The sequence below is a fragment of the Eucyclogobius newberryi genome, unplaced genomic scaffold, assembly GCF_026437365.1.
Source record: "Eucyclogobius newberryi isolate DKJ021-1_F unplaced genomic scaffold, fEucNew1.0.hap1 SCAF_13, whole genome shotgun sequence".
Classification (NCBI taxonomy): Eukaryota; Metazoa; Chordata; class Actinopteri; order Gobiiformes; family Gobiidae; genus Eucyclogobius; species Eucyclogobius newberryi.
In genome coordinates this window covers 23,203,281-23,347,459 of record NW_027315757.1, presented here as the reverse complement: position 1 = coordinate 23,347,459, position 144,179 = coordinate 23,203,281, and the positions used below count along the sequence as shown (strand labels likewise).

Below are 144,179 nucleotides of genomic sequence, written 5' to 3'. Positions count from 1 at the left end.
TACTTCAGCAATGTCAAAGTACTTTGAGTGACAGGCTTCATCCTGAGACCCCCTCGGTGGAAGTAACCTACATTTTCATGTATTTTCGGCGCCATGTCAGATGTGAGGCTTTATTCTAGAGCGATTCATCAGAATAAACATGACGAATCCACTACTTAAATGATAGTTTTGTTAATAAGCAATCATTGTTTTCTGGACTAAACTCTAAAACACACGATAAAAGACATGTATTTATTTTTTTAAATGTAGCAACTCGATGGCAAAAAATACAAATAAAGTATTGATTTTGATCAAAAACACACTTTGTGAATACTGTTGGTCAGTACTTTACACATATAATTTAATTATAATCATCTATTTTACACAAAATCTCACTGTGCAATAGAAATAATAATTTGTCGACTAATCAGTCGCAGTCGACCACTAAAATAATTGCTAGTTGAGTAGAAGTTCATGCGTCACAAGCTTGAACAAAGTACTTTGAACTTTCATCTCGTATTTAACTATTTATTTGCAACTTAACTTTATTTTGTGGGCATATTTCACAGTGTCAAAATGTTTAAGTGTGCTTATGTAACTTGTCGTTTATAATGTTTGACTGTGCAATCAGAGATGTTTTGCACTTGTTTTCTAATGTGGTTTTCAAATGACAAATGTCAAATAAACTAAACTAAAACTAAACATACAGTACACTACGTTTCCAATTCCCTGATGAACCTCTTGATTCAGTCTTAGGTGCTCTTCACAGACCTTTTGCTCCCTCTCCTCCTCACGCATGGATATATTGCAGCAAGAAGAGGACGGGCTATGTCTTTCTGTAAGGATTACACCACACGATCCCTGAGGTTTTAGCCAGTCACACTCTGCCACTCAAAGACATTTCCGTTCTCCGGCGTTTATTAAAGGAGCTCGAGAGTGCGGCTGGTGACAAGTGAAGCGTTTTGTGGAAAGTGAACGAGGGATAGAGGGAGATACAAGCAGACAAGAGGAATATTTCTTTTAAAACTTTTGGTCTTAAGGGTTTGTTTTGTGTGTGCGTGTAGTCCCTGTCGATCTGTTTAAAAATACAGTCACAAACACAGCCCAGAGACCTGGAGGACTGACAATGAACAAACAGTCAATGTGTGAGCCGAGATAGTCTGGACTTCACAAGATACTGAGAGGAAGGGGTATCTCCATATTTGGGCACATCTTCCTTTACAATTTAGTATGGAAAGAATGTGCCGTTCAAAAGGAGCAAATGTTTGTTTTAAAAGTCTAAGCTTAGTATAAACCGTAGAGCATTGATGAAGTTATCTTAGGGGCTGCCCTCACACCTTATGAAGAGGGACCCAAATGTCACGTTAATAATGAATGAAGAGTTTTTCTTAAACCATTATAAATCAAATAATAAAGTGGATTAAATCAAATAAAACATCTTTATTGGCAGATTGGGCTATTTTGCTGTTATATGAATGCGTATATGTTGAATATGTATACCAAAAAATAATAGTGTCTTGCCTAAAGACCCACTTTTATCCGTTGGCTTTGTCTGTCTCTGAGCAGCTGTTTGGAAACGCCGTGTTTATGAAATGTGCTATAGATTTGGATTTGTTCCCAGCAAAGACGAATCCAATTATTTATAGGAGTGATATTTTTTTTAGCATATTGTTTATTTTCAAATTATTCTTTTAGGGTTTAACATAGGATTTATTACTTATTTTATAAAAAAGCCACAGTAGAGAACAAAATTGGACCTTCTAGGCTCTTTATTTAGTCATCCACCTGTGCCTGTTGCATTAATATTGCTTAACTATTAATTAACTGTGTGCCATATGCCTCCAGCACTCACAGCTGTTTGTACAGACTCCAGGCAGAAGGGCCCGGGGGTCCGTCCTCTCACAATTAACACGCTGCATAATAATCAAATACATAAGAAAATTGACGTTTAAACTCCCAAAACACCATAGAAACCTGATAGAAAACTGTTGGCGCTGTTAGCTTTAGCAATGTTTTGTTAAAAGTCAGAGAATTTGCCACAAAACTTTTCATGTTTTCATGTGTGCAGTGATTTGTTCAGAAGACATGTCAGAGGCACGATTATTGTCTGCGTTGTGTTTTTACTGCCGCCTAAACTTAACATTATGCACAGCTCTCACTCAGCTTCAGCAGTGCTCGGACCCTCCGACTCATGACAAATATCATATGAGCAGGTAAACTATAAACTCTGTACACTGCACGACACAAAGGCACAGATTTGGAGATTTGTCATCCAACGTTGGTGTCAGAATCTGCTGTGAAATCGCTTAGTGTAAAGCCAGTCATTGGATTTAGAATGGAGTGACCAAGATTTTAAACATCAATTCCATCCTCTCACCCGTCAAGTCACTGTTGCAGAATAAACTGAAGCAGCCCGAGAGCTGTGAGAACAAGCATGAACCCTCAGGACATTGTGATTGTCCTGTCAAGACTGGCTACGCTTCAGTCGTATGTTCAGATCATGCTACTTCTGATAGGTCAAGAGAAGAAAGACAGATTTGACATGAGCCTGCCATGTCCTAGAAGAATAAAAGATCATGTAAAAAATATGTAGAATTACCTCATAGTTTTTTCACCTTTGGCTTCTGGATTTTACAAATGGACCATTAAACTCATTAAGCAAGAAATATATATAATTTAACACAGTTTTTCTCATCTCGACTACATGTTAAAATCCTCTCAAGCTCAGGACCTGCGCTTGAGAGACTCTAAAAGACTACATTCCTCACAGAGTAGTAAGTAAAGTAGAGATCCCACATACTTTAGCTAAGAAACCAGCAGACTATAGCACATCCGGAGCAGCGCTGTCACTACAGCTGAAGGAACAATAGCCATTCTTTTCCTCACACGCGGATCTATACCTCAAAATCATTTACTGTTTTAAACAATGGGCTCGTGTTAACTTTGTGGACACAGCAGCATCAATCACGGTGTGAGAATAAGATAGCAATACAAGATAACGAAATGGGGGGGTGGGAGAACCCTGCTTTTTGAGTCCGTACAGCGAAATCTACCTGGTCCAAATCGCAGCTTCTGTCATCTTTCCTCCTGATTTATCTCTTCTGTGTCACTCCCAGCTCATCAGCAGAGGTTACAATAAGACTGTATGGATTGACTTCATGACGATCCATCACTTATGACACAAACACACTATAATCTATTTTAAACAGCGGGGAGTGATGCTGATGATGCATGGCAAGAGACGCAGCGCAATATACACAATTATGAGCGCTCGTATTGGTAATCAATTTCCTCATTTTAACCACAGCCCGGGAAAAGTCTCCGAGGCGCTCGGGCTATTGAGCTAACAGATGAATATGCGTCGAGACTCTTACATTGAAAGCACTGTAAATAAACATAATAGGAATCGTGGCTAAATTGGCTAAATTGACACGCCATAATAGCCTGTAATAAAGTGCCGCGTTGTTGTTTATCCCGTTACAGAAACGTTGCGCGCCTAAACTCTTGCGTTCAAACAACATCGCGTATCGATTAGGAGAAGTTATGTCGTATCGTTTTGGCCGAAGTTGGCTCTGAACGATGCAGGATGCTGCTCGGCTTCACTGGACGGAATCTGGCGACACGTTTGGTTAATTTAACGAACATATTGTGCTAATATACCAGACGGCTGTGACAGTAAACAAATACATCAGCTAATGGGAATTGGCAACAACTTGGCAGGGAACAGTTTCACTTCCATTTAGAGAAGCGCGTCCCAATGCTGGCGAGTCAAAATATTCATGAAAGAACAATGCAAGCCGCACGTTTTGTCTGGTTAAAAATGAATCCAACCACTGGTATGACTGAAGAGGCGATGTTGTAGATTAAACAGTGAGTCAGATTGTCAATAAAAGTTGTGTTGTATGTAGTAGGGTTGAATGTTTTTGTAAAAATGTCAAATTGCAATGTTTTCTGTCAGGCATTACATTTGCATTTAAGTTCACATCGAGGAGCAATAACAGTTGAGAGAAACTGAAACGTGAACCGTCAAACCAGAATATCATGCATTTCCAAACACGTTTACAGAGGTCTAAACTACAAGCGGTTGTTTTTACATGATAAATGTATTTGTGTTAGCGAAAGACTTGCTGTTCTTTCCATTTTTGCGATATATATCTTGCTGCTTTATGTAGGGTTATTCTTATCCCGTCAAAACCAGGCGAGCCAGGTTTTCATTTGAGAGAGAGACAATAATATAACAGAGAAATCTCAACATAGATAAGAATTAAATGTGCACTATGGAACTTTTCTGTGGAACATCTCTGTGCCACCTGCTTGTTTTCATAGATATGTTATTGCTTCGTAATGTTCGTCATGATCTATTTCCATGGAGAGTCAAGTCAGGGAATACTTTTATGCATTTAAGTATTTTAACTAGCAATAAAAGCTCGTATAATTGAATAAACATGGGGCAGTTTAATGCCAAACTGTGGAACATTCCAGGAGAAACATCTGGAAGTACTAACACCAGAAAAGGTAACATAAAGTACCTTTAACAACAACCTCAATACAATCCACCGCATCCAAGTAATCTGATTTCGACGTTTTTGTACGATTTGCAGCTATGGACTAAGAATATCAACTGGCCATTATCGCTATGGTGACTGGTTTGTACTTCAGAAAATACCGAACTCTCTTCTTAGCGTCTACGAATTACTGAGTCAAACCGTCACCCAAAAAAAACAATCAAAACTTTTTGCAATTTCAAAGGTTTTGCATTTCTATCTTTATCCACTTCCTGTTTGCGTGTCTTCGTGTGTGTGTCCCAAACGGCCTCTGTTGCCTCGCCCTCCTCTACCTGCCCCCAGCCTCTCATCCTGGGGCTCTCGTGGCTGCGTTCCTGCTCATTCCAGCGCATCCTTTGGAGATATCCCTGCCTCTCTTCTCGCTCCCATTTCCCTGCTGCCTCCGTTTCAATCTGCCGGACGGGTTTGATGGTGCTGCCAGGTGATTTTGGCCCCCACCATATGTCCCGCGACACTCTCTTGGGCGTAAAGGGTGCTAGAATATGATCTGGATCTACCTCTAAGAACTACTTTACCCTCAAACTCTTGGCGTGCAAAAGAAAAGGGAAAAAACTTGTTAAAATTCTGTTTCTAAAGTCTTTTGGCTAACCCCAGAGCGAGGTTCAAATGTGGCGTGGTGGGATGGCAGACAGTTCCTCACTTGGTCCCTAGGGCTTGGAGAGCAGATCCCGTTTGAGGGCACCAGTCGGTTTGGTGTGTCCAGTGACTGCATCGCCACCCTGGGTTTCTGCCTGTCATTCAGTCACAGTCTGGTGATCACAGCTTCATTCCTGGTTCCTTCTTCTCTATAGTGTCTTTCTGTGGCTGCCAGACACTTTAAAGCCTAAACTTGGGCTCTGAGTCGGGGGCTTTGTCGGATCCAGGGCTGTGATCCGGCACTGGAGCGCACACAGTCACAGCTGCCCCTCTGCCTGCAGGTGAGGCCTGGGACGCCACAGATAGTTCTGCTGCATCGAGGAAACTGACTATTGTGAAACGGGCTGGATTATGTCCATTGAACGAGCAGGAATGGTCTATGTTTGCGACATCAAACTTTATTGTTGTGGAAAGTTGAAACATCAGAAGGTTTGCGTTCTTTACTTACTAGAGCAATTTGGACACTTACCAGATCAGTTGTGTCTTTCAGCAAGGCATTATGTGTGATTGGTTAAAAAGATTGTAAAAGAATAATGCAGATTAGTTATTTACCAAATAATTCTTACTATGTTCATTTTCTACTTTTAATGTGTTTTATTGTTCAGACATTGGCCTTACCTGTATTTCACATTGACATATGTATTTAAATGTATGTAAACTATATTTTAAATGTAGATTATGGGGCAAAGTTAAACAATTAACCTGTGATTTGTGATTTGTGAGCAAAACCTTTGCACTACAAGAAAAGAACATAAGTCACCTCCCTTATGTTACTACTTTTGTGGATCAGGTATCTCCAGATTCTAATCCGATACTACAACTCAGTTAAATCAACATGATGCTTCATTATTCACTGAGTTTTTACAATGTTTTGCTGCTGGAAGTGACTATAATGGGTGTACAAATCATATTATAAGCATATTAATATTAACAACTCTTAATATTTTAGGTAGAATGAGTTGAAATTGTTTTAGGTAACCTGATTTCGGTGGATATCGAGTATCGGCAGATAGTCAAAGCCCAAGTATCGATATCGTAGCTGGATCGGTGCATCCCTGTTATTCATGCCAATATTCCGCTTCAACCTCTCTGAGGGGGTGGCACCTGAACCACAAAATGCTCTGGCTAAAATCTCCAAAACATAAGCACTTTAAAATATCTGTCCTACCACACGCTGCTGTCCACTCAGAGTCCTTAGTGTCCTGAAGTAACCCTGTGTGTGTGTTTTGACAGTCTGTAAATGTGTGCCTGAGCTCTCATCTCCATCACTTCGGAGAGATGACAGGGCCTGAAGCGGCGCCTCCCTGTGGCCGGACAGTGCTCAGCTGTTGGACCAAGTGTTTGACAGCTCTTGCAGGTACTTGACCTTAACCGGATTTGGCTTCCCTCCGCTCTTGCCTAACTCTGCTCGGTGTGAGTCAAGCCATGGACCGCCTGGGTGTTTTGACAGAGTTAGCAGTCCCAAAGTCTCCCATGGTGTTGCTGTATTCACACTGTTTAGTAATGAGCACTTGTTTTTGTTGTAGGAAGGAGCCATGAGGTGTTGTTGATCTCAAAGGATGCATCATCAGTTAGCAGGTTCTCTTTTTACAGTCAACAACCAATTTACTTACATTAAGTAGTGCGAGTACAGTATGTGCGAGTGTTTCTGATGAATGTTACAAAGAAATACAAAGAACATAATCTTGAGAACTCACTATGACTTTTCTGTTTGAAGAAAACTGTTTTATTGGACTTAATTTTGTTACAAATGATAAAAGATTGTCAGTGTCACACAAGTCATGATAACATAACATGCATTTAGACTCAGATAGCGCACTGATATGGGAAAGAATCAATCTAAAAGTGATGTGTCCATCCCGGAGACATTTGTCATGCTGGCAATGTCAAATAAATATTGGTAAGAGTGTCTGGAATGCTATGTATGTGGTCTGTAATTTCTTTGTGATTTTAATGCATTTTTCCTGTCGTGTGAAGCACTTTGAATTGCCCTGTTTATGAAATGTGCTCTACAAATAAACTTGCCTTGCCTTGCCATTTGTGTGAACAGTGGAAAAAGTATGTATATTATCATTAATATTAAATGACCAGTTGACCCTTTACAATCATGTCAGTTTGGGACTAATTCAAAAAGTACACTTGCTTGTGACTCCTTGTGGCCTGACAAGCACTTGACCATTAACTGTTCTAAATCTATAACCATATTTCACTTCAGATGATCAAACGTGCACTGTGATGGTTTTAAATGTGTCGTACACTTTGCATTAGCTGCTTTTAGTCCTTTCGCTCTTCACTTCGAGGACACGATCTTCAAATGGGGCTAATCAGAAGTCGCATACGGTTAACACATGGTGGCCGGGACGTGTCTGGACTCCGCGACCGGCTGAATATTTTAGCGCGTTGATGTACATTTCCATTCCTCCAGCCGACTCTGTCCCGTGTCTTCATCTCCGCTAACAATGGCGAAATGTCAGCACACTTTACGCCTGCTCTAAATTAAACATACAGTTTCCCTCTGAGTGTACAGTGATACCGCACGCCCGTCCAACAAACTTCGCCGATTTTGACCAAATAAAACACTTTCACTCACCAGATGGTCAAAACCGCGCTAGCCTCCGCATTTTCCTGTTTAGTTTACAAATGCGCCAATGAGGTTTTGTGGCTCATATATAGGATCATCTCCCAAACGTCCCAGGATAGCCGAGAAAAGTAAAGTCTTGAAATAGGGGAGGGGGATATTTTATTAATGGAGACTATTAATATTCCAGCGCAGAGGGGCTATGGCGCGTTTCTTTTTGCAGAAGCATGATGAATAACTGAGGACCTGCTTGGTTACTCGATTCCTCCACATGAATATTCAGTTGCTGGTGGTGTATCATGGGAGATGCGAGAGCCTCTTCTTCGGCGCGTATGGATCACACCCGGGCACTTCGTCTCACCTCCCGCAGACGAGGACACAGACAACCCGAGCTCCTGTTACTATTTTGTGATTTCTGTATATCGCCGGGAACGCAGTGCAAAAATACACTGGCTGTGTACTGACGTCTCAAGCACATGGGACAAGAGCAAGTGGAAGCAAGGTCAATGAGTGTATAAGGAAGGTCGCGTGATCAAGTTTGTCAGGGAATTTACTTTGGAGAACAGGTCGTACGGTCTATAAAGCTTCTTCGCAGGGTAAGTTATGACAAGCTTTCGCAAGTCAAGGTTTACAAAGACTCACTTACCGTATTTTCTGGACTATAAGTCGTACTGGGGTATAAGTCGCACCCAAAAATGTATAATAGAGAAGAAAAAAACATAATGAGTTGCACTGGAGTATGACATGTGGTTGCAAGTGTGAAAATAACAAATAATATCACATATAAGTCGCTCCGGAGTATAAGTATATAAGTATAAATATAAGTATAAGTCGCACCCCGGCCATAACTGTGAAAAAAGGTGTGACTTACAGTCCGGGAAATACGGTAAATTAATTTTAAAAAATGTATCCTGTGTGGCTTGCCTAGTAAAATAAAAGTCACACCAAACAAAGATGAACTCTCTTTAAATCAAGCATTTAACCAACATACTGACTACACCAAGCTAACTGTGGAGCTTAGAAGTCGGGCACGTCATCAGCATCACTTTACATTTCTTCTAAAAAGGCCTCGTTCAGAGCTGGAATACCGTTAACAAATATTGCCACAGCAGATCTACTGTCAATCAAGCATGAGTTTTGAACGTGGCTTCCGCTCAGACTTTGTTTTTGATTTCACTTTTGGGACGTGCGACATGATTCTTGGCTTGTGACTCACGACCTCGACTTCAGCTTGTGCCCGGGAAATTCCAGCTCCTTGAACTGCTGACTTGTGTATCTGAACTTATGAACAAATTGTGCCCAAAGTTAGCTTAAAGATATGAGAAACTACAAGTCCATACGAGAGAGCACAGTACGTAAAATACATTTTAAAAGTTATACATTAAAGGGCTTCACTCGTAACTTTGACTCAAACTTGGACTCAAATGGAGACGATAATGACTCGATTCAAACCCTATTTTAATGACACAATTTTGGACTCTGCACAAGATTGAAAGCACATTTTAAAATTATTATGTATGTTTTTATCCATTTGTATGGTGATTTAAGTGCGTCTTGTCTATACAGTAAGCCTATTTTTCTCATCTTATAGCCTTGTTAGCCTATAGCATATTAAAATTGTTTCGTTTTATCATTGTTCATTGTTTTATGTTGCACTGAATCCACAAAACAAGTTCCTATGTTTGTGAATTCTGTTCATTGACAATGGCAATAAACCTTTTCTGATTCTGATTCTTTCCAGCTATGTGGAGCACTTTGAATTACTTTGTCTACAAATAGTGCTCTACAAATTAACTTTGCCTTGCATATTAGTAACTTAGCAACCTCCCTGTATGGAGGGAGGTTAGACGTTGAATAATAAGGAGCGAGTTCAATCAGAGTTCATGACATTACATATTGTTCCAGCTTGCATTACAAAACTTGGGAGGGTAATGGGTGCAAATTGATCACAGTTTTTCAACGCCACTGTTAAAAATATGTGTATTTAAACATGTCATAGTCACAAGTCATAGTCAGTCAGGTCACACATGACACATCATCAGCACGTTAACGCCACGCCTCGTCCTTGCCGTTGCTCATATGCAACCAAGCGGTCACAAAAACATGCGGAGTCAAGAGAGAGTTGCATGGCGCATCTTCACGCTGAAGCCTATAGATCTGATGCTCAATACGATCCTCAGCAGCGAGGCAGGTGATGGATTACCATACTGTGGCTTTGTGTGGGTTTTTTAATTGATTGATTAACTGTAAGCCCTGTACTGAGGTGATCGATGATGAGTTGTCAGCAGTAGCTCGAGCTTGACCTATCAAATCTCCCACGATCATAGGTGAGATCTTATGGCTACCACTCTTTTATCCCACAATTCTTTGCTGCTCTACATTGCCCTTGCCCTCTTTCTTTCTTTCTCTCTTTCTTGTATGGTCCAATGGTATGACGTTGCCTGAAGCGCTCTGTCCTGTTGAAGCCAAGGGAGCGCTCAATAATGTCCGCAGTGTTGAGCGGAAACAACAAAGGGGCTTCTTTACACACCTCAAAGACTTAGCTTCCATAAAGCCGATGAAGGCGAGGAAATGGAAACAGTTCGAACATAAAAAGGGCAGGAACAAAGACAGAAGAAGAAAAGAGGAGTCATGTGACAGTACAGAGAACTGTGCGGTGAAATACGGCTCTGATAAACAGAGATGAATTGAACAAAGGGAAAAGAGAAACTATTGATTTGATAATGCAGACAAGACAACGGGAAGAAGATTGAACACAGTAAATGACGCATGAGTCATGTAAAATCACTATGGTTCAAAATACTGTTGAGAAATGTTGGACATTTTCAGCATTTTTGTTCATTCATATTTATACATTGATTTAAAAAAAGGTGTTCATCATGAAGAAAACATTTATTCAAAAATACTCCTCTTGAACCTTAAGAGGCAAAAGACTATTACATTCTGTACATTCTATACACCATAAGTACATTTTTCATGTGCCCCAGGTCAACCTTGAAAAAGAGGTCTCGATCTTAATGGATTCAACAACAGTTAATAAATAAATAAATACAATTGTCTGACCATTATTTAAAAGGAAAACTATACAGTGCATCCGGAAAGTCTTCACTTTCACTCTTTCCACATTTTGTTATGTTACAGCCTTATTCCAAAAATGGATTCAATTCATTATTTGACTCAAAATTCTAAAAACAAGAGCACATAATGACAACGTCAGAAAATACTTTACATACTAAATGTTTGCATATTAATTGCATGTTGTTGTCATGTCTGTTTCTCTTTAAGGAGCGGTCTTGGTGAGCAGTTAACTGCTTTTCCAATGTCCTGCTCTAAGTGGGCTGTATATGTGTACCAGTAACACGAAGGCTGCAGTAAACAGTAAACTAAAGACATGTGCCTTTAAACTAATGGACTAAAAGCCTTTACAATCAGACATGCACTTCTGACCTACACTATCGATTATCCACGACAAACACACACACACACGATGTGAATTCAGCTGTAAGAGACAGTGGAATGATGTGCTAACTGAGTCTAAAGTGCTTTATGCAAACTCAACAGATTATTGTAGTCTCAACATAATATATCACTCCATATGCTCAATATTTGAATGTATTTATGCTATGTATTGTATGGTTTAAAATATTTTTTTTGAGGTTGCAACTGTCCTGTCCCTTTGCGGAAGTCATGTTATGTATTATGTCAAGTGCCTTGTCAATTGAAATCCACTTACGTGGCTTTTATGGAAAGTAGGTTTTTCTCCCGCAACTTTAAATGTCAAATCTATTTATTCTTGAAGAGAACAATACTGAACAATACTTCCCTGCACTTTTTGACCCAGTAAAGCACTTGCCCTGCATTCTATCTTCTGCTAGCCTACATCTATCAACATGTTACTAGTTCGTCCCAAATTGTCCATCACGACAACTTGGTAAGATTACATCCTGTGCTTGGACTGGGTCTAATCCTGGAGCCACATGGAGCAGGAGGGTCCACACACTTTTGGCTTTGCCCGACCTGCTGTGTCCTTTGGGTGCCGGGCGCGTCACTGCGAATGCCAGAAACCCTTCCTGCGTCCATTAGAGAGAGAAACCCGGGGATTACTGCCAGGGCCGGGGCTAATGACTGTCATGGCCACAGAAAGCCGATTTTGTGAAAGCGTGGCAGGGAGGCGTGAAGCCAAATCTCCCACTAAGACCTCCAGCGAGCGTCTGAGCACAAGGATGTAGTGTAGTTTAGCATTGTGTTGTCTCAAGGTTGTGCTGCCTGTTTTAAATTTGAGACCTTCTGTCATTTTAATTTGTGCGTTTCCCTGCTCAGGTCCTAAAGGTGCTTCTGCTCTCATCTTCTATCACTTGGTAGGTCACTGAAGTAAAGGATTCACTGGATACACATTAAGTTTGTGATCCATAACAAGACAAATTGACATGCGTTTTGCTTCCATCCGAAAGTCTTCTTCAATCTGCTGGAAATGGTTTGAGCAGCAGCAGCATTGAAGGTTGAAGGTCTTTATTGTCCCTGAGGGGTCATTTGATTTGCAGCAGTAGAACACCACACATACAGACCACTCAGAATATGAATAAAACAATACAATACAATTACACAGACGGTTCAGAATGCCAATAACAGCAGGAATAAGAGAGTTCCTGTATCTATTGGGGGCGTGACCTCGGCCCATGAGTGGCTAGAGTCCAAAGAGATCTGTTGAGCTCTTTTAAAGATCCGTGCCCTGTAAATGTCCCGGAGGTCAGTAAATGTGAGATTTAAACTAATTTATATCATATTCAAATTGACTTTCAGATGGAAGTCGAAACGTCTTGAATTCCAAAATAGTGCTCGATGACCTTTCTATTCTTCTACAAATATTACCAATTCAAATAAAGTTGACTCTTACGGGTTAGAACGTTGAAATGCAGAGAACATTTTTTTTTCATTTCATTTTATTCATTTATTTTTTCATGGCACTTGACAAAACATTTGAAATAAAACAACAGAAATAGGTTGAATTTTGCAGACTGCAGATTGCAAAGTCAATTAGAAAACATTAACATAGTAAAGCAGTTGACTTTTCATAAATAATAAAGTGTGTTTATTTCTACATTGACTTTTCTATCAATTCGCAAAATGAAGGATTATTAACCAAACTGTGACTTGGCGGAAAGTAAGAGTATATTGTGTTGCCTAAAGGGATGATGTGGGAAAATGTTGAAAATAAAGCTAAATAAGGTGCAGTTGTTCCCATTATTAACTCATAAGAGATAAACCTCTTGAAATTATAGTGCTGGAGGGGGGTTGAGAAAACGATTTGCCTTTTTAGTTACAGCGCATTGTCAAAAAGTGTGATAAAAGTGGTACATTTTAAAGCTTAATGAAGCCCTCACTCCCCCTGAGTCAGCCCTGTTTTATGGATTTGAAATGAAAGCGTTATAGTCTATAACTGGGACATAATCAGTGAGCTGGAGACACGTGACAGAAGAGTGGGGTTTGCATAAAGAAGGCTTTTGTGGCATGTTATGGGGCAATACGCAATGTTTTTCTAGACATTTTGTGAAGTACTGTCTTTGCAATAGTAATACAATATTGCATAGAGGGGAAGTGTATTTATTAATGGATGCAGTTTCCTGTTTATTCATTCAAAAGATATAACATTTAGTCTTTTGTTATGGTAAGTTGGGTGCATTTTCTATGAAGCTCATGGAATGGGGCTTTTAAGTGACTTCTAACCTGCCAATGATGTAAAATTGTGCAGGAGGGAGATCTATGGTAGAAAAGCTCATATCTGTAATTACTGAGCCTAAGAAACAAAAACATGTTCTCCGTCTGCACAAATTAACGCAGTTGAATTGTTGTTCTCTTACATGTTTTAAAATGTAGAGTGTAATTTAACTATTCAGACACAATTGTTGTCTGTAAACGATACTTAAAGGCGAGCCACTGCAGGTGAATAGGAAACAATCTTATATAAATGATATAATGTATAAATAAGACATTTTATTTGTAAAACAGGACAAAATTGCACACATTTGGTCAATTCAAATCGGAAACCACTTGCCTGGACTTTGGATGCCAATGAAAACTCAAAGAAATTTCAGTAGCGGTTCTGATTTATAACATGCAATTATAATGCAAATATATTACTGTCCCCTCTGTCCTTGATTCCTGTGAGTGAGCGGATTTACCTGTGTCTGGCTCTGCTCCGGGGATGATTTATTTGTTAAAATGCATCATTGCTCAGATGCAGATCCCACATGTTAAGAGCTTTTAGGTACTTTTTCAGACTGGATCAAAACCGTAGTCCAAATTTTGGCTACACACATTTCACTGTGCAACCTTTTTAATGAAAATGGGACAGGTTGAAAAAGTTGATACTGGGGTGAGAGGTCGGCTGGGGAGAATGCCAAAAAATCTGGACAAAAAAAATCTCTGACCCGGACATCGCAAGAGAGCACAGTTTAGTTTGGGGAAAACTGACTGCCAGAATGCTCAATCCTGATACCTCTCCTCTTTACACTCAGCCTCACTCTCTCTTATTCTGTTGGTGATAAACAGATACCCGTTTAATTCCCGTCAGGTGGTGTTAAAACTGTTTCAAAAGCAGAGACATGAGAATGACAGTCTATAGTGGAGGGTTGAAGCAGCGAATGTACCAGCGGACTGAATCAAGTGAACAGGAGGGGGCTTTGTTATTTTGAAATATAAAATATGCACATGCTTCGAAAATAAATGATAAGGAAGCTGAATCTACTATGTAGATGCATATTTGAAATGTAAATTGTATGGTTGTTTGTTCATAAAAAAAACAATGAATAATGTTGTCAATGCAATTCAAGCATTTGTATTGCACAACCAGTTAAATGATCTCCACCCAATCAGAAGGTGCTCACAGTATGTGTCCTTGCAACAAACAACCTTCATTACAGACTCCATTTGTGAGACAAGACTCAAATATATTGAAACTTTCTTAGAAAACAGCATTTCCTCCCTATATCAGTCCAAAATGTGCATTCATTGTGTCTTGGTGCTTTATTTATTATGTGAAATATTTTTTTTCAGGGAAGCAAAATCAGCATGTCCAGTACAGATCTGAAAAATTATGATTAAAAAGCATTTTCATTCATGTTCAGTACAAATGTGGAAAAATATGATAAAAAGCATTTTCATTCATGTTCAGTACAAATGTGGAAAATTATGATAAAAAGCATTTATATTCATGTCCAGTACAAATGTGAAAACTGACAATAAAAAACTTTATAGAAAATAGTCTCCAGTGTTTTGAGGTACGTTTGCATTCACCACAACACATTTCTGTAACACTCCCTCTCTGTGACATTTAGGAGTATCTGATGTGAGGAATTTCTTGTAATTTAGTGCTCCTTTCATCTTGTCCTCTCTTTCCTTCCATTCTTTCTAACGCACACACCGGCGCATGCCGGGCTGAGAATTGATTTGGCCGGAGCAGAGTGTACAGAAGCCAAACAGAAGCAGTCATGGAGAAGTTTGTACAATTGATCAGTGAATGGCTCAGAGGTACGGCACGGCACCACCATCTTTATCCACAGGCTGCATCTGCAGGATTAAACATGAGGAAAAGGGAGGAGAAAGCCCATAATTGGGTAAATCTGCAATTTATCGTAGAATAAGTTTTAAAGGTAGTTAGTCAAAAGTAATTTTCAATCTAAGGAGATGGTATGAGAAACCCGACTTTATATTGCTCTGAGCTGACTCTACACTACTGCCCTACGCTCATAGCTTCACCTGGAAAAAAGAGCACCTTAAAGATCCCATATCATGCTATTTTAGTCTACCCTAAGGATATATTTGATAATAATAAGGGTTGTGCAACACCCATAACATAATAGTTAAAAATGTCACCCATACCTAGGACCCCACTCACAAACCCGGAAATGCACACGGCTTGGTTTGAGATTTGCCCCAAACCTTGCGAAGAGCAATCCGCCTCCCCCGCCCAACCCGTGACGCTCTCCTGTCCAACGTGAAAGTAACTTCACCGCGGTGGCTCTCTTCCGCGTACACGCTGTCTCCGCGTAGAGCTACAGTCGGCCAATGCTAATAGGATGCGGCTACCATCCAGCTAATAAGATAAGATAAGATAATCCTTTATTGTCCACACGTGGGGAAATTTGGGTGTTACAATGCAGTAGATACAGGGAAAGGACAGAAAACTTATAGGAAGGTTGAAAAAAACACTCAGTATAATAAGTCAGTATTGCACATGATTATGACGGTATTGCACATGATCAGGGCTAACAGTGTTTGTTATACAGTCCGACAGCAGCAGGAAGGAAAGACCTGTGAAACGTCTCCTTCACACAGCGAGGGTGGATCAGTCTCTCACTGAAGCTGCTCTCCAGAGCGGACAGAGTGTCCTGCAGGGGGCGACACTCATGGTCCAGTATAGATGTGAGTTTAGCCAGGACCCTTCTGTCCCCCACCTCCTGCACCGAGTCCAGAGCACAGCCCAGGACGGAGCTGGACTTCTTGATGACTTTGTCCAGCTTCCTCCTCTCCCTCTCTGTGATGCTGCTGCTCCAGCAGGCCACACCATACAGGAAGGCTGATGCCACCACAGAGTCGTAGAAGGTCTTCAGGAGTCTTCCAAAAGACCTGAGTCTCCTCAGGAGGTAGAGCCGACTCTGGCTCTTCCTGTACAGTGCGTCTGTGTTGTGAGTCCAGTCCAGTTTGTGGTTCAGATGAACACCCAGGTACTTGTATGAGTCACTCTCTCAATGTCCCGTCCCTGGATGTTCACTGGTGAGGGGGCAGTGGGGTGGCGTCTGCGGAAGTCCACCACCATCTCCTTTGTCTTCCCCGCGTTGATGAGGAGGTGGCTCCGCTGACACCAGTCCACAAAGTCCTGCACCTGGTTAACAGCATTTCTGCTGTTAACCAGGTCTCTGTGAAAATCAAGACGCTGCTGTCCCTATAAATCCTCTGGGACCGCATGAGGCTCGCTATTTTCGTCATTTTATTTTGAAGGGACCTCACGTTACCCATGACTACGGCGGGAACCGGCTTTCTGTTTCCTCCTCTCTTCTCTCGGATTTACGTCCAGCCCTTCTGCTTCGCTGCATTTTCCTTAGGATGTTCGCCGGGATAACGTGACGATCTCCGGGTAAGACGACTGTTCTCCGCAGTTTCATTAGTTCCTCCTTTGTGGAAACACGCACCGGCGCCGGCCGGGGGGCGCGGGGGGGTTCAGAGCCGAGGCACATCGCGACGACACGACGAAAACACTCAATCCAGCCGAATAAAGTCAAAACAAGTTGAATTAAAGTGATTCCAGTGCATGTCCCGATCGTTCGTGAAGTTCCTCTGTTATATACGGTACGGTGTACCGCGGCACACCGTACTTTAGCGGCGACCGGATGGGCGCGGGGGGGCCGGGGGCTAGCTCAGAGCTAGCTCACATCACGACGACACGACGAAAAACACTCAATATCCAGCCGAAAAAAGTCAAAAACAGTTGAATTAAAAACTATTCCAGGGCGTGTCCCTATCGTACAGTAAAATAGAAAAAACATTTTACAAAATATAGCAGATAAAGCACAATAAGTGTGAAAAAAGTGTGAGAAAAAAGAGGAGCGTTTACACCGGGCTGCCAGTTGTACCAGCGTCTTATGACGTATTTAATACTAATCATAGTATTAAATACTAATTTAATATTTAATAATAGACGTATTTAATACTAATCATAGTATTAAATACTAATTTAATATTTAATAATAGACGTATTTAATACTAATCATAGTATTAAACTAAACTCAGGGTCACAATCAGAGATTGAGGGAGTCAGAATTAGTTTATGCTGGGAGTTGACTGTAAATTAGCCTGGAATAAACATGCTTAACATATTTAATTTGAATTTAATTTGATATATGGTTATCAGTGCAAGATAGACTTTTCTATTCTCAGACAGACATCCTGAAAACCTACTAGATATTCTACAGATAGGTAATTCCTGCTACCAAAAGTCAAGTCAAAAAGCATTAAAAGAACATTCATACACAGGGCAATGTTTGCAAGAAATGTGCTTCCAGAAACATTAATTCTAGTTTAGGACATGAGAAGATTCAAATTATTATTGAAACGATTAATACATTGCATTAATTGAAATTCATATTTATGCGTGTTGTATGAACTTTAGATGACTGAAATGTAAATACTTTTTATAAATAGATTCATCTTAATTTGACCCCAAGAAGAATAGCAGCAGCTCTCCTGTGCTAATGGGGCGTCCATCAATAAACAATAAATAACTACAGGACACATATAAACATCCACGCAAATTATACCTAAAACCAACTTTTCTGTTCAAAGAAGAATTGTTCACTTCAGCATCTTCCCTGCTTAAAATGTTCATCCTGTTGTCTTCAAAGGAGTGGTTTGTGGCAATGAGATGAAGATACATGGCGGACTGTAATCCAGAATCCAAATGCCTTCGGAGTTCATAGTCTTTTGTTCAGTGGCTATTTACTCTCACCTCATTGGATTGAATAAACCATTGCTCTGTTTTTGCATGTGCATCATGTCCTTAGGATGAACCCGTTTCTGTCCCGTGACAATTGCGATGTCTAAAAATCCAATGTCGTTTTTTAGACAGTCCAGACACTTGAGGGATAGAAATCCCATTCTTCAAGGTTCTGTTTCATTTTGTCCTCTTTTTTGGCTGAGAGGGCATTCTGGATGTTTTTCCCCCAGAGTGAGTCTATGTCCCGCTCTGGAGAAAACCACCAAAAACATCCAGAATGTCTTCTCAGCCTGTATTAGCAGCTTTTGTCATATCTCGCCTTGTCCATGTCCAAGCCCCATTCCTTAGTCAGTATCCTTAGCCGGTCTTGTTGACTATTTTGCTGAGAGGGTTCAGAAGAGCAGTGGGGACAGAGCATGTACATGGTATATGCCACATCTGATGGAGAATAGTGCAAGTGCTCCACATTAAAGGACTTTTAACAAATCAAGGTGCAACATACATATTTTATATCACTGGACTCAATTGTTCTTATCTATGTGATAATCTGTTGGGAGATATTAACAGGCACAGATTGAACATGTGGTGTGTCCTGAAGATTCTCATTTCAAAGCTGATGCAAATGAGATTTAGGGACTTAAAAAGTCCCATTTCCTATAAAAGGCCTTTTAAAAAATTGATCTTGTTTTTTCTATTTGTGGGTTTGGAGTACAAACCGATACTGATTCTCTGCAGAATGCCTGATTATACTGAAAATAATAGGGTTGCAGCTTTCACCTTTATGTTTTACATGCCCAGAAGATAGTTCGTTCCCTTTTCTGGCTGACAAAAGGAAATAAATTCGGACAGATTCCAATGGCCCGAGTTATAGTGATTTTTTTGCACTGACCAATGGTTAAACTTAAGCCTGCTTTTTGCACTCATTAAGAGCTTCATGGCCAATTGCAGCCTCGTTATTTTTTCCCCAGGATTGTAAAGCTTGCTCCTTCATAGATGAGAAAAAGAAAAAAACAGAGTTTATTTATTGAATACTGTGAATATCACACATGCAGGACAAAGTAAGGGACTTTTAAAACTCTCATCATTATATCATTTGTCTCTTATTTAAATGCACAAAGTACTTCTTGAACCTCTCATCATGACAAATTGGTGCGATCATGTTTTTGAATTTTAATCTTAAATCACTCATGGGAGATTAACAGCTTTTGGAAGAAATATCAAAACTGTACATCCACAAATGTTGACTCCTATCAGTATTTCGTAGATATTGGCTCCACAAACTTTCCGTATCAATCTTAAATTCCTTTCAACGGACAATTACGTCTTTGGTATTGAAAAGTGACACCATTTTATGAAGCTATTGCAACCATAAACCAGGTCAACAAATCTGCAATCTAACATTTCAAACTATAGGGATTCAAGAATCAATTACAATCCACACACAGGTTTTATCTAACATTTGTGAATTATCCTGCATTATTCCTCATTACAAAAATGTCACTTACAATGAAGTCATCCTCAGTAATTATAGCTCACAATGAGAAGTTGGAGGTGCCTTTCGCGGCCATCTGATGTCTGGCTGCTTTTCCCTCTCAAATCCGTGTATATTTGTGAAGGAGGTAAAGTCTGGTGAAGGATTAGGGGCGAACTGCAAACTGCCAAAATGCACAGTGCCTGTCAAAGTTTGGAAGAGAAAGAGACAGGAACGGAAAAAGTGTCAAGAAGGAGACTGCAAATGAGGCTTGTTTCAATAAGGGGATCGATGGGGATGTTGTGTGCATCCGTGATAAGTGCCCATACAAACACAGCGGGTGATTACTGCAGCACATATGTGGGAGATGGAGGCAAAAAGAAGCATATGAAATGTCGCTGAATGGAAAGGACAATGTGTTTTTTTTTAATCATTTCTACAAACTGGGAAATGGGTAAACAGCGGGAAGATGCAGATTTTGCCGCATTTCTCATACGAAACTGTGAACATGTGGTGAAGAAAGAGAGAATCACATGCTTGTCATACTTTATTCTTCAGCTTAAGGTAAAGATGCATTATGTAACTTTTGCAGATGGGGGGGAAACAATAAAAGGACGCTCTTTGTGGTGTAATGGAGAAAATGGGTCAGGTCATGTCCTGCCGATGTTGTTTTAGGCCATGACATGTCACAAAATTAATATCTGTGTTGTTTTCCTGTGTGCAGATGATATAAGAATGTTGGTTCCTGATTATTCTGTCCAGCGCCTCTTAAACAGCCAGGATCAGGCCAATTAATGCGTCAGGACCTGATTATGTGTGGAAAACATCTCCGATTGACCTCTGAAGAGATAGCTCGAACCGTCACAGACGTGATGTTTTGGTCTATCTCTTTTGGAGGTGATTTGATGTGATTATGTGCATACGTGTCAAATGTTGTCACCTCCTATAAAAGGCTTACTCTGTTATTGGTTTGCAGGTAGGGACAGAACGATTTGTCAGGGAGAGTGAGGTGTTTGTCCACTGTGCACGTGAATAAACCTCCACCTTTTGAAAGAGACAAACTCTGTTTCTGCTTCATGTTTTCTTGGTCACCTTTTACTTGATCATTGTTTGCAGGAAACTTCCATAACAGTGGTCAGTTCTCTGGCCGTCTGAACTTCCAGGTGCTGGTCGCTCGGCTTGTTTGTATTCGAGTTCCAAGCAGCAGGTATGGAAATCGCTACAATCCACCTAAATTGAATGTGTGGCTTGACCCTTACGTTCCCTTGTAGTGAGCAGCTGGGCGCTCCTTCACTGTAGACCGGGCGTGCGTGTCATCTGAAGCTACGGGTCATTGCAGGCCGAGTGCCAAAAAAAGGTGCTAAAACCTTCAGCAGTGGTATGATCTGTGACTGGTCGCGGTAAGCATTAGATTGGACTAGCCTGTGTGTATAATTATGTAACTAACTAAGGTAAATCCTCGAAACAAAACGGTTGTTAAATTAGAGGTGTTTTTTTAATTGAAAAAAAAGAAAAATATGCATTCTTACTGTGAGTAGAATTGCCTCTCCACAGTTATGACACTTATTTGACAGCTTTATCTATTAATTCATATTTGTTATTGATTGCACCTGCTTGTCGTCATGGAGATGTAACCTTTATTTAACTAGGAAAACACTAATTGAATTGGAGATCTCTTCACCAAGGGGGACCTGGCCAAAAGGTCAGACCATTAAAAGATAAAATACATTAAAACGATCTGTTAAAATCTGAATTATGGTGCAACAGTCATAAGCACATTTCATGAAGTGTAATAATTTTAAACCGTGGAAAATTATCATAGCTTGACATTTAGGTGCAAATGAATAGAAGCACCTTTTAAGTAAAGAGGAAAGAGATGGGTTAAAGTTTCTACCTGAAAGATAGATAATGCAATTTTTTTAATTAAATTACTTTCAGATGGAAGTCCAAATGTCTTAATTTCTAAAAACGGTGTCCACATGACTACCTTTAAAACCTTTTTTACTATGGACCACTTCTGGATGAATGAGGGATTACATTATTACATTATTAAGTTATTCTTAAGGTGAGTTCACACCACGGCATTGAGGCGGCAAGTTTATCATCAAAGTCTATGTGGAAGCACGTCCAGCGTTTTTGTGGCGTGTCCAGAGCGCCTGAGCAGCTTGAATCACGCATTTTGAGCATTTGACAACAAAACAAACCAGGTAAAAATCATCCAGACGCAGCTCTTGAAGCAAATTATGATATTTATTACACTCTGAAGTATCTGGCGGACCCAGACAAGCCTCTGTTGTTGGGTTTTGTAAAACAGATACAGATTAACCTGGTTTGCCATCGCACCAACTCCTTGACTGCGCATGTGCGTTAGAAGTGTCTGCTGGTGAGTTTGGACACAGTATTACTGGTGGCAAACCCTCCAACCGAAAAGTTACACTGTGCCCCTTTAATGCCCCTCTCATGTCTGCTCCCCTCTCTCTCTCTCTCTCTCTCGTCTCCGTCCCTCTGTGGACTGGACTATAATTATTTTCGGCTTCTGCCCTGTGTTATCCCGATCCCCGTCCGGGCCCGAGCGCCTGTGAGATGTGATAGTTGGGGACAGGCCTTCAGCACTCGTCCATGTCACCGAGGGCCTTGTGGGGGTGCACTTTTCAACATAGCACCCATCACCGGCCCATGCTACAGCTCCACAGTCTATTTATGATAACCTTTCTTTTCAAAGTCTATTACTTATTTACTATCCTTGGAGTGTGGAGAGGCGGGCTACTTTACATGTGGACACATTGGAGTGAAGGTGAACAACTGCAGGGTTTTTTCACTGAATTCTCGATGTCTCTCCAAAGATGAGCTTTTCAACTCAATTTATCAATGCGCTTTGATGGAAAATCTAACAATGGATTACTGTGACTAAAGACCACCTGTCAATAGCGCCCTCGCCGTTTTACTTAAACCCTTTTCAAACAAGGACAAATCATTAAAGGTATAGGGAAAGCATGATTATCATTGTTTACGGCTAATTACGTACATTGTTTGATTCAACTTTTGGTATTACTTTATAATAACTGCATCTTAATTTTCCTTAACAAAGCATGAGCAAAGACTGAATCCAAAATGAACATAAAGTTTATTTAACATTAATCAGTCTTATAACTACTTGTAATTTATGCATGAGAATCAATACTTTTCAATACCTGCATCAAGTAAATGGTTGTTTGTAGGCAGTGTTGTTGTGTCAAAAACAACATTTAGATTTGAATAAAAGCATTAAAGCTTTGGAACTTTTCCAGTTAAGGGTCCACTACTAGTTACATATTGCACCTTTAAAATAAAATGATCGCAAAATGTACTGATTAGAGAGTCAGTGAGTCCACAGTGTAATGACCCACTAATCCCGCAGTTTATTTTTCAATCGACCCCTGCTACATCCTGGTCCCAAGCCTGTAGCACACAACATCCTTGCGATCATCTGAGTAGAAAACCGTTAATTTATTCAGGCATTGTTTTTGCCAAAGTACCCAAACTAAAACTTGTGCTCGGGCCCGTCACTCCATCTCCCCTCCGCCTGCTCTGATGTGTTCACGCTGACAATAAGACGGATTACACGGCGCTGTGACAAATGTATTTTCTTTCAAAGACGAGGCTTGTAGGCGTGGATCAGCTCAGTACGTGCCATCACAACTCATCAATAACACGCAGAAAGGTGACACTGAGCGGTTTTGGCGTGGTATAATTCCTGAAGTAGATCCCTTGACCCGGTTGTTGACAGTTGCGCAAAGTTTTTTCCGCTGCTTTGTTTGTGGGATAACAATGCAAATCCTAATTAATGCCGTGAACTGTACGATCCGCAGATGACAGAGGCAAACATGGCGACGAGGGGAAATCCAAATGCATACAGAGGATGTATTTACTTAATATTTACCGTGGGCAAAGAGGTTATGACATGTTTACCCTCTCATGTTTGTGCCTGAGAGTCTGTCAGGGGGATTGGAGGAAGAGGGGGGCAAGAGACAAGGTTAAGATTGGCTTTTGGACAACATCCAAGACAATGTGCTGCTAGTATCCTTGAGGACAATGCACTATGAAAATGTATGGAACTGCAAATACGCTACTGTAATTTCTATGGTAATTGTACTTTTTTACTAGACTTTTTAAACATGTAATTGTACTCCACTGTCTTTGTGCCGTCTTATTCTTTATAAACTACTACTACTGCTACACAGCACCGTTATCGCCTGCTCTGATTGGCCAGAGCTCAGAGAACTGCGGATTGCGGTTTAAAACACCTTGATAAATTAACATTTTACGTTCGTATAATAGTGATCTATAAGTAGCAACTACTTTGGGCAGTGTTTTATGTGTACTTTATTATTTTATCTACAGTAAGTACAAATTTGGCAGCAGTTGTATAGTATTTGCCGAGTACTTTTCTTGCCATGTAATTGTACTTTATACTATCAAGCTTTCAATACTGCTTTCACCACTGCTATAAACTAAATTGTTTTATCACTTTCATAATGGCAATGATTCCATGCATTAGAGAAGTTGAGGTTGAGTTGGACAATTAACTTTAAAGCAGTAATTAGCAGGCCTACACAGTAAAGTAAAATTTCCATTGCAAATATCAAGACATAAATATATACATGCTTTTTTTAAGGCTTTATGAGACACTATAGGCTGAAGGAGAAAAGGGAGGACATACAGCAAAAAGTCAGAGGCTGCACAATTAAATTACAGAAGTTGCTAAGGGATGCCAGATCACCCACACATAAAAATTTGGACATTATAACGTGTAAACTCTGTACATCAAATCTGGAACAACAACCTGAGGCCGTCTTCTCACTGCACCATTATATTGTAGCAACTAATAGATTTTTCACACAGGTTTTTCCTCTGTTGGCGCGAGGTTGCAGAACACCACCCTCCAAACAACACAATTCGTCTTGGTAACATTTGTCAGGTGAAGATAGAGAGAGCAATCACCTCTGTTCAAGTTCGGCAGCTCAAAGGTCCTCTCCATCTACTGTCCACGGCAAACCTCTCCGACACCCGGCCCCACACACACACACATCCATCTTGCTTCCATCCCAAATTACAGCCTGTCTTTGGTTTGCGCTCGGCCTAAGTGGAGAGCGTGTGAGAGGGCGAGGAGTGGTCCACTTGATAGGACTTATTAAAGGTGTTGCATGGATAAACAGAGCAGATGAAAACATGTCTGTTCACAGTGGCACCGTAACCTGGAGAAGATGGAGAGAGACAGCTAATCAGAGGCGGCAGAGTACAGCACAGATATGACTGTAATAAGGCAAGGCAAGTTTGTTTGTAGAGCACAAGTCGTACACAAAGTCATCTAAAAGAAAAGATGCATCACAATCACAATGCAGAACAGATACAGACGTGTTGTAAAAGAAGTTAACAATGATTCATTAAGTGCTCTTTCAGATAGAAAACAGATAAATGAACCCGTAATATCGGACCAGTAGTATTCATTTTTAATTTTAATTATTTTTACTCTATATTTTAGTTATATTCAAATAATATAAAAACAAAAATAAACTTTGATAGCCTTATTTTGAGCTGTGATGTAATGTAAGATGGCCCATCATATCTCCTGCATTGCCTGGAATGTTGGCATTAATATCAGCAGAGGAAATCCTGCTCATAGTAAGAAGAGCACATGTTTTTCAATGTATCTTGAGAACATGTATAATTGAATAAATACTTGAAGTTTAATGCCATTCTGTAGAACATCTAACATCTCCAACATCTAACATCTTGGGTTGTTTTGATGTAGGCATGTGAAATATGAAATCTCCTGAATGAAATATCCTCTGCAGAGTTTAGAGTTTTTAGACTAAACATAACTGTTGTAACTCGAGACTGCCCCCTCTGGAGACGCGAGGAGCAGCGCCGTGTCAGTTCAGCTCATGTCTGCAGCAGCATGAGGCTGACCAAAGTGAATCTCCATGTTTACACAGAGACTGAGCGCAGAGCCAGGATCCTTCTCCTCGTCTGCTTTTGGGAAAGTGTATTTATAAATGATGAAAATCCCATTTCCTCGGCCTGTTTAGGGAAAATACCCACACGAGCTGTCTCATTCTGCTTCTATTCTCTCTGGGATTTACCACTCCCCAAAGATACATGGCCCATTTTATTCTTCAGAGCTGGTTTTCTTCTGTCTCTGCCCAAAGTTGAGTGGTGTGGAGACATTTTACATTTGCAGAGCTTCAGATGATGAGTGCAGGTTAACACAATAAAGAAGATGCATATTGCAAAAATAACTTTGTCTTGGAATTACAGCTCAAAATGTAGATTTTTTTTATTTTTTAGGTTTTTTAGGTTTTGTCGCTTTATTAGACAGGAAAAGACGAGTGAGTCAGGACTCAAACTCACGATACTGCGGCCGGTTGCACTAGGGAGCCTGGCATATGTGTGCCGTGCCTTAACCACTTGACAACTCGGCAGTCCTCAAAATGTAGTTGATGATTGTTAATCTTTGACTGAGGTTCAGGAGGTGGACCATGCCACAACCTCTTACTCCTCCTCCCACAACTCCTCCTCCACACATTAACCACACTTATTACCCAGAAGCCCTACTTATACAGGCCTGTCTCAGCATCTCTGGTTGTCTCTGCTCTCTCAACCTCACCCTCCCACCCCCATGTCTCTATCATCTTCACCTTCACACATCACCATCTAAAGAAGAGGATGTTCTGAATCGGCTGGGACGATCACCTGAGACGGAGCCCCATCCTGAGTCTCTACCCAACCAAATCTAATCGATCCATCATGGATCCGTCATCGTCATATCACTAGTGAAATAACAATGATTTATCAAATCATTTTATCAAGATTTTTTATTCAGTTTGCCATTAGATCCCAAAAAGGGAAAAGATATAGATAAAGTGATGTCACTTGATACACAGTAGTTGTTTCCCTTCGTCATGATGTAATAACTCTTCTGTCGGAGTCATAAAATCTCTTCCCTCAGCACATAGTATGTTTTGGAGTTTTTGGAACCCAGAAACAATCATTTGATTTAAATGATAATCCGAGGGTTTGTTTCACCCTTACTTGCAAAAATATATTGTTATTATAATCGGACTACAAGTAACATTTGTACACAATAAACAGGAAAAGTTAGATTGGCGGTTGAACATGAAAGGATGTACTTGACTAAGCAAAATGTTTGTTTACGTTTGATATAAAACCTTTACACTTTTATTTTATTTGTTGCCTGAAGTAATTATAAAAGCAGAAAGATGCACTATTTGTATGAGACGTGGTTGGGAAAAAAAACGAGGAAACAGTTTTGGCTCATCGATAAGCGCTCTTCTTCTCCGGCCTGAATGATTGTTTGCATTAAACAGTGTGCTCTGTTTCCACCTCGACTATTTATATTCCACTCAGCGCTGCATTTGTCTCATTACTAAAACGGAGGGGTGCACAGGTGTGACAGGGGACTGATGCAGGAGCACAGAGCGGAGTGTCATCCTCCATCTATTAGAGCTGTGGCACTGCTATCAGTCCAATAGTGATGGCTCTCCAGCAGCCCAGAAAGTACCAAAGAGTAGTGGTACAAAACTAAATATTACTCATGGTCAAAAAACAATTACAAAGGAAAAAATGGTAAGAAAATTAACTTCAAAACAATAGGGGGGGATTTCATCTTACTTATATTCATTGATATTGAAGTGTAATTTTTCTAACAGAAGCTGGGACGCCAAATTTATTCTTGTAAATTCTTCTTTAATTCAAAGCAAACTTAGAAGAAAGAGCTATATTTGAAAGAGTTATGTTTGAAAGAGCTATGTTTGTCGCTATATACTGTAAAGCTTTGGGTTAAAAGCGTCAGAAAAACAAGCTGGAACCGTTTATTATTACGTAAACCTATTGAATACCAGCTTTGTGTCGAAGGGTTTGTAAATCACTACTACTTTTTACTGCCCAAATTAAATCTGGTGGTGGTTAAGTGCTTATTTTAGATCAATGTGAGCTGAAATATGTTTTAAGTGCCTTCCTCACAGGCCACTTCAGCACGCGAGCAGAGATCATGATTGACAGGAGCTGAGGTCAGGAGGATGGGCAGCAGCAGGTGAAGACGGATGAAGGATGATGTTGGGAAAGTCAAAGCATTTGTAAACACTGAGCTTGGAGGAAACACGAGGGAGGCTCAGCTTAGACACAGCGGGTCCGTCTTGGGCCTGAATCACTTTTTGTTTTTTTACACAGAAAGAAGACAGACAATGATTAGAACATGCTTTACAATGGAGTGAGCGCGAGACCAGAAGGAGAAATACTTTGTAGTTTTGATTAGTGAGAGGGGGGGGTCCGTCAGCGTGTCTCCAAGGTGATACAGGATTATTGCCTTGCTTCTGAAGAATATAACACGATATGGTATCAAACTGAAGATAAAAGCAGATGGCGCAACTAAGCCAAGTTAAACGTCAGATCTGTGGAGAGGAAACCCCGCTTACAGTAAGAATGAATGAAAAAATAAATGCTAGATTGTTACGTTTATTGCTATACTACAAAACAAGAAATAGCATATACCCTCCACTAGAAAAGTTACATAATGCACCTTTAAGGCTTATCTGCTCTTATAGACTTCTCCACTTTATTCCTTCCCCTACTGTTTCTTCTTTTCTGGCCTGGAGGCTTTATTAAATACTGGGGGAAAAGAGGAATAGACACAGACATTTGAAACAGTATCAACCATGTGCAATCCCTTAACTGCTGTACCACCGGCGAAGCACTCCTTCTCCTGCTGTTTCGTAACAGAAATCCTTTCTAAAACTCCTAATAGGTATTTAGAACTGAACCTGGAAGTACCTCAGGCCCCCAACAGAAAACCTAATAGACAAAATGCACAGTATGATCAATATACTGCATTTGTAATTCTAAACACATTTGAATCTTATCTGAAATCATCAAATTGTGGATGGTTAGGTAGTTAGGCACCCTCAAAAAACACTAGATACACATTTCTTTATATAAAAAAAAAAAACAACGCCAGGGCATGTAACAACGCGCACAGGTTAATCGACTTGAAAAATTAGACCATTCAGTAAGGTACAATAATGTCTTACTTATATATTTGAAATACTTTGTTATTGGTTTCAGATATAAAAATATAACAGTCCTTTTACATTCATTAGTTGTAAACTATTGTTCACTCTTGATGCACATCCTTTGGTCTGAAATAAACTACATGTCCATACATGAAACAGGCCCGTGGCACAGGGCGGGCGGTCCACACAGAAGGGCCAAGCAGCGACAGAAAGGCAAGGCAGCGATGGGCCGGTGGCTCAACCCGAAGCCTGAATATAAGAAATTTGGATTTGCTCCGTACTGAGGCAGAACCGACTTCATGTAAAGGCTCGTGGACGCGCGGGGGTGATGGCTGACAATACAGGCATTATTGATGACTATAGTGTTAAACTGGGAAACAAGGGTTTGAATAGCTACCTGGCGCCCCGAAGACAGAGCGTACGCAGGCCCGGAAGCAGAAATGCACGAGTCAGAGAGAGAGAAAAAGACAAGAGAGGCTTTTATACTCTTAAGTGCCACTTACTGTTGATTTTTTTTTTGGTAAAAACCTCATACTGCCACAATATGAACAACATATTTAAAGGAAATGGGTCAGCAGCATGGCTTTGATGCGGTGTTGTCTATGGAAAAAACATAGTAAACAGTATATTTTTTCCTCCATAAACATCAATCTAAATGTAGACTTATTTCATATAAACATGTATTCAGTGAAAATGATCCAGTTATTTTCCACAGAGGTTAAATATAGCAATGTATGTAATTCCACCCTAAAGGGGGCCACACTCCTTGCTTGGTGTTTGTGTGACCCTTCAAGTGCCAGGCGGCCCTCTGGAGGAGAGAAGAAAGAGAAAGTTTGATGAAAGCGGTGGAAAAGGCGAGATGGCAACGAATACATGAAAGAAACGCTGGACTGAGCTGTTATAGTGGAGAGGGCAGCCCAGTCGTGTGTCCGCCAGCTTGGACTTCATTTGAAAGCTATTGTTGTGCCTTGGAGTGATCCATGTTTCATAGTCTGCAGGCAGAACAATACAACTACAAATTATAAAGTCTGTTTCAAAGTGGAGTAGTATTTGCCTTGGAGTCGCAGCATTTCAGAGAATTTACATTGCCCTTCATGAATGTTAGTGATGTGAGACCAGCAGAGAAGTTTATTCTGGTATTCTGGTATTGTCCAATTGTCCAAAATTAAGAAAAGATTGGTCTTGGGATCAGAAAGTCAGAAAGAAATGGAATTACCTCTATCATCATTGTTTTTTTTTAATCGTAGGAAGCCAACTGAAGTTACTGTGGTTGTAATATTGGTTGAAAAGATCTTGCCTTTTGTCTTCTTCCTCTTTCTCCAGGGTTGGGTGCAGCCGCCTGAGCAGGGAGACCCACATTTCCTTTCCACACACTTCCTCTAGCTCTTCAGGGGGGATCTCAAGGTGTTCCCAGGCCACAGAGAGACATAGACCCTCCAGCACGTCCTGGGTCTTCCCCAGGGGGTTCTTCCCGGTGGGACATGAACACTTCCCCGGGGACGAGTCCAGGAGGCTCCGGAACAGATGCCTGAGCCCACCTCAGCTGGCTCCTCTCAACGTGGAGTCTACAACGACCGCATCACCACAGACGATGCACCGCTCCGCCAGTGAATCTCAAGCTCTGAGGACTCTCCACACCGCGGGAAGGGGCAAGCCACCTTTAATCGGTCAAGAATTATGGCTTTGAATTTGGAGGTGCTGATTTTCATCCCAATTGCTTCACACTCGGCTGCAAACCGTCCCAGTGCATGATGCAGGTCCAGGTTTTACGAAGCAATCAGGACAATATCATCTAGTCCTCTTGCATGTAGGGAGTGTATTCTGACATCTTGGCATCAGAGCCAGCATTAACCTCCTCAGCCAGTTTAGCTATTGTATTTGTGATGGACTACAATTATCAGCCTTAACTCATTTGCATCACCACTGTCCATTTAGAGCCACAGAGATACATTTACCATCGGGCCATTATGATACTCAAATCCTGCTTTCCATTTATATTAATCTAGAGCTACTTCTAAACAAATTATAGGTAACATGCCCTGGTCCAGCAAACACCATCAGAAAACACTTTGTTGTTCTCATGGTCATAATTGTGTATCTAAAAGAATAGGGAAAAGATCAGGGAAAACAAATGGTAATGTCACTAGAATTAGGACATTTGGAGCAGTGAAGATGTATTCCAGCAAACAGAAGCTCGATGTAATGTCCAAATGTACAACAACTGTATGATCAATAAGTCCAAGCCTCAAGGGGTGAATGAATTACACAACCAATGCCAAATTCAAAGACACTCTGAAATTCTGGCTTTTTTAAGAGCAACGTCCCACAAAATAAAATAGAAAAGGTCATAATAAGGTGCCTTAGGTTCAGCTGAGGGTTTAATCTATATCACATTTGCATAAACTTTAAGGGCCCAATTGAAGTCGCCAAATATGTCAAAACTTTGCCTAAATCCATACCTAATCTTTAAAGCAGCATTTACTGTCATAAAAAAGTGGACAGGAAAGCACATTTAAAGTGGAACTAAATGCATAAACTCTACTCAAAACCACAGTCCAAACGAGCTGTTAAACTGGGCAGTGCCTGGAGGACTAAAGGGGAGTGAGGGTTTGGACCAGCGAGGAACAGCTTAACTTGTATTTTAAATACTTCTACCTGCAGTATTAGTCTCTCATGACAGCAGAGGCAAATTCTCTTAAAGGTGCCATAACATGCTTTTTTTCACGTTTCGTAGTCTATCCTAAGTGTATAATTGATAATAATAAGCCTGTGGGTGCCTGTGGGTATGACGCGGTCCTGTGGTACTGTGAACACCCCTCGTCAGTTTGGAGATTCGAGGAAAGGAGATAGTCTGTAATATAGCCAAACACTGCGGGAATCAATCAAAAAAACACTCTGGGTACATTTATGAAGCACAAATAGCAATGTAAGAAGGTTAAAAGCTCTGAAAAGTCGATTTTGCATGTTATGGGACCTTTAAATGCAGTTGATCCATAGTTGCCAATTTTATACCACGAAGCTACAAATTAACTTTGCACTAAAATTATAAAAAAAACTGGACTAGACACAATGGTAAATGCTAGGAAAAAGCAAAGCCATTTTAAACTAGATCATGTGCAATGAAGCCATTGCGAGTGTCTGCATTCTTGCGTAAAAGTACAACATGCGTGTAAGAGTACTACATGTGTGTAAGTAGTACTGGTAGTACTACTTGAGATAAAAAGTCAAATTTAATTGACAACAAATTACATTAAAGCCGCGCTAGCGGCGATGATGGCTCTCGCCTTCCCACGCGACCACCTTCCCGCCCGTCCATGTTTTCTGCAGCGTTTTGCGGCATACCAATGACGCTCAGTAAATCACAGTTGATGATTGCATAGTTTGCGACTCAAATAGTTGTTTGTCCTGACAAATTGCAAGATTGTGCTGAACGCAGACCTGAGCAGGGAGAAAGGGAGAGAGAGCCTCGGTGAGAGAGCCTCGGTGACCCGGCTGCACCCCCTCCTCCCTGTACCTCCGTCACCTAGAAAGAGAAATGTCAAAAGCAATAGCCCCCCTAAGACGGTGAAAGCAATCGTAAAGAGGTATAACTTCTTGAAATCAGTGAAAGTGTTAAGGAGTTGAAACGTGTCAAAAATCCTGATAGGGAAAGATAAATGGGAATAGAAGAAAATATAATGTCTGCTTTGTGACGCAGACACTCAATTATAAACACTGTATGGGTTAAAAATGGAAATTAACCTCTTTAGTAAATTGTAATACGATTTTTATTTTCATTTAACCAAGAGGTCCCGTTGAGAGTCCGACTTTCTTTTTCAAGCCAGACTTGGCCAAGGAAGCAGCCAACTCAATCAACTCAGTACAGAAAGTTACAAAGAACAGCCCTCTCAGGAACAACAAACATTTTCTCAGTCATCACACTTTTTTACATTTTCACACTGCAATACAGATCCCAACTTGAGCTCTTAAGTCATTCCAAAGCCATGTGGAAAAAGCGGATGTCTCATTTTGCCTTTTGTTTGTTCATAAGGGCTCTTGTTGGCAACACCGGGTCAAGAAGAAAGACATTCAGAAACAGACAAGAGTCCATTGAAATTGAATTATTTTATGCCTTTGAATGAAAGCACTGGTTAAGGACTATCCACAGTGCTCATCTCATAGTGTTTGTGCAATTTTTTGGATGTTTTATTGGCATTTAATTTGGACATCCTGTGTTTGTTTGTTTGTTTGTTTGTTTGTTTTGTTCTTGACAGTGTACCCACGAAAAAGAGAGATGTTTCCCCCCTTAGGTTCTCCCAGTGGACTGGACTCTAAAAGCATAACCCTAGGACTTTGCTTGTGAAAAGTTTCTTGTTTCCAAAGTGTGAGTGTCGCAGAGGAGTGAAACAAAGCACTGGGCATTTTACCTTTTGCACTTCTTTCTGTAAACTTAAGCGCCATCGACCAATGGGAAATCAATGCTCTGACTGCTGCTGCCAGTGTCAATGCGATGCTCCATCCAAAAATGCACCCACGTGGATTCAGACTAAGACAAAATAGCAGTGTATACGGAGACAATTAAATAACAAACAGCAGGCTGGCTTAGGTAGATTAGTGCACAGCTACAAATTGACTTTACTTACTAAGTGCATGTTCATTTTTGGGTAAATAACACATTTTCAGCTTGACATAATTGCATGAACATTTAAGAAATTTCAGACGAATAGGAGCAAAGAAGTGGGTGAACCAATTATGTATGAATATGCTTCCGTTTGAGTTGTTAAATACTGTATATAATAGAGCGCAACTTAAAGGTGCACAATGTATACTTTTCAGGTGGAGGATTTGCCATTTGCTCATTGTCATGGAGATGTTATTGTTTTGCCTGGAATAATGCAAAGGATGGCATTAAACGTGTCTTTCTTACATTAGCATTTATTGCTTGAATAACTTGAACAATTTGCATTCTACTATGAGCGGGCTTGCCTCTCCACAGATCTGACCTGTAACGGGGCCTGGTGGCATAACCTACTTGTAGATAGATGGGTTTCATGTTACTGCTTAAAGTCCAGGCAGTAACCTCTCCATGGAGACAAGCATTTCCTCCAGATAAGTTATACAGTGCAAGGTTATGTTCTACAGCTGTTATATCTAAGGCAGAAAGTCACTATTTAATCCTCTAATTGATGAAGTTGTTGTTTGAGTTTGTCCGCTTTGGGTGCTGTCACTCGAGGCTTACTAAAAATGCAGCTCTCTGTAACATATCTTCAGAAATATGAGTCATACATTAGTGAATACCATCTGGGTGTTCTTAACCCCGACCATCTGTGTCAGTGCATGAGCACCGAAAGAGAATTTAGATTAACAGAAAAAGAGGTGTTGAATTTAAAACCCAAACGCACAACGTAAAGCTGGAAGGATTAGCAGCATTAATAAGGAAAAAAGAATATAGGAGTACTGGACATATAGCCAAAAGTCTAACGCCCCCAAAAAAATAAAAAATACTTTTACTCTTCTATTTAACAGTAATGAGAACTATCTCAACTGAGTACAAAATGGCAACGACGTGAAAGATGATGATGGCGTCGACTTGTACAATGTTTTATTTTCTGTAGATACATTTTGTGGAAATGAGTTAAACATTTCTGGATTTTCCATTGAGGGAAGACTTGCTCTTACCCCCCTTTTATATATATATACATTTTAATCATTATTTTTACTTTATTTGTACTTGAAGATTATTTTTAGGTGAAACTAAGACTAAATATATCAACAAATCAGACGATGATCAAGTAACTCCTCCCAGAGGGCAGGGCTTATGCAGCTCAGAGTAGCACAAAGATCAGATTGAGAATGACTTTTGGAGGAAAGTCGAAATGTCTTGATTTTCAAAATAGATGATTCCACTTGAACCTTGAACCATCTGAACGAATGAGCGAATGAGGGTATGATATGATCTGCGAATGATACGTCTCTAACACAGAGCAAGGGTGAAATGAGCTAGTTTTATTTGTCAAAAATACTCATGGCTTTTGTTTTTAGTATTGTGACCAAAAAATCATTGAATGCAAGAAGTACTGGTTAGCATACTGTGTCATAAAAGGTCTTACGTGTCTTAAATATTGCACATTGAAATATCTTTGTTGGTTGATCATCTGGGATAACACCATTATATCTCTTAACCTGTTCAAAACGAGATCTCAGCACTTTCCATAACCATTGTCAGGTAGCGCCCGGTGCCTTGGAGGTGCTCTGCCCTTAATTGCCAGGCCTTCTAAGATTACACTCCAATCAATTTTTTATCCTGACGTCAGCAAAGTCTGCAGTGCTTCTGACTCTTATTATGAAATGGCGTGAAATCAAGGCGAAATGGGTCCAGTTAATGACACAGCTCTGCCAAACTACACCATGGAGGGGTCAGTATGTGTGACCTTTTGCCTGTTTAGCTTTCTACTGCTGCCCCGCCTTCTGTTTGCTCTCTGTACAGCCTGTTCACTTCTTAATTTAGTCCGGTGACTCGTGTCTGGACGGATTACAATGGCCCTGGACGTCTGGGATTCACTGTGCTCGCTGCGCTAACCACTAACAGGAAGTGGAACCAGCAGGGACAGCTAGCTAAATCAAGATACATCCCGGGCCTGATGGATGTAGAACGGAGCCGACTAAGAACATGGTGCAAGGTCGGAATCTATTAGCTGGGGCTGGAAGTTACAGACAAATAGCTCTGCAAGGGTCAGTCTAGTGCTACTGCCTATGAAAAACAGAGGCAAATGTTGGCTTTAAACTAATACTAATGTAATATGTCAACATATATTTATAGTAGTTTAAGTTCAGCCATAGCATACAAGTTAACTAAAAAAAAAAACAGTCTTTTAAAGATTTTGTTTTCAATGTAGAACACGTTTCCACCTAAAATCATCATGTACAAAATATGAAATGTTTCCACTCCTGATAAAAAAAATGGCTTCTAACTGAACATTATCAATGCACCAACGTGAACTGTAAATAGTGTATGCACGTGTGTGATAGTGTTTTGTAGTGGGACTGGTTTTACAAAAAGAATGTTTGGATGATTGTATTAATAATATTAATATGAAATGTAAACTGTTCATTTATTGTATTTTATTGGCATGAACGCAATCTTTTGACATAAACTTTGATCAAACCTGGTACAAACATCTTTCCTGTAGGTCCATGTTTTAAGTGCATTGTCCCTGATAAATAAATGAATAAACTAAAAAAAAACACTACTACTTCAATGTATACTTTTATCATACATCTACATACTTCAGTAATTTAAGTCTATCAGTGGCAAAACATTTTTTTGGCACACTATCGCAATCTAAAGGCATATTCATTTTTGTCAGCTCATTCCAACTGTATGTGACATTCTGGACATGGTAAAAATTAGATTTAATTTGCAAATATGCATTTTTTGTTGTTGCCACCAGCTTTAGCTGTGACTGCTGCTGCATACGGTTTTTAGATTTAACTACAACACATAAAAAGTTAGATGAAAATGATAAACGTTACACTTGGAGTCCAGCCAATCTATTTTCTATTGAACTTTTTTTTATGTCAAAGTTGAAAGTAGTAGAAGTTTTAGTGTGCGAAACAACAATTTACTGAATTCACTTTACTTGCTATGTATTCTTGTCTTCAATGTTCTACAGTATAACAATAGTTAGAGTCACTACATAATCGATTTGTAGCTTCATATTTTTACTTTACTTGCCAAACCAAAACCTTTATTTTCATAATTAGTACTTACTACTGAGAACTGTACATGCTGTCTTATCCATATATTAATTATTATGTAAGTATTGTGAGTCACTGTATGACTCTTTGGATGCTTTGGGATGAGAGCTGATTGGTTGTTTAGGGTTATGACCCTGTTTCACTTTTGTTTCTTAAAAAGCAGATCTAAAGCTGTGGCCAAACAAATCCGTGCGTGTGAGTTATGATCCTCAGGAATGAGTCAGAAAATAATTCCTTATTTCACCGACTGAACAGTAAATTTCAGTTATTTATCTTAATTCTCATTGCATATTTTTTGTTCTGCTGTTCTTGTATCCTGTGTTGCAACACTGGAATTTGTGGGACAAATAAAGGTTCTCGTATCTCATCTGGGACTAAATTGGGACTGAATTGGGACTAAATTGGGACTAAATTGGGACTGAATTGGGACTAAATTGGGACTAAATTTAGAACTAATCCTGGACAAGAACAACACTAAACCACGTCAATACATCAGGACTAAACTAGGCTCAAACCATGACCAAACTAGGACAAGTGCGACCGTTTTAGAACAGTTTTAATATGGACTGCGACAAAGTGCAAAACAGGCAGGTTAAAGCAAAAGTTTTAGGTACAATTTTAAACAATCGTCAAGTTCAAGCAGCATTAAAGATCCAAACTATATTCAAAGCACATCTCTATAGTTTGTCCCGTCTCCTCTAAAGCCCGTGAGACCTGCTTGTGTGTGAGCGGGCGACACAACCCAAACCTACAACAATGACGACGCCAATGTCAGCGCTGTCACCCGCTCTCAGCCATTATTACACCGGCCTTCTTAATAGCCCTATAGATTAAAGTCCAGAGCAGCATGACACCGACAGATTAAAAAAAGAAAGATAGCAAAGGGGATGATGAATGGGCCCAGATAGCCAGGCAATCATGCATAAATTACCGGGATGTGTTTAGGTGTAATAACCAGGACTATTTTAAGTGATGGCGGCGGACTCTTGGGGGAAGCTGTTGTGGGCTGGAGGGTAGATGGAGGGAAGCGCCTTGGGAGAACCAGGTTGGTGATGGTAAAGAACACTAAAGGGCAAAGGAAGTGTTGCTGTAATGGTTGATCTCCAAGTTGAAGTATTTATTTGATTTTATTGTTCTGATTTATTTACATCCATTTGTTTCTGCTGAGCTTTAGATCTAAACGTTTGTTTTACATTTGTATTACTTTACAAATGAAGTTGGATTGGATTCTTTTGGATGTATTTATGCATTCATACAGGTGAAATCAGTGGGAGTATAGTAGGAATAATTATGTATACAATATAATAATTTGTTTTTATATTAAGAGAGGTATCAACCCATGCAGCGTGGTGGTTTGGGACTTCTTTGGGCTTCTGTAGTGTAAGTTCTGAAGTGCATGTGCATATCAGCAGAAACTAGAAGGCCTAACATTTCTAATGATGCATCACACTAGCATGTGGGCTGTGAGATCTTCTTTTAATAAGCAATGCCATTTGGGTTTGTCCAACTATTGTTTACAGGATAAAAATGTATTTTACACAGATTTAAGAAGTATTAATGCATCAAAATGTGGTGATATTCATAAAATGTGTGCTGATTTTTGGTCAACAAAAGCTACTGAACCAATCATTTAATTTGTTTTTTGTTTTTACGAATACATTTTGTTTTCTCAAAACCTGGATGTCGCCATGAAAAATATGAAACAAATGTCTCAAATAAAAAATGCTTTATACTTTACAGTTCAGTTCAAAAATGTATGGAGTATAAAGTAGAGACACAAATGCTCTCAAATGTAGTGAAGTGACAGTAAAAAGTATGTAAGTAAAGTACTGATACCTAAAAAAGTATAGTACTTCCACCACTGACCCCATACTCATGAATAATCGCGCTAAAGAGTTTGTGAGAGCATGAGAGTTCAAACTACCTCCTCCTCTTCACAGTTTGATCAGGTGCCGCTTTAAAACATCTATTGGACTATAAACAGCTTATGTGCAGTTCCACTAACAGTAACGACACTATTTTAAGTGGCGGCTGACTCCTGATGAGGCCGGGTAAAAGAGTTAGAGGGAGATCTCGTAGGAAGCGCCTGGGGAGAGCCGCGGCACTGTTGAAGAAGAAGTATGCGAGCCACAGCTGTCGACTGCATCACATCCGCCCCGCCCTGACACCGTCGGCACCGTCGGCCTCCCGTGACAGCCTTACCTCAGACCAGGGCCCGGCCTGCGTGTCTGTGGCCCCCGAGGCGCTCCCCAGTAGATCCCGGCGAAACAACTGATTATTCAAGAAGCCAGTGTAACAAGAAACTGCCATGTGGGTCTCAAAACAACATGTTCTGCTTGTGAATTCATCATGAAGCAAGGGGAACAGGCTGTCTCCATCTCCGCTCACTCCACACGCCGCTTCTCGGGGAACCAGGAGAGAAAAAGAGGAGGAGGAGGATTCAAACCAAACTTTTGCCTATAGACAAAATATCTAAAACACAGCAGGATTCACGTTTCATAGCAACTCACAACCACAACAATACTTTGACTATTTTGATTGAGTTTCTGAAAATGAAAGAATTGCATTGTTAGTTGCTTTGTGTATGGTTTATCTGTATTTTATCTGTATAATGCACTGGCGTCGCACAGCCCGCACAGTCAGGCGGAAGGTGGAAAACACATTTTTGACAGTTGGCAAACATTGGAATTGAGTTGGTTGAAGGTAAAGAAAATTCAGAAATGTATATGTAAAAATGTATAACTTCCATTGCATTATTTCTTACTGCAGGTGGCATTTTCAAGTATATGGCAACCGCCTCTTTTCTTTGTGGATGTTGTAAGTTTTCTCCATGAACATCTAGGCTCAATAACATTAAAAATGCATTTTCTGTATTGTTGTATAATTCGACCACTGTATTTTGTGTAAATCTATTACAAATAACCTGTTTTAAATACTATAAAATGTACTTTTATAAACGTTTCAGCTGTTGTACTCTTTACTACAAACTTGTCTTGATTGCTGATGTTTGAAGTTTTCAGTAGTCGACACGCAGAGAGCTCATGGTTAATGTTCCGTAACGTTAAAGTCAAATATTTTTGGCAACCTTTTAAAGAGTAATGAAGCAGGAAAGGATGCGTTCAAGAACATCAGGATTTTGAGCACAAATCAACGGATATCTGAGGTGCAGCAAATGGACTCTGTGTTTAAAGAGAAGGAGGTTTTTAAAGATAGTTAAAGCAGAACCACGTTGTTTTTGTACCTTGACTTGTTTTTGTGCAACACTAACATTTAAGGTTACTGTGATGCGCAATTCGGATCATCCACTATTTTGGAATTTAAAAAGCACATCATTTCGGAAAGAATGATGTGCTTTGATCTATAATTTAGGTTTTCAAAGCCGAAATAAAACTGCTAAACAAAAAAAGAAGCCCCAATGTTTAAAGCGAACTGAAGGTTTGCATATTTTTCAGGTCATTCATTTGCAGAATACAATCAATTACAAAAAAAGTAAATAATAATAACATCAAACCCTAATTAATCAATAAAAGCCTTTGCGATTTTCTAATTGCAACCATTTAAATTGCAATTACATGTAAATCCCTGAAACTAATGCTACAATAAACACGGTCTTTGTCATTACTCAGAGCGAATGTGTCTTCATCCTTTTCCATTAACTTACAAGAACAAAATCAAGTTACACTCTGCTACTTTAATGATTCCCCCTTTCCATATAGTGATTATTAATGAGGCATATGCACCGTTGCTCTCTGTATACACAAAAGGCAGTTGTTTTAACATATTGTTTTCCTTGTCTTAACTGCTGCTTGTATCTCACCATCTGCACAGTTTCAAACAGCGGGCGCTTGGCAGGAGTTCCCAGCCGCACCAGCAGCGTCTCCACTGTAGGTGGCCTCAGAGACACCATCTCTCCGCCTGGATGTAAACTTTAAAGGTCTAAGCTGCTGTTGCCTCTTCTCTCTTTAATATAAAGTCTATTTCCTTGTCTATCAGCAGCATTAGCCCTCCTGCTGCCCAATACCTTGTAACAAAAAAAAAAAACACTTTGTTTCTCCGCGCAATTGCTTATTCCCTGAGCGTTGTGTACATTTGTGCTAGCGCAGCAGGGAAACAGGAGAGCTAAACAAACTCAAGATGGTTAATAGTATTCGCAACAGCAAATTAGACTGAAAATACAGTGGGCACCAACCAAACCAAGCAATCAAGCATATTCATACACACTGTAGAGATGCAGACCAATGCGTTTCCCCTATGAGGCTCATTATAGGGCCCGATTAGAGGTGCAAAATGTATGGGAATAAGCAAAACTGTGAAGGGAAACACTATTTTTACATTGTTCTGGTCAATGATACAGAGCAGAGAAAGACAAATAGGCCCGGATTTTGGGGCCATTAAAGAACAAAGCCATTATGACAGTAACAGTGCCTCATGCATTGCCCCAGGTCACCCTTGAAAAAGAGGTCTCGAACGCACAGGTTAAATAAAATACAATCTGTGATGTATGATTTCTACTTACTCATCTGCATCTATTAAACACTTTTGACAGCTAGTTATAAGTTCTTGTTTAGTCCTTGTTTATACCCAGTCCATAAAATATTAGCTTTAGGGAGACAATATATATAAAATAACACATAATGCAGAGTTTACTTCATAAAGCAGAGAGTTATTTATCATTGACCTGTATGTTCCATTTGCAATTTAGTATCTTAAAAACAGGTTTATTCAATAATTTAGCTGATAAGTTCAGGGTCAAAAAATCTAACAGAGAATGTGTCATTTATTAAGCTGTTTTGTCCAGAAGATTCAAAAGGAAATCATGATGAAGTCAAGCGTCTGTGTTCAAAAAGCAGGAGACAACGATACCACAGGATCAGAGAGAAGGGTGCTCATGTCAGACTGTGAGTCAAGGAGAGATGGACACTGTGAAGTACAAATAAAATATCTTTTCTGGGTCCTCTTCAAACAAATACCCTCACAGGCCTCAAAATGAAAAATGTGAGATGGTTCACAATGTCAGCGTGGTGCTCATTTTTTTGAGGAGCATTGGCCAGATTCTAAAACTAACTTCTGTCTGTGTCCTCCTCAGTAAATGTTTTGAATCAACTAACTTTAACTGTTTAGCGAACGAAAAATGACTGAGATGCATTTAGTTATTTTCTGAAAGGAAAGATTCTGTTGCCGCAGTTTGTAGTGCTCCTGGTGGTTGCAGTGATTTATATTTCCTGCATTAGAAGATTAATTTATGGTCTGAATTCAGAGGCATTTCATCATTTGCCCAACGCAGTATTCAGCTGCTCGATAGACTGTATTCCCAGTACTGTGCCGACACATGGGCTGTATCTTCATAAAGGCTTATATGTTCCTCTGCTGCTTCTATGTCTTCCTTTGGCTTTGCGTAGTGATTTTATGTGCTCTCGTGTGCAGAACAAATTCCCCACAGGCAAAAAAGGTTTTCTTTCATTCATCACATACCAAAAGAGAGACACTCGCAAATGTTCACGAAGCATTTAACGTCTAATGCCTTAACCAAAGACATTCATCGATGTGAAGTTCTCTCTCTCTCTGGCCGTTGCTCAGACTCGACATGGCTCGACAGTGCTGCCTGGACTTAAGTCAAATCAAACTTCATGTCATTACATTTATATAATTTATCTGCTCTACTCACCGGGGAAAGTGGTCAGTAGATTCTCACCAGATCAGATCTTATTTAGAAGTCTATGGTCTAAGCAGATATTGGTTGGAGGTTGGATTCCAGCTGCAGCCAGAGAATGTAGAGAATACTGTTGTTGTAGCCTTGGTTAGAAAAGCTTTTGGTGCAGATTTTTAGCCACATTTCTGTGTCACAGACTGTGTTTCCATCACCTTATTTTTAATTTGCATTTAGAAGTATTGCATAAGTAACCAAAGGTCGAAGTGCCAAATATTGCATTTAGAAACCTGATTTTGCATAAACACTTATACGCTTGCTCGAGGCGGATTTTGTTTCACGCACATAACAGTTAAAGTGAATTTTGAAAGGTGGAAATGCTTGTAGTCGCATGAACTTATGAAACGAATATTAAAACTCATGTGACCGTCGAATTACAGACCTGGACCAGGCGGCTTGGGGGGACACAGGGGATGAACAAAGCCAAAATAATACATATCCTCCACATCATCCCATTAGGTTTGTTATTTGTCACTGCAATGGAAAAATATCACTGTAAGAACTGTCATGTGTCAATGAATTTCATTGTATATCACTGTTAGGTCTTGTGTTCTTGTGTCCAGCGTCAGCTGATGCTGCTCCAGGCCCTGGATGAAGCTCTCCCTGTTGTCCAGCATAAAGGACAGAAGACTGCCTTGAGACAACCTTGTGAGCCCGGCCTAGCCTCTGGGTTCCAAGTGTAACGTTCAGCCACTGGGGGTCTTAAGGACACTTCATCTAGCTCTAGGAGTGAGTAGAGGATGAAGAAGAAGCTAGGAAGCTGTACCAGCTGGGGTGGATGTGTTTGTGAAGTGTTTAGGGCTGAGCAACCGTTGCCTTAAGGGAGGTAGCTCACTACGCCCAAATGTCACCCAGGTCTGTGTGATCTGATCGAACCGGCCATGTCATTTCAGGTGCTGGCTGAGTAAAGTTGCCGTCAAGGCCCCTCATCTGTATTGAGAGTGTAAGATGAGGTAGCTGTAGCTTACAGCTTAGGCGGTTGGAGAATCCGACTTGCGTCATTTTAAATGGTTTTAACCTTGCAGAGGTGTATTTGACAACCCTGTTCCCGTTCGGTTAGTTTAATGGTTATAGTTGACCTATGTGTACGAATTTGTGTGTGTGTGAGGCCTAAATATCGTCGGGACGCCGATTAAATGTTGGGGAGATAGATGTGGCAGTATGGCCTGCGGGCAGACCATGCCACTTCCTATTGGCTAATCATTAGGGCCGTTGGCCAATAAAATGTTGTTCAGTTTTGTCATTTATCCTCTGACCTACGCACTTCCTGGGTCTGGGTGTTGCTCCACGTACCTCCGCTCTCCAGGTAGTAGTTGTCCCTTTTGCTAATGCGATTCGATCGTGTAGTTTTACTCATAAAATGGTTTCTGTGGTTTAGTGCCGTGGCCTGTCACCTGGCGCCGCTTTGTTAACGCTCCGATGTGATCTCTGCTGACTCGGGATTGTTGTGGTCTCGCTGTCATGGCCCCACAACGCGTGGTCCCGGCCAGCTAACGTGGTACGTCCTGAGCGTGATATGCCGGTAGCCTAGTGTTCAGGTTAGCGTTAACCAGGTCTCTTTTCAGATGTAACCTAAACTCTCTGGAGCGGCGGTGTGCGCTGGAGCCGTTGCCTTGTCCTGCCCTCTGTTGATATGGATCTGGTCTGTGCCCTGTGTTAATAAATTACATGTGAAACTGGAATCTGCCTCTGTATAATCAAGAACGAATCTGTGTGTCCTTTTAGTTAGTTTTCCGGGTGTAAGCCCGGTGGCGTTGTTGGTTTTATTTTCTTTATTTTTATTTAATGTAAATTAGTTTAAAACATGTATAGTACCACCCGAATGCCACACAAGCATGTCCTGTTTTCACTGTACTGGTGCTAACTAGTTTGATGTATATGTAGTCTGTTCTCTCTGCCTTTATAAGGATGTGCATTTTCATTGTTCGTTAGCTCAGGGAGGGAGCGACTGCTTTGTCAGGGACAATGTTTGCTGTCCACGAGCAAATAAAGATCCACTTTTGAGAAAGACAAGTCTGTTCTATTTTGCCTTATTTCTTGGTCATTGTTTGCAGAAATTCAACACCACAAATCCTCCAGAAAAGCAGGGCTAAAGAAACATAGTTGCTCCCCACAAGTTTAGCTCATGCTAAAAACAATGATAGCCAACAATAACTTGCCCAGAAACACATACGCTCTGTCTAATGGTCATTAGAGGAGAACCTCCGGGATAGTGTATGTTCATCCATGGAGGCAGTAGCCTTATGTTTGGTGTGAAACCTAGTATTATTAAAGTGTTAACAACTTGCAGCTAACAGCTAAAAAACAAAGTGCGTCTCTAGCTAAGTTAAACCAGTTTGTGCACGTTGCCATAAAATGTAGCTTTCTGGGCCAAGTTCCAAGAGGATCAAACCAAAGCCATAGCATCACATGTACTTTTAAGTCCAGTTCAGAGGACATTCACAAAGTGGTGTGTGGTGTGGTTCCCCGGCGGGTTTGGCCCAATATACATGCAGCACTGCCACGACTTCTCTTTGCAACCTAAAACATTAAAAATGCAGGTTAATAACAGCCCTATGAAATATGACCTAAAGGAAGCATACTATGACTATATATTGTAATATATATTGTATGTGTCCATTGAACATACAACTTTCTTTTCACCTTATGCTGTCCTATTTGGATGACGATATGAAGAAGCCAAGATGCTGCATTATAGAACCGAAATATAATGTTTTGTGAACATGTGCCCGAGCAGATTTATGCTCTTAGCGGAACAACAGAGAAACGATCAAACAGGTTGCAGCTGAAACAACGAGGCAGATGAGGCACAAGCGCTATGAAACAATGGATTGAAACGCCAAGAGGAGATAATGCTTTGTGTGTCTTTGTTCAGAGCCCTCATTCAGACGTCTGTTCCATAAATACATTAGTCAGGGTTTTAAAAAAGACACTCAATTGGGTTAGAAGAACAAAGTAAAACATAGAACTGTTTGGACACAACATAAGAGCTGGGCAGAGCCTACTCAGAGTAGGATCAATGTCTGAGTTCTCAGACTAGATCCGCAAAATGTTTTGTGTCCTGATGACTATAACTGAATCTTTTTCTGCATAATGATTTATTGTTTACAACTTCATCAGAACGCTTCACCTCTTCCCATCTCTCTCTCTATATATATTACGGATTTAGTCTGAGAACTCAGATCTTTATCCTACTCCTAAATCCTAAACTGGTGCATTACTGTGTTTTGAATGGAAAGGGTTGACATACAAAAACGCTGCATACCTCCATTGACTTCCGTTATAAATGATAATATATAATAACATGTATTCCAATATAAATATGAAAAAAGAATGGTTTGATTATGTTTGTTTGAAGGTAAAAATTGTCTGAGAGTCCAGCATACCCTGTGACTGCTTCATTCATTCATTTTCTACCGCTTATTCTCTTTAGGGGTCGCGGGACTGGAGCCTATCCCAGTGACTTTGGGCCTTAGGCGGGGTGCACACTGGACAGGGGCTAGCTCGTCGCAGGGTTAACACAGAAACGTAGACACACACTCTCACATTCACTCACCAGGGCCAGTTTAGAGTTGCCACGCACATGTCTTTGGACGGTGGGAGGAAGCCAGAGAACCAAGAGAGAACCCACAGAGACACGGGGAGAACATGCAGACTCCACCCAGAAAGATCATCAGCGGCAACCCATGTTTTTAGATGTATCAAAATGTTAAAAACTGTGACTTTTTCCCATTCAAAACGCAATAATGCACCTACATTTTTTTCACGATGAATTATTGTTATGGAAAACAATATGAATGTGGATTTTATGATTGTTTAAAAGTGGGGACTGTCAGGGGTAAAGAAGGTGACAAACTCAGAGGCTTAAACTTCCTAGATTTATAGACTACACTTTGCACATGAGCTCTTTCTTTTTTCTTTTAATCCGCCATATGTCTTTTGGCCTACGCTTTAGTCAAATCATCTAAACATTTCAATACAGCAGTTTATGTGATTAGGTCAAGTTTCTTGGAGCTCCTTCAAGTAAAATGCAAATTCGATACTGTATAAAAGCATTGTTTTTGTCCAATTTCTTACTTACTTTTGAGCTATTTGATGCATCCACAGAAATACCACAATAACAGATCCGGCAGGAGACAGTAGGCGGTTAATAAAGCAGAGGTTACACAAAAGATTGATACACATATTTTTATATAAAAGATTTAACTCTGTCCAAACAGAATAAATCAATAGAGTGGAGAACGTGCTGCCTCTTCAGCACATAACCAAGTAATAAAGGCAGAGAAAGGCGACTGAGGAGAGGGCGGGAAAAGGCTCGCTTGTTGGGACATCACAGGATAAAACACTGCAAAAGATGTGGGGAAATGTCACTATGTTATAATCTGCAGGATGGGAATGGGTGATGCTGATCAAAATGAATTACTTGTTATATGTTTCATCCACCTCAAAACTATGAACATTTTTATCCATCAATATGCTAAAAAATCAGGATGGTTTTCAATATATATTTTTTTCAAGATTATACAGCCATTAGTGACTAATTTCTTTATTATATTATTTTCTCTACAATAAATTAGTTTGTTGTTTTTTGTGTGTGTGAAAAGTTCATTTGTGAGCTACAACTTCACTTAAATATATGGGCCTTGCCATAGGCCTATATTTTACATTAAAAATATGTATATGAACATTGATAAATATCGGTTATTGGCAACAAGAGAAAGACAAATAATATTAGTATTGTATCAGCTGAAAAAGTTTTGGTTTTTTTACATTCTCTTAAATAGCAGTTGAGTTCAGTTAAGTATTGCATAAAAATGTATTGAACGTAAAATCAACCACAAGAGTAGAGGTATATCCCTTTTGTTACACAGCAAGTTTCTGTTCTTTTGTTCTTTTCTCTATTTAACTCTATATCAACTCTTATTTGTATTAGTAGTCACGTTTTTTTATGGTTGATATTCTAATTTGCTTTTCTTCAAAACAAAAAAATCAATATTACCTTGCTCACCTCTGCAGCAGGATGTATCTCATTGTTATTAATACAATTGAAAGCACAAACACCAGCAGTTTTCCCCTGCAGTCCGCTGTGAGACTCGTCCCTTTATAGACCAGGACTGCACAGGGGAGGACAGAAGAATGGGAGAATGGAAGCGGAGAAAAACAAAAACGATTGATATAAATGATCTGGCGGCCAAAAGAGGCCCCCAGGCAGAGGCCGGCGCAGGTACGCTCGATACCAATTGATCGTGGGAGGCCCAGGCATTCGTCTTAATTCTGACTAATTAGAGGCGCGGCTGACGAGGAGGAGGTTACAGGGACAAGCTTTTGGGGCATGTGTGTATACTGAAAAAATAATAACAATAAAACACCTTGAAACCAGTATGTTTCTCTTGTTTGGAAAACATTTATCTACTAGATTGTTTTGTTTTTTTGTTCTTTTTATCTGAAAGCCTGGGCACCATGCATTTCCAATGACCATTTCCCAAACGTAAAAAGATAAAGTATATTTAAATCTATTTGTGCGTTCTTGGTTTGTTCTGTTTTAATAATAGATGAATTTATAAATTAATCTGTTAATGAATCATTTAGGCTGGTGAATATTTGATTTTTTTACCAAATTGATGCTGTTTGAGGACATCTTGATCGAGTATTTGCAAACAAAACAGGTTTTTCAGAAATGTCCATGTGTTCTGTATAATTTTAATATAATTCTTGCTTTGTATGAGTTATAAAACCGGTTTCATGTTTTGAAGTTTGTGTGTTATTTGATTACTAAACTAGTTGACATGTATCTTGATATTCGATTAGTTGTGATACGTTTGTATAGTGTGTTTACATATACTTGTTTGGTTTGAGCCCAGTTTAATTCTGATGTTGACTTGATTTGGTCCTGTTTTAATTCTGGTTTAGTACTTGGCCTTGTCCATGTTTAGTATTTCAATGTGGTGTTTGTGTGAACACAATATTTAACTTGTTCTCCTCTCCCACAATCCTTTAGCACAAACTGTGTAATGTGTCATCGCACGGCCAACAGCTTCTCAACCCAGTTTTCTTTTTCTGACTTGAACGCTTTATTGGACAGGACAATTGTAGCATGAAAATGGGGCAGAGAGAGGGAAAAGACACATCTTTGCTTCCTTTATAATATAACTCACAGGGAAAAACAATTTTACTCATTAAGAAAAAGATCTGGTATATGGATTGATTGGTTTTATTTTGAGTTCATGACAGAATAAGACACAATTGGATTTGGATAATATTTACAGGTGTTTTGTGAAAAATGACCTTATTTACATTATACTGTAAAAAATACATACATTCATGTTTCTCAAGCAAATAAAAATAATTAAATCGAAACAAAATTGTATTTAAAGTCAAACCTAATTATGCTGGCAGTCACAATATTTGGAAAGATAAATAAAATCACATTGAAACTTGCAGTAAAACACAAAAAAACCTTACTAAATCTCAATCATTGAACACATGAGGGGGGGGGCTGGTGGGCTCGCTCGGAGCTAGCTCACGTCACAACAACACAACGAACGCAACGAAAAACGCTCAAATCCAGCCGAAAAAAGTCAAAAGCAGTTGAATTAAAAAAACTATTCCATGTCATTTTAACTCACACATGTTTTGCAGAATGCGTTAAAGTGTGTCAATGAGACCTCCCAGATCACCAAATCAAGCCCCCGTGTTCACAAATACTGAAACAAGTGGTGGATTTACAAATCAATTTAGGAAACAACAAGCGTCACCACATGCCAGAACGTTTCTGAGCGGCTTTGCCTGACAGCCGAGATGTGAGCGAAATCTCTTCTCATGCTTTATCTCGTTTGTGTGGTAAAACCTGCTTGTAGTCCCTCTTCCGTCTAGCCACGGGGCGACGGGGGAGACACGCTTCACCCCATTCACAGATCGACATCAAAGTCAGCGTAATTGGCGAGCGAGGAAAAGTTGGACTTGATCACTGAGCGTTCGGGAAGCGGGGGAAAAGTATGATTTGTGTGGCGCTGGTGAAGGGGTAAAGTGTGAGAAAGACGCTCTCGGTGCAAAAGGTGAAGTGAGCGGAGCGCCGCGGGGAAAGTGCTGTAGTGAGCAATACAGCTGTGAACGTCGAGACCCTGAGAACACACACTGGAAATCACTGTGGAACCTGAGGGGAAATGCACACAGTTTCAAAGGTGCACTGTGTGACCTCTCTGGAGGGTCTGCCACCTGCTTGTCTCCATGTACATCTCCACAAGAAGGTTGCAGACCCTCCACCGGATACAGTGGATGGTGCACCTTTGATTTAGGGAAATTTGAGCCAGTTTTCAAAGCAGCATCAAAACAATCTGCCTCCTCAACCTCTCGTCCTCCTACTACTCAGCAAAATCCAAATCCACTTTATTTATCTAGCACATTTTATGAACAAAAACAGTTTACAAAGTGCACATAAGACGCACACAACAACAAAAGGTGAACAAAACCAGTGAATAAAACCAGTAAAATCACATCAAAACCATAAAACCACCAAATAGCAATAAATAAGTAAATAAAATAAAAAACACAGAGGACCACACAAAGCTGTGTACACCACCATCACCACATGGACCTTTTTTCTATTTCATCTTCTTTAAAGTTATTTCAAAATAGCAATACCTTATACCAATACCTATTTTGTGTTTTGGAAATACTTTTTTGTTAATTAAATATTTTATTGTTATCCAAATCGCCACTTTTTATATACTTTTGGTTTTACTATCACATAATATTTGACTGACCAGCGGAATATATATATTTATTTTTTTACGGTAAAATACTACATTAACTTAAGTATCTTTTATTGGCTTCTCCTCTTGACTATAACCTTTGAAAACTGTATCTGTTGGAACAATCCTCCACATTGCCCATTGCTGTATCATCCCATGCAGCCCTTTGTACCATGGTCTTTTCAACTCTATTGCTAATGGAAGCGCGCGTGACCTATCCCGCGCTGTGACATGCTAATCTGGGATCAAAAGAGCCACTCCAGATAGGATGTTGTTGGCGAGCTGCTACAACGAGCCGGGCTTTGGTTCGGCGATGGCTATCTGTCCTCCCCCAGAGAATGTTAGCGGTGAAAAGCGGACGCGATGCAGCCGGGAGGTATCGCGAACGAGGCCTATTCTACCTGAGCGGCGATCACAATCTGACAAACGCGCAGACACCGGCGCTGACCGCACTGACTGAACCTCGCGCTCTGACAAAAGTGACAGAATTACCAGCGAGCGGATGTGACGGACAGCGGCCTATCTATATCAGACAAGGCCCGTCGTGCGGAGGAAACTGAAAAGCCCGGGTTTGACCCTCGCGGCCGTGATTGACAGCTGTAGCTCGGTATCGTCCAGGTGCCCTTTACGCAGCGGCGTTTTCACCGTCTGCCAGGTTTTCTCATGCAGCACACACAGGACGGATACGAGCCAATGTGTTACGGGGATAATATGGACTTTGTGTGAATGGAAGTTACTTTTTCAACTCTATAGTGATACTGCCATACGATAACACACATTGCTGTCACATCACATGGAATTCATTCAAGGAGAATGTTTGGAATTAACTTGAATACTGAAAAAGAATGAAGAGAAAATATGTATTCAGAATATAATGTTGAGTACCGTTACGTTCCGGATTATAAGTCGTTCCGGAGTATAAGTCGCACCAGACAAAAACATGCATAATAGAGAAGAAAAAACTTAAAAGTCTGACTTTTGGGGGGAAATATCCAAGACCAAGAACAGACATTTCAATAACAGATGAAAGAACAACATGGTGAATAGGTGTACGTATGCTAACGTAACACCTTCAGCTACATGACACGTAGACAACGAACTGTGGTAAGTGTCTGGTATGTTAACGTAACATATTAACAGTTATTCAGATAACTATAGCATAAAGAACATGCTAACAAGTTTACCAAAGCATCAGTATTACCCCAAATCACTAAATCCATTGAATTCTTCTTCCTCAACTCCACAAACTCCGTAGGTAGAGGAAGTGCTGATTCTTCTTCTGCGTCGCTTAGAGCCTAAAGCGCCCTCTTGTGGTTGCCATGTGAAATACGGTTGCCAGTGTGAAAATAACGAATAATATCACATATAAGTCGCTCCGCACCCTGGCCAAACTGTGAAAAAAGGTGTGACTTATATTACAGATTATGAAATTTAATCCTTCGGGGTCGATGCCCGCGCCGGCGCGTTTGCAAACAGGTTTGGCTTTAGGACCGCGCAGCATGAAAACCAAGTCACATAGATGGCTGCGGAAGTGGAGACCCGAAGCTACGTCTGAGTGATTGTTTCATGTAAATCCACCAAATAAAACCAAAGTTATGATCATTTCAATTCCATTAAAAAAGTGGGTAAAAATATGCGCGTGTTGCATTTATTGTAATAACTTTGTTGTCTTTTGTGATTAAAAGGAACTGAAGAAAACGTTAGCTTGTGCTAATCCGGATGTTCAGGATGCACAGAGTATGTAAACATTCAGTCACATGACAAATAGTCAAAGAGAAAGAACAGGTTTAGACCTGGGTTAGACCTGGGTTTGCCCTGGTTTAGCCCTGGTTTAGACCTGGTTTAGACCTGGGTTAGACATGGTTTGGACCTGGTTTAGAGTTCCTTCTCTTGTCAACACTCCATGGAAGTGCAAGGCCTGTGATGTCATTTTGGACAGAAACTGTACAGCACAAATAGGGTTAGGGTAATAATAGAAGAAAAACGCCTGTGGATATATCTACTTTTTATTGTAAATAGTTGTTTATTGCTTGTATATAGTACAATAATACTTTTATATGTTCATATTTGCACCTTGTGGTTCAGTTTGAACCTTTTTTAATGCTTGGTTGAGCATGTTTTAGGGTTTTACAATAAAAAAACATAATTTTTCTAGACGGACTTTGTGTTTTCTGTGTGTGTTTAGGTCCAGTATGTTGAAATAGTATGTCAAAGTGAAAAACTAACTAACTGGTCATATAGGTGAGGTTGTGCTGAAAATAAATATACCCAACATTGGTCTGGTAAACATTTCTTTATGTAGTACAAGCCTTGAAATAATTATTTTTACGTCCCTGTCAACATGACAGGTACCGATCATTTGGTACCTGTCATGGCTAATTCTGAATCGGTCACAAGGAAAGGAAAACAGAATAACATAATTAATGAAAAATGAACTTTTATTAACATGTCTCGTTATCATTTACAGGCTGAGAAATAGATGTTAGGGGCCAGGGGGGGCCCTTACCCAAAAAAAGTTAGGGGCCCCCCCAGCAATTTCAGGGGTCCACAAGCGCGCGCGGCATCGCGGCATCATAAGAACAAGATAAATGTGTTGTTTTAAACCTGGTTATTAGCATGTAAAACAATTTAAAGTACTTTTATCTGTTATTTGATATGAAGAGCACAAATTCTGAATTCCTATAAACCAGAGATCATGATCTTTAATACTGTTTAATTTAATATAATAATATTTCTTAGATACAAAATAAATACTGTTTACAGCATTTGACACAAGGAGATCTTGTGGAATATATAAAATCACAGCCTACAAAATAAACTACTAACATATATACATTGCCCCGATGCTAACAACTCCAAAGGGGGCGGGGCCCTTGGGGCCCTTGGATACTTCCACATTGACATTGTCCCTAATGTGCAAAATTACAGCTTTTGTTGTAAACAACTTTGAAAAGACTGAATTGCGAACTGAGGAGATTGACGCCCGCCAACCTCGATATCACTTGTGGCGCAAAATTAGACCGGGCATTTCCGAGTACAACCGAACGCAGCTGAACGCAGCGGCCAATCAGATGCCCGCTTTCATCGACATTAGATCACGGACACCGCTCGGCCAATGAGAAGCGAGAAGACTGCGAAGTGGCATGTCTGTCAAAACGAAACTTAAGCTATAGAAATGCGCGCGCACATGCGCTCCGCTGCCTTCCTCCGCTGTATAACTACAGTAATAATCGTGGTCTGTAGTATAGCGCGCCCGAGTTTGTGCAGAGGAATCGCTTTGGGCATGTTCACCGCGCTGTTTTTGCCTATTAAAAATATATATTACGGCGAAAAATTTGCGTCGGTCATTGTGTCCGGAGCCTTAATTTTGGAGTCGGTCAAAACTGATTTTTGCGCCGGTCATTGACCGTGTCCGGCCCGTTATTTCGAGGCTTGTAGTATATCAGGGCAAAGTTGAAGGTACCCAAAAACGGCCAAAAAAGGCCCGAAGGGTTAATGAAGATTTCTGGATCGAGATAGGAAGATATTCCTTTATTGTCCACACATGGGGAAATTCCATTGTTGCAACGCAGGTAGATACAGAGGAAAAGGACAGATAACTTATAGGAAGTTTCAAAAACACTCTTAATAGAAGAACTCTTATAAACAAAACTCTTATAAACAAAAACTCCTATAGACAGAACCTCTCATTTCTTAATAAGGAATGGAGGGGAAAAATAAACAAAGATAAAATAAAGTCAGCTAGCATAAGACAAAATAATACTAATAATAATGGTAAAATAAACACTCTATTTACATCCGTTAAATGCACATGAATGTGGCATTATTGTGTGTGAGTACGACTGTAATAAATAAAGATGATGGTTGAATCTGTGCCGGAATAAAAACCCAAATTGATGCAGAAGAACATGTTTTTAGCCTAATTAATGAGCACCGTCTTAATCTTGCCCTTGATAACATGTCCATCCCGGAGCACCTTCCTCAAATAAAGTTTACTTACTTATAAAACGATGAACTGTAATGGTAAGATCAAAACTGGCATGCGAAAAACAATAAGGTGTTGAATAAAAACTGCAAAAGACTGAATACAAACGACAAACTATATTTACCCAGTGGTACATAAAGAACTGCTTTGTCCGTATTATGTTTGTAATTTATGCTCAATTTAATGTATTTTTTTTTCTTCTTCAAACAACACTGCACCAGTTGTTTTTCTGAATTGCGTCAGTGACGGTAAAGTATGTAACATCGCACAAAATTGGATTATTACCAGATTTTTGGAGTTGTAAGTTTATCAAAATAACATGTAAACCAGTAAATCTGATTCATTTCTTAGTTTCTTAGAAAATCCCCAAAACACTGTTTTACAGTGCTTTTATTGTGTAAAACTCAAATTCATTGTTTTACAATGCTTTTATTTTGAAGGTAGTACTTGATGTACTTTTACTGCATTATTGCAATAGTCCGTAGTAGCATTGTGAGGAACTGAAGACGTGTTGACTACAGTGGAATTATTTCTCAAAATGTGCCTCAATTTGACTGTATCTGTATTAGATTGCATTGGACGTTCAATGTGCTTTTATTGTGAAGATAATGTACTTCTTCTGCATTACTGTAATAGTCTGTAGTAAAACTGTGAGGGACTGGAGATGGTGGAGTATTGGATACAATGTAATCGTCTCTCGTAAAGTGCCTCAATTTGACTATCTATATTAAATTGCATTGAACATTCAATGTGCTTTTATTTTGAAGGTAGTACTCAATGTACTTCTACTGCTTTAGTGCAATACTTGGGTCCTGAGACCTGGGTCTGTGCTCTAGACTACTTTTGGACTTGGTACTAGGATTACTAGAATTCTGAATGTACAAAAATGTACTACAAAAAGTACTATAACAAAGTACCACAACATAGTACTACTACAACAACAACATACTACAACATATTACTACAACATAAGACTGAAAATACTGACCACACTGCTAGTACTAGGATTACTCGAATTCTAAAAATACAAAAAATTTACTACAATGTAGTACTATAACCTACAACATAGTACTAAAAGTACTGAATACACTGCAAGTACTAGGATTTCTAGAATGCTAAAAGTACAAAAATATAGTATGAAATAAGTACAAAAAATACTACAATATAGTACTTCAACGTGGTACTACATCACAGTACTGAAAATACTGAATGGACTGCACGTACTAGTATTACTAGAATGCTAAAAGTACAAAAAGTAGTACTGTACTGCAACATAGTACTACAATGTGGTACTACAGCATGTACTATTATATATGAAATACTACATATACTACAAATTACTGCATACGCTACAAAACAGCCAATGGAAGAGCACTGTTTTTGTACGATGATGTCATAAAGAGATGTGAGTGATGCCATCAGTGATGTCATAAAGCTCTCTGCTATAAAGCTGGTGTGTTGAAGCGACAGAATCATTTTCGACTGGACTTTGGAGACTCAAGAGCAGAAGCTGAAATGGAGAAGCAGACGCTGAACACGGAGGAGAAGAGAGCCATTTTTACCGCCGCCATGGCAACGCTCCAGGAGCGGTTTGACAACAGCCTCACATGTTGTTTGTGCCCAGAGCCGTGGCCGATCAGACCAACGCACAACTGGTCGTGGCTCTCCGCAGAGTGTCCGAGCTCGAGCAGGAGAACACCCGTCTGCAGGAGCGCCTCAACCAGAAGGAGGAGGAAATGCTGGCCCTTCGTGAGAAAGAAGTCGCACAACTGCAGCAGAAGATTAACTCGCTGAAGGACGAGCTCGACACTTCACGAGAGGCTTTCGAGACAGAACTGCAGGCCGTCCACTCCCTCTGCGAGGATCGGGTGGAAGACGTGACCGACGCGGCGGAGGCTCTCCTCTCCAAGAACAAAGACCTGACCTCGGGTATGAAGCGCCTGGAGGTGGCGCTCAAACAGGCCGAGCGACAGGCGGGCGAGCAGGACAAGGACGGTGGGCGACGGCGGTGGCAAGCGCCGTGGGCCGACGACGCCGCCACCGCAAAAACACTCCAGAGGCGCCTGGAATTGGGAGATCGAGCTGAACGACGGGCTCAAAGCATACATCGGGCAAATGGAGGAGGAGCTCCGTGCGTTTCACGAGGCGCAGTCCGACTCTGCGCTCTGCTACGAGCTGATGGCGCCGTGGGAGTCAGAAACGGAGGAGGATTGGGAATCGAACAAGCCGCCATTTGTGTTGAGCCTGCCTCTGTATTAGTGAGCTAGAGGTGAACCGACTTTCTCGTTCCCGGGAAAGAATTTGGAATGATCTCGTTCATTGTTCTGAAGTAAAAGATGAAATGATCGATGATTTGATCTCCATTTTACTCTTCAAATTTGCCATTTTTATGCATCTATTTTAGTTTTTTCTTGTTTGTTTTGATGCATTCCTGTTGAGACGTTAATGTGTTTTTCTCTTGAATTGTTTCCAAGACGACCAAAGTATTTGTATTTGAAATGTACTGAAATTATTAATGTGTTGTACATGTTTGCAATAAATAATAGTGCACAACTCTATCTCCGTCTTCTTCTTTTTGGGTGTTTTAGGGCGGTGTGTATCCATGTGTTACAATAGCGCCACCTACTGTAGTTGTGCATCTTACACTTCATTCTTTAGGCTTCATTCTTGAGACTTTTATTGTTTTTATATTGAGTAAAACACATATTTTGAAGACGTACAGTAGGGGGCAGTAAATGCACCTTTTCACTTCGCTGTCAGCCGCCATTAAAAACAACACAAGAACAATTTTAATATGTTGTTTTTTAAATGTTTTATATTAATAACATACATTTTCAGTCATAACATAAAACCCATCAACGATGTTGCACAGCTAAACATGCAAAACAAGTTTAAAACCGTTTAATCACTCCCAAGTATAAGAAAAGAACCAGAGTTCAAAGACGAGGCTGGTTTTTCCGCCCTGAGGCAGCAGGGGGCGACGACGGACACTTCAAACGCCCTGAAAATACATATCTAACCATTACAGGGACAGGAACAGGGTGAAAATATGACTTAGTTCTGTTTTAAGCTTTGAATTAATACAAAATTGAATGGGATGCATTGCATTGTTCATTTCTGTTCAATTTTGTGCAACAGGACACTCCCACCCACAATTCTCCAACATTCAGCCCCTCCCTGTGAATAATGAGCAATTGACATTATTGTTATAAAAAATGTATCATATTCTTCCAATAGAATTTCTTACAAACATGGGGATGTGTGGACCTCCATTGTGAAATACATATGTTTTCCCATTCCTCGTCCCCAACTTGTACAAGCTGGAGTTCCCCCAGAGCGCCCCAAGAGGCACTAAGCCCATAAAAATCTATAAATTAGCCACATCGATGTATAGGCCGCAGGGTTCAAAGCGTGCGAAAAGAGCAGCGGCTTCTAATCCGAACTTTACGGTATAAGGTTCACATTTAACTCCAAATATTCAATAGCCCCTCTCACCCTGAATCCTGTCACTTTACTCTCATCAAATTAGAATCTCGTCCCTGTGATCCTCGGGCTCTCAACTCAAGTGTGATGCTCTAACGACTGCGAGCCTGTCAATACCTCACCACGGCGGGCCTGGGGGGAACAATTAGGAGGAGAGGAGAGTGTTTTTCTTGATAGGAGTTGTCAGCGCTGGTATTGGTACTAATAAGCTGTAATGTGCTGTTGTAGTCGCGGTGACACTGTGTAACCACTCTATCGGAGACAGATGGTTGAACTCCTCCAGCCTGAACAACGTGTCATCACTGAGAAGACACAAACAAAATGTCAGGGGAGGTAGTTCAGGCCAGAGCCACAAAGCGGTAGAATTCAGCAACATCAGCACATTTGAAAACCATGGAGCTCGTTTTCTCAGTAGCGTTACTTACTGTGCTGCTGTGTTTATGACTTTTTTGACTTGAAACTTCTGTGGATGTCAAAATATACAACTTTTGTGTTGCGTTTATTGTGAGAAAAAGTATCAGGGTTTCACACTTATTCACGTTAATGACCAAACAACGGTGAAATCCTTTCCTATGTTGAAAGTTATCGTATAAATGAGGCAAGTTCAACCTATGCTAACGGATTCAAAATCATTTATGTATTTATTGTTACCTTGGGCAGTATGGATTGAAAATGGCACAGAAAAGAGAGAATAGAGAATGTTTTATGGTGGAGGTGAAGCAAAGGAGGACTGAATGTTTCCAGCTCAAACAGAAAGAGCATGAAAATGGATTGTAAAGTGATTATATTACAAAAAAACGGATGACACAAAACGCACCGACGACCAAGGACTGGACTAACATTATCATGGACATGCATTAAATGGAAAAAATTACATTTGGACTTAATTTGAAAATTTACATATTTGAGACTGTGGACTTTAAATGGGACGTTTACTTTGGGATCTTGATTTTTCTCTTCTTTTTAATTTTCATTTATGCTATTATTGTCTCCTTATTCTGGTTTATGTCTCCTCTCTCTGGTCGTGTTCTTTTCTTCTGTGTTTTGTGTTGTTTTAAATTTGAAAAATAAAACCATTTAAAAACTATAAGTGATTAGATTACATATTGCGTAAGTATTGAGATTAAAAGATCATCATCCTTACTGAACGTTTTTATTAGTCACCGACAAGGAACTCACAAATATCAACCAATCATTTAACCGCCTGTAAAATGCCCCCACAATGAGTTTGGATGTCAACACTTTATCCTGCTCGGGGCAAATTGAAGCGTGGATTCAGACGACACATGAACCCAGCTGTGCAGGACGTTCAACGCAAAAAGCCTTAAATGTAACTGCTAATACAGCCTTGTCTATTGGGTCTCGTAAGTCTCCAAACTCTTCCCCTGCGCGCCCTTTACCCAACCCAGCGTTCAATTTAGCCTCCCATCTGTGGCCGGCCCGAGACATTAGTGAAGAAATGAAATCCGTGCGGTTGAATACTGAGTGTGACAGTGAGACCTGGACAGTATCAGTGGTTGAAGAGGCTCTCCTCGCTGCAGTATTTGCTCCTCTTTCTCTCTCTCTCTCTCTCTCTCTCTCTCTGGGTGAGAATTTACTCAATTACAAGAACAAGTACTGCTGCCAAATTTGTAGGCACAGTATGTAACTTTCTGGAGGTGGAAAGTCACCTGCATGATTGTTCTGGAAGTAGAAACTTAAAACTGTACTTCAGAACATTCTCTGTTTATGCGTACTGTGGAATATTACTGCCAAAGGAACATTTCCATGGAAACAAGCAGAAAGAGGCTCCTCCAGGACATAGAAGAGTCAGTTGTGTGGACATGCAAGCTCACTCACAGTAAGGACAGTTCTTTCTTGTTCTCTATTTTTAAACACATTTTAGTGCAATAGAAATAAATAAATACAAGTTTTAGTTTATTAAAAAAAGAAGAAGAAAAACCCAAAGTATCCAATTACTTAAATCTTTTGAATGGAAAAGGCCTCAAAATGTTGCAAATAAACAGGAGGCTAAAACTATGAATAAAGCACATGTGAAAACAATATTTTAAGCTTTTTTAATGCAATCAGATCAGTCTTTTATACAAAACTTAATTATTTTAAGGAGTTTAAAGCTGAATTAAATGGTTTTAAACTGCGATGCACAGCCTTGAGACAACAGTAGATTAGGATTAACCAGTAACGCCTATGTATATGTATTTAAAATGTAACATTTACCAATTAGAATTATAAAAATCAGATCGAGAGTCTGTGTATTTCTGATTGCAACATTGTGGGAAAGAACGAGGTTTGACACTACACTAGTATCATACATAAAAATCTACTCAAAAAAGTAAGATCACCCCAAAAATCTACTCAATTAGAGAAAAGCGAGTGTCTGTCATTAGTCACGTTCCACCCCCCGCTGTCTAGTCCCCCATTCCCATCATGCACCTCTTTGGCACTGAAACGCTCCACCAGGCAGCACGCCAAAATTCATGACAGGAAGTTTCTCAGCGGCGGCAACAAAGGTTAAAGTTCATGGAGGTTCACCCACCTGAATGGCATAGAGATTGCATTTTTTAAAACGCCACCATTTTGGGAGTCGCACAGAGACACCAGGCGAGCAGAAAGAAGATAGAAGGAAGTAAAGGCGCTGTCAAAAACGGTCCTTCTGTCTCGTGATAATGATTCAGAAACCTCAGAAGTCGGACCGCTCTCTATGGATTTCACTGTGTTAGTTTTACATATTCATCATCCTTCATTCACAAGCAGGGTTTTAATTGCCGACGATTTGCAGTTAAAAGCATCTGAACGTTCAGCGCGTCTGGGGATTAGCGTGTGGGAAGTTCTTGCTACTATCAAAGTCACGTTTTACCTGTTAAACCCACAACCGCTAATAGGAAGTCCTCATTACACATAACTAGATTACTCCCTCGGAAAAGAACGTGTATTTCATCACTGCAGCTGCACAAAACGTTTAAAAATACACCAGGCAAATCCTTATGATCAGTGAAAGTTGATATTTTACTTGCAGGAAAAATGAGCAAGGTTTTTTAGAGCATTTTTCAAAACCGCAAAGTGTTTCTTCTGGTCCGTAATCGTCAGTTCATAGTAAAGATTCACTGAGATACAATTTAGGCAAGTATATATATGTAGAAAAAATTATGTTTTCCCTGTTAATGGAAACGTGTAGGTTAAATTATCAGACAAATGTGAAATGTGTATAAAATGAATCACAAAAACATCACATTATACTCTTTTTCTAATTTACAACATATATTTTTCATCTTTTTTTAAATTAGCACTTTTTGTAGCATATCTAACTATACATTAAATACTCAAAATTCAACATTCACCAAAACAACATTCACAATATTGTCTATATTTAAATCTATTTCCCTTCTCTGCGTATAGGTTTCAGATAAATTAAATTGATGAAGGTAAAGATGTTACACTGAATACTGAAGCAGCACCATCAAAATCCCAGGTGATCATCATAAAGTTACATCTCATTTGAGTCATAATGTTTGATTGACGGCATGTCAGATCTTCAGTGGTCAAAGTGAGGTGGTCCTGCCTTCCCTCATAAAGAACCATGTGGACAGGGACAAGCTGCAATTTATATCCAACCAAGTCTGATATTTTGGAACCTTGGTCGCAGAGTGAGCCCTCCTCGCTCTGCGCGCCACGATCAATCTCTGTCAGAAATGTGACCGAAAGTAAACACAAGCGCTCCTCAAAGCAACAGCGGAAGAGCCCCGCCGTGAATGGGACCGCCAAAACGAACACAAAAACACCGCTATGGCAGCAAGCGTTTGTGCTGATTTACAACTTTAACTCTTATTGTGGTGTGACAGCCGTAAATCTAACAAGACAAACAATAAATACATATATGGTAAACAGTGGACGCCAGATGGACCTACCGTATTTTCGGAACTATAAGTCGCACCGGCCAAAAAATGCATAATAGAAAAGAAAAAACGTATATAAGTCGCACTGGAGTATAAGTCGCACCAGCCAAAAAATGCATAAAAGAAAAGAAAAAAAACATATATAAGTTGCACAGGAGTATAAGTCACACCAGCCAAAAAATGCATAATAGAAAAGAAAAAAAACGTATATAAGTCGCACTGGAGTATGAAATGCGGTTGCAAGTGTGAAAATAATATCACATATAAGTCGCTCCAGAGTATAAGTATAAGTATAAATATAAGTTGCATCCCGGCCAAAACTATGAAAAAAGGAGGGTTTGAGGAGGGTAAAAGGTGCACACAGCACACAGCAGTCTCTTTTCAACCACGCTGAGCTGTTTTTTTTTACAATAAACTATTAAATAAACTGGGGCGGAACAAATACACTTTATAAAAAGGTTAAAAGTGGGTACAGGCAGCACCTTAAGCAGAAGAAGATGGAAGAAGACAGATGACGTTTAAAACTGTGTGGCAGAGAAAATATATTTCTAGACATTCGCCAACTCCTCGTCACAATCGTCGCACAACAATACAAACACAGTAACAAACACATTTCAGGGACAGTGTAGCAGCCATTACCCCAATGTCATAATGGTGTGTATTTTCTATTAAAAAACACAATCTTACAGCTTTAGAGTGTGGACACAGCATGCTCATAATGGTCCTTCTGTTGGCACGGCCAGACTAATTCTGTGTAAGCTGAGAAACTGCAGGAGCAGTTCTGTTATATTTGTGTCTGTGTGTGGGCAGGACGGGAGCAAGAAACAGTCAGCAAGCCTATATTATGTTTAGACCGCGTCGCTTTGAGTAGGACGTCAGCCACTAAAATAGAGGGCTCACTTATAAACGTAATATAAATAGACTGAGCCAGGTACATGCAATTGTTGTAGGTACTTAGTTTGTGCATGTTAAAGTCGTGTATTTTAAAGTGATGTACGTTTGTTGGCTATACAGTGTCTTCTGAGAAATAAATTACTTTAGACCTTTAAATATGTTCTGAAACTCATCTCATATTTGTGTTAGTTAAGCTGTGCAGCATCTGAGACATATTAGAGGGATACACTGTAAAATGTTTAGTCATGTTTGCTTTTTGTGTCCCTGAAGTGAAATGTGTCCTCTGTGTTGGTAGAAGAGGCCCGGAAAACGCTGAGTAATGTTAATTTTGACAAGACATTTTTATTTAGATTAAAATACACATAAAAAAAACATTTAGTCTACTTTGGACTGAATCCATGGAGTGGCTTTTATTATTCAACAAACATGCATACTTAAATTGACAAAAATGCATGACATTTTAGTCATTATGATTACTTTTGTATTAGTTTTAATCAGAAAACATATTATTATTATCATATATATATTTGAAAATGTGTTGCACAGAAAAGTGGGCAATAGGATGTAAAGTAAACAATGGTTGTCTGAAAAGGTCGTTCACAGTAGTCACCGTTACAATACTCACATTAAAGTGGACTCCAGGAGACAATGTGATTCCATATGGAACATTCAGGAAAAGCAAGAACATCGTAAAACAGATTTTCCTGAACTCTGCTCTAAACAACATGTTTTTACTGTTTGAAAAGCCCCAGTATGATATTTAATATTTGAAAGCGATTTAATCTCGATTTGATTAAAATTTGATTATTTGCACATTACTTCTCCAGCATTCATTATTTCATCTCATCCTTGTGCCTTGTGTTGTGCCCAGAACGTGCCCAAGCGTCGCTTCATCCTGGATCACACCACAAGTCTGGTACTCACTCTCAAAAAGACTTCAACAAAACCTGCCATCCAAAAATACTTCATATTAACAGCTTCATTTTCCAAATATACGCAGTAGAATGATGTGACTTATACTCATATATACACACACCTAAGAATACACTCAATCAGAGTCAGAAAGGTGTATTATTCCCCATGCTGAGGAGTGGCGTGTGGCGGGGGGAACACGGCTGCTCCACACGCCGCTTGCTTTGCTCTGCTTGTTGGGCGCTGGTTATACTGTGTCACATTAGCGCTGGGATAGGGGATATGTTGACAGAGAGAGGACACTGCACATTGAGACTGCAGGGCTTTTTGTGCGGCTGGTGGCAGCGGGACATGGCGACGACAAGTGTGTGTTTGCGAGTGTGCACACGGGGCCGAGGCGGCATGTGAAGCCCACCCACTCGGCACCTCCCGGCCCCTGTCAGTCTGCATCAATCCACGGGCCCGCAGTAAGAATAGGGCAGGCCTCCTCAAGCTACGCAGAGCTAAGAGAGGCAACGGCATTATGCATGGACCCAGGGACAAACAGAGGAGTGACTGCACCCGCCTGTTGGAAGGGAAACTTCCTTCTAAATATCAGTAATGTAGATATTGTTGTTGTCTTGTACTTAAATCTGTGTATTGTGTTATTCCATGTATTATTGTATTTTAAAGGTGCACTACGTAACTTTTATCAGACAAGCAGATCACGCCGATATACCAGTTACAGGTCTGTTTTTTTGGAAAGGCGACGGCACACAGAGGAAGAATGTTTGTTTTTCTATTTTGTATTCATTATTAGGCCTTTAAATGCCAGGCTAACACTTTACACTTCTACTTGAACTGCTTTAAAATAACTACACCTTAATGAGCCTAAATGCAGCATGAACGAATGAACAAAACAATGGTTGATTAAAGGCGTAATGGACAATTTTTTTACTAAATCTGAATCATTCTTAATACATGTTTTGTTAAGTATTTGTTCATGCTTTATAAAGGCTAATTGAGAAGGAGAACATACATACACATACCGGTAGTATAAAGCTGTGCAAAGGCCAGATGGTTATGTTTACGGTGGAGCACTCAAAAGGCAACAAGAACAGGTGCTGTACACTTCGACAGAAAAGTTAAGTAATGCACCTTTAACTGCTCTTCGAGTGTTTAAATTTCACCTCAAGTATAGAAAACGGTTATACAGATTGATTACTACCAATTTATAAATATGGCAAATCAAGCACGACATAATTCTGTTCATCCATCTATAAGGTTTGTGTGGGTTCTGGGTTAGTCCTGATCTAGTCCAGGTTTAGTTTTGGCTTTTGTCCTGGTTTAGCCTCAATTTTGAAGTGGCAAACATCCAAGTGTGACCGCAGCGTACCACTCAGCCACCAAGCAAACGTACACATCTCATCTCTAAATGGCACAAGTAAGGCCTGTGCTTTGCATCGTGACACTCGAATCACATGAACTGAACTTGGGAACAAACATTCGCGTGATGGAGAAGGTGGTGTCCTGAAATAAAGAGAACAGCTCCGCTCCAGCCTCCTGCCGAGTGACACCTGCTCAGGGAAGCAGAGAGAGGAAGAAACGGTCTGTCGAGCAGCTCTTGTGAGTCCAGAAAACGGGAACATGGTGCGGTTGTGCTCAAGTGACATCAGAACAGTTCAACTTTGAGGTGGGAAGAAGCCAAGAATTAGACTTGGACAAACTTTATTGAAGGGAAACGTACTTGGACCGACACTGTAGCCCACAAATTAAAAATATAAGTTGTTGAAATAAAAACAAAGGGCGAATAGAGTGGTAATAAAGGGCGAATAGAGTGGTAATAGAGCGGTAATAAAGCAGAAAACTGTGTCAAATATATCATCTGGCAGGGCGGAGGGATGCGGCTCTGCTTGACATTATTTAGTTTAAAGCAAGTACATCTGATGCATGTTCAGGCAGCTTTTTACACAGACTCACGTTCTAAAAGAGTTCAAACCATTGTCAGGTCACCAGTCCTAGAGGTGTTATTGGGCTGAACGCGCTGTCCTCTACCGCCACCCAGAGGACAAGACGTAATGAAAAGGTGCTACTAAATATACTCAATTACAATTACAAGTAGCCTTTCAGGAGGGTTGGCACTTCACCTTCATAATTCCGTGGGATTAGAAAGTCAAAACCGTACTTCTGAACATTCTCCATGGAGTGTTTAATGCCATGCTGTGGAATATTGTAGCCGAAGGAACAACATTTCTATAGTACTACTGTTTCCAAACCAATATTGTCATGATGTTATGTCATCAGAAGGTTCAAAATTCCTGAAGGTGGCAAAAGTGACGTGGGCTAAACATTTTCAGCGATTGACATGGCGTCTGATCAAAATGAAAATATTACAAAAACAAAAATATTATATACTATATTCTAAATTTACCTTAAATGGTCTTTTAGCTCAAAGAAGTATGTAATGCATACAGTAAAAACTATGATGTGGTCAACAAGTAGGCTATACAGAAAAACCTAAAAATGTGGCCATCGTCTAAAAAATGTGAAATCGGATAAAAAACAAAGAATAAAACAAACTATCGATTAATTCTTTCAAAACATACTCTGGTGTTACTCACAGCTGAGTGGTTCTCATTGGCTAAACACCCCTTGACATTAAAATATTCATCTAAAATGTGTTTGTTGTGTATAAACTATAGTCTTACATATGCTGTTAAGGTCCAATCAAAGCCTATCAATAACAGACCTGTATTGTCACTTCAAAACATGTATTAGTCGTGTGCCGTTTGATCGTTCGTTGAGCTTTTGAAATTAATTCTGATTTATTTTGGAAGGGAATTTTCAATTAGAGCAGCCCTGGCGTGTCTCTGGTGCCTGAGCCAACAGTGGATGCACGGATGGCTTTGTAAACTGTGGGAGAATCCAACTCTAATTTTCAATCACCAACTTTGGGATTTGGCTCCGTCCCAGGTTGTCTGCGACTGCCAGTGCTGCCTCACACTCACACTTTTGGCAAGAGAAGTGCAATTTAACGAGCCACACTTGAGTCATTAAAGATTCAGCACATATTTGAGCTTGATACGATACCATTTTTATCACAGGTTATTTGTATATCATTGCAATAAAAGGTATGACTTAAAATCGCTGACCTATATAGAAACAAGACAGGGAAACACAATGATTTAGGCATATATTTTGACTGTACATTGATTGATTCATTTAATACTTTTACAGCATTTTGCCGGGTCTAAATAGCAATGGCTGTGTTTGATAGCCCAGTGCTTCTATGGTGTGTTACTGCCCTCTGCTGGACACTTTGCATTACTACCTGAGGCCTTCTTCATATTTGTCACACAGCTTTACAATGACTAATCATAAAATCATATAGATTATGTGCAAATACCGTTGACTGTCAAAGAGGATTATTGAGTTACTGGCTTCCTTAAAGAAGACGTATGATCCTTCTGGATGTTTAGTATTGAAACAGGTATAATGATCCTTGTTTTACATTTTGTTAATTGTAAACATCTAAAATGGCTTAATACTAGAAACATGTCCACTGATTTCCTGTTCCTATGGAGTTTTACAGTAACAATCAGCAGGTTTTCATTCAAGCATGCCGTTTTGATTGTTAAAAAAAATTGCAACCAGACATTTTTGAACTAAACATTTAAGGCCCAGAGTCTGAATAAGTAAGTGTAGTAGTGGGCACTTTTAGAACATTCAAGCCTCAACTAACAATACAGGCTTACTCAAAAGTGCATTATTCAATCCAAACACAATTTTGAGTCAGCTAATAAATATAGAGAGAGAGAGAGAGAGAGAGAGAGAGCTCATACGTCATAAAATCAATTTTGCGTAATAATGTCCCTTTTAATGACACGGCATCAAGACTAAAATTACTCATAATAAAAGGCAGGCCTGTATCAGAAACACTTGATGCAACGCTTGGATGCCAACCGCCATTATTGTACAAAACTGTGAGGAGACCTTGCTCAACACCCGGTCTGGAGAGACGGGAGATGGCGGAGGAGAGTGGATCGGGGATGGAAGACGTTCTGGACGGCGTGGAGGAGCAGCCTTTTCTGCCTGCACGTGCCCGGAAACGTAAAAAGTCCCTTAGCTCGTCCGAGGGTTCTGGGAATGAGCAGCAGGATGAGGCTGAAGCTATTGATGTCCGGGGTGAGAGCAGAGACTGTAAGGTGATCATAAAGCTTGCACAGGATAGTGCATCCTTTAAGGAGTGGAATTCAGTGGCATTGTCAAAGAGCCTAACTGTAGCTGTGGGAGTGATCAAGAGTGCGAGTGTCCTTAGAGATGGCTCGCTGCTGGTCGTGTGCAAGGACGCGGCTCAGCAACGGAAGGCGATTGGAACTAAACGTCTGGGTGGAAAGGACATTCTTGTGTCTAATGCTGAAAGAAACACGGTCAGAGGAGTTATCGTAGGCGTCCCTACGGCGACGTCTGTGGATGAAGTTAAGGAGAATTTGACGGGAGTTACGGTGGTGGACGCTAGGCGTTTGAAGGTGACCCGGTCTGGGGTAAGATGTGACAGCTTGTCGGTAATGGTAACACTTGAAGGGAGGTGCCTGCCTAGTAAGGTGTTCATTGGGTTCATGTGCCATGACGTTAGGCCATATGTTCCACCGCCCCTGCGTTGCTTTAAGTGCCAGCGCTTTGGGCATATTGCAGCGGTCTGTAGAGGGAGGCAAAGATGTGGTAAATGTGCAGGAGATCACGAGTATGGGAAGTGTGACGTGGGAGCAAAACTGAAGTGCTGTAACTGTGGGGAAGAACATAGCTCTGCCTACGGGGGATGCAGGTTTAGCAAAAGAGCTGCTGAGGTGCAGAAAATAAAGGTCTCTCAAGGTATAACCTATGCAGATGCAGTCAAGAAAGTTTCAAGTAACGAGTTTAGAGTAAATACAGAGAGAGGAGCCAGCGCTGCTCCCAGCCAGGGCGAAATGAGAAAGGCCAGCGTGGCTCCCAAGAAGTGTGAAGGTTTCAAGAGTGGAGGTCCCAAGTGTGCAGGTTCCAGAATTAATGAGAATACCCTGGTTGTGGATAGAGAGGATTTTGTACTCTTTATGGTGGATGTTGTAAACTGTGCTGCTCAGACTCAAAGCAGAACTGAAAGGATCAGGATCATTGCTAAAGCTGCAGGGAGATTCCTTGGAACAAAGGAGCTTGATTGGGCAGATATAGAAAACAGGCTAAAGGTGCTAAATGGGAGTCGGAGTGATGGGGGTCTGCTTTTGGGGAGTCAGAGTGATCAGAGTGACGAGATGGGGGTGGGGGTGGTCTCCTGTCCTCGCCCAGTCTCGTAGACGCACGGCTACCAAGCAGCGACATCAGTGGAAATATTAAAGCCTATAGAATGAAGCCTGAAGAATAAAGCTGTACGGTGGAAGCACCGAACGTCAAAGAAGGAGAGGAAGATGAAGAAGAGTCTCCCTGGAATAAAGCCGGTTGGTCTCTTCCGCTTCATTCATCCGCTGAAGAATGCTGTGAACGCGCACTCCGCGTGCACGGCGCCGTAAAGCCACGTTTCCTTACGGCGCAGAGATGCGTCTGCTGTGCGAGCGCGAGGTCTCACTGGGAGTAGAGGTTGAGCAGGTAACAAACTGGACCACAGAAAGAGTTTCTGTCATTGGAGATCTACTGCTTGTTCTAAACCAGAAACAGATATTTAGCTAGTCAATGAAATCAGAGTTTTTCTTTAGCCTGTTTTGAGCATGGATCTACGATTTTAAGCGAATAAGGACATACTTTGGTGCTTCTGCCTAGCTAAGAGTGAGGCATTTTGTACCTAAACATATCTTTGCAGAACGAGTTACTCGTGTGTTCTTTAGGGTTCTTTACCAAGCACAGCGCCGCTCTGTGGCAGAGACAGGACTATGTCGTGCGACCACAAGGGGGCGTTTGACTATATACGAGACCCAGGAAACTGAACTCAGCAGGCTTTTATGTAGTTCTAAGCAATACATCCATGAGTTCTAAGCCGTCAACTCATCAAAGCCCGTTCTTTTGCGTCCTGACCCATGGCCCATGGTCCTGACCCATGGTCCTGACCCATGGTCCTGACCGTGGTGCTGAAAGTGAACTGCTCACGTCACTTTGAATGGCCCCTAAACTACGCGGTAATGCAACACTTGGATGTCAACCGCCATAAAACAACAACAACAACAACAACAACAACAACAACAACAGGAACGCCTCGGTCCGTATGACGGGGAAGAAGAAGAGGAAGCGTGACCTGGTCGGTGACAGCGGGGAGGACTCCCCTGGAGCCACTGATCCTGTGCAGCGTAGGGCGTCTTCTTGCTCGTCTATGGAGGGCTCTCTCAGTGAGGAGCAGGACGGGGGGGTTGCAGATGTCGGGGATGTGAGTTCAGAGTGTAAGGTGTTCATAAAGCTCGCGCAGGATAATGCGTCCTTTAAGGGGTGGGATCCGATGGCGTTGACAAGGAGCCTGACTGTAGCTGTGGGAGTGGTCAAGCATGCGAGTGTCCTTAGGGATGGCTCGCTGCTGGTCGTGTGCAAGGACGTGGCTCAGCAAAGGAAGGCGATTGAAGCTAGTGTCTGGGGGGGAAGGACATTCTTGTGTCTGATGCTGTAAGAGGCACGGTCAGGGGAGTTATAGTAGGCAAAGGAAGGCGATTGAAGTTAAGTGTCTGGGGGGGAAGGACATTCTTGTGTCTGATGCTGTAAGAGGCACGGTCAGGGGAGTTATAGTAGGCGTCCCTACGACGACATCTGTGGATGACATAAAGGAGAATTTGACTGGAGCTAAGGTGGTGGATGCTAGGCGGTTGAAGATGACCCGGGTTGGGGTAAGGTGTGACAGCCTGTCGATAATGATTAGATTTGAAGGTGGGATCCTGCCTCGTGTGGTGTGCGTTGGGTACATGCGCTATGGCGTACGCCCATATGTTCTGCCGCCCCTGCGTTGCTTCAAGTGCCAGCGCTTTGGGCATATTGCAGCGGTCTGTAGAGGGAAGCAGAAGTGTGGTAAATGTGCAGGAGACCACGAGTATGGGAAGTGTGACGACGGAGCAAAACTCAAGTGCTGTAACTGTGGGGGAGAGCATAGCTCTGCCTACGGGGGATGCGTGTTCAGCAAGAGGGCTGCTGAGGTGCAAAAAGTTAGAGCCTCTCAAGGCATATCCTACGCGGATGCGGTCAAGAAGGTGTCTGGTAGTCAGGTGACGGTGGATGCAGTGGGGGCTGCCAGTGCTGCTGGTGTCCTAGGCGACAGGGGAGGGGGCAGCGTTGCCCGCGGCCAGGGGGAGGTCCCCACTGGGATGCCTGTGAGTGTGGCTTCCACGGGCAGAGGCCCTGTGGGTGCGGAGGATGTACTGGTTGTGAAGAGGAAAGATTTCTTCCTCTTTATAGTGGAATTGATTAACTGTACTGGGCAAACCAAGAAGAGATCCGAAAAGACTAAGATCATCGCTAAGGCTGCAGGGAAGTACTTTGGAGCTGGGGGCCCCGAGTGGACGGAGATAGAGGATGCGCTGCGGGAGGGCGCCCTGCCCCATTCTGGCAGTGGGAGTGGGGGGGCTCCCGATGCGCCGTCAGGTTCCGGGGGCTCATAATGGCGGTGGTTGTCTTGCAATGGAATGCGCGTAGTCTTCGTGCTAATGGCCAGGAATTTAAGCATTTTGTCTCTACCTTGTTGAACAAGCCTCACGTTATGTGCGTGCAGGAGACTTGGTTACGACCTAGGTGGGGTTTTGGGATACAAGGGTATGTGTGTGTTAGGAATGATAGGGAGCAGGGTAGAGGCGGAGGTGTGGCTGTGTTTGTCCGAGATGACCTAAATTACGTTGTTGTCAGTGTGAGTAAAGCGCCGGAGGCCCTGGCGGTGAGGGTCTGGCTGGGTGGTGAAGCTGTTACTGTGGTTAACCTTTATAATCCGTGTGGTGAGTTAACGTTAGAGTCCTTACATAGTATCGGTAAGGATGTTCGGGGAAAGGCCGTGTGGTGTGGGGATTTTAATGCGCATAGCGCTTTGTGGGGCGGTAGTGGTACCGATAGGTATGGGCAGGTGGTAGAGGGTTTTATCAATCAAAGCGAGTTGGTTTGTCTGAATGATGGGGGTGGGACCCGCTATGATATGGGGACCGGTGCGGAAAGTGCAATAGATCTTACACTTGTGTCCAAGGAGTTAGCTGGTGTTTGTAGTTGGGAGGTTCTTGGTAATCTTTCTTTTGGTAGCGATCACTATCTAGTCCGCACCGTGATTGGCTTTGGGGGCTGTGTGGTCAGGGGGACGAGGATCCAGAGGTGGCAGTTGGCAAGGGCGAACTGGGGGGCTTTCCTGAGGAAAGCTGATGATGGTTCTAGGGTTCTGCAGGAAGGAGGATTGACTCAGGTGGATGATCTCAATAGTGCAATTGTCTCGCTCATCACGCAGTCAGCGGTAGGCACGATTCCTAAGAGTGGTGGTAGTGGACATAGGAAGCGGGTGCCGTGGTGGACTGAAGCATGTGGTCATGCTGTTAGGGCGAGAAATGCGGCGTTTCGCCGGCTAAGGGTTGCCCACACTGAGGGTGCCCTCATTGACTACAAGAGGGCCCGCGCTGTTGTGCGGAAAACTGTGAGAACGGCCAAGAGTGCCTATTGGAGGCGGTATTGTTCCAAAATTGGGAGAGAAACGCGTCTCGGGGATGTTTGGGGGATGATTAAGCGGATGCATGGGGTTGAGCGCCGTCATGGGACCCCGGTCCTAATACTGAATGGTGTTGAAGCAGTCAGCGACGTTGACAAAGCTGAACTGTTGGCCAGCACCTTTGTGTCGGTGCACAGCTCTGACAATCTCTCACCTGCGGAAAGGCACTACAGGGAGAGTACTTTGGCCCAGAATTCTGAGCTGATTGGGCACCAGCCTTCGACTCAAGATGACCTTGACCTTCCGTTTAGTTTGTTTGAGCTAAGGAGAGCACTTTCTAAGGCGAAACAGACAGCCCCGGGTAAAGATGAGGTGTGCTATGACATGCTCTCTCATTTGACTGATGACACGCTTGGGCTAGTCCTGGGTCTTTTCAACCGTGTTTGGGATTCAGGTTGTGTTCCATCTGCGTGGAAACAGTCTACGGTGGTGCCGGTTCTGAAGCCGGGTAGGCCAGCGTCCGACCCTTCAAGTTATAGGCCGATTGCCTTGACGTCGCAGCTCGGGAAAACGATGGAGCGCATGGTTACCGAGCGGTTGGATTACTTCTTGGAGAGTCAGGGTTTGCTTCCCGCGCACCAGAGTGGTTTCCGTAGGGGCAGGAACACCATGGATTCCGTGTTGTGTTTGGAATCTGATATCCAGCTGGCCAGGGCTCAGAAAGAAAAGGTTATTGCGGTGCTCTTTGATGTGGAGAAGGCGTACGATATGGTTTGGAAGGATGGGCTCCTCATTAAGCTGCGGAAGTGTGGTGTGAAGGGTAAACTGTTTAACTGGGTCCGGAGCTTTCTGTCTGGCCGGCGTATCCAAACCAGAGTGGGCGCTGCTTACTCTGGGGTCTATGGGGTGGAGAATGGGATCCCACAGGGGAGTGTGTGTAGCCCTATCTTGTTCAATGTTATGATTAAGGACATCTTTGACGACGTGGATGGGTCTGTTGGGAGGAGCCTTTATGCTGACGATGGCGCGCTATGGGTGAGAGGGAGGAATCTCCGGTTTTACGAGGCGAAACTGCAAAGGGCAATACAGCAGGTGGAGCAGTGGACCCTGAAGTGGGGGTTTAAACTGTCCGTACGGAAGTCTCAAGTGATCTGTTTCTTCAATGGGCATAGGGACGTCTCCCTTCGACTGCATGGGCAGGTGCTCGAACAGGTCAGGGAGGTGAGGTTCTTGGGGGTCACCTTTGACGAGAGGCTTAGTTGGCGTCGGCACATTGATGAGGTCAGTGGTAAATGCAAAAGGGTGAATAACTTGCTTCGTTGTCTATCCGGCCAGGACTGGGGGGCCAGCAGAAGGTCGCTCCTGGGTATTTATCGGGCCGTCATGAGGGCGGCTATTGATTATGGCTGTATAGCCTACATGTCTGCGGCTGAGACTAACTTAAAGAAGCTTGATGTGGAGCAAGCCCAGGCCTTGCGCATCTGCTGTAGGGCTTTTAGGACCTCCCCTGTCTCGGCGCTGCAGGTTGAGTTGGGGGAATTGCCGTTACGGCTCCGGAGGCTAGAACTTCTGTTGGCTTACTGGGTGAATGTGCAAGGTCATACGAGCTCTCACCCGGTGAGGGACTTTCTCAGGGTTGATGGGGGGCAGAGTGAGGCTGGCGGTATGGTTTTCAGCCAGGTAGGAAATGCGAAGGCGCGGCTTGCGGGGGTTGGTGATCTGCGTGTGAGCCCGTCGGTGGCTTTGTCTGCTATAGCTCCGTGGAAGTTTGTCCCGGCTCCTGTTGATGTTAGCCTGCATGGCAAGCTTAGAGGAGTCGCTGGGAGGGCACCGCAGTTTGCCGTTCAAGCGCTCATCGATAAGCACTCAGGTGATGTGTTTATTTATACCGACGGGTCTAGGGATCCTGAGAGTGGGCGTACTGGCGCCGCTTATTTTGTGCCTGACCTGGGGCTAGCGGTCAAGAAGAGGTTGACAGATCGCCTTTCTGTTTTCACGTCGGAACTTATAGCGATACGGTTGGCGTTGGAATGGGCGGAATCTGCTTTGCAGTGTTGCGGCATTGTGGTGGCCTCTGACAGCCTTTCTGCATTGCAAAGCATTAAATCTGGGAAATCGGATTGCAGACAGGATGTGTTGAATGGCATCTTCTGTCTGATGCTCTCCCTGTCCAGGAAGGATGTGAGGATTTCCTTCATTTGGGTCCCTGCGCATGTGGGGGTGGATGGTAACGAAATGGCTGATGCACTGGCTAAACGTTCCCTTCGGCGGCCATCAATTGATGTGGCGGTTGAGTTGGGCAAGTCTGAAATCAAGCCCGTTATCAAGAGTCATGTGGTCGGCCTTTGGCAGGAATTTTGGAGCCACTGTGTTACTGGACGGCATCTCTATCACATACAGGGTAGTGTGGGTCCTTGCGGGTCTATGGGCAGGAACGCGTGGGAGGAAAGGGCCTTCGCCCGCATGAGGATTGGCCATACTGGACTCAATTGGTCACTGAGTAGGATAGGCAAACATCCGACCAGTCTGTGTGGTCACTGTCGGGTGCCAGAGACTGTCGAGCATGTGCTGATTTGCTGTGAGGCTTATGATAGGGAAAGGGCCGGGTTGGCCTTGTGGTTTCGGAATAATGGGCGGGAGTTCAATCTGCGGAACGTTCTGGCGATCCAGTCACAGGGTTTGTGTCAGGCTGTGGTTGCTTACTTATGTAGCACAGGGCTGGGTAAACGTTTATAGAGGTGGGGGGTGTTGGAGACTGAGCCGAGGATGAGGAGCAAGAGGATGTTCTAACGCGCTTGTTGTTGTTGTTGTTGTTGTTGTTGTTGTTGTTGTTTTATGGCGGTTGACATCCGAGTGTTGCATTACCGCCAGACTTTATTCCTTAGACTTTGTCGTAGTCCTAAAAGTTCTTCTTCCAGTACCTTGACTTCCAGTGCTTTGTCCTCAACTTTATGGCGGCTGGTATCCAAGAGTTGCATTACCACCAGACTTTATGCTTTAGACTTTACCCTTTACTTCATGGGCCTAGAAACGCCAAAGTGATGGAAGAAGGACTTCTAAAGGATAAAACGACAAAGACGTCCCATGACCTCATGGGCTTTGTAAAACAACAAAGACGTCCCATGATCTCATGGGCTTTGTACTTCCAAAGCACCGAACGTCAAAGAGGGCGAGGAAGGTGAAGAAGAGTCTCCCTGGAATAAGGCCGGTTGGTCTCTGACACAACAACTATTCTAGTCACAAAAACACATCATGACCTCATGGGCTTTGTAACGCCAAAGCAATGGGAGGAGTACTTTTACGGACTACGACAGAGTCTGAGGACTACGAAACGTCTGAGGAATAAAGTCTGGCGGTAATGCAACACTCGGATGCCAACCGCCATAAAACAACAACAACAACAACAACAACTATTCTAGTCACAAAGACAAATCATGACCTCATGGGCTTTGTAACACCAAAGCAATGGAAGGAGTACTTTTACGGACTACGACAGAGTCTGAGGACTACGACAAAGTCTGAGGAATAAAGTCTGGCGGTAATGCAACACTTGGATGCCAACCGCCATAAAACAACAACAACAACAACAACAACACTTGCTTCTGCGGTTGAAGGTGACCCGGTCTGGGGTAAGATGTGACAGCTTGTCGGTAATGGTAACACTTGAAGGGAGGTGCCTGCCTAGTAAGGTGTTCATTGGGTTCATGTGCCATGACGTTAGGCCATATGTTCCACCGCCCCTGCGTTGCTTTAAGTGCCAGCGCTTTGGGCATATTGCAGCGGTCTGTAGAGGGAAGCAAAGATGTGGTAAATGTGCAGGAGATCACGAGTATGGGAAGTGTGACGTGGGAGCAAAACTGAAGTGCTGTAACTGTGGGGAAGAACATAGCTCTGCCTACGGGGGATGCAGGTTTAGCAAAAGAGCTGCTGAGGTGCATAAAATAAAGGTCTCTCAAGGTATATCCTATGCAGATGCAGTCAAGAAAGTTTCAAGTAACGAGTTTAGAGTAAATACAGAGAGGGGAGCCAGCGCTGCTCCCAGCCAGGGCGAAATGAGAAAGGCCAGCATGGCTCCCAAGAAGTGTGAAGGTTTCAAGAGTGGAGGTCCCAAGTGTGCAGGTTCCAGAATTAATGAGAATACCCTGGTTGTGGATAGAGAGGATTTTGTATTCTTTATGGTGGATGTTGTAAACTGTGCTGCTCAGGCTCAAAGCAGAACTGAAAGGATCAGGATCATTGCTAAAGCTGCAGGGAGATTCCTTGGAACAAAGGAGTTCGATTGGGCAGATATAGAAAACAGGCTAAAGGCGCTAAATGGGAGTCGGAGTGATGGGGGTCTGCTTTTGGGGAGTCAGAGTGATCAGAGTGACGAGATGGGGGTGGGGGTGGTCTCCTGTCCTCGCCCAGTCTCGTAGACGCACGGCTACCAAGCAGCAACATCAGTGGAAATATTAAAGCCTATAGAATGAAGCCTAAAGAATAAAGCTGTACGGTGGAAGCACCGAACGTCAAAGAAGGAGAGGAAGATGAAGAAGGGTCTCCCTGGAATAAAGCCGGTTGGTCTCTGGCTGTCGACTGCCATAAAACAATAACAACAGCAACAACAGTCTAAGGAATAAAGTCTGGCGGTAATGCAACACTCGGATGCCAACCGCCATAAAACAACAACAACAACAACAACAACAACTATTCTAGTCACAAAGACATATCATGACCTCATGGGCTTTGTAACACCAAAGCAATGGAAGGAGTACTTTTACGGACTACGACAGTCTGAGGACTACGAAAAGTCTGAGGAATAAAGTCTGGCGGTAATGCAACAATTGGATGCCAACCGCCAACAACAACAACAACAACTTGCTTCTGCATACAAAAAGCACACGGTGTTTCAAAGTTTCACTGTTAACATGTCAAAAAAAAATTAAAAATTAAATTAAAACAAAAACAGGCCAATTTGAAGGGCAGCCCCGCACCTGAAGGACCCGAACGGGCCAAGATGGCGGCGCCCTCGTCCAGCACGGGGGAGTTTGAAACCTGGCTAAATGAACGGCTGGACTCCCTCGAAGTGGACCGAGAGGTGTACGGAGCGTATATTTTAGGGGTCCTGCGGGAGGAGGAGAACGACGAGGAGAAGGAGGACGCTCTTCAGGGGATTTTGTCCGCGTTTCTGGTGAATATCTGCCGCGGCGTGCTCCCGTGAGCGCCGCTGCTCTGGGCTTCATGTGCTGCGGTCCGTCTCAGCCGTCTGACAATCCTCTCACACAGCACCGATCAGCTGTGCGTTTGTGCGGCTATTCAGAAGCGGGGCTATACGTGCTAAACGGGTTAAATATGTTTATACGATGGATGTATTTGATAGACGTGACATACTTCTTTAACTGTGCTTTGACCGAACTGTTCCACAGTATGGTTAAAAACCTGTCTTTCACCAAAACGTACTCTACTATAACATAATCATGTCAAACCGGTTTCACAAAGTGCCCCAAACACAGTGCGTTATTAACTTTCGGAGTGGTGACTTTTACTAATGCAACTCTTACTTTCACAACATGTGGAGGGTTCTGAGGGCGTCATTTTCACAGTGAAGAAATGGAATGTATTCGTCATACTCAATGGTAGACAGTACTTCTATGGGGACCGAAGTAACAACCCAAAACATGCACCACAGATAAAATCCTCCAGTGAAGATGGTCCTGACCAAACCAAGCTCAAAATCTGCCCCTGACAGGTTTCCCCTGTGGCATTAACAGATGGGTCAAATGCAGGGGACAATTTTCCTCTGGCATTTAACACAAATAACAATCAAATTTCTTCCTCCAATGTCTGACCTCTGCTCAAAACCACATTTTTACTGACAGAGGATCGACTATGGACCTTTTTGAGTCAAAAACCCACCCAAATAATTGACAATTTCACATGGAAATTGAGAGTTTGTGAAGAAAAGTAGAGTAGAATTGTAAAATATTAATGACAATACACTAGGATTGCGTCAAAGTTATTTTACAATTTATATGAAGGAAAGATGACATTTGTGTTTTTTTATTTGTCATATAACTATGTCTGTGACTAACATTAGAGATGTTTTGGACACAGCAGCGCTAAACTGGGATAACATTTGAAGCAATTTTGGTAAGAATTGAATCATACTTATCTGAACTTTGTATTTGTCTACAGGAGGAAGACACAGTGGAAGACATTTGCAAACAGATCATCAAACAGTGGACAGACTTCTGTAGCCGAAACGCAGCAAAACACGATGGAGATGGTATGTTATTGCTTTGATTTTTATAAACTTGTCTTTTTTCTTCTGTATATATTTGTGTGTATTGTACATGCCTTTATAATGACTATTATTTTAATATTGAGTTTATAGTTTAAAAATAAAAATGACAAAAGCTGGTTGGTAAATTTTGAAATGAGGATATTTCTGCACTTTTGTGATTAGTTTTACAGGTGGTTCACATTCGTCTGACAATTAAACATCAGTTTTTAACTCATTTTTGTTGGATTTATCGTTCAAATACAATATTGTTGGACTATCTTTATCTGGATATTCATTTTTGTCAATATCTCCCCATCTTACACACTCACAAGGTGCTTTTACAACACCGTGTTCTCGTTACAGCGGAGGTGCAGGCCATCGCCAGCCTCATCGAAAAACAGGCTCAAATTGTGGTGAAACAAAAGGAGGTTTCTGAAGAGACCAAGAAGAGGAAAGAAGCCGTTCTGGCCCAGTACGCCAATGTGACCGATGATGAGGAATATCCTTTATTACGGCCAAATGTACACACAGTCACATTTAATCAATCTATTTTAACGTGGTGTTATGTTTGCAAGTTTCCTTTACAAACGCCACTGAAGAGAAGGAAGAAGAGGCCGCTGCCAGTGCAAACCCCATCCCCGGCAATGAGAAATGTATCCTTTTTTTTAAATGTATTGTTTTATCATAAGCTTAATGTTGCACTATGTCACTGTTCTGCATTGACGACCTTTACTCCGTGGAAATGTCATTGCTTTTCCCAGAATGTTCCACAGTATGGCATCAAAGTATTACTATTAATACTAATGAATTGTAAGATTAGAGTTTAAAAACATACAAACTATATAGAATACACAGTACAGGATAATTGAAGTTATTCAAGTGATTTCACAAGTCTGAATTTTAGCAGCGTCAATGCGGTGACTGAAGATATTTTCGTTACTAAAATGTGAAAAGTGAACAGTCTATTTGAGAACCAGATAAATGGATGCAACACGGCAGCTACGCCCACATTTATCACTGATTTAGTACAGACTCAATGATCTAACAGAGTTAAACTAATTAGCTTTCTGTCCTTAAAAAAAACTGTTTATCAGTCAGTGTGTTGAAGGAATTAATTTTGAGTGTTCAAGTGTCCTTTATCTCATCCTGCCGTTAGCAAACAAGCTAAATACAGCTAAACTCTGCACAATTTCCGTTTTGCCCCCAGGCTATAAAGTAAATTAAAATACACGTAAAGCAGCATAACTGATCAAATGTGTTTGGGTTTTCTGGCCTCATTTTGTCCGTGTAGCCAATGTTTAGCACAAATTAACTTTATACAGCGAAATAGTAATTGAAAGTAAAGTAGTTTAATAGAAGTAACACGCTTAGCTAGCTGGTTAGTGATAAATGTGACTGTAGCCTGCAGTGTTTGGTTGTTCACTTATTTTTTTCTTTCAGATGTTGGGTACAAACTAAATATTTAGCAAATTTGTTGACTTTTATATTTGCTTTTAGCCTTGAGCAGCCCTTTGACATTTTAGTTGTGTTCGTTGCTAGATGTTAAGAGTGCTGCATACCCTCAATAGTGAAAGGTTTACGACAAAATATTTGTAAAGATCCCTTTTATAGGCGGCAGGTGCATTTTGCGTGGTTTCCCTTCACCAGACGCTCCAGCCTTGTTCAAAAACACCAACGTGGAGGAGGTGCTGAACCGGCAGAAGCTGAAGAGGGACCAGGCTCGTGAGGACTCTCAGAAGAAGAAGGAGACGGACAAGATGCAACGAGAGAAGGACAAACTGGCCAAGCAGGACCGCAAAGAGAAGGAGAAGAAGCGCACACAGAAAGGCGAGCGCAAGAGATAAAACCAGCAAAATGGACACTTTCAAATGTGGGAAGAATTTGTTACCGAATCGTAAAAAAAATAAACATGGAGCCCCTTTTTAGATTTTGACACCTTTTTTAGTATGTGATTACACTTACACTTTGATATTCACTACATGCTGGTCTCTGTGTGTCCATTTTACAGTTTGAGTCACTGATCAAAACATATAAAAGGTCACTTTTTGTCTTCTGTTCTGCTAATCGCGTCTAATATGACATACGTAGCTGGTATTTGGAAATGATGCCTTTTTTTTTTTAAGTCAATAATTTTACCGCTTTTGAATCTGATTGTGTCAAAGTTCCAGGTGGTGGGCAAGTCAGTCTAGAACAGATTAATGTTGTAATTCACAATAACAATCATCTAATTTCTACAGTGAAACCAATCTTAAGAATGCAGGGAAAGGGTTTGGCGATGTCGTATGGCAAAGATTTTACATTTTCTTTTAAAAAAACAAATGTCTTTCCTTATAGATTTCAAGATTATTAACCAGACAGGCTTTTAATCGTTACCATTTAACACAAAGTCTGAACTCTGCTACAAAAGCTTTTATTCAGTGGACTGGGTGTTGGTCTCTGCAGATTAAAACCACCCCAGCATATCATCAATAATTGATTGAATCTCAATTAAAATTAAATTGCCTTGCCCGAGTTGAACGCGACACATTTCTCTTAGTACAGATCATTATGCTGGCAAATCCAAACAAGTGGAAATGTCTCCAAAGAACCTATATATTTAATCCAGATTTGAATGAAGTCTCCGTGAAGTTATTTGGCGTTGAAACTCTTGACTCCATGAACCTTCTAAGCCAAAATCAAACCTAAAAGGCCTAACTCCGGACACTGTCATGACTACCATAAAGTGGCTTCAAATAAAAACGGGGTAAACCGGATTACTATTTAAAATAATGTGAGAGCATGATCAGTTTACCATTGAACAAAATCTGTCTATCCTTTTCTTTTTATGAAGACAAAAGGAGTGATAAAACTATACCTCAAAATGTATCATAATTTGAAAGTTTATCATGGGAATCACATACTTTTTGAATAAAGCAAAAACAGAAACTTGGTCTGATTTATTTAAAATGTGCGAACAAATGCATGACATGAACATGAGGAACAAAGCGGAGTTAAAGCGTTAATTACCAAATAGTTTTATAAATACTTTGATGCGGTGCAGAGCTACTGCTAACTTGACTTTATTACAATGATAGGAAAGGTAAAATACTAACTGTAAATTAGCCTATTAAAAACATTTTCAACCCACTAAAACTACTTCCAAAAGGCTAATTTTAAACAAAGACAAAGTATTAGTAGTGACTCATTTCACTACTAAAAACACATTTGATAAAGAGACAGTATAAATTTTTGATTAATATGAAAGCACAGAACCTTTTTCCAAACTTAAACTGTCACATAACACATATTTGGGAATTATTTCTGAATTACTGAATGATTTTTGTCTGAGTGAAGGGTTAGTAGTTTAAGATTACAATAAATAAATTAAGCAGGGATGAGGTGCTTCCCACATAAATAGTGTCCTTAAATAAAAGAGAGACGAGTGAATTTGGAACAGACACTAATTTCTGAAATTATCTCTAGAACCAGCATATTTCATCAATTTATAACATCTGGAACAGTTGTTTACAACTCATGCTATGTAGTGATCACTGCTTTGCAGATAAAATGTAACTATTGGATATTCTGAAAGTTCACTAATAATAGTATTCCAGTTTGATAGGGACATATTTGATAGTTGTGTGACAGTGCAGTGACTCTTACATCCTGTAGGAGTAGCCCTCAAACAGAGCGGAGCCCTCTTCGTCCTGGTTCTCCTGGTTGACAGGGGGCTCTAGCCTCGGCACACACTTTGGGAGGGTCATCTGGAGCGCACACCACACGGTCGTGCGTAGTTTTCGGGTGGTGGCAGAGAGATCCTTCAGTGCAACGACCAACAAGATGGTGTCTGAAAGGCAAAGTGTATTTATTATGTTCATGTTGATCAAGTGTAGTCATGGGTATAGAAGGTGGTTTTTACAAGTGACGAGTACCTCTCTCTTCTGTAAAATGAGCTCGCTGGCGCAGGTTGCAGATCTCCTCTTTGCGGCGGGCGATGGTCACCGAGACGGCCATGTGGTGCTTGCTCAGGGCATTGTAGATGTTGGGACTCAGGGCAACACTGGACAGACACTCCATCTTGTCCAGAAGGAAAGACACCTACAGTAGAGACTGGGATTATACTTCAGAAATTGAATTTTTTTGTATTTTTTAGGGAACTACGCCATGTTTGTTGTACCGGGCAAAATATCCAGAATCTTTACTAACTAACTATGAACTAACTAACTAACTTCCTTGAGAGGAAGCGGCTCACAAATTGTACCTTTCTACTTTTTACCGCTTTCATTTTGTTCTTTTCCTTTTAGGTGTGCGCTGATGCAGTCTCTCTAAGCAATTAATCCTTTGAATAATTCTGATTTCAGACAGGACTTAAAGGTGCCATAACATGCTTTTTTTCACGTTTCGTAGTCTATCCTAAGTGTCTAATTGATGATGCGTGCCTGTGGGTATGACGCGGTCCTGTGAACACCCCCCGTCAGTTTGGAGATTCGAGGAAAGGAGATAGTCTGTAATATAGCTAAACACTGCGGGAATCAATCAAAAAACACTCTGGGTACATATATGAAGCACAAATAGCAATGTAAGAAGGTTAAAAGCTCTTAAAAGTTGATTTTGCATGTTATGGGACCTTTAAATCATCTTTGAAATCATACTTCTATAATCAACCAGCCCTTCATGCAGTTTTTCTTTAAAATAAAATCGCGGACATAATCCCTCATATAATCAGTTTAATTGTTTGTCCATTTTCAAACCTGTTTATCTGTACATAATACACAAAAGTACAGAAATACATGACAGTACAATACAGAGAACAGCCAACTCCACAGTGTTTAAGCTGCGATTCGACAGCAGAAACAGGGCGGCTTCTCACCCAAGCTTGTTCTCTCATCTGGTTGACGATGAGGTAGTCGACTCTGGTGGGGTTTGTAGGTGTTTTGGGCAAACTAGAGTTGGAGAACGCCAGTGTCCCTTTGCCCGGGAAGGTCTTTGAGAGGACAATCTCCGTCTGAATATTAAACACAAAATATGTCAACTGCAAGAAGTATTCCTAGTTTATTATTAGATGACTACTACTACACCAGGGCTGAAGGTTGTCTTTACATGATTGTACTTGAGTAAAGAATTACTTGGTCGACTAAAGACATGAGATCTGTGCATTGACAAGTTAAAAGGGATAAACTATTCAGTATGAACACACCATGGACCTAATCCCAACTGACAAGACCAAAAAGCTCTACGAAGTTCATGCAAAAAAAGCCATACATTCAGAAAAGTGTACAAAACTGTATATTTTGCCGATACTGTATGTATGGCTGATTTGATCAAATCCCAAAGTAAATAATTTAAAATTAATTGCAAACTCCCCAACAGTTTTGTTTTGTGTAAGGCCCCCCAAAAAATAGTGTGTTTCCGGTAACATTGGAAAAAAAATCCAGGTCGGTAGGTCGGATTTAAAAAATAAATAAAATAAATGTATATATATATATTAAAATCCTCGCACAGGTTTTGAAGACAGTTTTCTTTTATCAGAAGTGAGCGCTTCACATTGGTGTGGCCTTATTGGAATGCAGATGTTGAATAAAATAATTCTCTACATCTATAATAGTCCAACCACAGGAAAAGAGCCATTACCAAACAACTTTTTAGTAATTAGCGCTCTGTTGCGGCCCCAGCACCGTGGTCCGCGCCGAGGTCCACGCTGTCACCCTACGCGTGTTCGGTGATCTGTAGATCCACACCAGGCGTGCACAAGCATTGAAATTATTATTTTTACGTCCCTGTCAACATGACTAATTCTGAATCAGTCACTAGTGTTTTATTGATGTGTAATTTATTTGGCTTCATGCGGTCGCTGCCAACATTTGAAGACTCAGTAGACACGGTGGTCTTTCCTCATCTCCACCTCATACGCTTCCTCATATTTCCTCGTCTTATTGGCTTTTGTTTCGTTATGAGGGATTTCACAATATTAATTTTAGTCACGATTATCATGAGGAGAAATATCACGATTTTCCGATTATTCACAATTATCAGAAAAAAGTAAGAAAACATTTATATTGTATATATATATATGTATATATATTTTTTTAACAATTAACCTCCCCACTCTTTAATATAGCGTATTCATTTAAAAATAAAATGGCCACAAATGGATTAAATAATATAAAAGTATGCTTATTGGCCCCTCATAGTAGCTTTTTTAAGCATTATATAATTTATTAGTGAGATGATTTCCATGGTAACGCTCGGGGGAGGGGCTTGAATCTTTCCTTTGGCTCGCGCCAACAACAAACAGATTTGTGAAGAATGAAAAGCATTTACAGGTAAGATTAAGCTCTGGAACTACCCGTCTCCTCTTCTCTCTTTCCCTCCCTCTCCCTCTGGGCTGCTCTGGGCCGCGTCCAAAGTGTCCGATATGGAAAGCCAATGTGATCACACTCCGCCACTTGGGAGCGGAGTATCGTGGCGTATTTTACGGAGCTTTTACAAAATAAAGCGGCGCTTTTTAACGCCGAGCACCGTCTGGCGTAAATAAAGAGAACGCTGAGCACCGTCAGTCTCTTTAGTCCGACGTTCTCTTTAGTCTTTCCATAGTCCGATACTCAAACGCCCCCTGACGCTCAGCGCGCACATGCGCTACGCTGCCTTCCGCCGCTGTACAACTACAACAATAATCGTTGACTGTAGTGTAGCGTGCCCAGTTTGTGCATAGGAATCGCTGTGGGTATGTTCACCGCGCTGTTTTTGCCAATTAAAATATATTACGGCGGAAAATTAGCGTCGGTCAGTATGTCCGGTGCCTTTCTTTTTGAGTCGGTCAAAACAGATTTTTCTGTCGGTCATTGACCGTGTCCGACCCATTATTTCGAGGCTTGGTGCATATCGCCCCCGCCATGGCAGCCAGTCTGCACGCTACCCAAATAGAGCATCTGCGCAGATTTCTTGCGCAAACATGGATGCGCCCATAGGTAAAATGAAACCTATCAAAAGTGCGTCTATTTTCATATCTTGCTATCCCCAGATGATTTTTTCCCGCAGCTTTTGGATTTGCTCTCACAATTTGACACGTACTTTCGAGTAAATATGGGAGAACATGTTTAAGGTCGGGTTTTCTTTATTTTGAAATCCAGGTCGGCCGGGTTACCGGAAACACAAAATTGTTTCTTCTTGGCCTAAGTTGTAAAATAAAGCTTTAGGTGTATTCTTTAGGCAGCAGGTCAGCCAAAACTTAATATTGGCCTGTGCTGAAGAATAAATGCTGATGTGCTACAAAGTGCAAATGTCTGCCCGATCTCTAGTCTTATATCTAGTTTTATTAATAGACAATATGCTGAAAGCCACCATCAAACAGTTTGTGAAAGACAACATTTTCTCCTTAGTCTCTGGCGTGTTAGTTTCTGCTCACCCTCTTCCTCTCCTTCTCCAAACTCCTCCACTGCTCGTAGCACTCCTCCAGGTAGAAGTAGTACAGGAGCACGGGTCCTCCTCGGGCCGCGGGGGTCGGCAAAATACTGTCATAGGTGCCTTCTCCCTTTCTGACAATCGCGTCCTTTGAAGCGGGATTGAATCCTCCCGACACCACATCCGCCACGTCCATGTTCGGGACGCCTACGCTGTACACCGGCGAACCTCTGGGACTGAAGTTAGGATTTGTGATCTGACTGGGGCGTCGTCTTGGGTCATTCTTCGCGTACGGGAACTGCAGCTGAATCATGTTGTCTTCTCTGTCGAAACGTCGAGGGCGCGCGCTCCCGGGGAGGTCGTAGAAATCGTTTTGGGAAAGAGCCAGTCGCTTGTCTTCTGGTAATACTTCAGCGGTCGCAGTGACAGCATCTCCATAACCGTCAATCCTCTTCCTTTCCTTCTGCATTTGGGGTTTGAACTTCAGCGGGTTCTGCTGGATCTGACGCGCGGTAAAGTTGTTCGCGCCAAACGGCAGGCGAGTGTTGCGATTCCCCGTTGCGAGCTTCTGCCGTGGCGAGTATTCTGGATTTGGTATGCTGTAAGAAGGTCGGTAGGTCGGTTGCTTTTTTGTTCTGTTGCTTCTCTTGCTCCCGAAATCTTGACCTAGCCGTCTTTGCATCTCTGCCGAGCCGTTCGCCCCTTGCATGAAAGCATTTGGACTCCCCCATTTGTTGTCTTCACGCTGCGGCGCGTTCTCAAACGCCGCGCGGCCCTGCTCGCCCGTCGGGAAGGACTGAAAACTGCGGACGAGCTGGTTGAGATCTTGAGAGACGTATTGCTCGTTGGCGCCCGCCGCTGGTTTGTCCGTGACTTGATTGTAGTGGTTTCCGTTAAACAAATCGCTACCGTCCGTGTCGTTCTGAGGCCTAAAAATGTGGTTGAGATCTGGGAAGTTTCCGATACTCTCCCTGTTTGCTCGGTCATTGCCGTTTTCATAATTATTTGCTTGCAGCTGCAGGTATGCGTTGGGGATTTTCTGAGGGAGAGTGAGACCGGGAGGCGTTTTTTGAGGTTGCGAGAAGCTGTTGTGGACTCCATTTGGTAAATTAAAAAGCTGATTGGTGTTGAAGCCGTTCGATGAGGTGTCTTTATTCACTGCCTGTCCCTGTGCCTGTGTACCAAAGGCATCATGGGAAGCGTAGTTGTTCGAGGCAAAGTTGGAGTTGTATTGGGTTTTGTCCTCGGACTGAAAATACTGCAGCAGTTCATCTCGCAGTATTTTGGGGGACCAGATGTTTTTGCTGCGTTGACCCAGGCTTTTAAAAGAGTGAAATATATGAGAGAATTAACAAAGATACAAATTTCAATAACAAAACAACTAGGGACGTAGTGACTAGTTGACTAATAACAATAAAATTAATAAAATAAGAAAAATCAAGTCTCTTAAAAAATAATGCATCAATACAAGCCTTGATTAAGCATATTTTACCTATATCTAGTTAAATATTTGCCAATGTACAGAAAAAACAAACATTTGACTAGTAAAACTAGAATAATAGCTGAATAATCAAGTACTAAAATAATCGTTAGTCGCAATAACTTTGAGATTTCATACTCCAATTTTCCGACAGGGATACTAAAGTGTTCACACCCGTCACTGTAGAGGCTGTCCTGGGAATCAGCTTCATCCAAAATATTGGCGACGAGTCCCTGCAGCTCAGTCTCTCCATCATCGGGGACATCGGGTTTTCTGAAAAAGTCCAAATATCTTCAGTAATCAGGGGTACTCCATATTTTTGTCTTGTGTAGTGCCTGAACTTTTTGTTTCACACTCACACTCCAATACTGGGCAAATAAATCCGTTTACTACAGTAGTATAGTGACAAGTATTACTATATTGTCTGATTGTAATAACATGCTTAAAGATGTTTTTACAATTCAGTTTTGCCATATTTGAGACACACTGGCTTAGACCTCCACAAATATGTTCTTTGATGTAATGATTCTTCATATTTCAGTCTTTACTCAAATTATAATGCTCTTGGACATGCTTAAAATGTGCACGGAGAACATAATCGGAATTGCAAATGTGATAGCAATTGTAGTCCCAATATTGCAATTTGAGTTTCTCCAAAATCATTCAGTTCTCACTAAGATTGTCCAAAGTATCAAAATTCTAATGATAATCAATACTAACAAGTGTTGATACTAAACAAATGCATTCAAATGACAAAATTTGACCTTTGTGGAAGAGTTTTAGAATGATCTTGAGCTTTATTAGAACCCCAAAAGTAAAATACATGAAGTACTATTATTTTATGTTGCAAATGACATGGAAAAGAATCATTTTTATTATTTTAGTGGCATAGAAAATTGGCATCAAGCCTATCCCTTAGCATTGTATTCTATTCTAAAGGGTTGGATTGTTCTTGATGAGCCTGTACCTGTTCTTGATGTGATTCTGTGCACAGTTTATGAGTTCATAGGGGTCATCGTGAGCGTTTCGAGACCAGGGAACATCAGTCTCCTGAAAAGCAATGCCGGGGATGAAAATGGCCGGCACACTTCCATTGCTCAAACTGGCCTAAAACATGGAAAAGTCACAGCAAAATGTTTTGAATTGTACATTTCATAATTTGTAACCCATGTTAAGTGAATCCAGACATTATATCTGCATTTGTGTGAAAATAAGTTTTGTCCTCGATTTTAGGGCTTTTTTTTCCCTTCCACATAATTTAGTCCTTGTAGAAAATCTTGCAGTTATTCAAATGGGCCAAATTTAATCTTTAAAAAAAAAACGTCAGGTCTAAAATGTGTAAAAGAGCACAGTTAAGTAAATAAATTAGTTAATAAACAAGAAAACAATGTGAAAATGATTTCGTCCTCAAGTTTAGGGCCTGGTTTTCAATCAAATTTAACTCCAATGTCAAATACACTCTTTTAAGTTAACCAATATGTTTTAGGTCTAAAAAGGTAAAATCACACACTTAAGTGCGCACCTTTCTGAACAAATATGTTTTAATTCTATTTTACAGTATTTGTAACCCATGTAAAGTGTATTCAGACATTAACTTTATATACTAGTCCTCGGTTTTAGGGCATAGTTTATTTAAGCATCAGTTTGTCGAATGAACGCGGGATAAAGTCAGTACTTTTATCCTTGTGGTGTCAAATCTTACCTGATAAATGGGGAAAAGTGTATTCGCCATTCTGCCCTGGGCCCCTTCAAATGCCATTCGGGGAGCTGTGAACTTGATTTCAAAGTTAATTAATGTTCTGAAAAACAAAAAGGAGATTTGTCTGTGGCTGATAGAGCTCATAAAAACAGAAAAGTTTATGTTAATAAAAGGTTTTCAGCACTATTAGGCTCACTTTGCGTCTGACGTCAAGACTCCGAGAAGCTAGCCCGACCGATCATTCCTTAGCCAAATTTACTCAATAACAAACAGTCCTTCTACATGTTAAGTATCGATTAACTTATCTCAACATTTTTTAAGTATAGAAAAGTAATATGACACACTCAAGTACGTACCTTTGTGAATAAATAAGTGTTTTGTCTAAAAGGGATTCATTATATTTTAGTGGTCTCGAGCCACTGACTGCGACAGTGGTCTCGCGAGCTTGTTTCGATTGGCTGAAATCGAGTCCTGAGGGTTTTGGGCCAATCAGCATCGTCCGATCAACAGCCATAGCAACGCCCTAGCACCGATCAGGCAGACCATCCCTCAAACAGGCTAATGTGCAACAACTAGGCCCAAGAATGACGAAAATACTCCGTGTAACAGTATTAAAATGGTTATTTGTCATATGACATCCGATGTATACAGACTGATATTCGTACGTTATGTCCTTTTCTCTATTAGCGATGGTAATGTTGTTTTTCTCGTGTTTTCCCTGAGCTAATAGCAGCTAAATTAGCATTATACATTATGAGCCTTCTTGAAATGCAATCCACCCATCAAGTCAAGTACACGTTATGTCAAATCGTCAGTGTATTTTGTGGTTTATGATCCGGAAGCATTCATAATTTGTAAGAACTGTGAATCAAGACCCTGTAGCTGGAGCTAAACAAATGCTATCTAGATTTATTCCTGTCTTGTTTTCATGGGTTCTTGGTCGTTTTCTACGCCATTTTTTAGATCCACCTGTGTAGGCCCAGCTGAAACGCACAGGTTCACAGTAAATATTCTTAACACAGGAGTCAAAAGCATGGACACATTTTTAATTAGTTTATTTATCTGCATTGGAGAAAAAAAATAACATTTCTGAATGAAATAGCTTTCATATAGACACTGTAGTTGTTATAACTAGGCATTTCTTTACGTAAAACACGTGTTTTTTTTTTTTTAATAACACTCAACTTTGCACTGCAAGTCCTGTCAAAGATTAACAAACGAGTCAACCATTCTTATTCTTTTGCTTTTCCCAAGGTTTTCATAGCTAAATTATACTTACACCAACACAAAGCCAATGATCATTGTTCACAAATTCTTGTGGTTATTTAATTATATAAGTTTTACAGACTGCAATATGCTGCATCGGCTGCACGCAACGATAAGATGACTGAATTGGTTTGAGTAAACCTTGGGAAAACCAAAGTCGTCTTTGCACTTTGTCATTGGACTCTATCCCTGGGTCCAATCCAGTTTTTTTTTTTTTGTTAAATACATGTATTTATTAATAATAAAACAAAACATCAGATTTGGAAAAACTAATCATAGATTATTAACTAGAAAACAATCTTGTCATGTATTTTGAACTGGATAATGACCCAGGTAGCCAGATCCATATGCAAAGTGTTTATTATATTTTAATGTCTGCAAAACCAGTTGCTTTTAACCAATTTCAATCCAACAACACTGAAAGTATTATTATACTTTACATTGTTGCATATAAAAATATATATTTGCTTTGCTTGAAGAAAAATAAATGGTACATAAATAAAAAAGAACATTGTTCACATTTAAAAAGTGTGTGTGTATGAAAGTGCATCTGATATCCAATGGCCTCTTTAAAAAAAAGAAAAACACAATGGCCAGGCAATGCATTCATTTTAAATTAAAGCATTGGGCTCTGCCACAAAGAGGTCCTTCCACTGCACTGATAACGCTTTTCATTTAATATGGCCCATCTTGATAGTTTGGACCCCACCTTAATTGACTAGTAACTGTATGAACACAGAATATGTTCACATGTTCACCATTCAAGATGAAAAAGTCACTTCCGCTTATGTTCTACATCTGAGTCTCTTTCGCTTATGTTCTACCTGTATTTTGCACACAATTCTCAAAGCTTACATTTTGACATAACTACATCCGCAAAACAACTCACTTCCCCACTTCATAATCAACACTACACCAACCTCTTTTGGACAAACCATAATGTCTCCAGGCCAACTTACTTTAATACCTTGTTGAAGTAACCGATTCCCCACTCCACGCGCATGCACTAGCAGCAGAGTTTCTTCCAAACTTACTGTAATCAACCACATCTTATCCACAAAGGCTAATTGTGCTGCTCAAAGGAAAACAACAAATCTAGTGTAAATAAGGGCATGAAATGAAAGGTGAGGCTTCCAATTCAAGACTGCATTTTGGCAAATATGTACTGTATAGATTTCTCCAAAAGACATGAAGAGTAAATACTTGAGAAAAGGCTTTGAAAAACCTACTGCGTTTCCAAACAACAGTGAGCTTGTGTTTCCCTCTGGTGGCAACATTTAGAAGAACATTATTGACTCCTGCTGTCAACAGAAACAACTTCTTTGGAGTGTCTCGAGAAGCCGACAGATGGCGGCTAACACTGACGTCTGGCTCTGTTTGGATTTCGTGGCAGCGTTAACAGATACTGCCGAGTTTGGAGTTCACAACACCAGCAGCTTTCAGCACAATATGTGGGAGAACGGGTGTCTGAGCAGCTCCTCCGCACTGGGCCTCAGCTTGGCCTCCACAAAGATGCAGTGGATAAAGTCCCGGGCCTGTTCGGAGCAGCGCAGAGGCAGCAGAGGCTTGGTGGGCTGAGTGGCGATCTTGAAAATGGCCGCCATGGCTTCGTATTCGGCCCAGGGAGGCTTCTCTGTCAACATCTCCACCACGGTGCAACCAAGACTCCTGTAAAACACACAAGTTCAAATGTAAACTATAGTGCAGAATGGGAATATATTTAGTTAATTTACACTATAGTTATTATTCTGTGACTATTCAGCGATCAGTAGATGAGCAAAGTTCACATCAACTTAACATCTGTGTTGACATTCTAATTACAAAACGACTTTAACCCCATCGAATTCTTCTAAACAATTGTAGGAAACTTTTGTGTTCACCTAAGCTCACATAAAAAAAACTCAAAATGTTGCCCACGTTTCCCTAGTTTGACAATTTTGGTGACAATTTATCAATTCACTTCCTGATTGAACATGGGCAGCAGATGTGACATAACAAAAGTAGGGGCAATACTTTAAGTGTTCACGCCAACGCTTGTCTAATTTATACATTAGTTAGGATTTGACAAATAAAAATATATGACAGCACCGTCATTTCTGAAATTAATGCTTAAACTGTCCAAGAAATGTGTTGTGCGTAAATGAATGTGACATAGGACTATTTTTTAGAACGCTTACTTCTTAATTTTCAACTTTGCTTTTCTTCAGAAACTGCCACTTGATTGATGTAAAACTGTAATAAATAATTACTAACCTTTATGTCCTATCCAGTCAAACTAAGTAATGTCAACCTGCCATATGCACTTTAACGTGACATACAGTATTTGGCACAGTAAAATAATGTACATTTTTATATGACTGTTGTGGTGTACACTTGGACACACATTTATATGGTGCATAGTCGACTAGCACCAACGAAAACCTCGCAAAAGCTAAACTAAACATTACCCCTCGTGAGACAGAATGTTTTGGAAACTTTGATTACTACATTTATACAAGAATTTCTCCCACCTGCCTCCTGGGAACACTACTGCCTTAGTTTACAGAGCATACCAGCCTCTGTTAAGACCTGTCTGACTGGCTGACGGCCAATCACATCATTCACTCGCGGTGCCATGTCTCTGTCGGTTTGCATAAGAGCTGTGTGTTTAGATGTAGCCCGTTCTGCGTGTGGGAGAGTGATTACAGTGGGTTACATACTACAGATGGCTTTTTAGTGGTTTAGTGAAATATTTTACCCTTTAAATCGTGGCCAGTGCATCATTTCAAACTAAAAACCCTCGACGTGACAATGGGCCTAGATTTGCATATTTCTTAACACTTAGCAAGGATGAACACCATGAAACATCCATTGCTGAATGTTAAGACGTTGTCATTTTACCTCTGGCTGTGGAAGAATATGATGTCAGAGGTCAAAGCTTCAGTGAATGCATTTTCCTGAAAGTAGTAAATATTTCCATGATACCAACAGTAGTTATAGGTGCACGATGTAATTTTCTGGTGGAAGGTGCGTCATAGAATACTTTTGGTTCCCAGGGCAAGTTACAGGTCATATCTGTGGAAAGGCAACCCCTCTCACTGTAATTAAGTATATTTCAGCAATATAAGCACCTCTCTTAAAATAACTGCTAGATTAGTGGTGGGAGATATTGATTTTTGTTTTTAGTGTCCCGATAATGATGCTCAGACAATATTATGTAAATCCAACAGGAATGTGTTAAAACAATGTCTTTAAACATATAAGTTGAGCTTAAATTATCAGAAAAATATGGAATGTCTGTTAAGTCTATCACAAAAACAGAAATATCACCTTTTTTAGATTTTTTGTACAAAACGATATACAATACTCAATATTAAAATTTAGCATATTTTCTATTTTCAACATTTGCAAATGATCTACATTTTGATATTTTAGTTAGAAATGTAATGCCATACTGTGGAACATTCCAGGCGAAGCAATATTATCTCAAAGGAGAAAAGAAGGTGGCAAGTCAAAAACGCACCAGAAAACTTACACGGACGCACCTGAATAAAACCTGAACAATGCATAATTTAGGATATTTACCACATGTGGCTAAACCTCTGTGTTTGCCTTACCACACGTCTGCCTTCCTGCCATAGCCCTCTCCGCTGATCACTTCCGGGCTCATCCAGTAGGGGGTGCCGGTCACAGAGCGGATCCCAGTGCCCGACATGCAGATTGTCTGTAGTCTCTTACTCGCTCCAAAGTCCCCCAATTTTACGTTACCCGTGGAATCTCGCAGGATGTTGGCACCTGAAAGACAAAAACAACCAAAATAAACACTCAAAAAAGCTAATTTTATCACAATTTCATAATTTACTTCTAATTGTCAGTCTTCTTGTATATTGATCTAACATAGCTTGTACACGCTATTGTATTTTTTTTATTCTGGTATTGGACCAGCACAAATTGTACGCTGGCTCCTATTGCCTGGATGGTTCAGGTAACTTTATTTACACCCACAGGTAGAATTGGGTTGTAGTTGGAGTTGGATTATTAAACTACACCTTTGATGTCTCTGTGCACAATCATGTTGCCGTGGAGATAAGACACGCCCTCCAGGATCTGTCTTGTGTATTTGCGGGTCACGTTTTCAGTCAGCGCACCATAAGCCTTCAGCTGGTCTTTCACTGAGCCCTATAGAGAGGAAATATGCAAACATCTACATTTTGACACGATCCAGAGCAGTAATAGACACGTGATTTTACTTTGAGAGATCAGGAGGACTCACCCCGGGCATGTACTCCATAAAAATAGTGAGGGTTTTCTCGCTGTGGTCCCTCAGACAGCCATAATACTGCACAATGCGCTCATGATGTAGGTTTTTCAGCAACTGGATTTCACACTCCAGAGCACTGACTTCCTGCACAGGAAATCAACAGACAACAATTTACAGAAATTGTATCAATTCAATTTGGGTTTGCTTTTATCTACATTTATTTTTAATGAAAAAAGATGAATAAATCAAACAACTCCCTAATCCAGAAATCAATATGTTTTAAAGATTCAAATTAAAGCTAATTATGCACCTGGTAACTACGGTAAATTTGTTGATGTACATAGAACAAAATATATAAAGAAAAGTACTGTGCATTTGTATCCACAAAACTGCAGACTTTAAATTTGAGGAAGGCCTTGTTAGGGCAAAACATGTTGGTGCATGTTTTATGTCTGACAGCTATGCTGTAATAAAGGTTCAAACTATTCAAAAAAAGCTAATGTTTTGCATTTTGTTGTCCTTTTGATACACATTTTGAAACACATTTAAACCCCAAAAGCAAAGCCGTTTTCTTAGGTACTAGCATATAATATGACAGCATATAAATCACATATTGAATATGTATTTTCTAATGAAATACAATGTTCTACACCATCAACAGAGCTGTTGTTGTAATAGCATGATTTATCTCAGAACTCACTGCAGCAGATCAATCGACATCAAACATCTCTGTGACTGTGAGGTTTGTGGAGTGACATTTCTCCAGCCACAACATGAGGCTGTTTGAGAAACACAGAGACAGTGTGTGTTTTGTCAGTGGCAGCCAGGAAGGCATGTTAAACTGGGACAGGATAAACATATCACAGCTTTTTGTATGGCTCAAAGTTTAATCCGAGCGGGGAAAACCGGGGCATAGATGAAGTAACTGATTAGTTCATTAAGGCGACAACTGCATTCCTGTGTTCTGACATTAACAAATTCACATACTCAAAATAATGCTTGATGTTGTCACTCTGGTTACCGGAATATTGGGCAAGTTCAAACGTATCCTTGTTTGCCTTGTCAAGACTTCAGTGTTGTAATTAAAGTGAGGTAATATGCAGGCCCTAGGCCCCGTCCCACAAACCTACACTACACACATCACACTTCAATGTGCATTTACTGAAAGTGCATGAACCACACTTCAGATCACTCTTCTAGATAATGTTATGAAGTAAAACTGTAGTGCAAATGTCAGTGATGTTACGACAGCCCAGTTTCGATTATATGCTGGATTGGAAACTAATAAACAAGAGCATTGTTTAACATTTACACTGTGTTGTTATTGGGACATGCTACCTACTTATATATTTATTAAAATATCAGTTTAATAGTGCACTGCTCTAAAACATTTCAGTGGAATGGATTGTAGCATGATACTTGACTGAAATGCGAGCTCAAAACATTTGATCCGCAGGAGAATTGGGACACCGCACTCAGTTCCATTCCTCCTTGTGACCATGAACTCTAATGACCAATTTCCACAAGTGTACTTTAGGTTGTGTCGGGCAGTGTGAGTGTGTTGTGCGAATGATTGGTGGAATTCTTTGTGACTTACGGGGCACTTGACATTACAGGTCTATTTTTAGACATTTTTGCTCTTGTTGTCGTCTTTAAAAAAAGCACATATCCTCAAAATGAACCCATTTTGTTGTTTGTTCAGGAAAAAGCTATAAATACATTCAATAGACACTACAGTACACATTCTGATTGAGTGTATCCTCGATTGACCTGCATGCACGCACGCACGCACTTACGCACACACACACACACACACAGAGACACACACACACAAAACAACCACAATTGTGTATGACTATAGAATTATGTACAATAAGACACACATGACAGACTGATCCACCCTCGCTGTGTGAAGGAGAGGTTTCGCAGGTCTTTCCTTCCTGCTGCTGTCAGACTTATAACAAACACTGTTAGTACTGAACACTCGCAATACTGACCTAACCATGTGCAATTCTGTCATATGTGCAATTGCTGTTGGAATTCATGTGCAATTCATGTGCAGTTGCTGTGAGGTTCATGTGCAATCTATGTGCTGTCGTGACACATATTCATGTGCAATTACTGTCGTGATCACATGCAATGGTATTTATGTATTTATTTATTTATTTGTCAATGGGAGTTTTTGTTTATTTATAGGAGATCTTCTACTGATCTTCTACTAAGTGTTTTTCAGACTTCCTATAAGTGTTCTTTTCTTCTGTATCTACCTCTGTATCTACCTGCGTTGCACCAATGAAATTTCCCCATGTGGGACAATAAAGGAATATCTTATCTTATCTTATCTTATCATGATTGCCTCTACGTCAAAGCATTCGTCACAATTGTCTTACTTTGCTTGTTTCTGGACTGTCGGGGTCAAACTGGACCTGTTTAGCGGCCAGTTCTCTTCCCGTGTCCACATCGTAGCACAGATAGACTTGACCAAAAGCCCCCTGCCCCAGGAGTTTCCCCCTGCGCCATGTGACCGGAGCACTGGGAGCTGGACAAACAAAACACAAAAGATGTACTCAGTTTATGTGAATGAATGATCACAAACAGAACTCTGTGCATTAAACAGTACTGTAAAAATAATGATGGGAAAAAAAAAGGATTCATGGAAAGAAGTCTGGTCAGATGATTATTACTATTGTACATTAAGACTTTTTAAATACATTATCAACCAAATGAAAGTTGAAATATGGCTTCTAGATAAAGAATATGTTTGAAATAAGTATATTTATTGATGAAATGCATAAATTGTTTATACTTGTTCAACATTTTGATATAATAATTGGTCTTTCATATGCGCTTTACAGTCTGTATAATCCAGTTAACAATTATAATGATCAAAATATGTTCAGGATTAGTTTGATTTGTCACGATTAGTCAATTAATCCTTTAGACCCTAAAGGAAATGTCAGTCTGTATTTATTTTCAGATTAGTGTTTGTGAACATTGCATTGACAAATATGTATTTAACATTAGCTGATATAATACATAAATCACTTGGTGGTTTCTTTTGGTCAACATTGTGGATTTGCAGCTACACCTAAACTAGATAATAGTTTAGCCTAATTTTAATATGCTGATATACCTTGATCTAAAACCTGTAAACAATACAAACTACAGCTGAGCAGATACTGACATTTGTGGTTAACCGGTCGTTCCTGTGGGCGGGGCCTGCCCTGGGCGTCCACGAGCTGCCAGCTGCCCAAACTCTCCTCACTGCCATTGAGCGACCTCCGCGACGGCACCAGGGTGAAGAGGTTTCCCTGCGGTCGCCGTATTCGTGGAAACGTCCGCCGACCTGGCATGGGGGGGAAAAGAAAACAGAAAACTCTTTGGAATCGAATGAAAGAGATAAAGAGACAACCTTGCAGTAAATAAAGTGACGAGTTTGTACCTTCACTGTGGTCTTTGTGATGAACAGAAACATGGTACCGTCGCGGATACGTGCCTCCTTTACCCACGATTCTGTCATAAATGTGATTCTCCCGGTCTGCACATACATATAGATATCACAGGAGAACTTTTAACACATGTAGCGAAAGTAATATTACATTATAGAGACTTCATGTGTGTGTATTGTAAACGTTTCCATAGACTGGGTTCAAATGATATGTTAGATATTTCTTTCAAAAACAACAGATCACCCATAGAGTTATAAAAGCACCTGGGGTCTCAATTATAAAGCGTGTGTGCGAACATAAAGGTTACGTTTGTGATCTATCAATTAACAATTTTACATAGAAATTAGTGGTTTTCAGAGACGAGGAAGAAGACGATTTGTGTCCAGAGAGATGAAAAATGAGCACGTTTGTGGAAGCGTGTGTTTAAGCCGTGCGTACACTTTTAGTAAGAATCCCACGTACAGTTTTATGAATGAGACCCCTGCTCTTTCACTGAAATCATTGCATCAAATTGTATAATGTCGTGAACGCAACCTACGCAGTCCAAAAGCAACACAATGTACTTTTCTGTCAGTGTCTTTCTTGCAGAGGCTTTGTATGTCTCACCTGTGCATTCCAGTCTGTTGTCGGGATAGCTCTTGGCGCGGTGCATCCTGGACTTCCTCAGCGACGGGCTAACCAAAAGACACAAACATGTCTTTCAGCACATGCTCGGTTTCTGCAGAAGAGAGAAACCTAACATAAGTAGACTTTGCGTTTGTTATTCGAGTTCCTTGCTGACCTGTCTGAGTTGCTGTCCAAAGACTGACAACTTCCAGAGACGGAGTTTTCGGCACTGCTCCAAGGATCCATCACCTGCTGAACATGAGGAAGATAACGCCAATGTAAACAATCGATAAGCGCTGATAAGTCTTACTTAAAACAAATGATCTACACAACATATGTATAAAAGGATAAGGTATTTTGAGAAAAGATATATAGTGTCTATAAAAACATTATGATTATGGCATTGACTACAAGCATTATAAGCACCGTCCTTTCTTTTCTCAAATCACATTCTTATATTAGTGTTGGTTCTGTTAAAGCTGAGGTACCTCTGAGTCATTAAGGATACTAAAATGCAGACAGTGCACAGTGGTCGATTTTGTCACAAAGTGTCACAATATACTTTTGGGTACCCAAACCTTAAATTTATTTTTTCTGATTGACCTTTTTTTTTAAAAATAACTTTTCTTTTCTTTTGTTAAATGTATTTATCTATTTTTTTTCATACAGGAAAGACCTAATGAGAAAAACTTTATTTTTCGTGGGTACCCTATTAAAATCAAAATACAGATTAAACAAGCACAGAATATTAAAAAAAAAGCCCATAAAACATCCAATAACACAATCAAAAAAATCGTGAAATCAATCAAATTCAAATGTGTTCCTGAAGGCCTTTTTTCTTGACTCAATATTGACAATTGTAAAATAAAAATGGCCTGTGATCTCAAGCGGTGAATACTTGATCCGAAGTTCATCAAACATGTTAAATAATCAGGTAAAATACCAACTAGAGCCTTATAAACAAACAAAAGGCAGTGCTGTTCTCTTCTTGGATCCAATGATTTCCATCCCTACGTAAGTTCATGTAGAATTCACTTTCGAATATAAATGGAATTGAAAAGTTAAACTAATATAATGATAGTTCCTGTGTTTCATTAAGTTTACACTCAAAAGGCATGTATGGTGTGACTTATCCTCATGAACACCTTTTGAAGCCGCTGCAGTGTTTTATGCTGCAGTATTAGAGACTCACACATTGGTCGCTGGTCTCGGGGATGAACTCGCCCTCACTGTTGATGGAAGTATAGGAGCCTTGGCGAGCGATCCTCTGCTGCCGCTCGGGAACGTAACCAGGAGGGGGAGAACTGCGGCCCGTGATCTGGGACCCTGGCCATGGACAACACAACAGAATACACACGATGATTAAATGTAATAGTTGATGCTGTTCTATGTTATTCTGTTAATTTGAGATATCTTTCTATTTATTCATGTCTATCAACATAATATGTATTTGTTTCTATGTAATCTGTCCAGGGACAACGGATGGAAACTAGCATCTGATGTGCAATTCTGTCGTATGTGCAGTTGCTGTTGGAATTCATGTGCAATTACTGTGAAATTCATGTGCAATCTATGTGCTGTCGTGACACATATTCATGTGCAATTACTGTCGGGATCACATGAAATGGTATTTATTTATTTATTTGTCTATGGGAGTTTTTATTTATTTATAGGAGATCTTCTACTGAAAGTGTTTTTCAGACTTCCTATAAGTGATCTGTTCTTCTATATCTACCTCTGGATCTACCTGCGTTGCACCAATGAAATTTCCCCATGTGGGACAATAAAGGATTATCTTTATCTTATCTTATCTTATATCTACACTGTAACTGTTAGAGATGTTCATTAATATGCACTGTCCTTGTGAGTCAGTAAGGAAGTAAGTAAGTACTATGAAACATATTGGTGCGAATTTTAAGCTTAAAGCCATGATACAATAGCTTTTTTTTTTATTTTTTAAATTTTTTTGTGCCTTGGTTTTCTTATCTTGGGGAATACTCAACATATATGTTTATATATATTTTGCTACAATTTATACCCGAATAGACAACTGTTTTTTGTACATAAAAGGGGCTTGTTGCTTGGGATTAATTGAGGCTTTTTCATTTAGCATGTAGGTAGATAATGGCTTAAAGAGAACCCACTGTAGGCAACGTTAATTACGGTTTAATCTTAATTATGGATGTATTTTTGTCACAGACGAAGAGAAATTGGTAGATTAGTGCTGATTTAGACTTCACAAGCAGCTTTCCGTGGAGAAAACTTTCAGACGCACTGTGTCCTGGATCATTGTTGACAGATGAATTGTACATTGTCTTGAAGGGGTGGTTTAACTTCGGCTCAAATGTCATTGAATTAGGCTTGAGGCTACAAGTTCTAACTCAAATCTTGCTCTGTATTGGGTTAATCCCCCAGCAGTCCACTTGATTTGGCTTCAGGGAAAAGTGTAAACCAGGCCACTCTAATAGCACAGAGTAATCAGATTGGCTGCTGTCCAATAGCCATCTTCTAGTAATGCTGAACAGGAAAAGGAAGAGGACCCATTGCTTGAAGGGGAAGCTAAGAACAAGCAGCAGAGAGCTGCGGAGAGGTGACAAAGAGTGCACGAACCGTGTTGCTAAAAAGCAATCGTCAAACATAGGCTAAATACTATAAGAGCAGCGAGGTGTGGGCAGAATATACAAGAGTAACTGTAATCGCAATTTCAACTTACGCAATATCCTTTAGCAAGAAACTAAATACTGAAATAACACCAACGTCGTAATGGCAATGATGACCAAAATATTTACACACTTTTTACTTTTTTTTTTTTAACTCATCCTAATTTAGCCATATGTTGGTCTTGATTTAGGGTTGACTTACTTTGCTTGTAATTAAAAGGGAATTCTTAACGTAATTCTGTGTCAAAAGGTTTTACTGTAATATAATGTACAAAACATCAGCTGCAGCAGGTGTAGTAATGAAAGTACCAGTTGAGTGATGTCGGCCCCGTGACTCGGGCGGCTGGAACGCTGTGCTGTCTCCAGGCGACTGTGAGGCGCTGATCCTCACCTGTTTACAAGGCACGGGGTGTGACACGGTCTGAGGAGAGGAGAGAACATCTGGTCATTGCATAAAACAACTACAGGACCATTACATCATGTTTCTGAGCACATTTGCCCGAGGCGCCCGTGAAGACTTATTGTACATCCCGGTTTGCTATGATGCCGATATGTTCCGATAATTGAGTTAATTTTACTTTCATTCAATCATACTTGTACATATGCTTATTTTTAACTCTTGCTATTTTTGCTACTTTAATTATTTTAAATTTTGTTACCACTTATTTTTTGATCTGGTTATTACATTGGAATGGGTTGAGTTATTTTCCCTTGTGGGTCAATTAAGTTTGTCTAAGATGTATTAGTAACAGTGATTACTAGTCTTTTATTCTGAGTAAAATCGACTGAATGCTAATGATTTTGAGATCATTTGATTATGGCATCAAAAAAGGAGGATCTAAACAGCTTTGTCAACAAGGCGATGATGAAATAAAGAATAAGGAACTAGTTTTTCTCAACCTGCTCAATGACGAAACATCAGAGTTAAACATTACAGCGGCTTATTGCTATAGCTTCAATGTTTGTCTGTAGCAAGTCGCCTATTGTTTTACAGAAGTATACACAACCGAGATCATTTAAATAGATTGGTAATAGTTTGTGTCTTCTTTGCGTCTTACATTGGAGTGTTCGGGCGACAGCAGCAGGATTCGAATGCTTTTCATGTTGGAGCTCCGGTCCAGCAGGTCTACGGCTTTGTCCAGGTCGTCTTGACTTCTGAGAGGGATCGACAACTGACAGGACACAAAATATATCAATCACACATGTAATATATTTGCTAGTACAGCACAATAAATATCAAAAATAACAATACTGCAACATTGGCCAACTCGATAATTGATATTGCAAAAAAAACAACAACAATTAAACAACACTAAGATTTCCAGCTGTTTTATGAGTAAATAACAGTAAATGTTAAAAAAGGATGATGTTGTTCATGATGTTCCAACTTGTGGCCTTGGTTCAGTCTCATCTTGCCATGTTTGACGAGTACATTTTGACATGCACGTTGTTTGTTTTAATTCAACTGAACTCGTTGTGCTGAAAAAGTACCGTATGTAAAATAATCAAACATTGCATCTTTTTCCTTATATTGTGCCAATGTCTGACTCAACATCTGTCTTGTAAGGTATGATGATATGATTTTCTGCATTAACAACTGACAGTCAGGGCACACCAGTTTGAATGGTGTCGCTCTTGGGCCAATAACAAGACAGTATCTAAGGCTGGAGAAAGGCAAAAAAAGGAAAAAAGTCTTCCTTATGTTGATCAATCACAAGGTTTTTAGTGCATTTTATTTAATTAATAATAAATAAAAATGTCTTCCATGAATTTACTGAACATAAACAGTTCATAATTTATCAAGCACTATTCTGACCATCTGTAAATTGCGTAGTCCATTTCATTTTATCTGTAAATTCTGATGTTATGCATGCCCTTTTGATATATTTTGCCACTATCACGATTCATTATTGTTGTATGTTGCACCTCATTGCCTAGTTTGTGAATTTATTACACTATTTGCTGCTGATAACGTGGAGTACAGCATGTGTTTTTTGTACTGAAATTACAAATACATTCTTATTGTGATTCTGATTCTAATAACTGCTATTTAAAATAATATTCAAATCAAATGTCTTCCTTTAAAGTCTGAACTATGCTCCAAACCACATGCTTTTACTGACCGAGTAAGTTTGAAAAGCTTTGAAAAAGACCCAAGCTGAACCCTGGACGATTAGAAATGACTGATTAAAATTTGATTAACTGCACAGCCCTGCGTTCTCTGTCTGACAAAGCAGATTCTCACAAGACTTTGATGAAGAGAAGCTGTAGAAAGGGCAGGCCTCTTTACCTCGTTGTTCATGTAATGTAGGTCCAGCTGCTGACCAAACACGCTCTTCATTTTCTGCTGGACTTCCTCAAACTGCACCGGCCGCCCGAACATGAGGATTCTTCCCCCAAAAAGAGAACATAAAGAAACACATAATCACACAGAGCCACATCCACTTTCAAAGCCATGCGCGAAAAGACACAAAGCACACAAGCGTCAGTGTTTTTTCGCCGGATTCCTCTAAGTACACCTTGCATATTTGTGGTTGGATTTGGCAGCCGCTGCTAAACCACAGTCCTTTTCCTTCTCCAGTTTGAACTCGCATATCGGTCCAATTGTCTTAGAATCAAAGGCAGCGCGCGTTTCTGTCCGACTGATCTGAATGAACGTGTGACGAGAACGGCGCGCCTCCTGGAAACGTTGCTTTCACGACCTCTGACCCTTTTCTGTAGCGTCATTAGCAAAGTGCAAAAAATAGCCGCGTACCTCCTCTCGCCGGAAAACTCAAACTTCATCCTCACGTCGTCCTGCAAGAGAAACAGAAAGTGCATCAGAGGTCACTGGAAAAACTGAGGCGATTTCAAAGAATCACTTGAAATCTCTACAAAAGAAAGGCTGAGATTACAATTCATATTTGTGTTGTATTATGTTATATTACCAGAGCCACCACAATATTAAAGGCAAACCAGGCAATTGCCTTGGGCCCCAAAGTGGAGGGGCCCCAGAGTACATGACTCAACAAACTTGGAAAAGTGACAGTTGTTATGATAAGCAATATTTCCTCTTAAATATTAATTTTTAAACTACAAAACAAGCATTTTTAAATCATGAACTGTTAAAAAAGGTCTGGCAAGGGGCCCCCAAAACTCCCTCTTTCAGAGGGCCCCGATGCAGTCTAGAGATGGAGGTACATTGCATACATTTTCATGAATTTGTTAGTGGGGAGCCTCAACAAAAACATTTTTAATCCCCATTTTAACATCCCCAAATTACAAATCAAGAAATGACCAATGCATATCAACAACAATGTTTCAATTTGGAACTCATTTCATTAATGTTTTTATTAGTCACAGCTTCCTCGAGGCTGAACGTAAAGTCGAGGCTTGAACAAACTCTAAGGCCACCACTGCCAACAAATCCAAATGTTAATAGTATTTACAAAACTCCTGAGTAAAAGTGAGTTTGTTTATGATTTTAGGTTTTGTCAGTGGAATTTGCCTGCAGTTGACTAAAGTGAACCACGAGGCAACAGGAAATCACACACTATAAATATCCATACAGAAAACATCTAGCAAACAGTGCATTTATCAGTAAAAAAGCAGATACAATTCACAATTCACACCCAAATCTCAAGATGAGTCACTACATACTTTTTAATTCCCGTTGTTGTGATTATAAATTTCAATTTCAATTTCAAATCAACTAATCAAGTGTTTGTTCGACACCATTGACATATTAATCAACTAAAGATCTACTGCGCTAGTGGAATTAAACCTCAAGAAAGCAAACAAAAGCAATACAAGATGTTGAAAAATCTAAACCAACAGAGGACGTGTTAACAAAGTCTAATGAATTGGAAGAAACACTTTCCAGAGTCCGCAGTGTAAATGGAGTTACCAATCATACTCCCAAAAGCTGGTTTGACTGTAAAGCAAACGCTGAGCTCACAAACGCTGCCTCAGAACGCTTTCATAACTGCACCTTTGTGGCATTAATAAAACACAGGAGTGGGTGGTCTCTCGTTTTTTTCTCCAGGAGCTGAAATAGCAGTCGAAGCTTGCCATATCTATGTAATATATTAAAAACGCAGCAGTAGAAACATTTTTGTGGCCGGCAGCGTGTACTTGACGTCCTGTTTGGTATGTTCCAGTCAAACGTGTGGGCACCATGAATATCCACACACAATCACACGCTGCTGCGGCGGTGGTCCGCAGTCAGAAACTCAACAGACGGACCAAGACAAACACTGCCCCAGTGTTTAAGGACTTCCGGAATATTATTCATAGGCTAAACCATTAGGCCTCACTCACTTTCTAAATCTACACACAGAGCCCAAAGCTAGATCTAACATTAAGGAGCAAAGTATTATAGTGTGACTGGTTCAAAAACTAAAGACATGTGATAAAAATGTATGATAAAAAAAGAAATGTAACCCTTAAACTTTGATGTATGAATACCAAGATCTAGTGTAGAAAGTGTGTAGTGAGTAGAAAAACTGCTCTAAACTAGTAGGTCTGGTCAAGAATGTTGGATATACTGAGTCAAGGTGGTGACTTTGGTTGGTTAATTGTAGGAGTACAACAAGCAACTAATGGTTGAAATTATCGTCAACTCATTTTGTTCTCAACTGTTCGTTAACTCGTTGATGCAAAGGCTCCAAAACATGCATGTGCTGAGAAAAGAGGTTTTATCAGCAGTAATTACATGGAAGAAAAAGAGGACATGTGTACATTTTGGGATTTTTGTGACAATCTCTCCCTCTTGTCTTCACTTTAGCTTCATCTTGATCTAAGTTAGTAAAAATCTCATATTCATTGGGCCTTTCACATTCTAAACAACAATAAGCAATAAGCTGTAGTTAAGTGATTATTCAGATCACAGTAATAACCAAAAAACAATGATAAGTCAATTTCAGAGGCACAAGTAACTCACTTCTGTTTAATCTACATTCCAAAAAAGTAACCTTAAATTTGAAGCGTCTAATTTTTTCCCATTAACAGTACTTTATTGTTCAGAAATATGTACTTCTGAAAACGAGAGTCACGAGCGCAATCAATGGATATCTATTCGACAACGTGAATGAAAGGGAATAAAGGATTTCACTGTTGTTTGGAGAATACAAAACCCTCACAATATTCGTAACACTCACATTTAATATCCTTAAAGTAGGAGTGACAAAAACTAAACCAATCTGAGCTGGTCCCAAGCCAGTGTGAGCCTACGCCAAGTTGACAATTTGATTCATTGCGACAGAAGATGAATTAAGAGTGTAAATCCTTTTTTTAATCTTCCTCTGACCACTCAGCATCTTGTTTTCGGCTACTCTGCACAATAAAATATCTCAATCTCTAACAAAACATCCTCCGTGTACTAATACTGCACCTCAACACGCATTTGAACTGCCGTCTCACCTGTCTGTTGACTTGGGCGGGCGGCTTTGGCTTTCCGACGTCGTAGGACAAAATGGGCTGTCGGCGAGTCATCTGCAAAGCCACCAGGTCCTTCATGATGGAGTGGAGCGCCTGCCTCTCATCTGCGGACACAAACCTGGCCGTGAGCAGCATGTTGTTCTACTGTAAACGCCGCTGGGAACTACGGCTGCTTTTATGCGAGAAAAAGGGGAGCCGAGCCTGACTGAGATCAGAGCGAAAGTCGGCTGTCGATGCTCCTGTGGTAAAACACACACTACCTTTAATGGTCAAACGAGTAAATAAACAAGAGGAGCAACAAAGGGTACACACCATGAAAGGGAGAGCTGTGTTCAGAATTATTTATCTAAATTCATTGTATACTCACGTAAAAGAGCTGACAAATAAACTTAAAGCCAGACAGTCATACTTCTTTTGAAATAAAAAAGTGTTTCTCTTAATTGTAGAAAACAGTTAATCCAGCCTACATTTATCTCAGTGCTGGATTATGGTGATGTTATATACCGTATTTTCCATTTTACATAAGAGCGAGTTATAAGAGGGCGCTATAGACTGAGCGATGCAGAAGAAAAATCAGCACTTCCTCTACCTCCAGAGTTTGGGGAGTTGTTTATAAGTGACACAGAGGAAGAAGAATTCAATGGATTTAGTGGTTTGGGGTAATACTGATGCTTTGGTAGTCTTCTTAGCATGTTCTTTATGCTATAGTTATCTGAATAACTGTTAATATGTTACATTAACATACCAGACACTTAGCACAGTTCGTTGTCTGTGCCTCATGTAGCTGAAGGTGTTACGTTAGCATACGTACACCTATTCATCATGTTCTTTAATCTGTTATTATTACCGGTATTTTAAATTGCATTTCAAGATGAAATGTCTGTTCTTGGTCTTGGATTTTATCAAATAAATTTCCTAAAAAGAAATTGACTTATACTACAGTGCGACTTGTGTGTTTTTTTCTTCTCTATTATGCATTTTTTGGCTGGTGCGATTTATAATTCAGAAAATATGGTACTGTATATGCTTTCTACAGCAACAGTGTTAAAACCTCTGAACTCAGTCAATCAGTCAGCTCTAAGGTTCATTACAGGAGAAGAAGACAGAACTCACCACTGTGAATTATACTCTAAAGTAGGAGGCAATCATTGGGTGAAATAAGAGAACAGCTCTGCATTTGTTCGTTCATAAAGCTCTCATTGGGATTTTACCTGATTATTTAACAATTTTACTGCACATGAGATTAGGTCTTCAATGATTAAGATCACAGGACAGTCTTATTTTAGAGTCTCAGAGTCAATACTGAGCTAGGGAAAAAGGCTTTTAGCAAATTTGCTCCAGGCTTAAAGAACAAAGACTTTTTAAATGAAAGGATTTTATGGCTTTTAATGATCATTATTTGTTTTTCTTTCTAAGTTCACAGTTATTTATGCGAACCAACCTTGAATGACTAAAGTGCAGTATCTCACTGAGCAGATTCAAAAACGTTCTTACTTTTACTCAACAACTACAGGTTAAGGAACAATAGGGCCCTTGTTAGATGTAGAAATACACTTGCTGAATCACTCATGGCAACACTGATACTGCCCTGTCAAAAAGCACTACAAGTTCAGACAAAGTAAACATTCCTCTTGTGTTGTTTGGAGCGACATCACAAGACCCGGTTTCCACGCATATGAAACTAGCACAGAAAGACTGGGGGGAAATATTGAAAAGATTCAAATTCAATTCACACGATAATAGTTTTTGATGCATGATATATTGTTACAGAAAATATCACAATAAATGGTAATATTGAAGCTACTTTATGCCGCCGACACTAACATTAACGCAGGAAAATTATAGTTAACCCTTTTCCAAATGAACCAAATCATAAAAAACATAAGATGTTATAAACAAAGAGCAGAATTAAACATTTTGTAGTTTCATTTTTGAGTCTAATATTTTAAATATTTCACCCTCTACAGCTGAATTTTTATGTATTGCCAAAAATTTACAAAACATGATAAATATTAAGCCCCCAAAAATATTGTTCCAGCTTTCTTTTACTAAACGACAAATAGAAATAAGAATTTAATTTCAGAATTTCGATAGCTACTTATCCTGCTGCCAAACTCAAAACCAAACTCTTCACCCCGAGACCCAGCTCTTCACTCAGTTATTCATAGTATGTCTTGTTCTATCTGCTGCAGCGAGGGAAACATGCCCTGGCCGTCTGTCTAACATCACAGTTCAGAAGACTTACTCATGGCGCCGCTGCTTGTGGACTTGGTGGTCTATCAAGCAGCACTCCAAAAATGTGTCTCTGCGATGCCAGCGGTCTGCCAGAGGAAAACAGGAGAAAAGCATTTGATTTACGAAGAGTTCAAAGAAGTTTAGCACACACAGACAGCATGTCGTTATGAGGGACATTTCACGTAATGTAGGGTTATATTTGAACCTTTACAACTCAACATGATATATTTCACAGGTAAACTATAAAAGAACAATGTTTTACATTAACTGAGAAGACTATTGCCCCCATAGTCTAAAACCACCTGAGTAATCATTTATATGAAAAATGTATATACTTTCTGCTTGTTGTATTAGCATAAATATGCATACATAACTGTATTTAATATCTTATCAGTGTTTTTTTATTTGTGAATGCGTTAAGTTACATATTTAGTGACATATTTGCCCAATGCAATTAATACAATTATTCAAACGAGTATAGCCTGTGCCACCGTAGTCTCAGTATAAACCTGTGGGAAACACTGATGGAGACAGTGTCATACCAGGAATAATGCTAAATATTGTTGATCCGCTGTTCATTTAGTTGCATGAGGCAGTGAGCAAATGCAAATGTTTGTAGGCTGCGTTTTATACATATACAGAATATGATTTTAGGGAGATAGAAACAAGCCATTAGCTCACATTAAAAGATGCTTCACATAAATGCAGATGTATTTAAAGTTTATCTGAGTTTTAGCAATTAAATTACCTCCAACAGAATAAACTCATGATGTTACTCATTGTTTAGGCAAGCAATACATCTCTGTGAACCCAACCAGGTACAGCAGACCCTCCACATAATGCAGTTACATAATGCGGAACACAAACATTACAAAAATAAAAAGTAATTTCTGAAGGTTACATGTAAGCAGCGCAAATGTTATTCAAACTTATTCAATGTTACTTCAAACAAAATATGACTCAAGCACAAATAAAATGGTGCCCGTCTACTGCCTCTGTTACACCTTTACTTCGGGCGTATTTTTACAATCTGCTTTACGACTGAAGTGATTTACAGTGACGTTAAGCAAAGAGACTGATGCTAATTGACAGGAAAACCCGGTCTTTTCGTGCCCGATTCGCAGGCAGCAGATTAAAAGTACAGAAAAGCTCTCCTTTTTGCACAGCCTGCTTGAATCACAGAGGCTGCAGCGCATGCGAGTGAACGAGAAGACAATTGCAAACGTCTGGGTCCAGTCTGGCACCGTCGAGCTGGGAAGAATGTCTTAGACGGCGTTTGTGCCATGTTCAATATCCACCACGTTTAGACTCTTGGGCTGCACGAGCTACAAACGCCACTGCCAAAGCCCTATTGTTGTTGTTAACCGGCACGCAGCATCAACAGCAATATAAACTCAGGCATTTCCTTCAATAGACGAGGCTTCCCCAAAATTATACCAATAAACCGAGGATGTGAAGCCTATTCAAGACAGAACAACTCTAATCTAGGTTAAGGTTGATTCAAGGACTTTTAAACATGCAATTGTCTACTTTCAATGACTGTACTTGAATTTTTGTGACTCAGCACGTTTAAACTTTTAAGCAATTAGATCACTTTGAATGAAGGTTAAATGACTGAAAGGATTTTTCTTTGCACTCATCTCTTTTATTTCTTAAACTGTTTTTTAATTCTCTCAATTTCTTTGTGATTTGAATTCATTTTTTCCTGTTGTGTGAAGCACTCTGAATTGCCTTGTGTATGAAATGTGCTCAACAAATAAACTTGCCTGGCCTTGCCTAAATGAATAATGAACTAACTGTCAATATGGCAAGTAGTTCACACGTTTGATAGGCCTGCTATTTTCTATGCCTCGTCTTACTGTCAATCAGTGGTAAACGTACAGTAAAAACAAGAACAACAAACTTTTTTTTGTCTTTATAGTGTCTAGGTTGTAATCCTTGTCTTATTTTGTACAAAAGAGCTTACACAGAATGAACAGCTTATCCAAATAAATTGTAAAATCAATTAAATGTGACAATCAAGATCAGTGATCTTTGTAATCCCTGCAGAAATTAACACTATTTAGACACAAATGCACAAATGTATTCACTTCAAGTCACTTTCGCAAATCAATTCAGAGCAGAATCATTGTATTAATCACCTCAACACCATATTTTCCTTGTTTTCCAGCCTTAAACTTTTTAACATTGAGCTTCTTTAAATCCACCTAGTTTTCAATAACAAACACTGTCAATAAAATGTATTATCACTTATTAGTAACATCACAATTCAAAAAGAACCCCTTCTGTCTCAATATGACCTATTTAAAACTATTGGTGCTATTAATCTACGGTAGTTATCTTCAGAAATGATCCCATTTGAACTCTCCTTTTATCAATGCACTGATCTCAGCCCGTACAGCACAAACACAGTCAAAGATAACTGCATGTCGTGTCGGCAGAGGTGAAGTTCAAGCCGGCGTTGAAGTGTCAGGGGGCAAAGGTGAGCAACTAAAGACCACTAAAACTCAGGTGTCAGCGGCAGCTCGTTGGCCCTTGATTTCTGGGTAATAATCGCCCACAGGAATGTCGAGCATGTCCGTCTGCTCCGTGAAGCGTGGACACATTATGTTCAGGCGGCTTATGTTCCTACAGCCCACGTCCGCTCGTCAAACCGTGGCTTAACGGTAGAACAGAACATGTAGGACATTTCTTTATTATCTTTATGAACTTTACTATTTAGCCGTTTTTAGATTTTCAGTGTCGATTGTAATGTAAATGTATTTCCACAATAACAAAAGTATATGATGCAGACATTTACGTTTTGGTCACAAAACTAGGCCTCATTCAATAAACAAAAGCTGAAACTACACGTACATCTCAATGGAGAACTACAATGTCACGTGTTTGGAGAGAATTCTGTTGGAAGACTGTATCCAAACTGTATCCAAACTGCTCATTATCCACAGGGAAATGCTAAATGTTGGAGTAACCGTTGCAGCCATTAGGCATACCACTATCATATGTTCTGGGACTGCCCTCAACTATATTGGACTGTACTTGTGTCTCAAAACATGCAATGGTATTTATGTATTTATTTAAACATGCAATGGTATTTATATGTTCTGGGACTGCCCTCAACTATATTGGACTGTACTTGTGTCTCAAAACATGCAATGGTATTTATTTATTTATTTAAACATGCAATGGTATTTATGTATTTATTTATTTATTACATGCAATGGTATTTATGTATTTATTTATTCATTTGTCTATGGGAGTTTTTATTTATTTATAGGAGATCTTCTACTGAAAGTGTTTTTCAGACTTCCTATAAGTGATCTGTTCTTCTGTATCTACCTCTGTATCTACCTGCGTTGCACCAATGAAATTTCCCCATGTGGGACAATAAAGGAATATCTTATCTTATCTTATCTTATCTTAAAATCTTGCCATGGACACAATAAATGGATACCTTTGATGCATATGGCAGGAAAAGGCCATCACAAAGAAATGGATGACACAAACCACCACAATCAAGGACTGGACTGACATACTGGTTCCTTGATGTGAAGCGCTTTGAGTACCTTGACGGTAGAAAAGCGCTATATAAATGTGACCATTTACATAATAACAGACATTAGACAAATGGAAAAATGGACATTCGGACTTAATTTGGAAATGGACAAATTTGACTAACTTTGGAATAAATGGGACTTTTATTCTAATTTAAATGTGCCGTGGTTTAGTTTATTTTGTTTAGTTGATGTATACTTGTGCTCTTATTTTGCTCTCTGGTTGTGTTCTCTGTCATCTGTTTGTTCTATTTTTTTTTTATTAAAGGCGTAATGGACGATTTTTCGCCGATTTGAGAACTGAAACGGAAGTGCGCATGCGCACTCCCCCCGTGCGGACCTGCACAAGAGCATCGCGGCTAGAAGTGCGTTTGTTTACAAGCGCAACGGATCGCATCTCTCGTCTCCCGTAGATTTCCGTCTCCTCTGAGCCAGCTCGAACTGTCTTTTTCTGTCTTAATTTTGTCCCGTACACTGAGGGAACTATATTATAATAGATCAATGCGCTTGGACACAGGGAAACGTGCTGCTCTCCTGGGGACGAGCCGACGAGGCTGCAGGTGAGCAGTAGGTGCATTGATTGATACGTGGCAGGACTAATCGGCAGTCCACGCCACGAGGAAATGAGACCAAATTGGAAATTTGGGCCAAAAAAACGTCCATTACGCCTTTTAAAAAAGGAAAGGGAAAGCTGAAAATGTTTCTGGTGCTTACTAATTCTTTGCAATTTTTCCAGTTTTTTTTGTAAAATACTTGTGTATTTTTTGTGCTATTTATTTGTTGCAGCTCAAGTTTTGTTCACGATATGATTCTTAGAAAAGGGGTTACTAGGATTATCCTGTTTTAGGGTTATTGGGTCAGTAGCATAATATATAATTATTGTTTATTGTCGCATTTTCTGTATCAGCGTTGTACTAAAAAGTTATCTTGACAGTCTTACTCCTCACTTTGGGTTCTCATAACTAACCAGTGAAATAAGGGTGGACCACCATCACACAGTCCATCCTTGAGCTGATTACTTCTGGGTTTACGATCAATAAAATACATCATCATTAGACAGTGGTCTGGGGTTTGTAATAACATAACTTGCTAAACCTCTTTCGGCGTCTGCGTTTAATTGCATCGTTGTTGGTATGAGGGGAATTCTCTGTAAATGCAGCCTGTTTGCACTCAGTAGTCAGCTGCACTTTATTTTCCTTGTATCACATTTCCAGGAGTTGCAGGATTTACCAGGATTTTCTTCCCCCGTTCTTTTTGCCGTCTGCTCAAAAGGTGTTTAGTCTGAGCCTGTTTTTCCCAGCATCAGTGCTTGCTCTTGGGGCATCTGGACGTTACAGTCAAATCCGCTGGCACAACTTCCTTCTTGTTTCAGGTGTGTTCATAGAGATCAGTTTAGGCGTTTGTCTTTTAGAACAAGGATCAAATACTTTCAGGACGATGACTGTCATAAATATATTTAAAATGTATAATACTAAAGGTAAACCTGAAAGAGATCTTGCTTGTAATGGCCTGGTGCTGTCACCTGTCTCCTTGGATATAGATGAGTTTAATGTCATTCTGTGAGGAATAGTTGAGACAAAGCTATACGTTCTCCATGGAAACAAGCAGGTGGTGGACCCTTCACCATCAGAAAAGGTTAGATGGTGCACCTTTATGCTATTGGAGAAGTTCAGGTGCATTGTTCCTGTGTTGACACTTCCACAAACACCGCGGGATGAATTGAGGAGAGCGAACACTTTAGTATTACAGCTCTGCCTCTGAGCAGACACAGACCTATGTCATAGGCTGCTGTTTTTTAATTGTAGTCGGTGCTAAAATATGTCTGACATTCTAAATAAGAAAGAGAAAAGCTAAACAATATCATTTTTTATACAGGTACAATATTTGTGACATGTTATGGTAGAATTAGCGATGGCACAATAACATGCAATAGGAGACCCCTGCAGGTACAAGAACTTGGGTGGTACATGGAATGCTTTCAGACTTTAAAAAGGTTAAATTCTAAGTATATATAATTTAAAAACATCTTCTAGTTACATCCTCAAGTTTTCAAGGTTTCTGGACATCAACATAGGTAAATATACTAACAGTAATTGACAGTATAGGCTACTTATAGACATTTACTTGTGTTAGGGGGTGCTTTTGACACAAATGTTGGGAACCACTGCCATAGAAGACCTTTGAGGCTTGTAGATGACTCCAGAATAATCATAATTTGTCAGATAATTTGATTGTGTACTAGTAAAACTGACAAGGTCTACTCTTGACTTGACACATTGAAGCCCGATGTAAACAGCAGCCATGTCATCGCTCACCTGTCTGTCACCTGGACGTCGGCCACGTGCTTCGCCGCGCAGGTCACGCACAGTCCCGCGTCCATCCTCACGCGCGCGGACACACCGGTCCGCGCGCGTCCACGTGCTCCGACCCTCCGACCATCAAGTCTTTCTTTACCGTAAAAACTCGGGAGAGAAAAGGAGACGAAGAGAGTCGCCGAGTGTCCGCCTGTCGTCCCGCGGTGACGCTACATCCCGCTGCTAGGAGACGCTTGTCCCGAGAAAACTCCGGAACTTTGCACCGAACATGGCAACAAAAAAGTGAAGTTCAAATTAAAAGTGTTGTAACCGCGGCGCAGCGTGAATTGGAATCCATCAGTGCGCCGCTACTCCGCTGCACATTTCCGTGATTCTTAGCTTGTCTTCCTGCTAAGTGCGCACATTTTCTGCTGCGCCGCTGTCATATTTAAGATAATTTACACTACGCTAAAAAAGCTACAAAATAAAGTAACACAACTCCACAACTCTGCGCACATCCGAGGTCCGAACCAGACGACAAAATAGTTCAACTGTGTTATGTATTGGAGGAAACAAAAATGGTATGTAAAGCGATTTTAAAACGTGAACGCTAGATGTATATGGTTAAGCGCGCGTCAACATAATAAACTTCATTAGTAGCTGCTTATTCTACAGTAATAAACGATGAATAAATGCACAAATTAGAGATAAAAAACGCGGGTAGTTAAATCAATCCTCTTGCCGATCAGGTCTTTGTCCAGTCAAAACGATGTGAAAAATATCGTCTGAAAAAGTCAAACTTCCTGACAGAAAAATGTCGACCGTCTCATTGGGCAAAACTTTCCGACAGACGATGAAAGAAGTACTCCAGGTGGATGCACGTGTCGCGGCGTGCGTCCGGGTCCAGTTGTGTCGACTAAAGTGATGTTATTCTGCAAAGCTTTCATTGCCGAAGTGTCCAAAACAATAAGTGCAGTGAAGTTGTCGGGAGCGCGCTGTTACTCGGTGGAAGTGTGGACGGGAGCGCGCGCGGTGTTGTTGGTGGGAGGGTCCGCCCATGGGCACGCCCCCCTCCAGCCGTGACGTAACGGGGCTTCAGGACTCGAACCGCTGTGGGAGAACGTGTGTGATCACTTAAAACCAGACTCTACAGGCAAAAACTGTTGTGTGTTTTGGTCAGTTTAAGCTCCCAACGTACATAGAGTTGACCCATTCAAAGGTTTTTTTTTTTAAATGAGGCAAAAGTGGAACATAATTAATCTTGTAATATCAAAAACTGAGATTAACCTCAGGATATCAGAGCTTGGTTTGTTAATATTTACAGAAGTTTATTGAAAGACACTTGATATTGAGTTTTAGATTTTACCAGACAAATGACGTATCGACCCTATAGTTTCTCATTTGATTATCAGGTTTATGACATACTGTATCATACATTCTTCTATTTTGTGAAGCTGAAATGATTTGTTTTAGGTTAGAAACAAGTAAAGCAAACTGATTAATATTTGTTGTTGTCATAAATATTCAAAATAACTAGTCATTTAGATCTGATGTCAGTTAAATAGCCCTTATCACAATGTAATGCATGATTTTACAGAAGGATCTCTGGATATCTAATTCTAAACTTAATTATTTCAACATTTTAATCTAAAGAAATTAGGCAAAATTGGTTAATTAGAGCCAATTTTGGAAATTATCTTGTTTACTCAAATAAGATATCCAAATACTCTAATTTTGCAATATTGGCAAACACAATAATCCGTATCACAAAAAACTATACATAAATATCGCAATGTCATCAAGATCCTCCATCAGACAGATTTTTTAAAATGAAAATGTTTTTTTGAAGATAAACGGAACACAACTTGACAGCTCACTAGATCAACACCAGCATTTTTATTTTTAAAGCATGTAGAAAAAGAAAACCGATGACAAAAAGCTCAAAATGATTGTGTGTGTTGGCGTAGAAAGGGGTGTTTTTACACAATTAAAAAAGAGGGATTGAAGGAGGAATAAGACGGTCAGAGTCTTAACGTCCTTTAGCTGTATAAGGCCACCTCAACCCACATCATGTCTGAAATATAAAATACATTTCCAAAAAGATGCATATTCAAAACATTTCAGTGATATTAACTTTTTTTTTGTTGAAAATTTCACATCACGTTCTGCACAAAAAAAACAAACCAAAAAAAAGACACATTTGTACACGTATAGTCATTCACCTGAGCCTGTTGGCACCAGAGTTAATTGGACCTTCGTCGATATATTACAAAGGACAAGGACTGGACTTAGTTGTACCTTGGCGAACTGCGCTTTGACAAACACGTAACACTTTTAAAGCATTAGGATTCAAACGACAATCCGAAAAATGAAAACATGGACAGTATGTGAGCGTATGAGAAAAGAATAGATGCTGCTGGCTGAGTGAAGCGATGTGATATTACCGTAATAATAATACGTTTTGTCTGTTGTTTTTTTGTTTTCAAAGGCATAAGAATTTCTTAGGAGACGTGGTTAAAATATGGTTCCATTTCTATAAGGCTTTGCTTCAAAAAGTAGCAAATATGTATCTTTTCTCTACTGCACAGCATGCTCAAATTCACAGTAAAATCTCAAGTCACAAAAGTACGTTGTGTCATTCAAGTGTCTCGCGTCAAGTCTTTACGGTGCTCGTTTTGGAGAAGGATGTGGTTTTATTTATTTTTTTTAAAAAGGTGCGCTCTGTAACGTTTTGGTTGGAGGGCCTGCTTGTCACCAAGGAGACGTTATTACTCCACCTGCAACATTCCAAACAAACGCCATCTTCATCTCTGGATATCATTGTTTCAATGAGTTGTTTAGAATGCGAAAAGGTCGTGAATATTAGATTTATTTCTTCCTTTTTTACTGAAATTGCCTCAGATGAAACTTTTTGAGAACATTTTGAGGGAATGATTAACATTTTTTCATCAAAAACACTAAATTCACATGTTTCTCGTGTCATTGTGTTATCATTTTTGCTTTGTCTCATTCATAAAACCTTTTTTTTTTGCACTTCGGCATGTTTTGGAGTCAATGTATAGCCCAGATAACCATTAATCAAATACTAAACAAGTTGATAACGATTAATAAAATTTTAAAGTTGACGATCATCTTAATAATCGATCGGTTGCAATGAATCGATTATTTCAGCCCTGAAAGCAACAACAAGCGTGTGGCAGATCCTTCAACAGAACCGTTACACAGCGCAGCGTTAAATGGCTTTCAACAGAAGAACACGTTTTAATGGCTAAGTTTGTCTGAAGTTTTTTTTTGTTTACAGTTTGAATACTAGTATGATGCCCATTTTCCTTACAAAAGTATTGCAACGCTTCGCCCAGTAGAGGGAGCCCTGCCATCGAACAACAAGACATTACCTTTGCCATCTACAGTACTGAGAAAAAATAGGTCCGTGGTGTGTTCAGCAAACATGGCAAGAAATATAAAGGCATTTTAAAATAGAAAAAGGAAAAAATAAATGTGTCGGATATGTTTTGAGTCCCCGTTATTAAACCATGCTTTAGATACACAACGGGGACGGTCACTGATACTGTCCAACACTGAAGTAATTATGAGTTAACCCAGTTTCTCCTTCAAGCGTGACGTATGCATGTAACAAAATAGGTTCCTTGTGACGACGGGGATCTTGTGAGTCGTGTGCAATAGGTACATTATGGGAATGTTTAAGTTACAAACAACAGTTTCTATGTACAGACAGGATACAAAACACAATCTTTTAAACGTTTCCGATAACAAAAGCAGAGACTGGATTCATTTATGCCGGGACATAAATCAAGTCCAAAACATTGAACAAATAAAACAATTCACAATTTACAGTCATGAGATAAGGCAGTTAAGAACCAGCCACACCAACATGCAAAGATTTGACCAAATTCAAGACTCAACAATTACTGGTGAAATAAAAATGAAAGTGGCGTGATCAGCAGGAAAATAAAGTAAGAGGTGAGTTGTTGCAATTTATTGTGCATTTTACAGTACAGCTGTGTACCCTGTTTGTTCCTTGTCGTAAACTGAAGTCGTCAAACAAGGAAAGCGATGTTTTGATTTGATCTGTCGGGATTATATGTATCTTTAGTAATAGCAGCGAGATTAGCCATTTCAAAATGTGGGATTAAAATGTGGGTTCATTTCCAAATATCATTCAGGGACGATTTAAAAAAACTATATATACATTTCCAGATGTAAAACCCATTTGTTTTTTTACCTAAACTATACATATTCTTTATGTATTATGTTAAATACAGCCAACAGTAAACCAGTAATTACTGTTGAGACACTTTTTAAGCATCATCATTTACACAAAGCATTGGACGTTTTTTCTCCAAACTTTGAAACTGCCATACACAAATTGACAATTACATTTTTTTATGACGTTTTCTTTTCAAACAATGCATCTACTATTAAGTAGGGCTGCAAAATGTATGTCGCAAGTCGTGTTGACGCAACTCGCGAAGGCTGCAATTATTTGCATTTTATATGATAGAATGTCCTCGTAAATGTCTGTCTTTTTACAGTAAAATCTTGTAGTCAAAACCTCCACAAACATGCTCTGTGTGCTTGTTTATCAGCTCAGATTCCTGTCTTCTCTGAAATGTTAATGTTCACGGATTTGTTTGTGCTCTTCGAATAGAATCCCACTTTTCAAACACTGATCGCGAATCTAAAATCCCAAGTACGCTCCAAATGTGCACGGCCCTTCTAAGCGTCCCTCTCGGATATGCGCTGCCCCTATCGCTTTCAGTTTGTCTCCAGTGCGAGCATCCGGACAACGGGGACAAGCAACGCCCGAGGGAACGTCACAACGGATGAAACTCACTTTCAGATTAACGTTCAATGCTCAATACTGTACCATTTACTGCTGTTACTGTAATATTATTCAGCCGCTAACTGCATATAATCCCTTTGTCACGATAGCATATACAGTAGTTTACCAATTACCAAACCTGTGTTGAGTTCATGTCCTCTTTCCGAGACACACGTGCCTGAGCAGAAGTTTGTATTTTAAACTGAACGGTGCAAAATTATTCTCCAAAAAACGTCAAAATCAAAGCAGTTAAAATCTAAATTACACTCCCCTTACAAGAGAAGACTTTTGGTCACAAATTGAGAGTCAAAATAAAATAACTACAAAGTACACTCATGCGTTTTTTTGCTTGATTATGTTTGACCTGTTTGTTTGTTCTCGTCGGATCGAATGGCATTTAAAAAGAGCGCGTGGGTTATTTCGGAGAGCGCACCACCGCGTGAGGCGAGCGTCGGGGTGGGGGGGACGACGATGGGAGGTAAGGCCTGGGGGGTCGCGGGGCGGGGGAGGGCATCTCTTTCACGGCGACTTTGTTATGGTGTCTGAATCCTTGTTGGCCCAGCGCTCTTTGTACTGTTTGCGTCCGAAGCCCTCGTCGTAGTTCCCTTTGCTTTTGAACAGCTGCTGGTAATGGGCCTTGCAGTAGAATTCACCCTGCAGAGCGGTGTAGTTCCCGAGGCTTTGGGGGAGAAGGAACAGTGTTAGTATTAGAACGCAATGTACAATTTCATCAAAGGGTTACACGTTTTTTGTGTGACCGACAGCAAAATAGATGAAATAAGAGAAAAGAAAATGCTAAATATCAGTATTTCTGTAGTCACAAGGGACAAACTGGCCACTCAGGTAAGAGATTTGTCCAGTAAAACATTATTTCAGAAGAATAATGGACACAAATTGCACTTTTTGCATACTTGTAAATGAAATATCTTTACATTTGTTTTGGACCTGCCTAGACACAGCCTTTTTTGGAAGGATTTTGTTGCATGCTCTTCGCTAAGAAAACAGGGCGAGAGAAGCGTTTATTTGTTTTGCAGCTTGTTCTAGTTACTTGCTGAGCTTCCACTGTTCCACTGTGTTCACTAAAGGATGTCAAGATTATTAGAGTACTCGATAATCGAGAGTATTCAGGTCAAAATATAATCACCAAGAACCAAAGAGTAATAATTGTCACAATTTAAGAAGCAAACTTAAGTCTTTTTTACTTCCATTTATAATAAAAAAACAGACTTAAACGTAAATAACTTTTTTTCATCTGGCTGTTTCTGGTCGTATTTCAATTTTAACTCTGCCTTTCAGAAAGTATAATTTCATAAATCCGGTCACAAACTTGAGAAACAGCAACGCATCAGACCACGTGAATCAAACAAAATGAAAGATTTCACTGTTGTTTGGTCACAATAATCGGGAATGATCTTTAAATCGTGATGTTTTTTCTCTCGATAATCATTACAGTACAATTTGATATTGTGACATGCCCAAATCACTACTGCTCAAGCGGTCAGCAATGTGTGCAATGTGTATCTGTATGAACGAACGTAGAGCACTAATGAGTCTTTAGATGACCCATTAAGGGCTTGAACGTTCATGCTAAATATGACTCAAGTGCAGTTTATTTCAGTGTTGTTTGCTCTTCCCTTCAGGCAGATATGACGCAGTGACTGGCCAGATTTCTGTCCGAGAAGCTGAAGACGCTACATGGATGAATGGCCAAACATACTCGCTCCTAAAACCTTTGTCCAATTCAATTATCTTTTTTGCTAATGTACACTTAGTAACCACTAACGCAGCCACAGCCCATCAGTGTTGCAGATTTGTGAGACAATGTGTCTTGCCCAAGGTCCTTTGTGTGTCTCGCAGTTGCAGTGTTTGAGCTGCTCACACACTCACCTCAGTTTGGTGTTGCAGTGCTTGCAGCAGAAACATTTGGAATGGAAGATCTGGTTGTTGGCCACCAGTCTCTCCATCGGGTAGACCGTCTTGTCACATGACGCGCACACTTCCTTCGGAGTCTTGAAGCTAAAAGACTGAGAGTGAAACAATATTGGCGTTAGCAGGCATCGATCGCGGCGTTCGCACCTTTGAGGAAACGGCTCATCGGTGATTCATAATTATAGAGGGAAATATATGTATTCATTTTAAATCTACCAGGTTCATAGTAGCGCTGCATGAGTAAGAATTTGGATTTTCAAAGCAGGATTCAGTTCACGGTGGACAATTTAACATTTGACAGAGGGTTGAAATATGAACCTTTAGACTATTGAAGAAGAATAATCTCATGCAGTTTCAGAACATTTCTAGATCCACAACAGTACGTTTTTTTCAAAGATCACATGGAATAAAAGATTGACATCTGCGACCATTCAAACGCAGATTTTGCTCAAATTGCAACAGTGCTGACTAGTTCAAAAAAGAAAAAAACATGAAACTCTTAATCTTTGGCTTAGGCACATGAAAATTGGGACAGTGATAGAGCTACCTTTGACCTCTGACCTTTGAGAAGTAAAACGCACCTGGCAGCATCGCTCTATGATAAACAGGAAGTCAGCCATGTCGAATCAAAATCGTACTTGTCCTAGGTTTTTTGTCCGATTGAGCTCAAAACAACACTTTTTGCATCTAAAGACATTGAAATTTAATAAATATTCAAAAAATATTGATATTCCTTATGGTCTCCGCGTAACACGCCCTCAAAAAAGGCTAAATTTCCTGTTTTTTCAAGGACAAGTCACGCCTATTGGAATTGATCTAAGGAGCTCATATTTCACTCACTAATGCGTTTTATGGTCTGATTGGAAATAATTAATACCCATGTAACAGATTTACTCTATAGCGCCCCCTACCCATTGTGTGAAAAACTCAACATTGTCTGATTTGTTTGAAACTCATGGTTTATATTCTCCTCGAGACGCCATGAAAAAAAGCGCATTGCCGATATTGTGTATTTTCACAATATCTGCAATGTGCAATGAATGCCTTCACTTCCCTCTTCCTCTTTTGTTTAGATGAAACATTTCCTCTCGTGCCGTGGTCTTAGCATTAGCGTTAGCATCAACATTAGCGGCGGGTCTCTGTTGCTAGGTGTCGGAGGTACAGGGAGGAGGGGGTCTAAAGAATAAAGTCAAAGAATAAAGTCTAAAGAAAAAAGTCTAAAGAATAAAGTCAAAGAATAAAGTCTAAAGAATAAAGTCTTTTAAGAATAAAGTCTAAAGAATACGGGAGATGGCGGAGGAGAGTGGATCGGTGGTCGAAGACGTTCTGGACGGCGTGGAGGAGCAGCCTTTTCTGGCTGCACGTGCCCGGAAACGTAAAAAGTCCCTTAGCTCGTCCGAGGGTTCTGGGAATGAGCAGCAGGATGAGGCTGAAGCTATTGATATCCGGAGTGAGAGCAGAGACTGTAAGGTGATCATAAAGCTTGCACAGGATAATGCATCCTTTAAGGAGTGGAATTCAGTGGCATTGTCAAAGAGCCTAACTGTAGCTGTGGGAGTGATCAAGAGTGCGAGTGTCCTTAGAGATGGCTCGCTGCTGGTCGTGTGCAAGGACGCGGCTCAGCAACGGAAGGCGATTGGAACTAAACGTCTGGGTGGAAAGGACATTCTTGTGTCTGATGCTGAAAGAAACACGGTCAGAGGAGTTATCGTAGGTGTCCCTACGGCGACGTCTGTGGATGAAGTTAAGGAGAATTTGACTGGAGCTACGGTGGTGGACGCTAGGCGGTTGAAGGTGACCCGGTCTGGGGTAAGATGTGACAGCTTGTCGGTAATGGTAACACTTGAAGGGAGGTGCCTGCCTAGTAAGGTGTTCATTGGGTTCATGTGCCATGACGTTAGGCCATATGTTCCACCGCCCCTGCGTTGCTTTAAGTGCCAGCGCTTTGGGCATATTGCAGCGGTCTGTAGAGGGAAGCAAAGATGTGGTAAATGTGCAGGAGATCACGAGTATGGGAAGTGTGACGTGGGAGCAAAACTGAAGTGCTGTAACTGTGGGGAAGAACATAGCTCTGCCTACGGGGGATGCAGGTTTAGCAAAAGAGCTGCTGAGGTGCAGAAAATAAAGGTCTCTCAAGGTATATCCTATGCAGATGCAGTCAAGAAAGTTTCAAGTAACGAGTTTAGAGTAACTACAGAGAGAGGAGCCAGCGCTGCTCCCAGCCAGGGCGAAATGAGAAAGGCCAGCGTGGCTCCCAAGAAGTGTGAAGGTTTCAAGAGTGGAGGTCCCAAGTGTGCAGGTTCCAGAATTAATGAGAATACCCTGGTTGTGGATAGAGAGGATTTTGTGCTCTTTATGGTGGATGTTGTAAACTGTGCTGCTCAGACTCAAAGCAGAACTGAAAGGATCAGGATCATTGCTAAAGCTGCAGGGAGATTCCTTGGAACAAAGGAGCTCGATTGGGCAGATATAGAAAACAGGCTAAAGGCGCTAAATGGGAGTCGGAGTGATGGGGGTCTGCTTTTGGGGAGTCAGAGTGATCAGAGTGACGAGATGGGGGTGGGGGTGGTCTCCTGTCCTCGTCCAGTCTCGTAGACGCACGGCTACCAAGCAGCGACATCAGTGGAAATATTAAGCCTAAAGAATAAAGCTGTACGGTGGAGGCACCGAGCGTCAAAGAGGGAGAGGAAGATGAAGAAGAGTCTCCCTGGAATAAAGCCGGTTGGTCTCTGAAACAACAACAACTATTCTAGTCACAAAGACATATCATGACCTCATGGGCTTTGTAACACCAAAGCAATGGAAGGAGTACTTTTACGGACTACGACAGTCTGAGGACTACGAAAAGTCTGAGGATTAAAGTCTGGCGGTAATGCAACAATTGGATGCCAACCGCCATAAAACAACAACAACAACTTTTAGGACTACGACAAAGTCTGGGGAATAAAGTCTGGCGGTAATGCGACACTCGGCTGTCGACTGCCATAAAACAATAACAACAGCAACAACAGTCTAAGGAATAAAGTCTGGCGGTAATGCAACACTCGGATGCCAACCGCCATAAAACAACAACAACAACAACAACAACTATTCTAGTCACAAAGACATATCATGACCTCATGGGCTTTGTAACACCAAAGCAATGGAAGGAGTACTTTTACGGACTACGACAGTCTGAGGACTACGAAAAGTCTGAGGAATAAAGTCTGGCGGTAATGCAACAATTGGATGCCAACCGCCATAAAACAACAACAACAACAACAACAAAATACGGTCACGCGGGAAGGCGGTCGCGCGGGTGGCGAGAGCCATCATCGCCGCTACCGCGGCTTTAATTATTATTATTATTATCATTATTATTGTTATTATTACATATGTGATTTTTTTCTATTTTCCGTATGCCAGTTATGGTGTTGGTCCAGTCCTTAATCGTCGGTGCAGTTTGTTTCATCCATTTTTTTGTGATGGCCTTTTTCCAGGCCACCAGAAGTATGTTCCAAAGGTATCCATTTATTGCGAGGTTATATGGTTATATGGTTATATGCGAGGTTATATGGTTATATAACCATATATGGTTATTTATATAACCATTGCAAGAGTTTTGAGGCCCAGATATATAGTTCTGAAATTGAGTGGGATACTGATGTCCCAGAACACATGATAATGATGTGCGTCCTGGCTGCTACAATTTCCCCAACATTCAGCCCCTCCCTGTGAAAAAGGAGCACTTTGAGGTTTGCCAGTTCCTACAACTAAATCCAGTTTGTTTAAACCTACCTAAGCTCAGTGTCAGCAGCTTATCACTAATCAGTGCTCGTGTTACCTGGGAAACGTTTAACAAAGTGCCTTAACTTGTCTGCAGGTTAAGGCTCTGTCAACCCAGGTTCAGTTCAGTTCATTATTCAAATCATGAAGAGCACAGACACGGTTCCTTTAAAGAAGACATATTATGCTTTTTTGTCTGTTATATACTTAAAATCTATGACCATTATTTCATATTTTGGACATTTCAAATTATTACGGTGATCTAATACGGCGTGATAAAACAAACTGATCTGCTGACTCCCGGTGGAAAATTGCGGCGCTGAAAGGTCATCCAAACAAGCAGGATTCAGCTTTCCCAATCAACAGACGTAATATTTTCTTTTTAACTGTTCGCTGCTATGGCAACGGACCTCAATTCTCATAAGTCTGAAACCCATTCAAGAACAGAAATATAAATACTCGCTGACGTACAGAGCAGTGCATGAATGCATGAATGGCTTTAAATACAAATTTGAGTAGTTAAATGAGATGGGAAATCTGAAAAGTCGATTTTGCATAATACAAAACAAGAATTGAACAGCTGAATTAACCTTGGATCTCTGAACAGGTTTCTCTTCTGTGGCGCTTCTGGAGTCCTGCAAAACAAAGGTAAATAGTTTAACACATAAGCAAACACGCAACAACACAAATAGAAAAGGATCCTTGCCCTTCCTGTCCTCTTTTTTACCTTTCAGGCATTGCTAATCTGATCTACGCCTTCCCCCTCGTTACTGTTCACTCCATCTGTCCGGAGCACCCCAGGGAGCGGATCAGGTGCCTCATGACCCGACATGCGAGTCCAGCTTTGGGATTTTAGAGATCGCAACACAGTGTACCTACGCCAAGACCAGCCAGACTGCTGCCGAGTACAAACAGGGCTTATAGTACAGTACATGTTAAGATTAAATTGATTTAGCCATAAACGTGACGCAATATTTCCCAATTCCCAAAGATTTATATTCAGACTAGGATCATTTGGTGACTGTTATTTAAACAATCTTTTATTCAATACATATTCTAAGGTAATTTATAAGGGCTGGTCAAATCGGTCTATTAAACAAAAGTGAATTTGGAGGACACAGTATGTAAGAATTTAATTATAATGGCCATACCATTTTAGACAACAACAAATAAAGACTATCATACTATATTTGGGGTATGCGAAATTGACAACAAATTTATATCTCAGGTTTTTTGTAGTTTCCTGATAACGATAGTCGGTCGATATTATGTCAATCCAACAGAAGTGTGTGAAAAACATCTCTTTAAATGTATTAATAGAAGTTTAATTATCAAACAAATGTGAGATGTCAGTAAAATGTATCACAAAAGTGCAGGAACATCACCTTTTACACTTATTTGAAAGTTTACAACATATATATATATTTTTCATTATTGTTTTTTATCAGCTCTTTTTGTAGAATTTCTTTTTTAACAATTAACGAAATACTCGGGCTGCAAGATTAATCGCAATCGAATCAAAATCGTAGTCATAAGCGTGTATATAGTTATATTTATAATGGATACAATCTCAAAGGCTGCAATTTTTCAAGTACCATAATTTCTTTCACACAAACACAAACATCCTGCATTCAAATCTAGATCTGTACAAACATGTGAAATACGTGTGATTCCTGTATGAGTTTGTCAGTTCATATTTCAGTCTTTTCACCAATTCTCCAGAACACATTTAAACGTGAAATTTGAATAGAAAGAATCCTGTTCTTAATACATTAAATCGCAAATCGCAATTGCAAAATTTACAATATCGATCAACTTCATTGCCCACTTACCGGTACTTTATAAACCGTTTAAAGGTCCCATAACATGCAAAATCGACTTTTCAGAGCTTTTAACCTTCTTACATTGCTATTTGTGCTTCATATATGTACCCAGAGTGTTTTTTTGATTGATTCCCGCAGTGTTTAGCTATATTACAGACTATCTCCTTTCCGCGAATCCCCAAACTGACGGGCGGTGGGGCAAGACCGCGTCATAAGGGCAAGCACGCGTCATCATCCCCCCTCACCCTCACCCTCCCCCCTCTCCCTCCCGCCTGTCTCAAAGTAGTGTTGATCTGAAGTTCTATCGTTTCTCACTCACTGGCGCGGAGCGGCGCATCGCGGAGCAGACAGCTGTGGGGCTACGTCACGGGTGGGCGGGGCACACACACGTGCTCTGAGACTACGTCACGGGTTGGGCGGGGGAGCCAGATCGCTCTTCGCAAGGGTGGGGGCGAATATCAAACCAAGCCGTCTGCATTTCCGGGTTGGTGAGGGGGTCCAAGGTCTGGGTGATATTTCTTAACTATTATGTTAAGGGTGTTGCACAACCCTTATTATGATCAATTATACACTTAGGATAGACTACGAAACGTGAAAAAAAGCATGTTATGGCACCTTTAAAGTTCATTATTCTCTCGATAATCATAAAATTGCAAACGGCTCACGCATACATTTTGACATAATGATATCCTAGAAACATTTGTAAGAGGAAAGAAAACAAATGTCGTCAACACACATTGTTTCATCCTGTTTGAATCACTATCATCAAACTCAAATGACAGGTTCACTCTTCTCTTCTCTCGACGCAGATTTGACACACTGACATTTTGAAGAGAATCCGGTTTGCGTTATTACATTTAACAACCCCACAAGTGCTGGGGTCAAAGGATGGAATTAGACAGAAAATGACACTGAAGGAGTGCCGACACTTGGACACACATCACAACTAAACCGGGACTTAACAAGTACTAAACCTAAACTAAAGCAGGTCTAAAGCAGGTCTAAAGCAGGTCCAAAGCAGGTCTAAAGCAGGACTAAAGCAGGTCTAAAGCAGGTCTAAAGCAGGACTAAAGCAGGTCTAAAGCAAGTCTAAAGCAGGACTAGAGCAGGTCTAAAAAAAGGATTAGAGCAGGTCTAAGCAGGACTAAAGCAGGATTAAAGCAGGACTAAAGCAGGTCTAAAGCAGGTCTAAAGCAGGACTAAATTAAATAAATAATACATTTATTGAATAAATTTAAATTTTAACAACCGGTATTATGATATGGATTTAATTTGGATTACGATGTCATAATTTCTACTTCACTATTTTTTTTTTTTAAGGAAATGTCCTTCCCTTCAATAGTTTCCTCTTTTTAGATCATTATTTTAAATATTAGTAATTTCTTATTTCTAAAATTTTGTTTTACTTTCTTTGTCATTATTTGAAATGTATGTTACCCTATAATCATTATTTTTTAGACTATTTAGACTAAGTATTTCTATCTTATCATATCATACTAATATCACATTTTAAGCACCAAGGCAAAGTAATGCAGAACAAATACTTAAAAAATGAATTGTTTTTACACCATGCAACCCTATACTCCTTACAGTTTACATTATATATATTTTCACCACAACATATATAAGTCAGCGTTCTTATTTTGACATAAAACAACACGCCGTTTTGCAGCTGGAGGACATATTCAGACAGTAATGTTGAGTTTTGACTGCGTGTCTGGACTAACAGGTCGCACAGGCACAGATAATGAGCAGACACACATATTTGGAGGATGTGTACACAAGAACAGTTATTGCCGAGCGAGCAGTGCTGGAAAGAGACACACAGACACACACACACACACACACACACACACACACACACACACTGTAGGGACAAATCCTCGTCCTAAGGGTTTTGGAAAGCTGACAAATTACAATTTTTCTGACAGATATAACCATTGTGATTAGATTTGTAATGTGTTTATGCTTTAAATCAGCATTAACTACATTACAAAAGCAAGAAGAATCCCATGCATTTTAGAACATGTTTGTAGAGGTCTAATCATTTATATTTGAGGTAGAAGAGGGTGATACATCGTGAATACTGTTGTATATAGTTCATGGTAAAAAATGCAAGAAAAAGAGCTGATCAAATATTTTTAAAAAATAAGCTTAATACGTTTTTCTGCACGTTTGTGACTATTTTTACAAAGATTTCACATTTGTCTGATAATTAATACATTTGTTTTAACACATTTCTGTTGGAGATACGATCATCTCACTTCAAAAAAGATAAAAGATAAAGATGTCAATAACGCCCAGTCCTAATTTGGGGACAAGATATAGAAAAGATAATTTGCGAATTGCGATTGTGATTATCTTTTGTTTTTCTTTTTAAAAAATCCTTATTGTAATAGCATTCATTTAGACGTATAATATAAATAGTGATCGTAAAATGGTTGTTGTAGTCGTGGTTGTCAAAGAAGCAGCAGTAGTAGCACAACATGACAAAGCGGTTGCACTACAAATTATGTTTTCAAATTGAGATTCAGTTGATACAGAGCAGTTTTTAAGCACGGCCAGGAGCAGAATCAAATATGAATCCATTGTAAAGGTTTTAAGTTCAAGGTAAAACTACAGTACCGGTACACTTGGTTTTAACATCATATACCCCAAAAAACACGTCATTTCAAACTGCGATTGCGATTCGATTACGATACAATGTGCAGCCCTTTAACTAGTAACAGCTCTTCCAACCGTATACTTTTCCCATTGAATCTATCCATCACACTGCAGCGGTAGTAGGCCTAATGGCGTGTGCTAATGTGCTCATTTGTTTCAACTCTTTTAGTACTTGAGTAAAGTTGAAGCAGTTCTTTCGCCTCGGACTGAGAGCGATGTCTAAGTCCGGGGGGAATGTCCAGCAGACTAAAGCTCCGTTACGTAAGATTGCGTTTGGCTGGAGGTGCCGAGGTCGCGGGGTTAAGACCGGCCGTTTCAAACAGAGGAACGTCTCTTGACACGTGAGACTCGGGTCTGTTGCACTCTACCTTTCTAAATTCCTCACTTTGAAACACTTTGAACAAATCCTGCGTCACGAACAGAGCGGTGAGAAGCGGGTGATTATTCAGGTCACAATATAATCGTAACAACCCAAAAATAATATTCGGGACACTTTTAGAAGCAAAATGAAGTATTTTTATTTCAATCTATAGTCCAAAAATGTAAATAATTGTCAAATTTAAGTTTGATTTTTTCTTTCAGAAAGTTTAATTTTGTAAAGTCGGTCACAAATTTGAGGAATAGTAAGAAAAATAATTGATTTTTCTGTTCCCTATTTCTGTGGTTTCTCACGTTTTTCTTGTGAGGTTATTAAAAACGATTCAAAGAAATGTTAAATGGTGCGGTACATGCATTGTTCATGTAAATGAGTACAAAATGTCTTTTTCCACTTGACAGTGTTTTGTAAGAGCAGCATTTTGACGTTACTACATTTGAGAGGTTACAAAAGAGCAACAGATTTGTGCAAGAAAGACCCGGCACTATTATTTGATAAAGTATTGAAGGTAAAGGTAGTGTAAAGATAGTGTATGGAGGATGTTTTCGCTCAATATTATTAGCTTTTGGGAAGACTTTTAACAACAAATCTCACCGGTTAGCTCTGTTAAACACTATTAAAGAGTGGACACAGATGTTTTTCCATCCATAATCCTGACTTTCTGACATAAAAGCACATAAATACAAACAAATCAGAACCTCAGAAACTTGAGCACCCAAGGACCATGAATATGATTTAACATTTAGTTGTCGTGTCATTTTGTCAAGTTACATTTAATTGATTGATACTTTTTTGAGGAGCTTTTTAAACGTGCGATTGTACTTGTAATTGAATATAATGTTATTGTAATTAGTCACGTTTATAAAAATCATGTTAGTTTCTGAGTATTGTACGAGTCCCAATCGTCCCAATACGTTTGCCTTTCTATGCACTGCATCGACGTGATCAGCCAGAGCCCAGAAAATAAGTGGATTGTGGTTTAAACAAATCAATTCAACATCAAACGGTGACCTAAAATGCAACGAAAATTGTATTAAATGCAACTGGTACCTTGCGTAGTATTTGTGATTTTTTTGGGGGCAGTAGTACTTGTAATTGAGTATATTTTAAGGCCATGTAACTGTTATTTAACTTGAGTACACGTTTTCAGTACATCCAACACTGGCTCTATATTAAGGAGGTCAAGATCCTTAGGTTAATCAATAACTGTCATTAATTAGCTCATAGTATAAGCGTAAGAACTAAAAAATGTATTAAAAAAAGAGACTTGTGGGCAGCAGCAATGAGTGTCGTAATTTCCATTTAATTTATTCTCAAAATAAATGTCAAGTTCTTTCAGAAAGCTTCATTTCATAAAGCTAGACTTAAATGAAAATAAGGATTTCATTGTTGTTTGGTCAAAGTGCAAACAAGCGTGAATAATCGTAAAATTCTCATGTCTCTTCTCACAATAATCGTAACACTTTGTAACATTCTACAACAGTGGCGTCTTTACGCTACAATAAAGAAATGTATCGCTACTTTATCTGGCAACTTTCAACACATTCAATCAGGAGGAATACCCGGACTGAGGAGAATCTGGGGCGTTGTCTCATAATCGTTTACTTTAGATGCAATCTGAAGGCTACATGCCCAGTAGCTGTTGTGTCTGCTCTTTTGTACTGCTAACCCGGAGTCCAGGCTGCAGTAAATTACACTTTTCTAGACACTTTGCTGAGTGCTTCACATGTATAAGACATGACAAACCACTTCCTGTACGACACAGCTAAAGCGCAGACTAAAAACGCAGGCGGTTTGCCCCCAAAACGACAAACTCAACTGCATTTTTTCAACACGTCTGTCTGTAATTTGCCACTAAAGCGTAGTAGAATTGTGTGACTGCAAACATTCTCTCATATCCAAGTCCATTTTTATATTTTAAATTGTATATTGTTTCATGTAAAATGCTCCTTATCAATACCATGTTCCTACTTTTTCATATGACTGGGTTTACTGTTACATTGCCTTTTAATATTTACCTTTTTTTTTGGTTTGTAGAAATAGGATATGAAAGGAACCAGAAATGAACACGCAAATAAACACTTCATATTTGAACGACAGAATGACAGAAGTGGCATGTGGTACTCTGATAAGCGTGCGCCGCCTCGTCCTTTTTTTGCCTTATATGTACACGGAGTCCGTCTGCCACCAAACTGCCTGAACGTGACAGGAAGTTGCTTCGACACGCGCGGCTTCCTCTGTCTCCAGTGTCCCGGTGGCGCAGCGGAGGCCTGACATGTGTCTTAATTAGAGCTGCTAACGAGTACGGTTGTGTCGGTCAGTGGTTTTAAATGGAAATGAGAAGGCAGGTTCAAGCTAAAGGCAAATCAGTGGCTTCTTTGGGGTGTGTTTAGGCAAAAATGTGCAGCGGGCGTCAGTGTTCATCAAAAAAGTAGACACGGGACTAAATACTTTATCGTATCTGTCTGTTTTAATGGTTTATCAGATGAAAGTATTGTTATCAGTATTGCATCTGTAAATCATCATAATGACAGAAAGTATTGATAGTGAAATACGTATTAAAGTATTAAATTTTAGGTTTTCCGCACAGTTTCAACACCTTTTAATGCAAAACTCATTGGTATCGGATCAATTTAGCGATACTTGCCATTACTATACTATTAGAGTACCGGTATTTGGTTTTGTGGTAAACTGGAAAAAAGGGATATACAACTATATTGGACATTTTACATTTTTGATTGTGTATTTTGAAAATGTAACATTGTATCATGTGTTTTATGGTGGACGGCCTAGCTCTGAGTAAGAATATATCTTTATCCAGGAATATTTGAGCATTTAAAACATTTGTAATTGAATTAATCCACAATAGATAGGTTTAATGCCATACTGTGGTACGTTCCAAGCACAGCATCTCTACTAAAAGAGGTTACCTAGTGCATCTTTAAAAATAACATAAGTTCTTCTATATCTGAAATCAATCATAAACTTATTATTTATGGTCACAATAATAATTAAAGCCGCAAGCGGCAATGATCGGCCCTCGCCACGCCGACACACCGCAAGAGGAGGGGGCGCTAACGCGCCCCAATGGTCCTTTTATTACGCCTACTGCTGAATCTGTGATGCTGTCACATCTTCTCCCCTTTGTTTTACCATCAAAAAGCAATTTTATTTTGAATTCTTGGCAAAATGTGCGGCTTTGCCGCACAGAGACCGTGACTTTTTGAATAAAAATGTGGATACCTTTTGATGGTCCACCCCTGAAGATGAGTCTCACCAAATTTCACGTTGATAGTGCTAACGCCCTGGGAGGAGTTCGTGAAAGTCTAAAGTGTAAACATGTTCTGGCGATTTCCCCATTGGAATAACATGGGAGGTTTTGGGCTACGGCAAAGCCATAACAATTATGACATGGGTTTCATTGACTTTTTTGATGGGGATGCTAAAATTGAGTTGTATGTCAAATTTCATATAATTTCGCAAAACTAAACATTTAACCTCCATATAAAATCTGTAGGGGGCGCTGTGGCGCCAAATTAATTTATTTCACTTCAAGTAGGTTTAGGGCAAAGAGTTTAACAACTGATTCTAATTTGACGCAATTCGGACTTTATCTGTGCAAACGGCAGAAATGTTAAATTTGAGAGATTTCTGAAATTCTAGCTACAGTTTGCGGCTTCGCCGCACAGAGACCGTGACAGGTATCAATGTAATTTGGATAACTTTTGATGTCCCACTCCTCAGTAGCATTTTCACCAAATTTCAGCTATTTAGGGCCAACGCCCTGGGAGGAGTTCGTAAAAGTACGACGTTTGGAAAAACTCCTGAGTCATGTTTAGCCCTTTTTGAAGCAATATGGCCGACATTTGGTTGGGCGGACGGCGTTGCCGTAATAATATTTTTTACTTCTCTTGTCACCATCTACCTCTGCGCCAAATTTCATGATTCTACGATCAGATTTTTTTTGGGTCATTTCCTATCTCTCAATGCATTTTTGGTACATTTGGGGGCGCTGACGCACCAATTTTTTTAATTTTAGAAAAGGGAAATAGCCAGAATGTAGAGAGGCACGATTTTTAGAGGTGTGCAAATTTTTGTGACTTTTCGTCAATGTTCACTGGGTGAAAAATAAGGGGGTTGGTCCCGAGAAGAAGAAGAAATATAGCCGCAAGCGGCAATGATCGGCCCTCGCCACGCCGCCGCCACGCCGCAAGAGGAGGGGGCGCTAACGCGCCCCAATTGTCCTTTTATTACGCTAAACATAACTAAACATTTAACCTCCATATAAAATCTGTAGGGGGCGCTGTGGCGCCAAATGAATTTATTTCACTTCAAGTAGGTTTAGGGCAAAGAGTTTAACAACTGATTCTAATTTGACGCAATTCGGACTTTATCTGCGCAAACGGCCGAAATTTTAAATATGGGAGATTTCTGAAATTGCATGAGTGGAGGAGTGCGTTAGTGAGTGTTTGGAAGTGGGCGAGCGCTTCGCGCTCGATTTCGTGCGCACTACGTGCGCACTTTCGCAGCCGTGCTTTGCACGGCCTTACGAGATTAATAGGCCTCTCGCCAGCTTGTGGCGCTCGGGCCTAATAATATTCCGATGCGAAAACAATGTTTCCCATTTTTCAAATATCATAAACTATACATTTTCGGCGAGCGCTTTCCTACCTCATGGTGTGGGTTCCTGGTCACTGACGGGTACTTTCGTTAATTTTGAGTGGGCTCCGCCCACTTTGTGTTTTTGGCCCTCTATACAGTAATAATGTTCAATTTTTGCATTACATGCTTATATGCACGGAACATGCAAGAGATGGGGAACGTATTCGTGAGCTACTTAGCGCAAATGAGTGCTTTATAACGACCGCTTCGCGGTCGTCATCCCAATTTAAAGTGCTCGTTTAGTGCACACTTTTGCACGGGCTTCGCCCGTTTACAACGGTAATGTTCCATTTTCCTACTACTAATTAGTATGCACGGGGCGTGCGTGAGTGAAGGAGTGCGTTAGTGAGTGTTTGGAAGTGGGCGAGCGCACTTTCGCAGCCGTGCTTCGCACGGCCTTACGAGATTAATAGGCCTCTCGCCAGCTTGTGGCACTCGGGCCAAATAATAATCATAAAGACTAAAAAAATCATTATCATGACATTTGTAGAAGGTAAATTAAGATTTTTTAAATTCAGGTTGTAGAAAAGTGATTTTTTTCTTAACTTAGATTAGTCTATTTTATTTTAATTATAAGAAATGTGGCGATTTTAGAAGCCAAATGAAGCCTATTGTATATTAGTCGTATATTGAAGAGTAGTAGGTATGTATGTGTTAAGAAAGCAAGAAGGAAATAAAATGTGGGTTTAATTGGGGTTTTGGTCGTGAAGTTGATCATCACGTTTACTTTCACTATAATCGTTACAGTAACATTTGAAATCGTGACGTCCCTATCATAAACCAAAACTGAAGAGCCATGTATCACCAAGTAACTATTTAGAGTTGTTTTTTTGTGATTCCATTCTTGTTTAATCAGCGCAGAAGCCTCTCGCGGTGACAGATGGATCGTTGTCTTTAAATCACTCGACTCGCACTGTTTGATTTGAAGTCGTCTTGGTCTGTGGCGGTGAGGAAGACACTGACTGAAGTATTTTAGCAGAATTTGTAGCAACCCGACGTCAAAGGACTGTTGTATGTGCTGTAACTACGATCACAACTGCAATTTCCTTTTAAAATCAACCCTCAGTTCGCCAGTAGAGGTGGGAGATGTATTGAAAAATGGATAATGTTGCAATAATTGTTGTTTTGGAGATATCTAAATTGAAATATCGGGTTGATCATCAAATGGTTAAAAAATAAAATAAAAAAGGCTGCAATGTGTACTGTTCAATCATAAACATATAGCAAACAAACCATGTTATCTTTAAAAATGTGAGTATAATGTGATATTTCTGCCCTTTTCGGTGTTCATTTACAGTCTCATGATGTTTTATGCAAAATTAAACTCTAAAAAAGACATTTACAGGGACGTTTTGGCACATTTCTGATAAACTGCCATAATATAAACAGATCTATTAGCATTAAAGACTGAAATATGAACTGCTAAACTGCTTTCATTCTGTTACGAACTTCAGGAAGGACCAAGACGCGTGTAAAACTTTAAACGCTGTCAAATGCTAAGATTATAGATGATTTGCTTAACCATGTCGTGACCAATGTAATTGAGGAAGTGAGGAAACTGGACTATTGACCAGTAACGAGGCAAGTTTATCAGCCGCTCACTACTTTCGAATTGCGTTCAGATTAAACACACCATGCAGCTCACTGTGTTAATCTGTGTGGACAATTTTAATGTAATTGCGAAGTGAATGCTCTCTTTAATGCACAAAACAGGCTGCTGAGTAATCGCCGAGCCGTTTGATACCCGCAGGAACATGGTGTCTTGCCCAACAAAGCTCACTTTCACACAGGCAGTGGTGAAACGCTCTTTTCTTACAACAGGGCTTCGATTCATGGCAGGGTTCCCACACTCGCACTCGGAGCCCTCTCTGGTCGGAGGTTTCATTTCAGACGCCGCACACGACTGAGAGAGTGCAGGGCTCAGATTTCCGGCGCAGACCTGACTATGCTCTTCTCCTTTTTTCCCCCATGTGCAATTGTCATCCCAAGCAACATGTCAGCAATTTAAATCTAGTTGTATTTGAGGCAGAAACTTATTATTTAGCTTAATCAATTCAGCTGAAAATTATTATTATTCACGATTGCTGAAACCATGACCAAACAACAGCAAAATCGTTAATTTTTTTTTTATTTCCATTGTCAAACACAACATCAGCTTAATGCCACTGTCTTTTTTAGAGTCTGTCTTGTTCGAATAACAAATACATTATCAAAAAAAAGTCGACTTGTCAGGATTAATCGACGCAGCCCTACTTCCAGACACAGTGCCTTGCTTATCTCTGAGTAGGATCAAAAGAGGCATGTTTGAATACTTGCTACACTGATTTAAAATGTAATACCAAATAATAGTATTATCCATCAATAGAGAATAATTATAACTTTCACATAGAAGTTATGCAAATTCATGTCATCCGGCAGGAAATTCTCCCAAGCACAATTGTTTTTATCATACATCTCATCTCTCTTACAGGTTGCCATTGTCCCACTGTGTTTATATGCCCTAAAGGTGCTTATTAAATATCACTTCGTTGTATTAAAGCACCACAAGACAAACACGCCCAAAAAAACGTGCACAGCCTCCACACTGAAAGAGCCTTGAAAGGCAAAGCAGGTAGCGCTCAATGTCAACAAATGCCTTGCGTGTTAATACAAACGTCTCCCACTCATGCTAATATTTATTTTTAGAAGTGCGATCATTGTTAAGTAATTCTTGACGGCTAAGTGCAAAAAACTGTAAAAATCCAATGCCAGTCGTCCTCAAAACATGCTCAAAGACATGCTCCTCTCTCCTGTCGAGTCCTGCCATGCTGTTTTGGACATAGTTGATAATGTTTTATGGACTAACGCTGCAGGTAATGGCACCGTTCCTGCAGCAAAAACAGCTACTCCGGGGAAAGGTACTGTACATATATAACCTCCCTATGACAGAAATCACACATCGTTAACTTTCCACACCAAGGCGAGTTATGCAAGAAGACGCCGTAGGGAAAACACACAGATCTAGACGCGCAAAAAAACATTGGGACTTGTTCAGTCCAAATTATTACATAGTTTCATCCAATAATGTTCTTTTTTGACAGCTATTTTTTTTACGAACCCTATCCCTTTTTTACTCAATCACATAAAAGTTATTTAGCTTCGCTTCATCAATAAACAATTTAGGTTAAGCACAGATGTATGCCTATTTCAAGCATTTTCTACTGTAGTATCACAAGTGACCACTGGAAAAAATTACCAAAATGTGGGCAACATGTATGTTTTAAAGGGCTATGAATGTATATTGTAAGGTTGTTGTTGTTGTTGTTTTTCTCAGTGTCCTGATAACAATTGTCAGACAATATTAGGTAAATTCAACAGAAATGTGTCTTTATACATTCAAATCGAGTCACAATAGTGTTCTGAACGTTAATTATCAGACAAATGTGGGGAGAAAGCACAGCTATATAACTTTATACCATACGTGTCCATTTGCACTGTTGTTTTTTAAATTATGTGTGTATATATTCAGCCAAAGTATTGAGTACACGTTATTTTTTATATGATTTAGTTAATTTTTTTTTTTTATTATTTAGTTAATATTGTGCTCTTATATTTGTTGTTTCAAGTTGCACCTTATCGTCAAAGAATGTTCCTAGTTTGTGAATATTGTTTTTATTCACTGACAATGGCGATAAACCTTTTTCTGATTCTGATTATTTGACCGTTTACAACATTATTTTTTCAATACTCAACATTCAAATTTGGCATTGTGTCAAAACAACATTCACAGTATTATCTAAATTTCGATACATTGCCCACCTCTTGAGGAATGCTGCAGCAGCTGGTTTGTTTATGCCTGTTCTCCAAAATTGACAGAAGCAAGAGCAAGTGAAGGCCTAAGTAGGAATGCACTCTAAAAAAAATGAAGTAAGCACCAGGAGCTTTGGGCACTCAAAGGGGGGAAAAACACAACAAAACAGTGATATGACAGTTGATAGCTATCAGAACGCTTCACAATCACATACTACCTGCATGGAATTCACAAAAACATGCCCCGTCGTGCTGCCAAAAGAACCATGTCTGCTGTTTATGGCGAGAACTGGGGAGTCAAGCAGCATTTAAAGGGCCTGTACCCGATGTTTGTCATGTGTTATTAAAGTAAAAAAAAAAAAGCAAATATATCGTAAAGGCATCTACTTTGCTTCAAAATGAGACTGCCGCGTTTTCTCTGCATCTAAATGTAAAGCGTTTTATTCTCAGAGAAGCAGGAAGTGTGCCATTAGCATGCTAATGTTCGTTAGCTTTACCAGAACGGCAAAACTCGCTCTGGTCTGTGTGAAAGTTGTGAAAAGCGCTTATAGACTCATTGCGGCGAATATTTAGGATGCTCAGGGGGAATTAGGTAAGTCACATTTTAAGACAGTATAGTACCTTTAAGTTACATATTAGGGATGATCAGATATGTGTTTTTTTCTTGTACCGATATCTGATATTTGGATTGCTGCTGTAGCCGAGAACCGATATTTGCCAATACCAATATTTTGATATCTAATATTTGATATTTAAAATCCATAGCAAGCCACACAAATCTTTGAAAGTTGATGTAAAGTTCACAAATTAACTCTCCACTTATGAATAAATAATAAAGAAAACAAGAATAGAATGTATTCATCCAAAATGTGTCAGTTGTTTTTCCGAAATCAGCTAACCCGATACTGATATTATTGAAAAACTGTCAATATTTAATGTGGAAAAAAATGTTAAAACGTGAAGTTGAGGTTTATTAAGATAAGATAAGATAAGATAAGATAAGATAAGATAATCCTTTAATATCCACACAAGGGGAAATTTTATTGTTACAACGCAGTAGAACAGGAGGAAAGGACAGATTATAGTAAGTTTCAAAGCACACTCTTAATAGAACTCTTATGAACAAAACAAAAAACTTATTATGAAACAAAGTTAGTTTATTCCTGACTTTCGTATGAGCAGAACACTTCAGAATGACATACATTGATAAATAACAGCCAATGGAGAGAAAGTCGTAAAATTTAATTGAAAATGAACAATTACTGAATAAAACACTATAATTTCAACAAAGTGGGCTGTATTAATATACGTGACGGCAGATTACAATCACTTATACAACAACTATACTTATTTATGGTAGGATATGTTAAAATGATAATGTAATGAGCTATGATTAAAGACTTACAGCTCTGATAATTAACAACATGTTTTCTCTCATATTCACTCAGGTGAGGGACGTTCAGTTGGTAAATAATTGCCCGTTTAACTGTCTGGGTTTTTGACAAGCGTGTCTTTTTTCTTTCTAAAGATTAAACTTCTCTCTCCAAATATGGGCACATCTGCTTTCCTTGACTCAGCTGACTGCTTTCTGCATTCCGAGACAATATCAGTCAAGAGTTGTTCAGTCAGATGAAACATGTTTTAATATCTTCAACATTAACGGTGGTAGACTTAACAGAAATGGAGAGACTTTAGAACGTAATGTTGGTATTTGTGGGGCTGTTTTGCCTTTTCTTTAAAATACAAAACATGACTTGTTTCACCGATAAAAAGGTTAAATTAGATTCAATAAACCAATTATGCTTAAAAGCAAAACGTATAAGTCAGGACTCAGCGTAATTTAATAGTTTCTAGAGGACGTCTGTACTTCCAGGAGACAAACTAAAATCCCCTGTTGTTGTCATTTCAACGGCTAAATACAAGTTATTTCTATACAACTCACACACAACTAATCAACTTGAATCTTCCTCGAATGTATTTATCTTAATACAAGCGTAATAATGCTACTTAATTAGCAGTTTTCAGATATGCTTTTATAAGTATATGATTATAATACAAAAAGTTGTTGTTGTTGTTGTTTTATGGCGGACAGCATCCAAGTGTTGCATTACCGCCCGACTTTATTCTTCAGACTTTGTCGTATTCTTTAGAAGTTCTTCTTCCATTGCTTTGGTGTTTCAAAAAGTAGCCCTTTAGTGTTGATGTGAGGGTTCCAAATTAAGATTCAAAGAACATATGACATAACAATATCACAACAAGCTATTGTTGTTCAAAGTAAAACAGCTTTTAGTTGTTGTTGTTGTTGTTTTATGGCGGTTGACATCCGAGTGTTGCATTACCGCCAGACTTTATTCCTTAGACTTTGTCGTAGTCCTAAAAGTTCTTCTTCCAGTGCCTTGACTTCCAGTGCTTTGTCCTCAGACTCTGTCGTTCTCTACCCGATTTTTACAGTCTTAAACATGTAAAAAAACAGTCTAAAGAATAAAGTATAAAGAATACAGAATACATTTTAAAGAATAAACAACTACAGTAGGTGGCGGTGTAATGTAACGCTTGGATACCAACCGCCATAAAACACCAAAAAAGAATAATAATATAAGAGCTGTGGCAAAACACACTTGTTTCACTTTATTACATGAAATAATTAAAAGATTCAGCTGTCACTAATGTTTTGGGTCGAGCGGTTGGGTGCGAGGGAATTATTTTATTCCTTTAAAGTAAATAAATGCTACAAAAAAAAGTACATAAATGCTACAAAAAAGATAAAAAATAAGGGCAAATAAGGGCATTAGGAGGTCTTTAATTTATTTTCAATCTATTAAATCTATATACCGGTATAATCAATAACAATAATAAATAATTTCAGCTCAGAGGCCAGACCTTGGCATCTGCGACCATATGTGACCCTCACACTGTTTTAATCCGGCCCCCCACAATTTTTTGTAAACAACTGTCACTCTTATTTCTATTTTTTAACCGCCACATATGAAACATGTGTCTGCGCCGTCATCCTCAATAAAGCCAACATGAAACGAGTGAAATAACAGATTAAACAGCCTACATTTTGCACCCTGCTGTAGGTGAACGCTGACAGATTAAAACGTGATCAAACTGTGGAACGCGGTTAATGGCAAGCACTAATAAACTGTCTATTATGTTGTGGCTTAGCAGTTGTATACGACGACCCATTTTTTATTTTTTACTATTGTGCACAACTGACAGCAGGCCACATCTCCCCTCCCCGAACATATGGCCCCCTCCAGACACCACTATTCAGTTTTTGTGCGGTTAATGGTAATTGTCAAACGCAGGAACATATGGTGAAACTGAGTAAACGTTAGGCTATGAGTGAAGCTGCACATCATTGTGTGCATCTGTCCGTCCTCTCACAGTCAATACAACCTTGAAAAGTGTCATTTGCAGTTATTTTAATACAAAGATAAGACAATATTGGTCAGTCTGGGCATGCTGGTACATGTTTTTAAAACTCTTTTACTTGCATTTCTAAAAGGGACAAACATACAGTACGTTATGTCACGTCTGAAATATAGAGCTGAGCAGTTTTGGTCATTTTTTTTGCAATGTTTCTTACCCGAGACAAAAGACAAGACGAGTTTTTGACATAATTCACGCTACAACAAATACATTGCGTGGTTCGGTTTCACAATTTTGTCCATTGTATTGTAGCACTACTTATTGGAAATAGAGAGGTGTAACTCAGCAGCGTTAACCTTTTTTTTTCAAGACAAATGGGAAAAGGCAAATAAATCATTAAAGATAATTTTCTACCTGTGTTCTACAATTTTATCTCGCAAGATCTTGTCCCATCCACAATTCAATTAACCTTGCAGCTCTAGTTTAAACAAAGATCAGGTTTACTATATAGAGAAATAACCATAATTTTAAGGAAACGCGTAAAACGATAGTGGGCCAAGAGTTACAAAGATAGAAACAGGCATAAACTGCAAAAACTCCACCTAAAGAACTCTGCGCACCCAAACCGGCCACTACAGCGCAAGTCTAGAGCAATAAAGTTCACATTTTGTACACGGCTATGACGCACGTGAGGCAGCGGCGTCCATCTGTACTGTCAGTGTCAACTTTGGCGGGTATCAGAGTGACAAGGCGACACACAGGAAATGAAATCGTGCGCATCTTCTTACTTAAGCCTCCCTTGCAGACTCGACTTACACGACTGTGGTGGACAGTGTGGGATTTCCCATGCCACAGTGTATAAACTCTCTGACATGTGTGAACGTCGGTGAGAGAAAATGAGACGGATTGAAGGAGTTGAGTGCATGTTTTCCTGACCTGTGGGTAAATACAAAAGATGTTCCCACTTCGAACAGCTGGTGGCTTTCTAAACAAAGGGGACATTACAGGCCATTGACTGTACATCCCTGGTTTTATGGCAGGGCTGCAATTAAAGAAGAGTTTAGGAGTCGACTGAGCAATTATATTACAATTAGTTGACTTGTCAAATGATTTCTATTGGACATTTTAGATAGAGAATACTTTCGAATAAAATGTATGATTGATACAAATTTGAAATTGTTTGATTCTTTTTGGACATTTTGCTGTAATAATGCCACGTCTTTGTTATTAAAGCGCTTTCGGCATGTGCTTTAGAGTCTTTATGATCCAGTTAACGATCGCAAGGACAAAATATGACCAAACATCTACATTAAAACTAATCTGTGGTTAATACCGTGTTTTTTTCCAGGCTATTTTGGTTTCTCTCCATTGTTGTTCGGGATGCTGCATCTGGCTTTGTTTACAAGTGGAGGTTTGTGGCTTTATTAATAACGAGACTAAGCAGATTGTAATGCCAATGACAGCAAACATATCTAATCTGACCACAATAACCACAGCTTTTAGTTCAACACCAGCAAATATAAATTACGTTTCCAATTTCCGTCGCTCAATCATATAGACAAGGCAAGCAATCAGAGTGTGAAAAATAAAACGTATAGCCTTGTCTAATGTTGATTTACCGAGTATATTCCTTGTGGAACCTGCTTCACAACAGGATCTTTCATGTAAACAGCCAGAAGGATGAAGCCTCAGCCAATTAGCCTTCTGCAATACCTCAGAAAAACACACCAAAACAATACACTATACATTGACTATGGACACAATTCAAGAATAACACCGCCGCGATGAGACGTCAAAAGAACAATACGTGCCGCAATAAACGTGTAATAATGACGAGAATCATCCTCATCGACCCTCGTTACATATGCTCGGTGCTTTCGAGGTATTAAAAGCAAGAAAGGCGATGGCAGCAGCTCTAAAACGCGCCCTTTTAATCGCGTTTTTAAAAACCCGTTGATTTGTCACAGCGTGTTTGAAGAAGAAGCTTTTACCACAAAGACACAAAGACAACAAACGCACGGTTCCTCGCTCATCACCACCGGAGATGTGCCTGTATGTTCATCTTTTTTCTCTTTTTTTTTTTTTTTTTTACAAAAGAAATGGGGATGGTCGGTCTGCAGCAGCGCGGAGGCAGAGGCGAGGGGCTGCCGCCGAGGTGAGGCTACAAAGGCGAGCCGAAAAGCGACACTCACCATCGGGGAAGCTTTCTGGCCGTGACACGCCGGTGGTGGACGCGGTGTGGGATCGTCGTGTGGCTGGAGCGGGATATTCACGCTGTCTCATTCAGTTTTGCAGAGGGCTTTGTGCGGGTGGTGCTGCTGCTGCTGCTGCCGGCGGGTGCCTGGTCCTCCTCCTGTGTAGACTCGCTTCTCCTTTTTCTTTCTTTTTTTTTAGTTCGTGAAGACGCGTCATTGGTTCAGCGGTGACGGTGGCGCGTTCAAAGAGTGTTGGACGAAAATAAACCCACCCCCCAAAACATCTAAAATGTTATCAAAAATTCAAAAATTAAATATAAAATATATTTTTATTTTTACACAGAAATATTATAAACATTGTTGCCAATGTAATAATACCTGCCCCGATCAAAATGTATTCTATAAATATAATTGTTAAATCAATTGAAAACGGTAATTACGTGTTCGTATCTATATGTAAATAAAATGTTT

General features: G+C 40.2%; 4 protein-coding genes across 5 annotated transcripts; 1 reads left to right on the top strand and 3 right to left on the bottom strand.

The window, feature by feature from the left end:
- The first annotated feature begins 76,706 nt into the window (after positions 1 to 76,706).
- On the top strand, positions 76,707 to 79,931 carry ccdc43 (coiled-coil domain containing 43). The gene is made up of 5 exons (XM_072442976.1): positions 76,707 to 76,914; positions 77,919 to 78,009; positions 78,370 to 78,505; positions 78,601 to 78,659; positions 79,663 to 79,931. The coding sequence occupies exons 1-5, from the start codon at positions 76,741 to 76,743 to the stop codon at positions 79,848 to 79,850; spliced, it is 648 nt and encodes a 215-aa protein (XP_072299077.1). The 5' UTR covers positions 76,707 to 76,740; the 3' UTR covers positions 79,851 to 79,931.
- Positions 79,932 to 81,595: 1,664 nt separating this feature from the next.
- Positions 81,596 to 86,871, bottom strand: moto (minamoto). Its single transcript, XM_072443839.1, has 5 exons — positions 86,855 to 86,871; positions 85,391 to 86,705; positions 82,856 to 82,990; positions 81,918 to 82,083; positions 81,596 to 81,832 (listed from the first exon to the last, which is right to left on the bottom strand). The coding sequence occupies exons 1-5, from the start codon at positions 86,869 to 86,871 to the stop codon at positions 81,645 to 81,647; spliced, it is 1,821 nt and encodes a 606-aa protein (XP_072299940.1). The 3' UTR covers positions 81,596 to 81,644.
- A 3,382-nt stretch (positions 86,872 to 90,253) lies between these two features.
- Positions 90,254 to 114,468, bottom strand: map3k3 (mitogen-activated protein kinase kinase kinase 3). Of its 2 annotated transcripts, none has more exons than XM_072442974.1 (17): positions 114,309 to 114,468; positions 108,450 to 108,525; positions 106,187 to 106,308; positions 103,542 to 103,582; positions 103,077 to 103,176; positions 101,845 to 101,958; positions 101,096 to 101,207; positions 99,319 to 99,452; positions 98,302 to 98,378; positions 98,127 to 98,194; positions 97,514 to 97,609; positions 97,256 to 97,417; positions 96,462 to 96,610; positions 94,084 to 94,215; positions 93,860 to 93,989; positions 93,428 to 93,605; positions 90,254 to 91,499 (listed from the first exon to the last, which is right to left on the bottom strand). In XM_072442974.1, exons 2-17 carry the CDS (start codon positions 108,451 to 108,453, stop codon positions 91,271 to 91,273), a joined length of 1,848 nt encoding a protein of 615 aa, XP_072299075.1. In that variant the 5' UTR covers positions 108,454 to 108,525; positions 114,309 to 114,468; the 3' UTR covers positions 90,254 to 91,270. The 2 variants fall into 2 exon arrangements, with proteins under 2 accessions (XP_072299075.1, XP_072299076.1); XM_072442975.1 differs by having other exon boundaries at positions 98,302 to 98,375.
- A 1,696-nt stretch (positions 114,469 to 116,164) lies between these two features.
- On the bottom strand, positions 116,165 to 143,895 carry limd2 (LIM domain containing 2). The gene is made up of 4 exons (XM_072442972.1): positions 143,706 to 143,895; positions 125,415 to 125,459; positions 121,018 to 121,154; positions 116,165 to 119,809 (listed from the first exon to the last, which is right to left on the bottom strand). The coding sequence occupies exons 1-4, from the start codon at positions 143,706 to 143,708 to the stop codon at positions 119,650 to 119,652; spliced, it is 345 nt and encodes a 114-aa protein (XP_072299073.1). The 5' UTR covers positions 143,709 to 143,895; the 3' UTR covers positions 116,165 to 119,649.
- Positions 143,896 to 144,179: the final 284 nt, after the last annotated feature.

What these genes read in the sequence shown, in the direction of transcription:
- ccdc43 (XM_072442976.1), top strand. Translation starts at nt 76,741, where the DNA reads ATGGCGGCGCCCTCGTCCAGCACGGGGGAGTTTGAAACCTGGCTAAAT. An exon ending in AGCAAAACACGATGGAGATG is followed by an intron (nt 78,010 to 78,369) that starts GTATGTTATTGC and finishes TTCTCGTTACAG; the next exon opens with CGGAGGTGCAGGCCATCGCC. An exon ending in CATCCCCGGCAATGAGAAAT is followed by an intron (nt 78,660 to 79,662) that starts GTATCCTTTTTT and finishes CAGACGCTCCAG; the next exon opens with CCTTGTTCAAAAACACCAAC.
- moto (XM_072443839.1), bottom strand. An exon ending in TGGAGAAGGAGAGGAAGAGG is followed by an intron (nt 82,991 to 85,390) that starts GTGAGCAGAAAC and finishes TTTAATATTCAG; the next exon opens with ACGGAGATTGTCCTCTCAAA. An exon ending in TCATTTTACAGAAGAGAGAG is followed by an intron (nt 81,833 to 81,917) that starts GTACTCGTCACT and finishes TTTGCCTTTCAG; the next exon opens with ACACCATCTTGTTGGTCGTT.
- map3k3 (XM_072442974.1), bottom strand. An exon ending in GGGCCGACATCACTCAACTG is followed by an intron (nt 99,453 to 101,095) that starts GTACTTTCATTA and finishes GTCCATGGCCAG; the next exon opens with GGTCCCAGATCACGGGCCGC. An exon ending in ACGACCGGTTAACCACAAAT is followed by an intron (nt 96,611 to 97,255) that starts GTCAGTATCTGC and finishes TTGTTTGTCCAG; the next exon opens with CTCCCAGTGCTCCGGTCACA.
- limd2 (XM_072442972.1), bottom strand. An exon ending in AACCTGTTCAGAGATCCAAG is followed by an intron (nt 121,155 to 125,414) that starts GTTAATTCAGCT and finishes TTTCACTCTCAG; the next exon opens with TCTTTTAGCTTCAAGACTCC. An exon ending in CACTGCAACACCAAACTGAG is followed by an intron (nt 119,810 to 121,017) that starts GTGAGTGTGTGA and finishes TCTCCCCCAAAG; the next exon opens with CCTCGGGAACTACACCGCTC.